General features: G+C 45.8%; 1 protein-coding gene across 7 annotated transcripts; it reads right to left on the minus strand.

Annotated features, from left to right (window-relative positions):
- Positions 1 to 3,603: 3,603 nt before the first annotated feature.
- On the minus strand, positions 3,604 to 103,404 carry ULK1 (unc-51 like autophagy activating kinase 1). 7 transcript variants are annotated; one of them, XM_073313036.2, is made up of 30 exons: positions 103,056 to 103,344; positions 102,426 to 102,524; positions 101,489 to 101,581; positions 101,358 to 101,399; positions 83,311 to 83,343; positions 82,694 to 82,730; positions 72,634 to 72,807; positions 70,321 to 70,394; positions 63,990 to 64,091; positions 54,511 to 54,569; positions 49,849 to 49,931; positions 45,138 to 45,188; positions 38,118 to 38,206; positions 35,839 to 35,998; positions 34,497 to 34,557; positions 32,995 to 33,084; positions 28,147 to 28,272; positions 24,464 to 24,586; positions 24,223 to 24,374; positions 22,807 to 22,890; positions 21,838 to 22,100; positions 20,802 to 20,986; positions 19,676 to 19,791; positions 18,912 to 19,055; positions 16,721 to 16,908; positions 13,703 to 13,881; positions 13,387 to 13,505; positions 10,430 to 10,587; positions 9,233 to 9,368; positions 3,604 to 6,613 (listed from the first exon to the last, which is right to left on the minus strand). In XM_073313036.2, exons 2-30 carry the CDS (start codon positions 102,513 to 102,515, stop codon positions 6,558 to 6,560), a joined length of 3,267 nt encoding a protein of 1,088 aa, XP_073169137.1. In that variant the 5' UTR covers positions 102,516 to 102,524; positions 103,056 to 103,344; the 3' UTR covers positions 3,604 to 6,557. The 7 variants fall into 7 exon arrangements, with proteins under 7 accessions (XP_073169137.1, XP_073169138.1, XP_073169136.1 ...); XM_073313037.2 differs by having other exon boundaries at positions 3,604 to 5,974; positions 35,839 to 36,001; XM_073313035.2 differs by having other exon boundaries at positions 35,839 to 36,001.
- Positions 103,405 to 126,465: the final 23,061 nt, after the last annotated feature.

The raw sequence follows: 126,465 nt of genomic DNA on the forward strand, positions 1-126,465 counted from the left end.
ATTTGTGCATGGAACTAAAGTTAGAACACTTGAGCTTTGTAGCCTCTGGGTTTTCAAACACCCACTTCTTGAGCATTTCCTTGCTGGCACCATCCTCCCTTTGAACTTTGACAGTGGACTGAACAGGATTTTACTGACGTGTTTACCAGCTAAGAAATATAAAATGGGAACGAAGCCAAACTTGCTGGAGAAATTTCTTGGCTTATGTTTTTAGACTAAAAAAGCAACAGCTCTAAAATAGCTCATGATTGTCTGAGAGGCTGTGCAATTTACACTAGTGCCACCAAAATCCACGGGCCCCTCAAGTGCATTTTTAACACTTTTATAAAACAGAAGAGAGCACTGGTTTCCCTTGTGTTCATTCCTTCCCCTGAGGTTTGCTGCCTACGCACAGAGTCCCATGGACTCAGCAGAAAGTTGTCAACCTACTGTGTAAAGTGCTGTTTATGTGGTTCTTCTCTGAACTTTGCTTGGCTAGAAGTTTTCCCCACAGTCCTTTAACTCCCCAAAGGGCAGCCTCAAAAGAAAAGCCCTGCCCCCCAGCCCTTGGTACTTTCCAGCATGCAAAGACTCTGCTACATACTGTGACAACTCTTCTAATTCTTGCCCTGACCACATCACAGCGAGTTGATGCACATCTCAGCCATCCCACAGAGCAAGGTTTTATACCCACTCAAAATAAATACATGGCTTCTGAGCGTGCCTCAGGAGCTACACACTAGGCGGTGACGTATTGAGCTGCCAAGCCAGCTGTCATTTCAATGTCTCCAGGAGCTTTGTTTTGGCTGGAATGGGGAGGCTGACCGTGCACACTTACAAAATGCTTGTCAAACCTGTGCCAAGAGGACTTTTTCCCATTGCTTTAAACTACACCAGCGGTTCTCAAACTTCATTGCGCCGTGACCCTCTTCTGGCAACAAAAATTACTACACAACTCCAGGAGTGGGGACCGAAGTCCTGCCACCCGGGTGGGGATGGGGGGGGGGGCAAAGCCGAAGGGCTTCAGCCCCAGGCAGGGGGCCTGTAACCTGAGCCCTGCCACCCAGGGCAGAAGCCCTCGGACTTCGGCCCTGGGCAGCGGGGCTCGGGCTTCAGTCCTGGAGGCCCAGCAAGTCTAACGCCAGCCCTGGCGACCCCATTAAAACGGGGTCACGACAGACAGTTTGAGAACCACTGAACTACACGGTCTCAAGACCAGCCTCTGCACTGGGCAATTCTGCTGAGAAAAGCAAGTCCCGCCTCTCCTAGTGAACGAATCAGTATAAACAATAACTTACGCAAGACCAGCATTTCAAGGAAAAAAATGTTCTCAGCGAAAGCCAGTATGAATCAAATTCCCTTCGGTGGGAAAGACGGGGGTGGGAGAGCGAAAGGACAGTATTCAGCAGGGCTGGCTGGAAAACAGTAATTGTGCTTCATGAAGAATTTCAAGGTTTGAAGTAGCCTCTCTGAATTTTTTAATGAAAAAACACCAAAGATCCAGACTAGCCAAGTGGTTAGGTCACTCACTGGGTATGTCGGAGAGACAGGTTCAAGTGCGGCTTTGCAGCAATGCTTTTCCATCACAGAGCTCTCTAAATCAGGCAGAGTAGGGACTTGAACCAGGGATTCCCACATCCCAGGTACGTGCTCTAAACATTTGGCTGTAGAATGAGAGAGGCGGGAATCAGACATTTGCACACTTGCTCCTATGCACACAGGCCCGTATGTTTCAGCTTTGATGAACCAGCATATTCTGGAATTACATTTCATCAGACTGTTCCCATCATTTCTACGTACTACAGCCCACACAAAGAACTAGGTTACAGAGTAAGATTGCAAACATTCAAGAAATTAGGAAGTGCCAGAATTAAAGATGCCTATGCAACCTTCATTTGCCCTGATGGCATTTCCTAGCTTTGAGTGCTTAACTTTGCAATTTAATAAGGTTCTTTTAATAGAACGTTGTGTGTCATTTTCCAACTTTTTAAAAAAAGCAAACTGGAAAAAACCGAGAAATTCCTTGACGTGGCCTCCGAGTGACACCCACATGGGTCATCAGCAGGGGTGGAAGCTTTAGATCGACCACACAGAACTCTGTCACTGGAGCTAACCGAGTAACTGATAGCCGCAGGATGTTGTCATCCCCGATGAGAGCCGGCATGAGAAGGGGATGGAGAACACACTGTGCCCCTGGGGTTCACAGAGACTTGCCGACGGCAGAGGAATGGGGAGATTCAGGAATCTTGGATTGTGCTCTGGGGTCTGGATGGGAGTGTGCTCCAGCGGGCACAGACTTTTCTAACCCATTCCTTCCAAGTGTGACCCCTACTATCCCATCCCCTCCAACCTGTCTTGTCTCAGTTCCACACCCCTGGCTCCTCATCCCACTCCAATTCTCAAGTAGCTCATCCCAATCTCTACTCCTCAAGATTCTCATCCCAGTCCCCAACTCTTTACATGGCAAGGTCACCCCTCAGGACTCCCCCTCCCAATTTCCTCTCATTCTCCCCCGTTCCCAATCTCCTTGCCCAGCCAGTTCCAGTCTCCCACACTCCAACTCCAGTTTCTCTCCCACCCACTCTGCCAGCCTCCAGTTTGCATCTCCTCCCACCAGACTCCTTGTCCCAATCTATTCCCCCTGCATTCAAACGAGGCATCCTCCTCCTCCATGTGTTCATTTAGAACACAGGAGAGACAGGCTCCTTGCTCTCAGTTCTGATGCTTGGCTTTGCAGCAGCTCAGAGCTCCAACTACAGGGAAGTTCTGCTCAGCCCTGGGCTGGAACAGGCCCCAGTATAGATGGAACCTTCCGTGAATTTAGCTGCAAAGCTCTAGCAAGTCTCTACTGAGCATGTGCAAGCTGCAATTTTTCAGAAGTTTATAGCTTGGCCAAATGTGGGCAGATTTTCATGGGAAAGGCAAGAGGCACATCCCTGGCACAAAGGCTACCCCCTGCCAAATTTCAAGACCCTGCTCCAAAGGATGGGGGCACTAGAGCTTCTCAAAGGAAAAGTCGCCAGAGTTGGTTTTAATATGGGCAAGTCAATGAATTTTTCTCAGAAACTTTTTGGCTGAAATTTCCTCTACCCCCCCGCAAAACAACAACAAAACCTCCAGCCTAAGGCAGACACTTGGATTAGAAAAGCTGGTAGATCAAGGGAATTTGTTACCATATCAATAAAACAGAAGTTTTTTAAACTACCAAAAACCACATTTCTTATAAAAACGTTCAAAACGTAAAACACTACACACAACCCTAGTATTTGGGACATCATCTGACTATGTGCTTCTAACCTGCCCTCAGGCCTCTGAACCACGACATGTAATGTTAGCCTGACAGTGCAGCAAATCGCTCCAGCACCCCAATGCTGAAAATACTTAAGCATGAGAGGAAGCTTTAGTCCACCAGGACTACTCATATACATAAATTTAAGCCCAGGCTTAAGTGCTTGCAGGACTGGTGGGATCTAGTTATCTGCTTATCACAGGGATTCCTCAGTTGCAAACTGATACTGACCTCCACTTTGAGTTCTACTGATGAGAAGCGTTCAACAACAGCGAGGTATCATTAGCCTTAATGCTACCAACTAAGTGACACTGGAGAATGGAGACACAATCACGGACAATTTCAAATCAGTTTTATTTTCTTAAATCAGTGTTTTACAATTTAAAGCCAAAAAAAAAGTCACACAAAACACAAATTAAAAAAAAAGTTGACAATCAAGCATTACCTTATAAAGAAGATCATCATACACTTTCTCACAAACCTGAAGATACATGTTATTAGATTGAGGTTTCTTGAAATCTAGTTAAGACACTACATACAAACGCTGCAACAAGTAACAAACCCATAACGATAGTGAATAGACTACACTAGTAACTTCAAATTTTCTTCTTTTTTGCATTCCTTATTGTCTACAAAGCAATAAATACTATTTTTACCCCAAAAAAAGTTGGTTTCACGCTACATGCATTTAGATAACAAATAGAGTCACCAAAGTGATGGCAAAAGAAATCATCTGTCTTCTTTGTTTTGTCTTTCTCTTGTTGTTTGTTTATTTTTTAAATCCAAGCACAGTGGCTAAGTTTCAAGTATTGAGAAAATATATATAATATGTACACACACACTCACATACATATATATATTTATTTATATATTGGTTGAAGATCTGTAAACCACTTTTTTTTGGAGCAATATATATTTATATACGTTGAATGTGGACAAAAATTGATACATTCAAGTAATTAAGTACAGCTGGAAGGTTAGTGCTGAGCTTGCCGTGTCCACGGATCGGTACACCTGTGGCATAAACACAAATCCTGGGATGCAACTGACTAATACTTGGCAATAAGCTATTAAGTTTGGGGGGGTTGGCATTCAGTGTGAAAAGCAGGTGTCTGCTGGGAAGTTTGTTCTGGCTTGCTGTTTCCATGCTGCATCCAGGTTAACGTATTGCACTTGTAGAATTGCCTATGGCAGGACTGGTGGCGATCCTTTCCGAAGTGGTCTGCTTCTTGCTTAACATCTCCAACCGCAGGTTTGTTTTTATTTTAGGCGTAGGCACACGGAGCCACAGCAACAGCAAGCTGTGAATGAATGAAGCAATGAAGGCCTGATACTGAAGCGACACATTATGTAATCAAACTCCCCTGGAGAGGGACGGGGGTTTCTTTGCTTTTGTGTTCTGCCACCAGAAGCGTCCATCTTGCCACAGATGAAGCTGGTTCACACGTCAGAGTTGTTCCTTGCATAATATTTTGTCCAAAGAGTGTCATACAAAAACGTGCAAAAAATTACAGTGGGAGGGAGAGAGAGAGAGAGAGAGAGAGAGAGAAGTAATGAAGATTTAACCACCATACGCAAAATGTTATTGGATCCCAAAAGCTAAGCCCCAGGTTCGCATTTCGCCCATGGAGGTTACTTTTTCCACTCAGCGCTAAGAAAATACTGCCATGACACTGATAAGTTAAAACACACACACACACACACACAGGCAGCCAGTTTCCCGCCCCACACACTCACAGCATCCAAGCCTCAACAAGTCTTCAACCGCCCACACCCACAGGCCTGGTCTGGCTACACAGTCTCTGAAAAAGAAATGCTGAAGGTAACTGAACACTAAACGGGCTGGTTGGTTGGTTTTATAAAAATTAAGCAGCAAAACAATAAAAAATGCATTTTCGGTTGTAAATATGTAAGATCTCAATGTCTGTTCTTGAGCTCTTAAAAACCATGGAGCTTTGTACGGACGGTCCTTAAAAAGAACATTTAAATAAAAAAAGCCTCTTGGTACTGCTGGATTTCAAGTCAGCTTTGCCTGGCACGGAGGGGAACAGCACATGGACCGGGGGCTGCTGTTTGCTGCTCATGCACAAGATACAGTACAGTTAAATACACACAGTGACACACTCGATATATCGATACATATTCTCCTTGAGGAATATGTATTAATATAGACACACAAACGTAGTGCAAAAGAACAACGAGGAACAAAAGAACAGCATTCCCAGCAGTCGTGAAGTTCCGGGGCCACCGTGTGATGCAAAGGCAACTTGTCAAAGTTCCCATAGTGTGTAAAGTGCTTCTTTGATTCACAAAGTTAGTGTTTTTGGGGGGCAGTGGGGGAAAGGGTTATCTAACCAACAGCTGAAAGTAGGACAGCATGGGCGTGGATATGTACTGATGGGCCAAGCTGTGCAGTCAAGGGTTTAGGATACTGACCCCAATGGGGGAAAAACCATCGGGGCTTCTTGTAACGCTAGAGTTGTTTTTAAATATATATACACAACTTTCTTGTCCTTTGTTGCTCCCCGTCCAGGTAGGGATGTGACCTGCCTCCTCATGCTTGATACAAGGGAGCCTCCTCAGTGGCAATGCTGTTCCAGCATTGCTCAGGAAGTCTTTCAGAAGGTTGCAGCTGTCTTCAGCAACGCTCCAGGAAAAGAGATCCAGCTTCCCCACGGTACTCCTCTCCCCCACACAGGAAGTGCTCTGTGGCATGACATATACAAGAAGGGCGAGAATGGAGATGGGGCAGGGGAAAGGAGCAGCTGCAGGTCAACAGCAAGTTCCTGAGTGCTTGGCTATCAGTGGGGACGGGGAAAGTATGCAACTGGCCTTGAATTCTACCCTTCTCAATTCACTGAACAGTCCACCTGAAAGTTCCTGCTAACGGTTTCAGCACATCCACTGCCAGCAATGGATGCAGCACTAAAATACTCCAGCTCTGAGCAGGAGGGCAAGGCAGCAGCCTTGTCCTTTGAAGTGGAAGTGGGAGGAAGGGAATTCTCTCCTTTGCCCCCTCCACCAAGAGAGGGAAAAACCCTGCATCTCTCCTACGTCTTCCCCCGGTCTATACGGTGGGGAAGTGCTTGCAATCGCTGCTGTCATATGTCCCCCAAAAGAGAATCCAAATCCCTACTGCGGAAAACCTTCCTGACTACTACAAATAAGATCAAGCAGTGTGTCTTGCAGGTTTCCCACAGCCAGGCTCCTTCTCCACCACTGCAGCAGGCGATCGGAAACCGAAGGCGATTGGCTGGCGTGAGATTCGTGGCAAGCAGCACTTTTAAAATCACGCACAGATCCCCGATAACAGAGCCGACAACCGGCGTTCGATACACATCTTACCTGTCAGAGAGAAAGGACACAGGAAATCAGTCTCTTGCCCTCCAGCAATATTAAAGCTAACAGAATAAGCAGGAGACATACAGGATCAGCTCCTCAGCCGATGTTAATGGATGCAGCTCTGTTAATTCAATGGAGTTACATCCATTTACACCAGCTGAGTACCTGCCTCAAAACGTCCTCATGCATAGAGGAGCATGAGAAGTGGGAATCATTAGAGACGTCAGAGAACAGTACTTTGGACACTGTTCCTCATTGGGACTTCGAGTTCTCAGCAAGAAAGGGCCCTAATTCGCCTCTAAAATCAGTGGGGTTGTAGCTATTTAAACCAAGGAAGTGGTTTACGCCAGTAGTGAAGATGGCTCAAGATCTCAATAATATTTGCCAGTCTGGGACACAAAGAAATCAGGGTCTGATCAGACTCTTACGGAGGCAGGAAGTTCAAAGTAATGTGGGATTAATTCCTAAAGCTTCAGGCTCAAGATTCGGAATTCCTGATGTAAATAATTAATACCAGTAGGTGTGTGTAGCTGGGATGTACACTGGGATCTAAAATACAGCCTGTCGCACTATAACAAGAGACACGCAAGAGAGATTGTCTCATTCAGGAAGCTGTGAAATAAACTGGATTAAAGACCGTATGCTGTGTTGTTATAGCTGTGTTGGTCCCAGGATATAAGAGAGACAAGGTGGGTGAGGTAATATTTTTTATTGGACCTATTTTTGTTGGTGAGAGAGAGAGAGAGAGAGAGAGACAAGCTTTCTGGGACTACGTCTACCTCACAAATTACTTCGGCATAACACACATTGCTCAGGGGTGCGAATAATCCACTCCCCTGAGCAACGTAACTTACACCATCCAAAGTCGACAGGGTTACGTCGGCGGGAGAGCGTCTCCCGCCGACAGCTTCAGCTACCGCCTCTCCCACCGGTTGAGGGCGCCTTCGTCAGGAGCATGACAGTGGCGCAGCGGCATCGGTGCAGCTGTGCCTCTGTAACTGACGTAGCGTAGACAAAGCCTCAGTTAAAAAGTCAGTGACTAGATCTCTGCTGGGGAGAGGTGTCTTTCAGGTGGATTAGCCAGAGAGCTCTCTCTCTGAATAAGAGACATGCCTGAGACTGATGAGAAGTGTCTGCAATAGAAACCACACAGCATTCCTTAATAATCCAGTCAGTGCCTACCAGGCACTGTTAAAGCAGCAGCTCCCCCCACCCCCCGCCTTTAGTAACACTTCAGATCAGCTGTTAAAGTTTGATCATTCTTGGTATTATTTAACTGACTTATTAATAAGTATTATACATACTGTATTATTTAACTGATTGCGGGCTGGAATTCTCTTCTTTCATAAGGTACCCAGTGTCACTGAACACCTAGGTGCGGATTAGGACAACGGCCCCGCCCCTGCTGAGGAACAGGTGCAATCTAACTGGCAATTTTTGTGCCTCCAGGGGAAGAGTGTAGTTGGTGGCCGTGTAATTCCCCCGCCGGGAAGCCAGCCAGTTAGACAGCAATAATGGTTTTGCCATTGCAGTTACGTTGCCAGATTTAGCTTAGCCAGAGTTGCATTTAACCCACTCTCCTGCTTTTTGACATGATGCTAATTAGACTTTTCCCGCTGCCCCAGCGTGCGCAGGCAGGTTCTGTAACTGAGCCATACTGACCAAGGGCAGAGAGCACGGGCTCTGGGTCCACGCTAGCTCAGTGCTCTCAGAATGACACCCAACACTCGTGACAGCATGGGGTCGGAGCAGCGGGACAGAGTGTCCACTCACAAGGACAGAGGATGGGTGCTAACTGGGAGGGATCTGTTTGTCTTGGGGTGGGAAAACTAAAAGAGGGCTGGTTTGTTCTCTGAAGGGTACAAAGAGACGGGGGGGGGGGAGGTGCATCAGGAGGGGTTGCAAGGAGGTAGAAGTTCAGGTTTCAGCACTGACTGCTGATGAACAAAACCTGCCTGCCACGGTCTCAGCCATTTTGGGCTCTTTGGTTAACGGAGGGGAGGGAGGATTTGGTAAAGGGTTCGCAAGCTGACACAGGGTATGTCTACACTGCAGCCGGAGGTCTGATCGCAGGATGAGTGCTGCGTCATTACTGATGCTTTTAGCGGCGCTAGCATGATCAAAGCTAGCTTGGGTATAACCTACATGAGCTGCAATCACACCTCTGCCTGCAGGGGGGACGTACCCTTAGACGTGCATTCGGAAGAGCTGCCGCAGCCCTGATTGTCTCATGCAGTGCCCTTCACACCACAGCGACTGCTGCTTTGCTTGCCCGAGTGACCAGACTAACAGTCCCAGCTGGGAACCAAACCCACACCTTCACTTCTGCCAAACCCACTGCCCTGAGCCAGCTCCTTCACGCAGCACAAGGCTGCATTACAGCCCTAGCAATCTCTCTGCCGGGGCGGCTCCCACAGGAGCAGGTCCTTACGGCAGCGTCCTGCCGCTCTGTAAGCAGGAGGCAGGTAGCTGAGCACTGAAGGAGTTATTCCAAACAAAGACATCTTTGGTGCATCCATAAGAACTTAGCCCTGGTGGAAGGAACCCTGGAGACAGACCCTGGATCCACAGGTGGAAAAATACTTGAGGCTCTAGTAAGAAACTCCGTGCCCAGCTGCTCACATTTATTGATGTTCTCGATGTCCCCCTGCTCCGTTATGATGTTCAAGAGCCCCTCCATCAGCAGCAGAGCCTTCTGGTACCTCTGTGCGCAGTCCTCCCTGTGATGGAACATCTCGTCCAGGGCTGCAGACTGCACCTGTGTGCAAACCCCGCCCAGTTACTCCATGCAGCAGGTACAGGGGTACTATTGCCATGGAGGCTGCACCGTCAAGCCACGCTCAGCAGCACGCCCACCGAGAGCCGGGCACCATTTAATAATTGTTTATTCGCCCTAAAACGCCGTTTCGGTCAATCCAAAACCATCCACGAATTTGTGCAGAGTTTGCCAAATAGTTTCGAGGGGACTGAAAAATCGAAACGGCTCGATGGCGTCGAAAGGCAACGTTTTGTTTCAATGTTACCAACACATTTCGGGCCGGAGCTACAAAACGGCCGGAAAAGGAGGAGGAGGAAATGGTGGGGACAGCACAGACCACGGTGGCAATTCAGAGCCACAATGAACAGCCACTGGGCCAGCGAAAGAAGAGTAAAAATGACTCTATAGTCCCGTGGTTACAGCACCCACCTAGGATGTGCGAGACCCACATTCAAGTTCCTGCTGCAAGAACTATTTAATGTTTTTTATAAAAAGTGGAACAGCTTTACCAGGAGAGAGAGAGATGCCTGCCTCAGAATACCCCATAGCCCAGTGGCTTGGATACTCCCCCTGGAATGGGGGAGAGGCAAGTTCAGATCCCTTCTCCACATCAGGCAGAGAGGGGAATTGATCCTCGGTCTTCCCACATCCCAGGCGAGTGTCCTCACCACTGGGCTAAAAGCAGGGCACCATCTCCACTCTGTGCCTAGTCCTCCTTTGCTTTTGTTAAAATGTCCCAGATCAAAACGAAGAATTTCAAGTCAGGGTCAAACGAAATGTTTCAGTCAACTCAACTCTAAATGTTTTCTGACTTTTCAATTCGCTAAACATTTGTTTTTGGTTTACCCCAAAATGAAACATTTGTCAGATTTTTCTGAATTGCCAGCAACTGAAAAATCCATTATTCACCCAGTGCTACGTACGTCCCTTCCCAGCCCTCCAACGTGCAACGAGCCAGGCGTGAAAACAACCTGCCCGCACCCTGTATGTGAGCTGTGACCAATCATGCTAAGCCACGATGCACGCTGGACACTGCTCCTACAGGGCTGTGAGATCTTTACCATCTGCACGGCATAGCTGAAAATGAGCTTCTCTGCTGTGATGCTGTTGATCCGATCCATGAGCTTCTGTTTATCCAAGAAGAATCTCTGGAGTCTCATGTTCAGAGAGTGGCAGGCTGACACGCTGGATTTATAAAGTTCGTTCAGCTTCTTCACAACTAGAGCAAAAGAAACAAAATGTTCATCTCATCTTCCCGCTTTGCCTCTTTCACCTACTCCCCACGCTCCAGACCTTGGAGGAGTGTCTCAAAGGTGCTTTGTTTAAGGAAAAGCTTCAGCCGTTCAGTAGCATACAGACTGTGACATACCTGTCACTATCATGGGCTTTGACTTAGCCTTGTGCAGTAGCTTTAAGGCTCGGATATGGAGATACCCACAGATGCTTCTACTTCCCCTGCCACCAGATCTAGTTTTGTTTCTTTTAGCTGAAACAAGGTTTAGGCAATTCAGTGTGTGCACTTTGCCACACACACCACTGGGAACAGCAAACACTCCAGAAACGGAGCCTCTCTGATCCGATGGCTGGAGGCGTGATGCCAACTTGCCTCACCTATGGTAGCTGATGGAGCCTACAATGCCAAGAGTGGGCGAAGCAATGGAGCGGAGCAGGGATAGATCAATTATTTGCTGAGCAGCACTTTGCTGCCCTGCCAGGTGAACGTACGAGGACACCTGACCTCCCTTCCTGCAGGGCAGCTAGGATTTTAAGGCTCCAGGACTGCGTGATGGAGAAGAGCAAGAAGAATTTATGTAAACGTTACTGTACGTGGCCAGCAACAACAATCCAAAAGGGTGTTCAACAAAGCAAGAGACTGAGCCACTTTTAGTAGCTCGGATACACTACTGAACCAGGAGATTTTTCGAAGGCACACAGGTCTAACCTACAGAGCTAATGGGACTTGGTGCCTTTGAAGGTCTCCCTCTAATGCATTCAACTTTACATGTTAAAAAGGGAGCGTTCATCACAAAGTACCGTCAGTGCCTTTCAAACTGCTCTCACTTCCTCATTTACTTTTGAGACCCTGAATTCTAAGCAGTGCTTCATGGGGAGAGAAGGAAGAATGGAATAGCTTGCCTAATCCCCAGTGCATTTTGGTGAAAGCGCAGCTGTAGATCTAGAGGCTACAATCCACAAGGTACACAACAAGCATCTGGGAAAAGAGGTTCAGACTTCTCTATAAATGCTCAGAACAATTTGTTATTCAGGCTACAAAGGACAGCCATAGCTTTGGCTGGCCACAGCTTCTGCAAACTCATTCCCATTCTCCCTGAATATGCTCTACTTCAGAGTTCGGAGACTAGTCTCAGAAGCTCATCCCGGTTCTTAGAGAGCCCGGTGGGTAAACTGAGTGGCACCAGCCAGTGTACAGTAACGTACAGCGGATTTGGGACTTGGAAAGTTTCAGCCTCTGCCATCTTCTCTTTCAATGGGGAAGTTAGAGTCAGTTACAGAAAACCCACGGAGTGGAGTAAAATTCCAGCCACCGGGATTTACTGGTGCAGTATTTCCTTTGGCCACTGCCTCATGCCTGAACAAAACACAGTGCAGCTAGAGTCACTGAGCGGGGAGAGCTGAGCGTTACGGCCTCTGCGGGCAAACTGCTCTGCAAAGGCTAACCTTTCAGCCACTGAACAGGAGAAGGTTTTCTCAGTGGCAAGGAGGAGATGTAGCGTCATGACTTTCCATTGACATGAGTGGAAATTGTGTAGCTAAGCCCCTGCACTGGCCACTGCAGAAAGAGAGGGTGTGCAGTTATTGACACCAATCCCCCTAATGCAGAGAGGTGATTTTCAAAGGCACAAAGCACAGTTAGACGGCAGCCAGCGGGAGATGGGCCTCTAATTGCCCTTGGTGCCTTTGAAAGGCTCCCCAATAGCGTCCCAGTGCTAAGACAAAAACCCAGCCACTAGCTGGGTACTGAACCGTGGCCACCTTGTGCGATGACAGAGACGCATAACATGTCAGAACCAATGGAAGGGCATAACAGGCTGATAAATAAATGGCTTCCTGCGTTGCCATTGGGTATTGTTACTTCCTGTTTTTTTGTTTCTTTCACTTGAAAGTCATGACTGCCAAGAAATGACTCAACTTGCCAAGTAAGCACACATTACGAATACACACAGCACGTAATTAAGTTGCACCCCCATCATGTATAATTAAGCACCTGTGTACAGAGACATGCTGAGATATTCAGATCAGATGCTTTCTTTCTAACTGGCTGTGAGGATTCATACAGTGGTACAAGCAAGAACCTGGGTTCCTGCATAAACTGAATGTCACGCGAGGAGCAGGTCCTTTGAGGTGTATGAAAAGCATCCCTGAGGAGGCCAGCAATGCCAGGAGGTTCATGTGCTCCTCTTCCACGCCACCGGGCAGAGGGCGGATAACTTTGCAAACAGACCGTAATACTTGGGAGAAGGTCGGGGAGAGACAAGGCAGGCTGCTGGCACAGAGTGGGGGTGCGTGTGTGCGCTGGCAGAGGATGGCAGCGTGTAAGGAAACTGCCAGCACAGGTGGGTGGAGAGGGGCAGAGGAGTGTGAGGAAGGCTGACTACATGCATCAGTGGCGCTCACTATTGAGTGTGAGGCCACTAGCCGAGTTCAGTGGCGATGGCTCATATATGTGGATGGGGGAAGGGGCATGCGTGTGCACGCATGTGTAAAAGCTGCTCCTCCAGGAGCTCCAAAGAGAAGAGGGAGGCAGCTGGTTATCCACGCAAATGATCCCAGACAGCCTGCGCTGTGTTCATCCAGGGCACTCAGTATATAATAGAGAGGGTCAGCACTAGCTAGCAGGATGAACTCAGCTTCTCACTCTGCTCTTACTGCTGAAGTCTCAGGGCAACGCAGTGGGGGGTGGGTGGCCTTTGGGGGTACAGCAGCCTCATTCCAAGCTCCTTTCCACAGCTCCAGCATTCCAGACGCATCCCTTGTACTTGCGCTCAGGGGCCCTTACCTTGTTTGACAGTGGAGGAGAGGCACAGCTTGCCTGCCTTGATCTGTTCTATGGCTGTCTGCAGGCCCGAGGACAGCAGCTCTGCTACTTTCAGGTACAGTACCAGCTGCTCTGCATAGCTGCAAAGGAAGCACATTTCACTGCACGCAGGTCAATGGGCTGGTCAGTGTATTTACAGCACGACCGCTACAATAAAAGTGTCCCAGAGTGCTTTCCAAATGCACACCACAGGCACATGGCAGAGAGAAGCAATGCACAGCAGCTAGGGTGGTTTTCAGAACAGACCAAGGTAACCTGGCTTCTCCCTGGGCCTTACCTCCATTCCCTGCTGAGAAGGCTGATCTGGTCAGCCACCACACTCTCCTGAAGCTGGTACTCGGAGGCCACCGAGCTGCTCATCTCGCTGGTGCTCCCTTTGATGGTGGCGATTTCCAGCACGTAGTGGACGAAGGCAAGCATGAAGCGCAAGCTGCGCAGGGTGTCCGTGTGCTCTTGCTGGAGAAGGAAACACCAACACAGAGGTTACGTGCAGGATGCAGCATGTGAGGGAGGCAGGGCACACTGGCAACAGCGCCAGTGCATAGAGGACTCATCCCTGGGTTATGAAAGCAGAAGCTGAGGATGTAATTCTAACAAGGAGTTGTTATTGTGTCTGGGCATGAAATCCCCGGACTCGGACCCAAGCCCAGACACCAATCCTCCTCCTTCACAGATTAACAGAGCACAGCTTCAGGCCACCAGTTTACAAGCAGTGCCTCACAGGAGCTGAGTTGACATGGTCACGGAACTGACTTCTCCAGAGTTGCTTCCTGTTTCAGGTCAGGAGTGAGGCACGCTGACAGGGCGTGGTGGGCAAGCTTGTCCCGCAGCTACCTGAGCATCTGTTCTATGGGTGAACCATGGCCTTTGGCCTCCTGGCTCTCAATCCAGCACCTTGAGCTACGAGCACCTTCATTTAATAGGGGGAAGAAACCCCTCAGCAGTGGGCTCAGCTCAAAGGGGCACTTCCCCATTTCACGCGGAGTTTTACTGAATAAACCCCACCCAGTATAGCCTGCGGGCTAACTACTCATAGGACCTACAGTAACTATCAGCTCTTTGAGCTGACTATAAAACCTGTTAGAACTTATCGCTGGAACTTCTTGTGGAATTCCCTTTTTGGTATTTTCTATCAAAATGATCGGAAGAGCTAGCAGGTCTATCATGCATTCAATGGATGCATGCAGTGTCATAGTTGTGTGGATCCCAGGATATTAGAGAGACATTGGGGAGGAGGGGGGGCTATAAAAGACATTACCTCACCCACCTTGGCTCTCTATTCATACAGTGGGTCAGTCCTCCTCTCAAAGCGACAGGTTAATGCCCTTTAGTCTAGGAGTTATGGGAGAAATACATCCCTCACATTGAGCAACCAATCATATAGGTTTCTTCATTCATTCATCAGTTCAGCTTCTTGGTTCATGGGTTTCATATGTACCTGGCCTCCATTGCACCTCAAAATCTCTAGTATCTTTACCCTCACAATACCCCTGTGAAATAGGGAATTAGTATTATCTCAATTTTACAGATGGGGAACTGTGGCACAGAGAGATTAAGTGACTTGCCCAAGGTCACATATGATGGAACAGGAATTGAACCCGAGTCTCCCAACTGCCAGGTTAGCACCCAACTCAGTGGACCTTCCTTTCTCTCTACCCATAAAGAGCCCATGGTACTTTCCAGTCCTGCCATCAGTAATCATTCAGAACCTCTCCTGCCCCAGTCCCCAATATGTACTTTGTTTTAGCACTGCACATCAAACTTTTAAATACAGTCCTGAATTTGTTGTGTTTTCCCCTAAAGGAACTTTTTCAAAGAAAAAACATCTACTTACTTTTTACAACTGAACCTGAGATAAATAATAGGTTTCAAAATGCCAACATTTCAGCGTGCTGTAAAAACGTCAGCAGAAAGCATCTGGGTGGAAAATTTGTCAGGTTGGCATTCCGGACAGATCCGCAGGGCACAAAAGGGGTTACAAATAAGCCAAAAAAATCTGGGTGCCAGGAAGGTTTTGCAACATGTGAATGGATTATTAAAGCCTGCGTTCAGCAGAAATGAGGACCAAACCAGAATGACTCATTGCAGACATCTGAAGCAGAACTGCACAGCATTAACAAGATCAAGCTGACATTTCCTTCGGAAGATTCTGTTCAGGCCCACAGAGCAGGTGTGGCTGCCACATTCCCATGCTTCTGGGACTCTTAAGGCGGCAGGAAATTTAGTTAACCCCCACACAACATGGATCACATCCATGTTAAAATCTCAGCCCTATGGCTCTGCAGAAACCGTAGCAGATGAAACCAACTCAGTGCATACCTGACAACTCAAGTCTCATTTCCCTAACCTGATTTTGTAAAAAAATTTGTTTTTAAAAGGAACAATCAAACCTTAATTCTTAAACCAAAGTGCACAGGTCTCTGCATGTATCCAGAGGATGATTTTTTGATATTGGACTCGAGGCTTGGTTGTAAAGAACCTTCCATAGTCCTACATGAGCTACCGCAAGATTATGAATAAAGATGAAACCATGCCTTAGTTCTTCCCCTCTCTCCCCAGCTCCACTGCAAATGGATAACCTGACTTACATCTCAAATGGACTTGGGCAGAGGGAGCGTTTGCTATGTTTTCCGCTCCATTCACTTTGGGGAAAAGGCGGTGTCTGGCTGCCTTTCAACTTGACAAAGATGGTTCAACAGCCTATTTTGTTGGTTCAGAGTCTCTCTCTCTCCCCCTGCTATCAATACAAGCCTCAAGTTTATTTTCTTTTAGGTCCTTTCATCGGAGATTGTAACGCTAACGGAATCCCCAGTGCATGCAGAAGATAATAATGGGAGATATTAAATAGCTCGCTGGCTGCATTCTGGCTAGACATCAGGAGCACTTTTTGTGTTTTTTTTCCTTTTAAAAAGAAACAACCCAGACTTTCTTCACAACCAGCTGATTTTCAGTCAAAGAAGAACATGCAATATTGAGTGCGGTTTCCAACCTTCAATTTCAGCTTTAGAAATGGCAAAATTATACCCCCTGTCACACCAGTAACCAGCCACAAGGACTAAAAAGCTCAGTAACTTTGTTCCCTCCCAGACAAGCAGGACCAATATGCTGAAAGCATTTTTTACTTATTGAACTTTATGGGCCAGATCTGGTGTAAACTGGCCTTGCTCCCTTGCAGAGGGTCTGATCCCCTCAGCTGCAAATATCCAATATTTTAGCTTTTTGGACTTGCTTTTGGTGATTCACCCCTCCACCCCCACCCCTCCTTTTCTGTTTTAAGTCCATAGGATGTACCCACCTCCATGAGCGTCTCCTCAGGCAGTTCTGGTGCCTCAAATGTAACTGCCCCTTCCAGATTAGCCGCAATGGGATCCACAAGAGTGTACCGGAGACTAGACAGAGCTTCCATGGCATCCCCACCAGCTCCCACTAGCAAGGGTCTGCCACTGAATGAGCCTCCTGAACTCAGAGAACTTGAAGAACCCACTGAGAAGAAAAGTACACATGGCAATGACTTAGACATTAATACCAGGCAGAACTGCAGCATAGCCATTGCTTAGACGATGTACAATCCCCTCCACCACATAGACACCCTGCTAGGAAATAGAGTATTGGGTTTCTTGATTAGATGCCTAACAAAGAAAGCAGTAGATCCCAGGCAACGTAACTGTGTATGCCACAATCTTGGAGCCCGTTATTTGCCATCTCTAGTAGTTATGACCCTATGGACAACAGCATGTCACTACCCGGGCTCCTGGTTCATTTGGGTGGAACTGTTCTCCTCCCCCATTTTACAGATGGGGAAGTGAGGTACAAAACAGATTAAGCTGTCCAAGGTTCCACACTGTGGCTGGGCCAGAAACTGAACCCAGGTCTCTTGAGTCCTAGTCCAGTGTCCCATCAACTAGACCACCACCATCCACGTCCCCTTGGGCCAATCATACTCAAGCCCAGAGAGCACCACAGACACATTGTTTACTATAAGATTTATCAATAGCAAAAGGACTCTCCAAAGTCACGCAGTTATAATAAGAGAATTAAATATATTCACCATCACCCGCATTGAAGCATATGTTGTCGATGGGGAACATTCTCTTTGAGACACAGAGGATTCCAATCCTGGCTGTAATGCATATCTATCTAATCCAGCTATGCAAATTCTGCTAAGATGGGATTCCCTACGGTCACTGAACATCGCAGTTGGAAAAGACACAGCCTTTCCCCTCTGGATTCCATCTGCTGCTTTATACAGCCTTCAAAAGGCTCAGCCACATAATTTGCTGCTGAGTTACTCATGTACAGAGTTGTATGCGGCTTTCTTTCCCTTAAGGCCACCTTGCTTGAGAACTACACCTCAAAGCCCGCAAAGAAGGTCTGAGTATTTCCAGTTCTTTGAGGAGAGACGAATGGAACAGGCAAAGCTGTAGGAATCTCAGGTTTAGGGTGTCCCTGAATCTGCAGGCCACCGTTTTCAGAAGCTTTAATCTGGCCTGTACAATTGCTCTGTTGTTATACTTGTCTAATGACCCTATTTATGGTCACTCCAAACTTGTCATGCGTTGAGGCCGTGTATAGCTTCAGCTTACGTCACACTGCCTCCGAGCCCCCTCCCTCCCAATAATGATAGCCTGCTATCCCATTTCTGTACATGAACTAGAAAACATGAAGTACTTAATGGAATAGGGGTAATAAGGACCAGTCACAGCTCTTCAAGCTCAACTCTTATCCAGTTGCAACATTTAGCGAACTTGTCATAATATACACTGCACGGCTTGCATTGGAAAGGCTTAGGGGTGGCTTGGCATCTTTTCCAGAGGACTCTGAAGAAAATGGAGCCTACGTATGATGTACAGGACGCTCTCAGCAGGTTAGGGAATGATTCATCTTCATACCCTCTGGTCTCTATAATCAATTTTCATGCTATCCTGGGGATTTTCTGCTCAATGCCAAAAAGCCCACATTTAGGACAGGGACTGAGGGAGAAAGAAAGAGGGCTCTCAGCATGGTCTCCTTAATCAGGTGTTAAAGCCAGTCCTTTAATTAAACTCTACATCTTGACTGAACAATGCAGAGTCATAATGGTGAGCATAAGTGTTCCCCAAGTTAACTATTAAGCACACAGTCATTTCCTATTGAACAGCATTATTTAGAGGGGGTGAACTGACCGACACGGACACTTGTTCTGATAGGAAAGCACTAAAAACGGGCTATTCCTGAAGTAGAGAGAGATATCAAGTAACAAATATTTGCACCTCTCTTGATCATCCACAATCCTCCTCGAAGCAACGGAAAGAGCTTTCAGTGATAACTTGTTTTAGTATTTGCTAGGGTTATAATCTCAATGGCGTTCAGGCCAGGAACAAATGCATTCTGCTAAACCTTTCAGAGCTGCCAGTGCTCCCACAACAGAAAGCAAAGTCTGTGGCATGAAGGCCTGTGGCCACCGTCTTCCAGACAGACCCATCACAGCAGAAGGGCAGGGCCATTACCTGAAAACATCCTGGTCCTAGTGGTTTGTGGTGGTGTTGTCCCACTTGGAGGGGATCCAACCGTGAAGATCACTGGGGAAGGGCTCACAGAGCCCCCAGCTCTAGCCCCACAGTATAGGTTTCCTCCATAAGCAGCAGGCAGAGCTACAGAGGAAGAGTGAAAAGGAGCAGCTTTTACCAGGATTATTACTCAGAGGACAGGATTCCTCTCCCCACAACCTCAAGCTGTTCCCACCCGTTCTTTTTAGATTCCACTGCTTCCTTTCCAAGCATCCCGCTGACAAAGGAAATGACACAGGCTTGCATACAAACAGGGCGCAACCAAGGAGCACCGGCAGCGTTACATGGCCTCACTGCCAACTAGATTGCCGACTCCTGCAGCTCTTCAGAGGAGGACCCCTTCCACACGCTACTTCCCAGTTGGGAAATGGAGATCATATGTCCCCCTATCTCAAAGGGACACGGTGAGGGTGAAGGCACGTTTGAGCTGCACTTTGAAAAGCATCCGATGCTTATTCAATTGTCCCCGTTAAAATATCCATCATAAAAAAGACCTCAGAGATAATAAGTAATAAGGATACCCAGCTCTTCCACAGCGCTTTTCATCCCTAGGTCTCCAAGTGCTTTACAAAGGAAGAAGCATTATCCCCATTTCAGATACAGCAGTCAGTTCCTGCTCCCAGGCTAGGAGACCAGAGACCTCCCACTCACACAAAGCCCTGGAAAGCAAGAACCAGGCAAGGCCGCATGGCCTCCCCTCATACCTGTGATCTCCATTGGCTTCTCATTGTTCAGGCTGTCGTTGCTGCCAGCTTCTGAGATCTGAGCCCCAAAGGCAGCCTTGAGAAGCAGGTCAGTGAGGCGGCCGGTGCTCAGAGATCTAGAGAGAAAATTAAAGGTGAAGCAGGAAGACAAAGACAGTTTCAGGAGGGGCTGAGGTTTCAGTGAACTTCCACTCCCTAATCTGCACCATTCTGCCTCCCTGCCCGTTCTGCACATTGCACGGCAAAGGGCTTAACGCTGAAGCAGCTGTTGGCCTGTGAGGCTCTTTACTCCGCTATATCAGAACCGTAGGGGCATCTCCTGCTGGAACAGGGAACAGTTAGCAGCGCAGCTACCTGCATCAACACCTTCCTTTCGTGGATCTCTCCTTCCCTCAGCATTCACCAATGGAGCTCTGCCACAGAAACGGTTTCCTTCAGACCTCACTCCGTCCTCTGCAACAAACCCTGCCGCCTCCCCCCGATAGACAGGCAGAACTGCAACACTCGATATGGGGCTATTCAGGATGAACCCAGGAGAGAGCTGAGCTTGCACCACAAATGCCATGCTGCTTCAGGAGGATAATTAGAGAAGACTAATGACAGCACAGTAGGGTTAGGCCCTGAAATGGCCTCAATGGTAGGACACTGCAGGAACCATTTCCAAATGGAGCAATCGGTGTGTTCGTGCAACTGATGGCAGTCTGGTCTAACTGACTGAGCCTGGATCCCAGCTGGGTGAAGGGCTGGGGTCCTAATCCCAGCTCTACCACCAATCTGCTGGGTGGGCCATTCTCCTGGTCTAAATTTTCAGGAGTGCCTGGTGATTGTGGTTGCTTCAGTTTTGGGGCACCCAACCTGAAACACCTTAAAGGAGCCTGATTTGCAGAGAGTGGGTCTTCATCACCGATTGAAGATCAGGCCCCTTTATACAGCCAAAAATTAGGATGCCCAAAGTCACTAATTTAGGTCATGGTCTGCCTCTGCCTGCGAAGCCTATAGAAGTCAGGGTAGTATGAGCCTGCAACACAGGCGTATTGTGAATATTAGCTGATGACTGTAAAACGCACTGTAGCCGTGAGTGTGCACGATATGACGTACTTTATGACAGAACACGCCGATATCTCACCTGCCCTTAATCTCTTCCACAGGCCTCAAGCCCAGGCCAGCCTGTTGGCAATGGAAGTGCCCCATCTCCTTCAGGTCTGGCAGAGTCTTGTTCCGTGTCGGGGTCATCATGACTCCCTGCTGGGCCAAGAGTGTGAGCAGGTTCTGGGAGCTGGGGGTTTTGGGGAACTCAAAAGGGGACATAGCCTAGAAAGGAGAGAGTTGGGGTTTCTCGCTGAGTTATTTGTAAATATTCTCATCAAGCTGGTTTGGGTTTTTCTACATGAAGCTGTCTATACAAAACTGTGACTGAAACCATCTCGGCCCTCCCCCCGCCCCAGAGGAAAGGCAGCTGTCGCACACATTTTTGAATTTTAAGTGCCGCTTCAGAGCTGTGCCTGACTGACTCAGTTCTCTCCACTGCAGGGGCCTCGGACACTGGGGGCAATTCAACCTCTCCTGTTCTCTGTCTTTGGCTCAGGACCAACGTAGTCTCCTGAAGTCTGAAATGCTCTAGCCTAATCCAACTTCTTGGGCTGAGCATGTTGGTGACGTGTTGTGGCCTATGATAGACAGGAAGGCAGCCTGGAGGATCTGGTGATCCCTTCTCGCCTTAAACTCTGTGAGCTCTCGGATATAAGTGGAGACCAAAGGTAACCATAGCATCCGCTTCACAGGCAGAAATCAGGTATCCCATCTCTACTGCTACCACCCTCAGGATGCCTGCAGGGCAAAACCTTGTGTTACAAGTCCAGCCGCACTGTGGAACTCAGCCCCACACAGAAGCCCACTGCTATGCCTCAGTCCTAATCTGTAGGGATAGGGCAGCTCATTTGCAGGGCCCTCTCAGACCCTTGAACTCACTGCTCAGATGCTGATGCCAAGCGAGATCTGTCCACTAGGAATAGGAGCATTGACTCATTGCACACAGATGACTAAATAGCCCTTGAGGAACAACTAACCAGCCACGGCAAATCCAAACCAGTTTTATCTAAACACAGTTAGTTACTCCAGAATAACCCACCAGACTGAGCTGCAAGACACAGTCCACAGAATACCTTTGTAGGGGAGCCCAAGATAGTTGGCAAGGGACTTCTCTGCATGAATTCAGACAGCTTTGGTGAGGACCTCAGCTGTCGGCAGGGCTGCAAGCCATGAACCTGCAGGGGCTGACTGACCGGAGCGTGGCCAAAGTGAGCAACTAGAGGGTCAGAGTGCTGCTTGGTAATCTTCTGCCTGCAGGAATGCAAGTCTGACAGGTTGGGAGCGCTGTGAAGCCGGCAGCCCATCCCTCGGGAAGAGTGGTCAGGCACTGAGGCACCTAGAGAATCCGAACACCCCCCACCCCACACACACACAGTCATTCTCCGGTTCTAACAATGGGAGCTGGTTTGCTCTCAGGACCTACAGGGAAGCCTTAAGAAAGCAGAGGAGGCAAGTTTGTCCTTGGCACCTACAGATCAAATCCTTCAATACATGGTCAAGTCCAGACTCTGTTCTCAGCAACATGCCACCAAACTTCAGGCCTGATTTAGGCTTTGACCTGTGGGTGCATGAACTCCAGGGGCTCATGAAATGAGGGGGCATCATTGCTCAAGTTCATCTGCTGGGACCCTGCACATTGTCAGAGCTCTCTGGCCCAGCAAATTAGCAAGGAGGGCTTAGGAGAACATGGGGGTAGGGAGGAGGAGGAGGAATCAGGACTTCCACTGGGATTCCACACCGCACAAACCAGTAACTTCCAAGACACAAGCCAGAGTTTCTATCATGTGCAATCCACAAGCACCATTAAAACATGTTAATTTCACGGCCCTGTGGTATAAGGACAGCTGGGAAGCGGCGGGGGAGGAGCCAATGGGTAAGGATTCTCTTCTCATCACAAAGCATTTCCTGTCTGAGCCAAGCATCAGAGAAGGATAATACTGTACCCAAGGCCCTTTGGAGAGCAAATTTCTGTTGTGTCTAGCCCCTTATTCATGTGAGGCAGGCAGAAAGAGAAGAGGAAGATAAACACAATATGGACATACCAGGCATGGGGATCCTGCTTCTCATTTCTGCTCCAGGTGGGGAGAAGAAAACAGTCTGGCCGGGCTGCTCTGGAATTGTTCCAACTTTAAGAGGGACACAATCAAAAGGTTTATACAGTATTAGGTTTTCCCAGACGATGCCACAACCACTTTAGATAAATAAGTTTCACCGCAGACCCATCTGAGCGCAAGACGCACTTACACAGCTACCTCTCCCCTTCTCCTCCCTCAGTGTAGGAATAAAGGACTGAAAAGCTCCAGAGAAAGGAGTTTGAGAGCTTTAGGAAGCTTGATCAGAAGCTCATCATAACAGACTGGGGTCTAATTAGAGAAATCAAATAGGAAAAACATTGGCTCCCCACCTATATGAGTCCTGTAAACATGGGATTGGAGACTTCAGAGATGTAAAGGATCTAGTAAAATCCAAGTCCGTCCCTTTAGCTAGTTCTCCATATCACAACACATGCAGAACAGGGCTAATCTTATCCCCAAATGCCCTGCCCTTGAATTGCTCTGTAGCGTCTGGGTCAGATTGTCTGATACCGAGAAGGCTACCCCTGGGGATTCCACTGACCTTGCCAAAATACTGGCCCCACTGAAGTCAGCAAGAGTTTTGCCATTGATTTGAGTGAGACCAGAATGTCACCCCCTGTTTGTTAATCAGTAACGACACCAAACCCTGATAAGACCGAATGTATAATGATTGGGATGTGGACCCAACTCTCTGAGGTAAAATTCATTTTAACTGAAATCAGCACTGGAAAAGATTCTGGATTCCCAAGACACACAACTGGGGCCAGATTTTCTAAAGAGCTCAAAAGCCAGCAGGTCCCTTTGAGAACAAGGGGGAATCCACCCTCGCCCTCCACAGATAGCAATGGGAGCTGCTGGGTGCTGATGAGTTCTTTTGAAAATCTGGCCCTTCTTTCTTGCGTTTCTCTGCCCTTGCCCCTCATTCGGGACAAGGCTGCTGCAGGACAACAGATCAAACAAGGGCTCAGTGCAGCAGCTGAACATCGGTTCCTTTCATCAGCAGGCCCCAAGCGAAGATCCACTGGTTACTTCACCATGGGAAAGGCTGATGGGCAGGGCCCAAGGAAGCAGTTGAAGCCTTTCATTCCGAACTCGTCTGCCTTGCTTTCAAATGTAACATGAACATTCTGATTTGCATGGAGCCTTTCACCAGAGGACTGCAAGGTGTTTCCCCAAGCACTAAGCAAACCTCATGTCTCATGCAGCAGATGGGTATTATTATCCGCGTATTACAGATGGGAAAATTGAGGTACACACACTTGTCAGGCAAATCAGCGCCAGGACCAGGGATACAACCCAGCAATCCCAACCCGTACTGTAACCATTAGGCCATCTTCCTTTTTTCTAGTGAAATGGGGTGCCCTTACCTGGCTGGCACCTTACCTTGCGGGGATGGTGTGTAAGGCTTAGCACCGCCGAAGGAGAACCGTCTGGGGGATGGCACAGCTCCATGCTCTCCAGAGAAAGGAGGGGAAGCACCGATTTTAGCAAACCCAAGAGGGCTTGTACTGCTTGATCTTCGGACTGTGCCAGACCTTATTGGAAACAGCAATAATGCACAGGTTATTCAAGATGCCACTAAAGAAGGGCAACGAAAACAACATCACCACACATTTGAGCTCACCCAGCTACTTTCCACCAAGCCAAATCTTCATTGTTTATGATTTGTATTGCAGTAGTACCGAGGACCAGGCCCCACTGTGCTATGTGCCATACAAAACACAGAACAAGGAGCTTACAATGTAAGCTGAAAAAAAAGAATACAATTAGCTTAGCTATAAAAGGGAAATCAGGGGGTTCTCATCGTTTTTAGTCTCTCTCTCTCTCTCTCTCTCTCACACACACACACACATATTTACAGCACCCTCTTGGAAGCCAGAGACTCAGATCTTTCATGTTACTAGTTTGTTTTAATAACCATCAAAAACGTCCAGTGATTAGTTATCCTAGTTGTTGCCTATCAATGTTGGGCTGCTGGTTAGAGCAGACTTTTAATTAGATAGCTTCATAGGCACGCGTGGCATTGTACAATAGATGAGCTGTGCCAAATGAGTTACTGCCTCAGAGAGCTTTGAGTCATGTCAGGAATGGGTACAAAGCAACACAGAGTGGTGTGTGGCCAATACAACTGGAATGACTGAGTGCTACACAGGAATTTTTTTAGGCTCAGATTTTCAAGAGAGAGTCCGAGCTACTAACTCCCTTAAGCTCCCTTGAAAAACCTCAGCCTTAAGGAGTAAAAATTACACTTATCTATCCTCCTAAAGTATTCCCCAGATCCTGCAAACAAATAGAAGGGGAAACAGAGTACAGTGGATCCATCAAAACCTTGATCCTTTAAAGAGACAGGAATACTGGTTTTGGTATCTCACTCTATTTTTTTCTTTACAGGAAAAAATAATTACACACACGCGCACGTCAAAGAACAGAATGTCTTTTTACCAGGGTAACCTCCTTCACCAAGATTCCCTTCTGCAGTCATTGGGCATGGCACTCAGACTCCACGAATAACCAAAAAAACCCTTTTCTCACATGGAATCCCTATTTTCACTCTCAGTCATCTCTTGCAAAAAAAAAAAAATTCATTTTCAATCATTTCCAAAAATACGTGGTGGTCGCAAGCCACAGGTGGCTTTTTTGGAAAGGGATCGGTGAGTGATTTGAAAGAACTACTCAACTCAATGCATCATACCGTCATGAATACACACTATACTTTCTCTCCTTTGTAAGATTAAGGTGCAGGTATGCAGGCATATGTAATCTGATGGCATAAAGATTCTACTGGTGTGAATATACACTTTACTCGTGAATGATGAAGCCAAGAGGTCATATCAAATAAATGCCATTACATTCTTTAAGAAACACCATTATATGTTTCATTATGCCACCTGCTTTACAGGAACAATGCCTTAAGTGGAACAAGATTTAAAATATTTACTGGTACTTTCCTGCATGTCATACTGCATATAAAAATACTCTAAAAAAGCTTTTCTGTAAGTGAAGATGTTCCATATTTATAGCTCTGGTATCGTCCAACTGACCTGGCCTTGAAATAAAATTATGGATTACACTCTCCCCCCAAAAAAAATTATTTGTGGCACACAAACATGAAAGAGAAGCCTGGCACAGAGAAAAGATTTTTAGACCCTTCAATGGGATCCAGAAAGCATTTGTACTCCATATGGTTTACTAGGTATCAGATCTCAATAATATCATTGATTCAAGACTGAACGCCGTCTGCCCTGAACTTGCTTCAGCATAACTTTAAAGGGGCTAGTCCATCTTTGGACCATAAAAAGAGAAGAGTTTAAAAATGACAGCGGCTTGAAACTGCGTGGAGACATGGAACATTAGAAGCAGTCCTGTGAGAGAGATGGAATTAGCAAGCAGAGAGCAGGTGAGGTGGCCACAGATAAATGCAAATTACCACATGGTTATCACTACCACATGTCACATCTGGACACAGACAAACTCCGCCCACCAGGTACATACCTTCCAGTCACACTGCCAAATTATCTCATTAACTGATAAAACTTTTAGTCTGTTTGCATCACGTGGTCCTAGGTCATTTGGTAAAATGGTCAAAGTTTGCCCCCCAGATACCTGGCATTCAACTTTCCCTGACTTCTGTGGGAGCTGTGAGCTAGTAGCCGAGAGCCAAATTTGGGTCTAAAACTTTAAAACGTTTGGTCAAATGACTGATAAGGAAGACCAGCCATTATGGTCACTGTCCTTCTAAGTATGCTTGATAAGGTTTTCCCTCTGTTCTTGGAGGATGTGCACTGCACCTGCTGCATGGAGGAAGAAACCAATTTACTGAGCACAAGGCTCCTGGACACAAGGATGCTGCTCTGCATGAGCCTGATAATTTTTAGAAGATACAGTGGGTTTTCTTTAGATTGCAGAGATTATGTTAGTCTCATCATTGCACCCATGCTAAATAAAGCAGCCTAACACAATACTTTAATCCGACTGGTAGGCTATAGTTTGTGAATCTGAACCAGCAATTCCAGGCCCTGGTATCCACATCACAGGTACACTCTATATCTGCAAATTTTCCAGATCCTTGACTTTGCAGACAGCAAGGATTATTAAGGGGGATAGTCAATTCTTTTCTCATGCTTAACTCCCAGCAGCTGCAGCGAGCTCGGCTCCAGGAAATAGGGGGCATCTAAGAGCAGAAAGGCGTTTAGCCAGAATGTAAGAATGTGTTAAAAAAACTGGCACACCATGATCTGTTTGCTGACTCCCGGTTAGGTCAGACTGACCCATCACATCTTAGGTGTTATCAGCCTTTGCAAAACGGGTTGAGGCCTCTCGGCAGACCAGTCTGACAGGAATATCAAACCCCCGCTGAAAGCTAACCCTAATGAATGTAAACATAAAAGAAACTCACCTTGGCAAGAAGTCATACTTCTGCTGAGACTTGGTTCTTTGCTTGCTGCTTACACGCCGCAACTTGTCAATAATTTGAACATATTCCACCTTTGGTACGTGGACTTTCTTTAAGGTCTCGTGCTTCTCGTATGCCTCTCCTTTCAATTCGTTTTTAACTGGGAGTGCCATGGTTAAGCCACAGGACAAGTCTGTAAGACTAGCGTGTGTGTGGCAATCTCAATAGAAAGAAGTCAAGTGCTCCTCAGAGGTGTGATCCATCTATGCAGTACGCAAAGCGTCACTCCCATGGTCCAAGACTAATATCCGGTTCATCCTGATTGGTTCCCCAATGTGCGCTCTACCTCGCAGGCATGAATTGCTCATGCACTAATTGTGTTGCATCATCACATTAACATGGAAGTGTCACATAGGACACATCGTTTTGTGGTGTGACTAAGCGTGTGAACAGATTTTTATAAAAATGAGTTTCAATCATTTTCAGTAGTTTGACCAAAAATGTCTAAGTTTTAGCCATTTGCCAAATAAAAGACCATTTTCCCTTGGATGTTCCATCAGAGAGATTGATCTGACAGTGGGGAAGGGACATACGGTGCCCAACTCCTATTGAAACTTGAGGGGAGCTAAGTAACTAAGTGTGCCTTTGAAAATCTTACACACACACACTCTTACAGCGCTCAGTCACAAATAGATTCTATTACTGGTGTCAAAATGCCACAAACAATGTTAGCACACGGCATGCTGGGCTGCCCACCTACTGCCAGGGAGAGGGCCCGCAGTACAGGAAATTGTGCACAGGGATGGAGATGGATCACACTGTAAAACCTTCTTATGATATAGTCAGTGCAGATCTGGAGGCTCCTGCAAGGAGCAGGAGGTGGCATTACCTCCTGCCAGCACCTTGGCACTTACTGTGGCAAAGCATGTTGAATGGGAGACTGTAGGTTCTGTTCGATCCGCCGGTAGTTGTGGATTTGCGTTGGGACCGGGATGGGGACAGAGTGTTCGTACTTGCTGCTGGAAAACTGGCCTTGCCGGCTGTGGAATTCAAAGAGAAATAAAGACTCTTGTGAGGAGATAGTGTTTAATGACACAATCTAATGTATTAACTTGCTTAAGCGACTGTCTGCAGGGCAGCATCCACCTCGCTCCTCTCCTCAGGTTGCGAGTTTGTATTAGAAGAGCCATTAAAGGAAGGGCCACCGCACACCTCCAAAAACCACTCACCTCTCCTTCCTCAGGGCGATTCCCGCCCACTGATTGTGTTAGAAACATGATGCACCACACCCGCCAGGAAAACTAGACCTCAGCTATTTCAAGCTGCATCCAGCCTACTTTCCAGCAGCCTCAGAACCACAGCCAAGGAGCACATCACTGAACAAAGGCTAAACCGCAGCTGCTTACAAAGGACACTGGCCAAGAGTCACTTGTTGCCCAAAGCTACTTGCGACTCATGCAGCAGCATCGCCAAAGAGACGGCATCTCCACGAGTCTCAGCATTCCTAGGCAGACACACAACCCTGGGAACATGAGCACGTCTGCAAGTGAACCAAGTGTGGGGCGGGCGACCTACTGGAGAGGAAAGTCGCTATACAGTGTGTGCAGAATTCCCATTGAGGTCAAGAGGAGTTGAGTGTTTTAGACTCATCCTGCAAACTACAGATTGCTCTCCAGTTAAGTCTGAATAGGGTACTCAGTTCAGGCTCCAATACTTATCCCCTTCAGCTAGCAGTTTTCTCCATTATTCTTTGCCTGTATACTATACTGCACAAAACGAAGAAAACGCACCCCTGTATGATTAAACTAAGTAGCTTCCTAAAATCCTTTCCCAAATCCTTAGGTCTTCAGGGAATTCCAGGATTAATTGCCATGGCAGTGTCACTCACGGCAGCCAACCCCAAATAGGTAGCTGTTGCACGGCTACAGGAAGATCTTATCAGCGATGGAGGTTCTTGTAATCTTCTCTTGGTCAATCTGGGACACAGAAATCACTGCCCTTAGGAAATCTGGGTTCACCTTGTAGAGGCTACACGGCCAACAGTTCTACTGGTACATAACCCACACCAGAAATGCTTCACACAAGCAGAAGAGGAAACAAGAAAAGTAAAGTAAAGTAAAGAGACTACCACTGCTGTCTTATACAGCTGCCAAAAGAAGTTAAAGACCAAAAAGCACGTTTTTGCAAAGGCCTCCACAGTTGCTGGTGACAATGTTTGGCCATGCCTATATGCTGTAGCTTACTGGCAGATTTCCAGGACATTGTCCATAGCCCATGAAGAAGTCACTCACCACTGGAGCAGCACCAGTGGGCTGAAAAAGACCCTCTCGCACAGCAGGAAGACATAGAAGTGACCCACTTTTCCTCTTTTCCTCCTTAACATCTACCGTTTGCTAATTCTATGCAGTTCTAGTTTCTGTTCTGTATATTCATATTTTCTCCAAACTCCCAGGGATGTCAGCACAAGTGCTCCAGAAACAGCAACTACAGGATCAAGAGCCTGGTTTTCAGGATGCTGAGCACCCACACTTCCCAATCAAGTCTATGTGAACTACTGCTGCTTCGCACCTCAGAATAATCAGGCTAGGAATGTCCCATAAGCTCAGCCCCACAACAACAAGCTAGTGCGTGTGCATGCAAAAGGAGTGGGGAAAAACCAGGAATGATGATGTAGATTTAAGGTCCAGGCTATTGAAGCGTTTGTCAGCAGAACAGCGACACTTTGGTAAGGGGAATTTACAGGACACATCATACGGATGGATACACGGGTGCAATAAGATATAAATTGAACGGTGATTTGGCTGAGATATCTGGGAGCTAACGTAGAGCCGTCTGTGGGGGCAACAGCTGAAGTTTTAAGGGATAAAGGATTGACTCTTCACCTTGCAGGTTGCCTGACTGACTGAACTTCTAACCCAGGCCTGCATCTTTCAAAGAAGAGAAGTTACTGAGTCAAAGAGTGGCCTCATATAAGAGCTACTGTATATCAAGTCCCACTACGGGCCAACCTTCCATACTGCATGTATGCTGTAAACGAGGAGGTCAAATTTAGATGACATGCAGGGAACTTACCAATTGATTCAGACAACAAATAGCTGGTAACTAAACCTGAACCTAGTACGTATTAGACATTGGAAATATCTGGAGGTCTTTCAAACCACAGCGGTCCAGAAGTTCTCAGAGCCCAACAGATCAAGAAGGAAAGAGAGTTCAGCTAATTAGTTGTAACTAAAAGTGCTCGGAGAGAGTGGCATTAAACCCATCAATCTGAGACACAGCAAAAGTAGTACATAGACACAATTTTATGAGACATCTTCAATGGGGAAGTGATTGAAAAAAAGCCTAGCAGTTAATATGGGTTAATCCTGGTCAGGTGACATTCTAGTTAACATTCAGGAGCGTAGTTCCAGAAAGCACACTGACATCTGGAGGCAAACACTTCTCTACCAGCCAATCTCAAACAGCCTTTGCTATCTGTCCCATTTGGGCTGCCTCCAGCGCTGCAGGGAGGGGCGGGAGAGGGAGGTAAAATGCTGATTGCAAGACAAAAGGTACAAACAAAGGGAGAGCTCCAGCCTGCTAAGAAGTGGTGCCAAAGGGAGAGTGAAAAGCCAGTGTTGCCTCCTGCTGCCAATGGCATGCAGTGAAGCGCTGAAGGCCTGAGCGACATCACGCAGTCAAAGGGCAGCAGAGCCCATGCTCAAGTACGGTGAAGACACCTTGCTGGGACCAGCTCAGAAGCACCCGCAGGGTGGCTGAGGTCCCCACATACTCCGTTTTGTTGGGGTGGAGTGGTGGGTCCAGTCCTACATTACCGTGGTCTCTTCCCCTTCCTGGAAGGGTAGATAGTTTCTCTTTGGGGTCTCTGTAGACGCAGGGTTTGAGGTCCGTTCCACACAGGCTACTGGGAATGAGTGAGTGGGAGTGGGGTAGTGGCACGCTAGACCCTCATGTAACTAGCAGTGATTTTCCACCTTCCACGCCAATGGGACGCAGGCATCCTGATTTGGTGGAGAGAGGGCATGGTGAAAAGCGAGCTAGCATTTGCAATGACCTTCCGTGCGTTTCCACCCACCGCTCTTTAGGACAAGCCCGAATCCTCTAATGAACACTGATCCCATGGCTGTACACGAATCAGTTAAAGAACAAGCTGTTAAAAAGCTTAGCAGGTGACGGCATGAGAAGCCTCATGCAGTTAAACTCTGAGCCGTGGTACGTGCCAGCCAATTAGTCCGATCATGTCAGCAAGGCTTTGAGCTCTATTTCTTCCCTATGTTTATATGGGTTTAAGCAATGGCACGTAATTATGGGCTCTCTCTGGGTGAGGAGTGTTTTCACAACGCAAGGCTGGGACTTCTTTAGCATTTTAAGTTTTTTCAGGGTGAATTTCCCCACTTGTAAGTGGTGCCCGGTCGACAGGTTAAGACACGCAAGTCCTCCCTGTTATTCAGAGAGCAGAGGCAGTGCAAGCTTTCTTATGCCAATGGACCACCTTGAAGGGTGGGAGTCAATCAAATCAGTCTCCATGTGCATTCAATCTTTACGAGCAAATAGAGACAAGGAGAGTCACTGGTGGAGCTGGATTTCGGTGTGTGGCCAGCTGGACTGTAAACTCATTTCACATGGGCCGTTGTCAGCACTGGCCTAGCTAGATTTGAACCTGTGACCAAAAGGAGGAAGGTTCTTGACCACTGCTGTTCCCGTCAGCCGAGCCAGTTATACCAATACCCACGACAGTTCATCACTACAAACCAAACAGCTCTATCTGGCAGCAGGACCGACCCGTCTCAGGTATGGAGCAGAGAGCTGCTTGGGGTCTTACGCAGACTCAAAATATCTGAGCTGGCCGAACCACCTCCTTCGACAGCAGGAACAAATGGGGAGACAACCTTCCCACAGATTCAGCCGCCTACCCACCAGACCAGCCACTCACAGCCGCAGTACTATTGTGGCCTCAGAAGATAAGAAACTCCATCTCGCAGCCTCTTCGCAGCAAGGCGGCTATATCTGTGGTGGGTTCCAGCACTGCAGTGAGCAGCGAGGTCCTTTCCCCTAGTTAAATACAATGTTCTTTCTTTCCTGCTCCACAAAGACAAACAAAAATCGCTCCCAAATAAGCCTCACAGACACGTGATGCAAGCGAGGAGCCGCCCTACGAAAAACATGGTGGTATTGGAAAAGCCCCAGCCAAAGCAGTGCCTTTGGGCTCCTGTGACGGTCGCCACTGTGGCTGGCACACTGGGGATTGAACTTGGACTCTGCAGTGCTAAAAGTGAGAGTGGCTACAGCTTGAGCTAAAGAGCCAAGTTCTCTAGCTGTAACACTCGTATTCTCCGTGGACTGGGCACAGAGGGGGACTCCACCAATGGGTTGCACTCAGCTCAGTCTCACGTCTGTGTAGTATTAGTAAAGTTCTGGATGGGGGCTGAGGGCGCTCCCTGGTCTCCAGAGCACAGGGGGTTAACTCCAGCTCAGATTCCTTCTCCCTTTGCCTTTCTTGGGGGGAGGGAATGCCTTTGAGGAGTTCAGGCTCCACATCCAGGACTGGGCTGAGCCTGAAGCTGCTGAGTTTTTCTGGTTAGTTTTTTTTATTGTAGCTGCTGCCCTTTGACTCGAGGACTCAAGGCCAAGCCTCACTGTGAGGTTCTGACCCCACCCCCAAATTGACATTGGTGGAAAGACACCTTGATTTCAGCAGGAGTTAGATCAAGACCTAAAACTTGTTTTTTTGGGGTGAACAATCTCACCAGCTTCCCTCTTACCCTGCCGGGCTGGGAGAAGTGCTGTACGGGGGCGAAGGGGATGGGGTCCTTGCCTGGCTCTCCACTCCGGCTGAAGTCACCAGAGAACTCCTGGAAAGGGAGAGAGAGAGTTCTGTTAGAGCCCAGGGGGCAACAGCACTTCCCCGCTCCTTACCGCTCCCCCCAGCTTTGCCCCCCAAGGCTTCGTGTCCTTTTCACATGTGTCGGAATGTAAGTTAACTGTGCCCCGGCACACGCTGTGGGAAGCAATCCATTCCCCTCTCCTCTCCTTTGCCCTTGCCAGGGGGCCTCAATGGGGGTGTACATGTAATTTCTGCCCTGTTTAAAAGGGCCTCAGTGTAAATGAGAATCAGGTCCTCAGAGTTTTTTGGTTTTTTTTTTAAAGAGGAATTGGAGGCTAGTTTTAACCACTCTTCCTTGTCCCTCAGCTCTGTCCCAAGAAACCCAATGGAACGGCAACTCAATTATCAGGAAGGCTGTGAATTTGGCTGAGAGTAGGCTGAGGTTAGATTAAATCAATAATAGAAAGATAGTAACAGCAGCATCTGCTCCAAACCCACTGCACTATTCATCAGTCTAGTAATAAATTGTCAGCCTTTATCCCTTGTGCAGCTCCTTTCATACAAGGATCTCAAAAGGCTTTGCAAAGGTGTACGGTTACCAACCCCCCACCATTTTACAGCTGATATAACCGAGCCATCAGGAGGTAAAGACTTGCTCACGGTCATGCAGTGAGTCAGTGGCAAAGTCTAGAAGCCAACACAGGTCTCCCGATTCCCAGGCCCGCGGAGTGGATAGGACACAACACCCCCTCCTCAAGACAAGGCTGAGGGACTGTGGACAAGTCACCCTCAGTTTTCTTAGGACAGACTTTTCTCTCCCTCCCCAGTTTCTCTAGAAAAAAAATGCTCCCTGGCAGAGGGGTACAGAAGGGAAGAGTCGGAGTTCTTCCTATTACTGACCTCATCGTAAAGTCTAGTCCTGCCGCAAGTCTGCAGCAAGGCTCTGCATACGGGCAGGAGAAAAGGGCTTGGGAACTTTGCCTGGCAGATGGAAAAGCGGCTAGCCAGCAAGCTGGGCTGGGTTCCAACCCAAATCTCTTCCAGTGAATGCTGGCATACTGCTGGGAATGGAATCAGAGAGCATTGCAGTTCCCCGGTGTCCCTGCTTTCTCTCTACGAGTCACTAAATTTCCCCATCCCAAAGGCCTAGAAAATTGTAAAGGTTTCTCTATGCTAAAAATACAGCCCATGTCTGGGGGGCCCATTACAATACATCTCCAGGCTGCTGTATAGGCAGGACCTTAAGGAGACTCTATGGTGCAAACAGGAAGCAATTTGCAACTAGGTCACTGAGAGAGTCATCTCTGAAGCAAAGAGAGGGCCTCATATAGAGTTAAGTGAGCAAAATCCCTTCTCCATCCCCTCAAGCCCAGCAGCGTTTAATGCAGTGTCCGTGCCAGAGGCTAACCATTCTAATTCTTAAGAGGCTAACGCTCTTACTCGCTGTACATCAGGCTGTCCTGGACGGGTTTCCCTCCTGCTGCCTCAGCAGTTAGATCACCTGTGTGTCAAGAAAGTGAAGAAATGGATTAGGTTTGGGTCATGTCCTTAAAAGCTTTTATATGTTCAGAGTGACTGATTTTAATCTCCTGCTTCTCCAAGACCAGGGGGAACGTGGATCCTAAGCAGCCTTTAAGATCTCTGTTTCGCTGAACCAGTGCAGCCAGCAGCTGGTTTCATTCTGATCCCCACGGCCTCAGGCTTTGACGGATTTGGTTTGAAAGGAGGTATTTTTGGAAAGGGGCAGAGACTTGACAGAGATGTTTCGGAGCATAGACACGCGTCCCTTGTTGCAAGCCGTTAGCTGCTTTGCAAATGCAGTGGCATGTTTTGCACGTAGGGCTCAAACACATCTATGCCCCATGTGGCAAGATTCCAATCTGACCCCGTGAGGTGGCAGCTGGATACACAGAAGAGCTCACCCCTGCCAAATGCTCAAAATGCTGGAAATGTGAACAGTGTCAGACGTTAGTACCCGGCTCCCACTGCTGTTACTGGGGAGAGTAAAAGCAACGCTGAGTTCTTCTCTCACACTCTAATTACACGCACCGACACACACTGCAGAGCCCATTCTCCCTTCCAAGCCTACAGGAAAGTTCAAATGTTTGCAAGAGAGATGAGGAAGGGAGGGCCTCATCCCCAGTTCAGCAAAGCACCATAAGCACATGCTTAACTGGAAGAATGTTCTTCAGTGCTCTGCTGAACAGGCACAGACTTAAGCACATGCCTAGGTGCATTGCTGAATGGGGGTCCTCTTCTTTGTGTACATGTGTTTATATGAACACACTTACTGCTACATACAGGGGGGAGGCATAGCTCAGTGGTTTGAGCATTGGCCCACTAAACCCAGGCTTCTGAGTTCAAACCCTGAGGGGGCCATTTAGCGATCTGGGGCAAAAATTGGGTATTGGTCCTGCTTTGAGCAGGGGGTTGGACTAGATGACCTCCTGAGGTGTCTTCCAATCCTGAGGTTCTATGATCTATGTAAGCCTACATTGCTTCTCCCCCACTGGGGTTTTCAGTTCTTATGCTCAATTCAGGTCCATGTCCTGAAAGATTCCTTATTCTCAAATCCTTTCTTTGAAGCTATTTAGTTACAGAATGTACTACAATGCAATCACCGTGCCAGATGTTTCCTCAGTCTGGGAAACCAAAACATTCCCACTTTACAGTCAAAACGCACAGATCTATCAGTGTTTTGGCTTTCCAGAAGCGGTCTTCAGTGTACAAACAGCCTCACTTCTGCACGGTCTCTAAACACACTACAAACAGCGTGCCTTACTTGCGAACTGTGCTGGGACCATAACAAAGTCGTCAGTGTCACAGGAGGAATTCTTGCTGCTGCTTTCAGCGGAGTCCTTAGACCCATGCAGAAAACCAGGGGAATCCTGGGCAGGAGACACCAGAGCCTTCTCCCGCAGCTGCTGCATCTCTCCTATGGACTGCTTGAAGCAAAGAAAACAAACACGGAGTTTAATACAGCTATGCATCATTCTGCTAGATTCTCTAAATTAAATTGTGCAAAGCCAGAGCCAAAATTCTGCTGATAAACGGGGGCTGCCAACTCGCCACAAACAGATGCTTCCTTTACTGAGTGCAAAAGAACCGTATCTTTCAAAGCTAAACCCAAGTCAGAACAATGCCTCTTTTGATCACCAAAACATGGCCCTGGTACATCAAATGCACCCCAGATAAGAATAGTTTCTCCGAGGTAGGCACCACGCTTTGCTTAGACTTTCCTGATGGATAGACCACCAGCTCACCACAGAAGGAATACAAGGAGAACTAGGAAGAGATGGGAAGGGAGGGGGGTTAGTTTTGTTGCTGGCACGCGGCTGCTATCCACTCACTCCACGGCAGTAGCTGGATTTTGGGTACGTTTACAGAACGTAGGGTCATCAGCGAGGCACTGACCTGTGCAAATATATTTCACTGGGGCTGGGACGCAATAAGTGGGGAGTGAAGCCTGGGGAGCAGGGCTTGTGGGAATCAAGAGCAGCTCAGAGTGGTCAGTCAATACCAAATGGTCCTTTCAGTGGCAGGACAGGCTCCAGGGAGAGCTGCATTATACCTTCCCCTCAGCCAGAAGGGACGAGTGCCACGACATCGACACTTTAAGGATGGGAATGGGGAAACGTGAGTGGTTCAGAAGGATCCCTTCTGCCATCCCTTAGGCAGGAAGCATATCGACCATGTCTGCTATATAGGCCTTAGCCATTCCTCAACCAAGTGCTGTTTGGGGCTGGGAGAGATCTCCAAGGGGTTGAATTAAAGCAACTTTCATTTGGGTCCCTAGAGCAAGGTCAGTATATGAAACCTCTTGCTAACTCAGTGGCTTGACAGGGAGTTTGTACCTCTCATGTGCTGCTCAAGCCAGAGAGCAGGCTAGGCGTTCTTGATGCTCAGGGACAGGAGAGACGGCCACAATGTTCTCTAATCAAGTGTGACGTGAGTGCTAGAGATCTCACGACCTAGGCCAGCCCCTCCTCTCCAGAGAAGAGAGATGATAATTGCAGGAGGAAGAGAAATGAACAAAACTCTTGCCCCCAGTGACCCAACTCGGTGAAGTCCAAAGGATATGAAGAGCAAAGAGCCCCTCTTCCAGATCACCCTGAACATCAGAGCTCCTGGGTTAGCTTAGGGCAGGGGTTCCAACCTTTCCCATACCAGGAATGCGCACCCCACCCACCCCCAGACTCTCTTCTCCTCAGAACCTCGTAACACCTACTCACGACACCGCTTGAGGCGTGTAACCTGCAAATTCAGAGCCCCTGGTCTAGGGACATTAGGAAGAACAAAATGCCTAATAGGAAAGCAATCTTGCAAAGGAGGAACAAGAAAATTCATAACCATTTCCCTCTTCCCTTATCCCCATCACATCAATATTCCTCTGCACAAAGAAGTTCAAAAGGCAACTTTCACCGACAGTCTCTGAAATCCACTCGGTGAGCTGGGGGGATGTCACTTTGCTGGCAGGTTAACATTCAGCCCTTCAGAGGAAAGTTTTAGTGGTTAAGTAATGAAGGGGGACAGACGTCCGTTCAGATCCACTCTCCTAAGCCTACCACACTGTGGCAGGTCTGGGCCTGAGCAGACAGCTTTGGCGAACGTGCGTCTGGGCAGGTTCACCTTGCAAAAGAAGGTGGATTGTGCTGTCAAACTTGGCTCGAGGGCAGAGAGCTGGCAGCCAGCGTTAGATGCTGAATTAATGACTTGTTCTGGTTCTTAGGAGTCTTACAGCTCTACTGACACCAGCTGGTGTCATTAATGCAAGCCTCGCTCACTGCAGGCTCTTTGCATAATAGATAAAGACAAACTGAAGCACTCCTTGTGGAGACAGAAAGTCACTTTAGGACCCCAACCCACATCATACTGCATAGGAGCTTGCAACAGGCACAGCCTGAATTACTAAGGTATTACAATCTTCAGCAACTTCAGACAGTGACAGCAAAGGACCTATTTCAAATGATCCAACAAGATGGCGAAGCAGAAAGGGACAGCAGCCAAGGCACCATCAGGAATGTTAACAACCCCCCCCAGATATCTGTGGGTTGTACTTACAGGAGGTGAGGCCAGGTGGGAAGTGGAAGAGCTGCTGGAGGAACTACCAGAGCCTGAGCTTGGATAAGAAGGCATTGGCACAGAAGCAGCTGGGAACAGAAAGAAATCATTAAACGTTCTGACCGGCCAACAATGCAATGATTAAAAAGGATTTTCTAGTCTTCTTTCCCATCAGGTTTATCTCATATACCAGTTGGTGCCATTTAATGGAGGGAAAACCAACATTTGGTCCAGTTTAAATGAGAAAAAACTTGCCTCCCCCACACGGCCATTTGACATCTGTTATCTTTATTATGGTACTCCTGCAGGACACATGGCCACCTTAGCTGTGAATGTGCTTACTGGTCAGCTCTAAGGCAGCCCATTCCCAGTAACCTGGGAGATGTTTTGGTATTTTAATGGTTTACGTGGATCCAGAAGATAGTCATTTCACTTCTCTTCTCTCCTACCTGCATTGTCAGAAAATTACAGCCTTGCCTTAGTTTTATTAACCCACAGGATTGGGCATACTTACTCCATGTACACGGTATAGAGCAGGGGTAGTCAACAGGCAGACCGTGGGTCAAATCCATACCACCAGACACTTTTGAATGGACCCCAAAATCTTTTTATTTACTTATTATCATCATTACTGTTATGGTTTTTTAAAATTATTTTCTCTGGAGTCTGGACCTTGACTATACCTTGACTAAGAAATCTGGACCTTGATAAAAAATAATTGACTATCCCGATAGGGTAATTATGAAGAGGAAAGCTTTCTTCTCCATGTAAAACTGCTTCATGGTGAACAATGTTAAAATATTACAATGAAAGGCTTATGTTTATTTTAACAGCCAGGTAACTACATGGAGATACATTCATTTCTTTAACCCTTAGGGCAATGTTCAGTGATGGTGTGTGTGCATGGGTGGTAGGGGAAGAGATGGTCTACTGGCAAGAAGAGCTGGGATCCTTTGGGCTCTTGACAGGGCAGAAATTAAAACTGTTCCCATCATACAAGTCTCCTTTTATTCTGGCCTGCCTGTGGACCTTGCCTTACACTTCCCCTGCCCCAGCTTATACCAGTAAAAAGTGGCTCCATGATCACAGGCTGGGAGTGAGGATCAGAGTGAGGGAGCAAGAGCTGAAGGAGGTGTCCCAAGAGAAGGTAGGAGGGCTTCCTCAGTAGCCAGAGATAAAGGGAGGATACTACAAAGAAAGCAGAATCATTGACAAGGGCCAGAGAAGAGGAGAGAGATGGGTCTCCCGTCCCTTGTATTGGAACCCCAAGGATGTCGTCTATTTATCCTCAGGGTTCTAAGGGTTAAGCCCATAGACAAGGACATCTCTGTGAGAGGAAAGCTTCCTTTTCTGTAACTCCCATGCCTATACCGAGGGTGGGTTTGACTGCAATCTCAGTAAGTCATGTTGTTATAACACGCTGCCCTGCCGAGAAAGAAAAGTATCCCCAAAATGGGAATTCTGGAAGGAAGATCAGAGGCTCAGGGTGCTCAGTTAAATATTAAATACCCAGAATGCATTTTCAGCTCCCATGTCTAACAGCATGGCCGGCTCTCACGCCCTATGCTTGAGGAACAAACCAGAAAGTCTGGGTGAACTCACATGTAGGTGGAGAGCCCAATTCCATGCAGCACTTCTTTGAAATCACTGGGATTCCTACATGTAGACAGCTTGCAGGTCAGTCCCAACCGCCTTCTCAATGTCTTGGAAAACAAGAAGCCTGAAAGAATCTCCCCAGTTTTAGCCTGCAAACTGTGACAGGAAGTACAAACAACTGCAGCTGCCAAATCTGCACAAAGAAACTAGGAACCCTCCTCAACTCTTAGCGGAGGCCTCACAGATGAGTACTGTAGTGAGGTCTCCCACTACCAAGATTTTATTGTTTTTACAAAATAAACTGCACCATGTACTGTACACTAACTGCCATATCTGCTTTAATGTTTATTTTTCCCTTGGACGATCATTTTTACTATTTGGGAACTCGGCTGAATTTGGAGCTTTTCCTTCTATTTTTGTCTATTTGCACTGGAAAGGTGCTCCATAAATCTAAGGGCAGGAAGAAAGACTTTTCCACGATGTAGCTGAATTCAAACTAAATGACAGCTGCTAAAGTAAATGAACTAAACGCATCTTTGGATGCAGCCTCCTTGATTGTTATTTTATTATTTCTTCCCTGGGCCCCCATTGACTTCATTGCAGGATCAGAAGGCTAGCTCACAAGATCTGGTCATTTACAGCAGGGGCTTTCAGTCTCTGTGAATTAGTCAGATTCCACTGTAATTATATGTTTGATTCCCCCTTTACCCAAAAAAGGCACAATCAGGTAATGACAGCAATACACAACCGCTTGAAAGAAATGCACTCAGTCCTGTTTTCTGCCCGCAAGGCATTCACTTTCAGTTTAAAATTTTAAAGGAATAAACTTTTTGGAACATGATGTTTTCACCTGGAAACTGGACAGAGAGACAGTAACATGAATTATGTTCCGCACCCCAAATCCTAAAATTGCCAGGCATCATGGTAACAAAGGCATTAGCTCTCATAATTATCTTCTCCAGCTTGTCCCAACAATGGAGTTATCATCCAGCTGGTAGCAACATCAGTAGTCTCATGCCAACAGAATTCAAAACAGAGCACTGCCCAAAGGGGCAGTTTTGCTCTGAGAAGCAAGTAGGCGCAGCCCTGAACGATTCTTAGTGCAGGACTGAGGCCTACGCAAAAGCAGTTGCAACCAATAGGGTGCCATGATTTCCAGCAGAAACTTTATTTCGCCAGGGGCTTTTGTCTTGAAAAGTGATTTGGGGCTGAAACGTGGTGTAAAAAGTCTCCATCTGGCATCCACTTGTCATATAAACCAGCTGGATAGAATTTGGTAAATCTCTGTAGCTCTCTTGTTTTGTTGATGTTTAACCACTGAAGCCTCAGCATCAATTCCTGATGAGGCAGTATTTTGGAGGTTGCAAGGTACAGAAGCAAAAGATGAATTAAGTAAAAATTCCCCTTTAAACCTTTGAGTTTCAGAAAATACCATATTTGAAATGTAGCTATTGTACCATGTGCAGGTAGTTAGATTTACAGATGATTTTGCTGGTCTTTGCTTTGTGAGTACGCACAGTAAGATCAGAAAGTTGGCATCAGAGCTATAGGTCAAGTGCACCAAACTGAACATATTGTTCCAGACACTGAACCATCTCACCAGTATTATGTATCACATTAATGCATAATATTTGCTCATGCTACCTGGCATCTCTCTTGCAAGCCAGGTTCAAAGAGACATCAAGTGATACATTAGTCATAAATAGGGGGAAAAAGAGAGGACAATATAGACTCATAGACTTTAAGGTCATAAAGGACCATCATGATCATCTAGTTTGACCTCTATCACACTGCAGGCCACAGAACCTCACCCACCCCACTCCTGATTAGACCCTTAACCTCTGACCAAGTTACTGAAGTCCTGAAATCATGGTTTAAAGACTTCAAGTTATAGAGAATTCACCATTTATGTTAGTTTAAATCTGCAAGTGACCCATGTCCCATGCTGCAGAAGAAGGCAAAAAACCTCCAGGGTCTCTGCTAATCTGACCTGGGGGAAAATTCCTTCCCAACCCCCAATATGGTGATCAGTATACACCCCAGCTAATGCAATTGTATTTACTGGTCACAACAGCCTTAATTATGCTTCCTCGTGCTCGGTTCCGATAATGCACTGTAACCAATATCACGCGCCTATCCAAGGTCCTACAGCATCTATCTACAGACAAATGACATTCTTACTAGAAGGGTGTATTTTAGGATTTTATTGATATTTTTACACTTCTAAGATACATCTCTCATCGCAGGTACAAAACCCACAAGTTAAATAAATAACAAAGACAGACAACACAAGTTAACAAAACCCAAGGCCCCAAACCCACCACTCAGGCTAAAGCCAGTGGCAAGCAGATCACTCTTGCAGCATGCCCTGAAGGCCAACAGACTTGAGGCCCTTGTCTCACCATGGAGGAGGATGGATGTGGGAGGGAAATACACCTCAGAACAGGCCATTAGATGGCTTCAGGAGGCCTGGGTTGCATTCCTAGCTCTGCTGCAGACTGCCATGTGGCCTGGAGCAAATCACCTCGCCTACACAGGCCTGTTTCCTCTCCCACCCTCTGTCTGTCTTCACTGTGTAATCTGTGAGCCCTTTAGCGCAGGAACTGTCTTGAAGTGTATGTCTCTAAGTGCTGCGCCTCCCACAATAGGGCCTTGAGCTTAGTTGATGCTTCTACCTGATCCCCAAATACAAATATTTCATAATAATTGTTACTTGGAAACAAACTGGAAGCCAGAGCAGGTAATGGGCTACAGGTGTCCTAATCTCTTAGACAGAAATGCTAGAGACCCAGTCCTGCTTCTGATGAAGTCAGTGGCAGTTTTCTTATCAGTTCCAGTGTGAAGAGGATATCAGAGAAGCAATGAGGCAACCTCTAAAATTATTCCCATTATGATCCTGGCACGGGGATTCTCACAAATGAATCCATTCTGGGAGTGACATACTCTCCATCTAAGGTCAGATGCAGCTACCCAGACCTCACCACCTCCGCCATCCTCCCTACTCCCATGTCGAGTGGAATGGCTAGATGGACTAACAGGAGGGCTATAGCAGCACCCAGCCAGGTCCATGTTCTGCGTCCGAAGTCAGGGGGCTTCATCCCTGAGCAAGTCAAAGTGTAACTGCTAGGCATGGACCTCGCATTAAACTGCATCAATCACAAGGGAGACCCTTGTCAGATGATGTCCTGCATGCCTCAGACGAGACTTCAAGTGACAGCGATATTATACCCCATGCCCCTGGCTTACCTCTCTCAAGTTGGCTCTTCCTGCCTTATCTCCCCTATGCAGGGATCAAAAGGACCCAAGTTAACCCCCGTCATCTCACCTCTTAGCAGTCCAAGCCACACACCCCAGGAACTCTCTCAATCTCCTGAAGGCCTCCATCCATTGGGTGCATCCACTACAGCCAATTGTCAGAGTACAGACCAGGGCAGGCCGCAAGAGCCATCGACCCAAACAACAGGCCTCCCCACAAAAGACCACAGTCCAAGACCTCTGAGGTCAACGACAGGAACTTCTTCCCTCTCCTTGTTTAAAGAAATATCAGTCTTTCCCTGTCCCAGGCTTTACACATATGTCTAGTGGTGGGGACGGGGAAGGCTGGTGGGCAGCTTCAGATAAGGAAGGTCCTTACCTGCCCGCAGGGGTGGCCGTTGTACAGGGCCAGTGCCCCGCACCAGTAGCCTAGGTGCACTTGGAGGCGAAGGCCGAGACAGGAGAACCCTCCCCTGGCTGTGGTGGTGCGCTTGCTTTCCGCACTCCGAGGGTGTGGGTGATGCTGGAAATGGAGGGCAAGTCAGGAGAATCCTTTCCTGCTTGCTTGGGGTTCCCTGTGGTACAGGGCTGGCCCTCCATGGTGACAGTGCAGCTGGACATGAGAGCTGGGCCGGTGGGTGAGCAAGCCAGGGTTGCGAGAATCGTTGCCTGCCTGCAGGTAGGTCAGAGACTGAGGGTCTCATCCCCCAGAGTGGTGGTGTGGCGAGAGATGAGGGGCGAGCTGGCTTTGGAGCTTCCCGAGGCAGGCAGAGTCCTTCCTTGTCTGCAGGGCGGTCAGGCTTTGAAGGGCTTGTCCTGCACAGTGGCGGCGTGGCTGGTGCTGGGGGCCAGGCTGGCTTGGGAGTTTCCTTAAGCAAGCAGAGTCCTTTCCCGCCTGCAGGACAACCCCGCTTTGCAGGGCTCACCCCACATGGCGATGGTGCAGCTGGCGGTAGGGGCCGGGCTGGCTTGTAAGTGGCCCTAAACCAGAAGAATCTTTTCCTGCCCGTGGTATGGTCACCTAAGCACACAGTTAAGGTGGGGGAGTGTTTACAATGCGTATCAGGGATAAACCAGAACTCCTGCCTCGGAGCCATGTGTTCCTACAGCAAGACTGTCAAGAGCGACAAGCAACACCTCGTTTTTTTGGCATCCACTTTGAGACCCATTAAAGAGGCCTGATGTTCAGAAAGTGCCGGGCACTCACCCTCTGAAAATGAGGCCCTTTTGAGATAGTTCAAGGTTGGCCTCCAAAAATCGCCAGCCACTGCTGAAAATCTTGGCTCCAGTATTTAAACAGAAGCTTAAGAAGAGGTCTAATGAGAGTCCTTCTGTAAAAGCAATGGTCGTGCACTCTCGATAGAGCTCTTATAAGGGGGGGGCCATCTTGGTCAGGGGGAAAATTACCCAGTACTGTGATAGTGATTCTGGGTTGGCCACTGAATTCCACTTTTAATTTAAAAGGAGATGATAAAGCTGGTTGGAAAATTGCAACAGATACAAAACATTTTGATAAAAAAAAAAAAAAAAAAAAGAAGAGGGGGAGGAATTGCCAGTGGAAAACATTTTTCAATTTTTCAACTGGCTTCAGTCACAAGTATCCAAAATAAACCCCTCTAAAGCAAGAGAACTTGGAAGAACCTGGAGTTAAAACCTGGATTTGGTCCAAAAGACTGCACTGCTCTCCAGTATCTGCTATTCAGTGCAACCCAACAAATGGGTAATGGATACATGGCTTGGGGCATTTTCACAATTAGATCATTAGTTTACAACCTGGCCACCATCCACTGTTATTAATTGTCTTATACACGCAGGTGAGAGGGAGATATAAGCAGCATAATGCTGTTTACCCACAAGTACCTATAAGACTGTAAGGTCAGTCATTTCCAAGAAGAAAGCCATCCCCACACACACACACACAAGCTAGATTTACTCCACTTTAGGTCCTTAAACAGACCAAGGAAATCCAGCTTTTGAAGATAATTCAGCAGATTCAAATAAATTTCAGCTGCAATATCCAGAGATCTTGAACTCAACCCAGTGGTGAAGCCCAAGTCAATGCTCAAATAACCAAAAGGACTTGGAGACAGCTCTCTCTTTTGGGGCTTAGTGGTTAGGGGAAGGTAAATCATGGCTTGTTAAAGTTTTAAGAAAAATATTAACACTTACATTTTTTCATAGAGGCACTTGCATCCAAGAAAGGGTGATGGAAAAACTCATCTGAAAATAGAGGAATAACGGTTCAATGTAAGTAAAATGCTGTGTGTCCAAACAGTTTACAAAGCTGGGAAAGTTATTTGGTATTTTTCCATTCTGTGATCTACAGTCTGCTTGTCCCAGTTAGACTATCCATACACTGCAGTTATACTTAGCATTGTTCTAAGGAGACAGGCTGGGGACTGGACGGAGGGCCAGTTCAAGGAAGCCTGTTGTGTCCTTGGAAGTCACAAGAGCGTGTACATTGCTGGAGAATCAGAGGGGTGAAGGCACGATTAGACATGTCTGGATTGGATGCTTTTGTGAAGGAAGTAAGGGAGATTGCAGATGATAAGGGGGAGAAAATGCCCCTTGCCAAAACACGATAAAAGGAGAATTATCCTGATTCCTATGGGGGGCTCAAGAGGTCACCACAGAGCAACTCTTTCTGCATGGCACTGGAGAAGGAGTAGACAGTCAGCCTGTTCTAGTCGCTCTTTCTCCTGTCTGCACATGACAGTAAAGAGTAAGACAAATTCCACTGCAAGCTTCAACCCTGGCATGCACTCTAGCACATGTTCAGAGTCTATTAACTGCATTAGAAATGGAAGGAGAGGTTTTTCTGGGTACCAAAATGATGGAGGCTTGACAAATGTTAGGTTCAAGATGGTCTTCCCACCAGCACTGAACTCCTATGCCATGCCATGCCAGCCAGGGATGGGGAATCACTCCCATTGCAAGAAGCCACGGAGAAGAATAGGGAACATGTCGAAAACTGGGGTGGGTGCAGATAGGATTTAGGGGATAAGTGAAGGAGGTTTCTGTTACACAAGAGAAGGAGAAAACCTAACGTAGCCCAACAATTAAGAGGGCGATAACTTGAGATCTCTGGGTAATCGGGGTATCATTAAGGAGCAACAAATCAACTCAGAGCTTTTTCTCCTCTGCACTACACAGCAGAGGAGCCTATATACTTATCACACTAAATTATAACCCGTCCATAAGGGAGCTAGAGCCTCCATGACTTGCAGTCAAACCTGCAGTCTCGGGGGCCCCACTGCCTGGAAAGTCTAACCAGTCCTGCCGCGATAGGCAGGAACTTCCTTTTCCAAGGCTGTCCATCCAGCACTCGGGTCACAAGCAGAGAGCCCTGGGCTTTCCTAAATGCCAGCTGCAGGCAGCCACTCTTGACTGATGGCAGTAGAACCCCTTCTTACCTCCCACAGTGCTCCTGTTCTAGCTCACTGCAGAGACTTTCCGAACCTTTTTCATCCCTCACTCCCAACCCTCCCTCCGAGACTCACCCCATCTCTCACCTTCTGCCCCCACACTGTCACCCTCCTGTATTAGTCTTTCAGGGTTCAGCAGCGTGAGTCACTGCCCACGAATGATCATCCGGCTAACCCAGGGGGTTCAGCTTGTTTTCCCAGTGAGGATTTCCTGTTGCAACATCCACGATTTTATAAATGTTAAGTGCAATGTAAACAGCTGCCAAATCAACAACAGGAAACGTACAAACTTGGGACTCGTGTGGTTTTCCTTTAAATGATGGTGGAATTAAGAGAGGCACCAAACCATGGAGACCAGGTTCTAAGCCTCCCGGCTGCTGTTCTCCTTGCCAATTAAATGACATTCAGAATATCACATAATGCTGTTACATGAACCTGCTGTAGCGCAGGGGGGCTATATGCTCACAAGGCCATCCACGCACCTCAAGGGGGATTAACAGAAACCAGGGTCAGCAAACTGATCCTCACTGAGAGCTCCAGGGAGAAAGGGGAAACAATATACCTGAGTCCTCACAGAAGAGCTCCTCACTACTTAATCCTGGCCATACACAGAATATATATGGTGACCAGATAGCAAATATGAAAAATCGGGATAAAGTGTGGGGGATAATAGGCACCTATATAAGAAAAATCCCCAAATATTGGGACTGTCTCTATCAAATCAGGACATCTGGTCACCCATTTATTATATTTTATATATATATATATATATATATATATATATATATATATATATATATATATATATATATATATATATTATAATTCTCTGAGCACTAGAAGATGTAAGTCCTCCCCTTATAAAATATATACTTTTGTATCCACTTGCTGTGAAAGCAACAGGGATTTTTTTTTTTAAATACCAAAAATTGGAGAGGCAAAGGGAGGGGCCAATAGACCCATTCAGCCTGTGTGTGTTCAATAGAAAACAGCCTCCAGACCCACAGAATAGTCCAAGGCTTGACATTGGAAAGGAGAGCCTGGAAAGAGAAGACGGTTGGGTAGTTTCGTCACAAGTAGGGAGGGAGCTCAAACGCTCTCTGCGGGAGGGAAGACTTAGCCCCGCGAGGAGAGGAAGAAAGAATCAGACCAGGGTGCTGAGGCATACACGGTTCTCAATAAATCATGGCCTGGCTCTCTCCTGACTGATTGGCAGCACTCTGGCATGGCCAGTAGCATCAAGATGTGTGAATTATAATCACAGCAAAGCATCTGATAAAGGAGTGGCTTGGCTGAAGTTTATGGACAGAATATAGGCGACTCCACCACAGAAAGGGGTGAATCGTATACGAGTGTCACTTAAGGAACGTCCCCCCCCACCCCAACACACACAGTAATAAGAACCAGGCAGCAGCCATAAACCAGTAGAATCTACTGCAAGTGTCATGACTGTTATTCCCAATGCAATCTAAGGTCACTACCCCCAGCGGATCATGAACCAGTCCGGGGCAGGCGGCTATGGACATTCAGCTCATCACTAGATGGGAAGGGGACCTCCCAATTATTTTCTTTTGTAACATGAGGTCACTGGAAAAGATTGAAACCCACAGCACTAGGTGAATACCACTCTCAACAGAAGACCTATACGCAACCATTGAACAGGCTCTGGCCTGTCTGTGTATCTGTTGAATTGGCTAGCACTCCTTTGAAAATGCACATTTCCTCTAATCCATGCGTCCTGCTCCACATCCAAACTTCCATAACCAGGGTGATGTAATTACGTTCAGTCCTGGTTAATCCATGCACACATTTTATCTAGATATTAGGGGATTCAAGAAAAGGTTCCACTCTGAAAGAACAACCGAGAGAGCAAACCAATTTGCATTAACCAGGACTGACAGCATCAGGGAAACCCAGATAGCCAATTCTAAAATCAAGCACTTCTATCTGAAGCCTAGACAAAGAGCAACAACATTTCAGACACGCAGCCACACCCACGTGGCTAGCCACGCATAGAATCATAGAATATCAGGGTTGGAAGGGACCTCAGGAGGTCATCTAGTCCAACCCCCTCCCCTGCTCAAAGCAGGACCAATCCCCAGTTTTTGCCCCAAATCCCTAAATGGCCCCCTCAAGGATTGAACTCACAACCCTGGGTTTAGCAGGTCAATGCTCAAACCACTGAGCTATCCCTCCCCTGTTCCACTTCATTCTGAGGGCAACTGCTGCTAGCTAGGTAAAGGCATATGTAGCCATTCACTTTGCATCACACTACATTAATATTTAGCACAAAGATGAAACATGGCTTCTATTCCAGGAGATTAGTTTCAGGGAAGCCACTTAAAGAGCCCTGCACAGGGCCAGGACTAAGAGGCTGGTAGATGAAACGGATCTATTTGGCTACTGGCATTGTGACAATGAAAACATAGCTTTTAATTTTCTTTATTATTTGCTCCCCTGTGTATGAATGCATTCTATAATGCCCAAAACCCTCTCTGACGTATGGTCGTCTTCTTCTGTCTTCTACCCCGTCGAAAAGGGTTTAGCTGCCGGCTGTGCTGTGGGTGGAAACAGATCAAACAGAACTGTCAAAAGGGGAGCTGGCTCCTTTCAGGGACTTTGGGTACCTGTGCCTTGTTTTCCCCTGAAACATGGGATTGAGGAGCCCTGTGTGGAGCCCTGACCAGAGTAAGCATCACAGGCCACAGGAGTAGGATTGGCTGGAAGTGGCACCTGTGATGAAGGACCTAGATGCAGGCTCTCCAAGCCAGCCAGGCACAAAGCCTGGGTGAGATATCTGCAGGGAATAAGAAGTGCCAGGCGACCCTCTGAGGGTGAGGGCTGGAAGGGCCATATGAGCCCTGGGAAGGGAACATGGATGGTTCTGTGAAAACCCTACTGGCAAGGGAAGGAACTGATAAACAGGTTGAGGTTTCTTGTGCTGGCTTCCCGGGTGGAGGGGAGAATGTACAATGGATCACCTATCATACATATTGTGTATGGTGTGCGAGTAGCAACGGACACAGGAGAGGAACCGGAGGTGAGGTGGTGCATGCAGACTAGTGATAAGGACACAGATAGATGTTCATCTGTCATGTCATTTTGGCACACACAAAGCAGGTTGCAAAAGTTGAAGGCCAGACTGCCGGGAGTGGGTGTCCACGAGGGAGGGCAGGTGGCATTCAGCACCAAAAACGGGAATGAAATTCTGATGCAAAAGTTCAAAGCCAACTGGGGTCAACACTGATTGCAGTTGGCACATCCAGCTGGAATAAAATTCAAGGATCATGCTGACCCTTGGGCAGCTGGAACTGCCTGGAATTCTATCCACCGCACGATGTAGCATCAGCAAGCCCTCAGAAACCTGGAGTGTCATGACACTAAAGAGGTAGAGCCAACACAGACACCATTTTCATTCGTTTTGTCTTAATCATTAGAACAGGTGACTCTCTTACCAAAGTCCATGCGGTCCTTATGATTGCGCTGCAGAAGACCCAGTAGCAGCTGCCTCAGGTGGCTGGATGTCTCTCTGGGGATGCTAGGATTTTTAGACCGTTGAAAACAAAAGTTAAACTTACAGACACCTTGAACAGCTCTTAAATATGAGTTAATGCAAACTAAAAGCCCCACCTCACACCTGTTGGGCTAGAAACAGAATCCACGCTCACTGCAGAGGAGCTGAAAGAGGAAACCACTTTATTTTTGTCCCAGTGGTGCTCACACCCAAATCCCTGTTTTGCTAGTGTTAAAGCTCTGGCTCCTCTAAGTGTAAAGACCTCTTCCACGAACATCGGCAGAGCCTTGCTTTTGAGAATGATTTTATAGCAATCTGGTTGGGTTCTCAGTAGTGTCTATTTCACGTACAACATATAGCACAGAGTAAATAAAACAGATCACCAAGATGGAGCCCTTTATTCAATAGAAGCTTCTTGTTAAACCCCACAATGGGTCCTGAAGATCAGCTTTACCAATTTACAACTGATTTCATTAGATGTTTATGTTAAAAGACACAGACAGTTTACATAAGACCAGCACCCGCCCTTCAAAAAAATGACGTGTTCAATAGTATTTACAGTAGGTGCCCCAAAATCTGGGCCTTTGCCACCTACAAGAAGTTAACATGAATGCCATATTTCCCCACGGTAAGTAAAAAGAAAAGTGGGATAAAGGCATATGCCTTGGGGGAAAAAGGTGTGTTATGTCCAGTCCTGGGGCCAAGTTCTTGATACACAGGCACACAGCGAGGAGCGGAGAATCACTGTATATGTTAGGGACGGGAAAAGATAATTCAGCTTTTGCATGAGTGGAGAGAGCTTTGTTGATTTCCCTCGGCAACTAGGAAGGACTGCGCCGGGGAATAATGTCTGAGACCTGCCCCCAGAGACAGCAGAGCTCTTCAAATGAGATGGAGCCAGATCCAGGCTCTGTCAGCATTAGCTCCGTTTATCACGGCTGGGCACAGCACCATCCCTGCAGTCGAACAGCCTCCCCTGCCTCCCCTCCCATCCTGGGGGTCAGCTAAGGTAATGCCCTGCACCATCTGCACAGGAATTATAACTACACAGAGCCTCCAGCCAACCGTTGTTGTGGAACACACAGCCTGCTCGGGCCCACCTCCGCGGAGCCGGGTTAACCCCACCCCAGGACAGGCGGGCAACAAACTTAACTTTGAGAAGGGGAGCAGATACCTATTTACCCCTGCCTGCCAATTCTGCTCTGCTTCCACCTTCCCCCTCCCCAGCAGAGATATGAATGAAAACAAAGCGAAAGGAGAGCGGCTGGGGCCAGAGGGGAGAGTGCTGGCGAGCATTAACACTGTCTTGCTCAGTCACGAGCGAAACAGAAGCCATTAGGCACGATCTATATTGGAAGGCTTTGAAACTAGTCAGTTATTTTTTCTGCGAAGCCCTGGGCCTCTCTCTCAGAGGAATTCGGACCCAGCAATTCCTAGAACAGTCTTTGCAAGCATCACACCAGCCTTGTTTGTGCAGAATGAGGTGTTTTGCAATCTCTCCCAGGCACAAAACATTAACAAATGCCTGCCCAGGGCAGGGTATCTAGACCCCCCCAGAGAGGATGCATCTAAGGATGTGTTTATGTTGCAATCACGGGGTATGATTGCATAAGGTGTAGGCATAGCTGATCTAATTTTAAGGTAGCCAGCACAGGTCCCGGACCAGCGAAGCTCCAGCAGAGAGAACTTCAGCACAGGCTAGCCACATGAGTAGTTACCCTGGGAAGGCTTGCAAAGCCCACAGTAAAGCCCATGCTGCCGTGACTTCACTGCTCCTTGACCCAAAGTAGCTATATTAAGCTAGCTCAGGTACATCTACACGAGCCACAATCACAGCCCACAACTGCAGTGTAGACCGACCCCAATATTAAACTGAGGCTACATGTGGTCACAGCCAAGAGGACAGGTAGTTCAAGGTAGTTGTCAGAAAGCGGAACCCCTAGAAACACACTATAGAAGTAGTCCAAGACCACAGCTTTGCAAGCTATCCTGACCAATATGCCAGTGCTTATGGACTCCAGTCCCCGAGTCCTGTGGTGGTAATTTATTTATCCATTGCACACAGGCGATGGGTAACCTAAATAGCTCATCTAAGACACAGCTTCCTTTTCCTAGCAAGGTTCAGCTTTTATGCAGTTTTACAGCCAAAAATCAAGCAGGTCAAGTGCAATGCGTAAGGTCACATGGCAGAGGACGCGCACACTTTGAGCTGAAAGTATAACCACCAGCTGGAGGAGACATGCCCACGCTAGCTCTGATAGTTAGTGGGCTAAAAATAGACTGTCGCTGCAGTGCCATGGAGGGCTAGCTGCCCCGAGTACATACCGGTTTGAGATGCTAGGTACGTGCCCCACTTGCCTTGCTGCGGCTACACTCCGTTCTCAGCATGCTAGCTAGATCAGAGCCAGCGTGGGCATGTCTCCTCACCTTGGGAATCACCCCCTCCCCCCCCAGCTCCAAGTGTCGATATCCCCTCTGCCACCTTATACGCTGCCTCTCAGAAGTGACAAGCTTGGCCACCCTTCAGCATTGTTTTTCCAAGGCCTAGGCCAAGCAATTTAACATGAACAATAAAAGCAGTTCCTCCTCCACACCCCACCCAGAGCGTGTTAACTTGCTGTGCAAATCCAGACGATGAATGTTCGTTATTTTGACTGGTACTAAATTACCATAAAATAATGAGGCCGTCTGGCTTGCTGCTCCCAGTGCGAGCTTTCCACCCCAGAGTGACATTTTATCCATCCACAGTCATGTCAGTTCACGAGGAACAGAGATTTCTACTGAGAGTTTAAAGAGCCTTCTCTCCCTTCCCCCCCAACCAAACTACATTTCTTCTCTAGTGACTGTACCAGTGGGTGGGGAAACAGGTGTGCCCTGCTGATTAGCCCCGAGGAGAATGTAACAAGAGCCTGGCACTGCCCAGGCAGATGAGGGCGAGGGCTCTTGGGTGGTTTTGGGTTTCACTAGCCAGGCTGAGGAGGCTGTTTTATCCAGGTTTACTCAAGAAATGGCACAGAGCGTTGCACACATTATAAAGACACTCTCCAAAATCCAGGCGTTGGAAGAAAAATGGTAACACAAGGAAGGCTGGGGGTCTGCTTTTTTAGCAGGGCCTTGCTAATTCAGATGCAGCGCTGATAAATAAGGAGGTCTCTCACTTTATCATTGCCCCGTTTCATTTTTAACCACTGAATGCCTCCTCCCGAGCGCTCAGCAATTCACAATGCTGACAGGGCAGAACGCTCCTACTGGTGGAAAAAGGCTTTTCCTGGAAATGATTATATTTCCCAGGCATTAAAAATGTACAGATTCATAAGGGAACATGAATTTATTTTTAGGGATGAGCGGGGCAGGTGCATCTGCTTCACTTTCTGCCACGGGCTCCTCCCACCATAAGGCTGTTCTGACTCCCATGATCCCTTGGGCTACAAGCACAGGGAGGGGGCAGGGCTCACAACGTTCAACACTTTGATCAAAACCATCATTTTCGTCACAAGAAAAGAAAAAAATTCACGCACGTTGTGCATCGTTATGGATTTATAAAGCTTTGATTTCTTGACTCCCCTTTGGTGGCTGCTTTAGTGGATAAATTAACTATATACCCTCTGACACAATGAACTCACACCCTACAAAGTTATACACACTATTAAGCTATACACCCTCTACGCCAATTCCGCCTAGCAGGTCGGGATAGGACGTCAGGTCCGACAAGACAGTTTATGTGCAGTTCACTTTTCTTTCGTCCCCCACCTCAGGTAAATGTCATGCTGGGTTTGAGCTTCCCAAGTTGGGATCCAATTTTTCCCAAGGTTCAGAGGATCTGGAGTGTGGGTTTAAGTCCATCTCTAGAGAGTCAGAGGGAGGTTTCTAAAGGAGACAGCGTGGCTCTCATTTAAGAGCATAGCATCAAAATAAAAGCTCCCACCCATTTAACAAAAAAGCACTCTACGTCAGCTATTTCATTATTCCAGCAGTGAGTTCATACCACTCTGGGATGAGAACGCTGCTCTCCTGACACACCCTGGGAACTGAAACAATTTCCACATGCCAAGGGCACGCACTCAGCTCTGTATTTCCCTCTGAAAGGGTTACAGGCTCAGGAAGTGGCTTTCCTGGCACATGGGAAACTGGGTATGTGACCTACATGCAGTGAATAAGTGCTACAGGATTGGTGCTGCTAGGAAGGCCTGCAGTATTGGATGCTACCTTGGGATGCTTGCAATGGGGAAAATCATGGCTGCTCTTGAACCCAGTAGGTAGTACCCGACACAGGAAGGCCAACTTGCACATGGGGAACAAGGCCTTTGGAAATCGCTTGCAAAAAGTCTCTATTCAGCAGGGCAGCTTCCATACAAAGCATGTTCTAGGGTGCATGCAGCAGCGAAATGGGTGTTTGTGGGAGGAGACAGAGCCAATTCGGGAAATCTACAAGCAGCTTGACACTCTCTGGACCACACTGCTGCTGCTTAAGGAATGTAGAGGCAGGTGGCCAAATAGTTAAGTCATATCCCCAACATGATGAGCTGATGGCACAAGAGGACAGGTGTAAATACAGACAGAGTAAGCAAGTAGGAAAAAATAGTAATGCTGGAAGAATGCTTACTTGGGCATCAGCATCTTGTTTTTCTCATAGAAGAGACGAAGATCTTGAGGGCTGCTGGCCTATGGAGAAGAAAGAAAACGTGTCTAGAGCAGCTTGCAATAACGCAGGGAGAGGAATTATTATTATTTTAACCTATTTCACAATTGCTTTGAAGTGTACTGTGGTTGCTTTCCTGCTGCTGGACTAGCAGGGAGAGCAGCTTCTATTTCAGGAGACCCTACAGACTGCAATACCCAGACTGCGGTGTGAACTGAAAATACAGTATTTCAGCCTCCTGTATTTTTGTCCCTGACCTGATTCTATTTTCCTCTCCTTTTCTGAAGGCTCAGCTTCATTTCCATGAGTTCTGCAGCTCAGTTCTAAGCTGCCCGAATAACCTTCTCCCAGGAGGCTAAATAATTGCAGACGTGAGGAGTTCCAAATGATGAATGGCAGCTCCTGCAGAGAACATGGATTAGTGCTTCAGGGTCTTAAGAAAGGGAGCAGGGAGGTTGTTGACGTGAAAGGCATCAGTTGAGAACACCAGTTCTCCTGAGAAACTGAAAAATCAAGACAACCAGACCCTAGCGTCTTTTGCCAGCAATTCTCAAGCTACAGGTGTTATCACGGATGAGAAAGTGTTTTTGGTCATGAACATAAAGAAATCAAATTCTGGGAGAGACAAGAGTTAAAAAAAATAATGCTACCCACTATGAGAGGTTAGCCTCCAGAGTTAAAAATAAAGTCTCCAGGAAATAAGCAAAGTCCCATACAGCCTCCTCATGCTGTTCCTCTTTTGTTTGTTTTTTATGAACTAAATAATACAGAACCTGTAAATTTCCCCGAGAGTGTTCTTCGTGTCCAGAAGCTTTCAGCCTAGACCAATGGTCTCTAATGCAACGCAGTGTGGACTGGCTGGCATGCAAACCACAGACATGGAGGCAAGTGGGAATGGGGAAGAGAGAAGGGAAAGAGTCACGCTCTGGCCCGATCACTGCTGCAGGATGCACTGTTTGCAAAAGGTGGGAGGCACTGGGAGGTCACAGGCAGTTTGTCCTGACCCTAGGGATCAGCAGAGAACCAGGCAGATTTACCAAAAGACCTCAAAAGACCATTTCGGAATTGGAAGCATTTCAGGTCAACTAACCTGCTTAAGGAGCCAGCAGGGGCCATGCAGACAAACTGGGCCGTGGACAGGTGTGAGCTGTCACGGCTGCAGCATGCTTAGAGGCTGGACAAGCAGTCACATGGTTGTTTTGCCATTGGTGTTTAGCCAGCACTTCACAGCATGCTGCCCGTCTTCAACAGCACCTGCAGGCCTGAAGGTGAAAACTCAGCTAACGACAGCTACTGGGACAAATCGGAAGCCGAGCGAAGCCAATGGGAGATCAGTTGACTTCTGTATGTTTTGGATCAGGCCCTTCGTGAGCTGCAAAACTTCGGCTGATCAGAGTTTGTGACAAAGCTATTGTTTCTAAGCTCGCACGTGTGCTCATGCACGCACACCCCCACGCACGCACACACACCCCTTCCTACAAGGAAGCGGAGCTTCTCTTTCAGTGGAACAAGAAAGCTGTCCCAGATTTCCTTTCTGCGGCAACCGATCCCTCGTTATCATATGGAAAGAGCTGGGACAAAACTGGGACACAGCGATATGCTCCGTTTTCCAGATTCACAAAAATGTTAAGTGACCCCCTGTGCAGCAGAGGTGGCCGCGTCACCGAAGACAATCCATGGGACGGCGTTTCCAAGCCTGGCAGTCTAACCTGATTTATTTCAGTACAGATCTGCCTTTTTTTTTGGTACCCTTCCCCCACATGGATCCTGCTCTGTGATTCGCATCTCATTGTTCGTCCAATTTCAAACAAGCCTGGACACACATGGCACAGAAGAGCTTGACAGCAAGGCTATGGACACACACACACACAGAACCCTACAAGTGGGAATACAGTTCCACGACGATCAGGTTAAGTATTCATTCATGTCAGCAAGAGACAGAAGGATTGTCTGTCTTCTTTATTCACTCCCTGGGTCAACAGCTCAATTGTTTTAGACATGCAATGAATCTCTGATCTATTTCAAACATTTTGTCAGAAGCTTCCTAGAAGTAACAGCTGCAGTATATCAAAGGAGCACGTCTTTAAAGTGAAAGTTAATTGGGAGCATGTTTTTTGAGCACAAATAAAACCCTTTAACAAAACTCCCCCTTTTAAAATTTAATAAAAAGGCAATTTAGGGACTATGGAAAGTTTGGACGCACAGGTTTGGAGAAGGGAGTCTTGCATTTATTTTCTGAACAGGTTTTATTGCAATTTTCCCCCACACTGGCTTAGCGATTAGCTTCTCACCTGTTCTGGAGGCAACACATCTAGCAGTGGTAGGGTGGTTTAATCCCTGCCCAACTAAACTTTGGTCTCTTAGCTGGCGCTGCCCAAGAGGGTCCTTTCTGCAGCATTGGTAACTACAATGTAATCATGTGTCTGCTGGGAAATGGACTGACACTACCAAACCCAGTTCACATTGGCCACCAAACCCCCTCAGATGACACTTCTGATCACCAATGGCCCAGACAAGCCTGCATCATAGTGTAACCGTGTGACTAATCAGCTGAGCCATCCGGCTCCACGTCTAGGAATAAGTTAAGACTAGACCTACAATAACCATCTCACTATACAGGCAGTGCTGCTCAAGGCTGCGCACTGTTGGGAGAGCTCAGACGTCAATGATCTATTGACTGCACTAACTATTCCATGCTTTTGGGGGGTAATATACTGCCCCCCCAGAATAGAAATTCACAGGTACAGCTGGGCAAATAATGGCCGTTTCCATTTGCTGGCAATTCTGAAAAATTGAAAATAAATTTTGTTTCAGGTCAAATCAAAAACAAAAAGTTGCAATGAACTCAAGTTAAAAAAATAAGAATCTGAACCTTTCATTTCAACCAACCCACTTTGTTTGCTTTGACAAAAACCAGGGATGACTAGATTCACAAAACACTGCGGGAGGGAAGTAGGCAGATCACCTTCAGCCCAGTGGTTAGGGTACTCTTCTGGGACGAGACACACCCAGGTTCAATTCCCATCTCTGCCTAATGTGGAGAAGAGATCTGAACTTGGATCTCCTACATTTCAGCAGGTCTCTCTCAATCTCTCCTGTTCTACTGCGTATAAATAATTAGTCACTGGAGCAGGTACTTGAATCTGGATCTCCCAAATCCTAGGTGAGCATGCTAAGCACCAGCCTATAGTGTCATTCTCACTCTCTTCCCCTAGCTGACTAACTTGTTGTCACCTAGCCACTATCTGCTTCTGGTGTGTGTTTAAATCAGCACAGTTTCCCCAAATCCTGCAAAAACCAGCAGCAATTCTAGAAACGGAATTTCTCATCCCTAACAACACAGGACTGGCTCTGGTTAACTCAGTTTGGGGCTATAAAACCAGCCTGCTTTCCAAACAAAAGGTTTGTTTAAGTTCCAGGTATAAAAACCTTCCTTCATCAGTTGCACTGGAGGCTCATTTCAGAGTGTAAATTCCTTATGGTTGTTATAAATGGCACATAATCCTAGTACTTATCTAGGCAGAATGAACTGGGAAAGAATAGCGCAGCAGGCTCAGTGCATCAGGCTTGGAAATTAATTTTTCATCTAGCAGCTAGCTGGGATGAGAACACACACAGACAGCTTAACTTTTTCAGAGCTGGCAGACCAGCACTTTTAAGTGTTTGAACTATTGCCATTCTCATTTGTCTCTCTCTCTCTCATAGGCATAGAAAGTTGCAACACAAGCCTTAAACCCCACCCCACCCCACAAAATTGCACCCTGATTTTTAGAGGCGCCCTGCACCGGGAACTCTCAGGAACATCAGTGGTACTTGCTCCTCTGAAAAATTAAATCAAGACTGTACAACCTGGCCAAGTCTTACAAATAAATCAAGACCATAAGGAATCAAATTGTTTAGTCTCTAAGGTGCCACAAGTACTCCTTTTCTTTTTGTGAATACAGACTAACACGGCTGCTACTCTGAAACAAGTTAATTTTTAACTCTTGTGCCTGGTTCGAGCTCTGTCCCCAGGCTAAGAGACAGGCCACTGGACTGGGACTCAGGAGTTTGGGATTCTATTCTTAGCTCTGCCAGTGACCTGCTGTGTCCCTAGGCAAATCTCTTCCCCTCTCTGTGGCTGTTCCCCCCTCCTTCCCGTCTGCCTTGCCTATTTTATTGGTAAGGTCTTTAGGGAGAGACTGTGTCTATGTATTTGTCCAGGGCGCAGCACAAAAGGGCTCTGATCTCTGTTGGAGTTTCTAGATGTTACCATAACACAAACAAATAAAACAGCAAGAGAAGGGAAAACACCGTGCGAGCCCTCAGTCATATAAGGCAGAAAAGCCACAACTCTGGACCACCACCTCATTCGTTAGGCCAGGCATATTAACAATTCAACATTAATACAAAGCTCAGCAAATCTGTCAATAGGGATTATGCATCCTATTAATCTTACCCCCCTGGCAGGCTCTTTGTTTTGTTGATGGACATGTTTAAGATACAAAGCTCCTTTGGACAGCCTGGACAGTCACGCTACCAACTGTCCAGGTCTGACAATCAGACATGGTGTGTTTGTTGGGTGAGGAGAGGAATGGTGAAGTCAGGGAAGTTGGCTCGGGTGACCTGGCTGCTGTTCATTTTCATTTCTACAAACAGCTATAAAGAAGAAGAAAACCCACCCACCCTCTTCTGCCTTGATTTGGGAGGTTACATTTCCCCAGTAGAAAAGCAAGACAGTTGGACCCAGCCTTTCCACACGTGCTAGCTCCTTATCCATCTACCCAAGTCCCTTGAAGTCTATTGTACGTTTAAAGACTCATCTTCTTGCTGAGGACAACCTTTTGCATGTACAGCACACCTGTGAGCCTCTCCAGATGTAGCAATGGATGCTCATGACAGGTGAAACGCAGGCAGATGTCGGAGGGGCTGGATCCCATATTCCATTGCACTAGGGGAAACGGCAGTCAGCCGTTCTCTGGCTCGGCTTGAGGAATCTAACAAAATCTTAACCAGACGTGCAAGTGTCCTCCCCAGGCACGGGCTAAATAAGCTACCTTGGCCGACGAACAAACTTCCACCCAGAAGGGTGAAACTCAAGGGGACCTTGCTCTCTGAGACAGCAAAATCTACAGGAAACAGATCACTGCTGAGGGGCAGCCACCATCTCCCGCTAGACCCAGCCAGGTTTGGGACAGGAAGAGGGGGTTGCATTCCTCTGAAACATCAGGCACTGGCCATTGCCAGGGGAAGGACACTGGACTAACAGGCTCGTCCAGCCAGAGTTTCTTTGTTCTGCATTTGGGTTATTTCAGGCTCAAGACACACTCCAAGCGGTCTCAGTTGGACAGTAGAAAACAGGCACCTTTATGAGTGTTGGAGGGATGCAGCTGCCTCTTTACCTTCTTTCCTTGGCTGATCTGTCCAGGCGGGTCTGGGCACCCTAGCCACCTCCCCACTCTGTGCTAATTTTGCTGCTCTGCAATCCGCTCAGAAATGTCAAAACCGAACCCTGCTTTATCCAGTCCACACCTACCAACAATTGCACTCCATGCTCTCCCCACCTCTTTGCACAATTGATTATTATCGACTCCAAGACCTTCAGCTGTTGCAGCACCTCTTGCAAAGCCTCCAATGGTGCAAATGAGGGAATAAAGTCCTTTAACATTTAACTAGCTCTCGCAACATCTGCCACAGGCCGGCTTCATTTGCCTAGAACTTACAATCTGGGAAAAGCGGTTGGTAACCTCTGTCTTAAGTGTAAACACACGATCTCAACACACACACATACTCAGAGGACCATCTGGACTGGGCTTTGCTTTCTCCCTGATCAAACAGATTCATAACGGTTACTGTAGGAACAAAACAGGGCTCAGTATTTTGTTGCCAAAGCACAACCCCCAAAAAATAGAGGCAAGGAAATCAAGAAAGATGTGCAACATGTACCCACTAAAGAAAAACACTCATTCCAACCCATGCACGCTGCATCATCACTCTTCTCATGCCAAGGAGTTAGGTGACCCCTTATTTCCCTATGCAAGCTACCCAGATCGCTGATCTGACAGCACTGTAGGGTTGCCTCATCGCCGCATAAGTAAGTGGGCAGAACAATAGAAAGAGCTTGGACTCTGCCCTTCCCCTTCACTGGAGCCTCAGCCCCAGCCCCAGGCTGGCAGAGTTGAGTACAGCAGGCTGGGTAACATATTTGCTATGACAATTTTCTAAAAAGAATATTGTCACAGGAAAATTTCCATGTAGTTACAAAGGCATTTGTCACTGAATAATAATAATGGACATACGTAAGGCTTTTCAAAGAAGTCAGCCACCCCAGGGTTGCCTGTGAGTGCAGCATGCCTACAATGCCAGCTTTGGCCAACAATGTCAGGGAAATTTCCATCAGTAGTTTGTGTGGAGCTTTGAGATACTTTAATAGTGGGCAAGGATCTCATTTATATGTGTGAGTCAAAGCTTTGTGTGTATACACACACAGCTTTATTTTAAGCAAACACAATATTTATTTTGTTTTCTCCTAACAGTTATTTCTTCCCCCTTCCCCATTAAACAAAGCTGTTGAGACTGAGAACAAGAAAATGTAACCAGCCACTATGAAATGGTCAAAATTTCCATGCCAACCATAGGAGATACTGTAAAACCAAAAATTACACATGCAGGGAAGATGAAGGCTCACTTTTGTTACAGAGCGAGGTGGGCAAACCAGAAAGCATTGTCAGAGAAGATCCCAAAACGGAGATGAAAAAATAACCCTGGCATCTAGAAAGGAAAACATGCCCTCAGCACTGAGACCACACCAAAATAAAAGCCTCAGTTTACGGCCACACTCAACCATTCCTTCCTGTAAGATTTCTAACAGGCTTGTAAATCACCTTATCCCTCCCGGTTACATAACTTCATAAACATTCAAGATCTCACTTTAAGTTACGAAAGTTCTGAATCTAAAGCAGAGAAAATCCAGCAGCTTGTAAAACGGGGCTTATGTCACTGGAGAGTTTTCTTTTAGTTATCTTCATTTTCAGTGAGTCAGTCATTCGGATGGATTGGGGGATGGCGGGGAAAATCAGGTTTCAGTGGCCGCTGCAACAGTGATCAGGGTTTCAAAATTCAGCCCCCCCAAAAAGAGCGACCTGAGATCAATTCATATCGGATGAGAAGAACTGACGTTTTCATGGCCGTTGTCCCCATGTCGCTCTGCACTGATACGCAGAAAACCCTGGTTTGATTCTTGGTCTCTTGCTTCCTGGGCTAAACAAGAGACAGGAGCCCACACACTGAGACTCTGGGTAGGTCTACGCTGCAGTTGGGGGGTGCCATTTCTGCACGTATAGGCAGACCTTGCTAAAAATAGCCGTCTAACCACAGAGGTATGGACTGAGGTTCCTGTGCACTCTGGGGCTATGCCTACACATACGGCAATCTCACCTCGCGGCTGCAGTGTAGAAATAGCTTCTGAAAAGTAGGAAGCAAATTGCACATCACTCTGCAATGCACCCATCGACGCGGATGGATAGGCTCCAAAAGGAAGTCCCTTGATAGTGCTCCCCTGGCTAGAAAGGAGGCGATCATGCTAGGGAAAGGTTTTAAGTCTGTATGAATGTCCTGGAAAGGGGTATGGAATGGGAGGATTTGGGGAGTTCAACAGGTAGGTGGAGGAAACCATGGACCCCCCGTTGCTTGGCATAAGAGGAACAAAGCAAGATGAGTATAACCATATGTGAGCAACTGGTGCTTGGGAGGAGAAAACTGGAAGCTGAAGCTAGATGGAAACAAGGTGAACAGTGTGGGTAATTCACTACTGGAACAATTCACCGAGGGATGTGCTAGATTCTTCATCGCTTGGCATCTTTAAATCAAGTATGGGTGTCTTTCTTAAAGACAGGCTTGAGTTTAACCAGAAGTTATGGGCACGTTAGGTGGAATTCTAAGGCCTGGGTTAGATGCTAGATGATCATAATGGTCCCTTTCTGGTCTTGAAAAAAAACCAATATTTACACAGAAGACTTCTTCAATAAGACCTTCCTAATCTACTCCAGAAGCCAGGCTATTTCAGCTACAATGCACCATTTCAAAGCAGAGTCATACCAATCAGCCATAATATTTCCCTTCCGATTAGTTGATCTTCCTCATAGTTCCTACACCAGAGGTGGGCAAACTACGGCCCGTGGGCCACATCCAGCCCACGGGACCGTCCTGCCCGGCCCCTGAGCTCCTGGCCCAGGAGGCTGTCCCCACTCCCCCGCAGCCACGCCGCAAAATGCTCTGGGTGGCAGGGCTGCAGAGCACAGCCCGACCTAGTGCTCTGTGCTGCGTGGCTGCCTGTCCTGGTGCAGCCACACTGCCAGCCACCAGTGCTCCAGGCAGCGCGGTAAGGGGGCAGGGAGTGGGTGGGTGGGGGGGTTGTATAGAGGACAGGGGACTTCAGGGGGTGGGCAGGGGCGTGGATAGGGGTCTGGGCAGTCAGAGGGCAGGGAACGGGGGTTGAATGGGGGCACGGGACGGACAGTCAGGAAGGAGAGGAGGGGTTGGATGGGACGGCGGGGGGCAGTCAGGGGACAGGGAGCAGGGGGGTTGAGGAGGCAAGGGTTCCAGGGGTCGGCAGTCAGGAAGGAGAAGGGAGTTGAATAGAGTAGTGGGGGGCAGTTAGGGGCGATGGGTCCGGGGGTGGTCAGGGAGAAAGGGTGGTTGGATGGGACAGGGGTCCCGGGGGGCAGTCAGGAAATAAGGGGGGGGTTGGATGGGGCAGCGGGGGGCAGTTAGGGTGGGCGGTCCGGGGGCAGTCAGGGGACCGAGAGCAGGGGAGGTGGATGGGGCAGCGGTTCCCGCAGGGCTGTCAGGGATCAAGGGGGTTTGATGAGGCAGGAGTCCCGGGGGGACCGTCAGGGGGCGAGAAGCGGGGGGGTTGAATGGGGGCAGGGGCTGAGCCATGCCTGGCTGTTTTGGGAGGCACAGCCTCCCCTAACTGTCCCTCCATACAATTTCAGAAACCCGATGCGGCCCTCAGGCCAAAACATTTGCCCGCCCCTGCCCTACACCCTCAAGCGTAACAGAATATATATATTCCCTGTGCACAGTCGTAAAGGGAAACTGATTTTAAAGCAAGCTGCTGGGGACACCATTGCTTTAAGGGTCCAAGATAATCTTCTGAAAAGCTGGCCTTTCACAAGAACACACGCACATGGGGATATATTTCCGCTGCTGCCCTGAGGCAGACTCTGGAGAAGAAGCATCGGCCTCTACCAATATTTGCAGCACTGAAAAAAGATGGAGCATCCCATTGATTTGAGAATTAATGAGCCTATCTCGCTCAGTGGGATGGACAGACAGACAGGCTGATTTGCCTGGAGACTGGGTTCCTCATGCTCAGTATTGTATGTGACCCCTGGTGTGGGTGAAACAGATGAAAAACAGCAAGAAACTCATCAAGCATTAATAGCCATAGAGCCACTCACCTGGAAGGGAGCCTTTCCTGTCAGACACTGGTAAATGATGGTTCCTATACTCCAAAGGTCAGCTTTAGCATCATAGTGTTGGGACATAATGACTTCTGGGGCCTGCGTGGAGAGAGAACACAGCGTTCTGTTTACAAAGACTTGGCTCTTTTCTTGGCAGCTGCCAGAGAAACAGAAGCCCCTAATTTTTAAAAAAAGCACTGGGCCAAGATTCCACAAAAGAAAAGAGATTAAAAACTTTCCCCCCTGCTTTAAAGTGCTGCATTCATATTAGCAAGGAGGCAGTTTCATAACACTAATCTGGTTACTTGAGGCATGGTGTTACTTTAGGCACTGCCCACTTTACTTTTGCCTGATGCACTGTAGGCAAAAAACAGTGCTTCCCCTTGTCAGGCATGACAATCTCTATTGAATCAACTTGCAAACAAAGGAGTCCCTTTAGAACAGCACAGGCATCCCTTCTAAAACAAAGCAAATGCACACACACACTCCAGTTCAAGTCCCAACTTTACCAATTACAGCCATGACAAACAAGGGATCAAGTTGGTACAGGTAACTCAGCCCTTCCTACTCCATGGATTTCTTAAGAGGCTAACCCAAGCAGGCAGCTGTGACGTGTGGCAGCAGTCATGCCAGTGGACGTGACTGGAGTTCAAAAGCAGGCCCATGTGTTTATCCAAAAGAGGTCAGTCCCCACAATCTCTGTGGTCTGTAACCTTCCACAAAATGCACACCACTCCTCACGGCAGGTTTGCTCCAGAAGCTAAAGATAGCATGGATTCAGAGTGATCAATAGCTCAGAATGCAATGTGCCTCTTGATCTGTGCAGAGGTGAAGGTGGGAGAAGGACAGGCTAGCTTAAAACCTATATTTATAAAAGAGACTTCCTCTAACGCTCACAGAAGACAGGACTGGAAGGGGATCAGTTTTCTAGCTCTGCCACAAGCAAAGGACAAGAAAAGATTTGTTCCCTTTGGACTGGCGGTGGTGTTGGGAGGAGAGGGGACAAAACAAAAACACCCCACTCTGAACAACGCACGGACAGGAAGTCCTGCCTGTCTGCCTCAACACCAAATGAACAGAGTCAAGGAAACGGTTGTCAGTGGAAGATGTGGATGCTCAGGACCATTCTGGGTGAGGACCCAGATTTCCGTAGGGGTCAGACACAGCCCCCTTTGCTGCATCCTCACACTGACATAGCATTCCTCTTACTGTGGCCAGGCAAGAAAGTAGGGCTGATGATGAGCATGCATGAGGACACGCAGATAGGGAATGCAGAGGCCACCCCACCCATCTGTTGCTCAGCATGCACACACAGGGACCCATGACAGCAGCAGAGTAAACCCCTTAATGCCCCCCAGAACTCAGAACACATTTTACTCAGAACTTAGCACCCCCGCACATCCCCAAAAAAATCACCTTTGAACCAAGAACATAGAACATTTTAAACCCAAAAGGAATTCCCAGAGTACTTCCAAAAAAAAAAAAAAGGTCTTCTCTCACTTTAAACGTGAACCAGATATCTGATCTACTTGCAAGAGAACGTAAAAGAAAAAGCGTCACTAAAAATAGACAGTTCAGGGAAGTTTCTCAAGAGGTTACATCACCCTTATATACAGCACGTCAACAAACAACTGGCTTCAACAATAAAGCGAGAGGAAGTCAGGCTTGCTTTGGTTTGCACCGACAGACACAGTTTTAAACACAGTGGAGCTATAGGCCACTGTGTAATGCAGCCAAGACCTGTGCCAGGATGAAGGCTCAGGCTGGGGGTTTTAAAAGGAGCTTAAGGAAAGTAGGCATTTAAACCACATTGAAATTCAATGAGAGTTGGCCATCTCAGGCAATGTCTATAATAAAAACACAGCAGTGGCCCAGCTGCACCGTAGACACTACAGTGACCGAAGGGGCTTTTCTATCCCTGTAGTAAATCCACCTCTCCCAGAGGCAGTAACTAGGTCAGCAGAAGAATTCTTCCCTCGACCTAGCACGGTCAACAATGGGGCTTAGGTCAGCTTCACTACATTGCACAGCCCTGAGCGACTTAGTTAAGCTAATCTACCTTTATAGGGCAGACCAGGTCTAATTCCCCATATCACCTTTGAAAACCCCAGCCTGAATTAATGGGAGAGCATCGACTTTCCAATGAATCAAGCAGAGCAGTCGCACGGACCACATCGAAGGCCTGGTTTGGTCATTTTTAATTTTGCTGCCTTTGTGTGAGTGATACACCGAGGTTATTTTATACCAGTTGACTCCATGCACACGAACAAGCAATTATCACATTACATTTCATCCCTAAGGGTTGTGGGTGGGGTGGTTTTTATTTTAGTATGTCTGTTTGCAATCTAAGCAAATATCCTGCAGGCAACTGGCTCGACCAAGGCACAAAGCTGATGTGGATCGCAATAGAAGCCAGGCGAACTTCACTTACAGTCATTGTTTTAGAATTAGGTTAGGCTGTGAAATAATATTTAGCAGCAGGTTTAAAGACTGTAGGGGTAGATTCTCCAGGTTACCTACGGAAAGCTGAGAATTCACCTCTCTCCTTGAGAGACGGGTCATGAGAGCAGATACCCAGATATTTATAACCCGAAATCTCTCTCGTTTGGAGTTTAATTTTAGTGCTTGTGACAACAGAGAGGGTGATTTGGAAAGCAGTGAGGTGCAGGCACTATGCCAGCTTCCTAACATAGCCCTACATTCTTGACTAGTCACAATCCTCTCTGCTATCCTACAACCTCCTCTGGAGCATGCTTTAAACACATAAAAGCATGGTCTCCTTTGTTTGAAAGTAGGTGTCACCTTGTATCTCAGTAGCTTGCTCTGAAGCTCAGCCTGATGCAGGACAGGTTTCTAATCAAGATTTGGAGGCTACAATTCTTCCATCAGTCCCACTTTATCCCTCTACTAATGGGGCACAACTCTTACCGACAGCGAGGAGATGTCTATACACAAATGTATAGGGAATAAACAGGAAGAACTGGAAATATTAGTACGTAAGTCCAGTTATGACTTAACTGGCATCACAGGACTTGGTGGGAATAAGTCTCACGACTGGAATGCTTGTATAGGGGGAGATATTTGATCAGGAAGGGCAGGCAGGGTATAAAAAGGGAGGCGGTGTTTCATTATACATCAAGAATATATACACTTGTTCTGAGGCCCAGAAAGAGGTGAGAGGCAGACCATTTGAGAGTCTCTTGGTAAAGACAACAAGGGTAAAAGACAGTAGTGCCGTCACAGTATGGATCTGCTATGAACTACCAAATCAGGAGAAGGAGACGGATGAGGCATTTCTAGAACACCACAAATATCCAAAACACAAGATCTGGTAGTAATGGGAGACTTAACTACCTAGTCATCTGTTGGAAAAGTAATACAACAAATCACAAAATTTCCAATAAGTTCTTGGAATGTATTGGCCTCAATTTGTTGTTCTGGAAAATAGGGAAGTAATCAGGGAAACAGCCATTTTAGACTTGATTCTGACTAACAGGGAGGAATTGGTAACATGTATGCAGGTTGAAGGCAATTTGGGTGAAAGTGATTATGAAATGATAGATTTCACAATTCTAAGGAAAGGAAGGAGTGAGAGTGGCAGAATAAAGGACAAAGCAGACTTTGACAAACTCAGAAAACTGGTGGGAAACATCCTGTGGGAAGAACATCTGAAAGAAAAAGGAATTCAGGAGCGCTGGCAGTTTCTCAAGAAGACAATATTAAAGGCACAACTGCAAACTATCCTGTAACGAAGGAAAGATAGAAAGAATAGTAAGAGGTAATATGGCTCCATCAGTAGATCTTTAATGACCTGAAACATCAAAAAGGAATCCTACAAAAAAGTGAAAACATGGACAAATTCCTAAGAAGACACAAACGAATAGCACAAGCATGTAGGAACAAAATCAGACAGACTAAGGTGCAAAATGAATTACAACTAGCAAGGGACATAAAAGGCAGTACGAAAAGGTTCTTCAAATACATCAGGAGCCAGAGAAAGATGAAGGAAAGTGTAGGGCCTCTACTTAGGGGGAGAAGCAGAGCTAATAGCTGATGACATCAAGAATCCTGAGGTGTTTAATGCCTATTTTGCTACAGTCGTCTCTAAAAAGGTTAATGGTAACAGATACTCAGCACAATTAATATTAACAACAAGGGGGAAGGAACCCAAGCCAAAAGAGGGAAAGAACAGGTTAAAGAATATTTAAATAAGTTAGATATAGTCAAGTTGGCAGGGCCTGATGAAATTCATCCTAAGGTATTTAAGGACCTAGCTGAAGCAATCTCAGAACTATTAGCAATTATCTTTGGGAACTCATGAAGGATTGGTGAGGTCCCAGAAGACTGGGGAAGGGCAAACATACCTGTCTTTAAAAAGGGGGAGCAAAGAGGACACATGAACTTATAGACCAATCAGCCTAACTTCGATACCTGGAAAGATACTGAAACAAATGATTATTTAATCAGTTTGTGAGCACCTGGAAAGTAATAGTGTTATATAGAGTAGCCAGGATGGATTTGTCAAGAACAAATTACGCCAAGCGAGCCTAATTCTTTCTTTGACAGTTACTGGCCTAGTGATGTACACAGTCCCCCATGACATTCTCATTTGCAAAGTAAGAAAATGTGGTCTAGATGAAATTACTATATGGTGAGTGCACAACTGTCTGGAAAAATGTACTCAAAGACTAGTTATCAATGGTTCATTATCAAACTCAGGGGACATATCTAGTGATCACAGAGATCTATCGCAGGTCTGGTATTATTCAGTATTTTCATTAATGACTTGGACAATGGAGTGGCGAGTATGGTTAGAAAATCTGCAGATGGGATCAAGCTGCTGTGATGGTTGCAAGCATTTTGGAGGTCAGGATTAGAATTTAAAATGACCTTGACAAATTGGAGAATTGGTCTGAATTTAATAAGATTAAATTCAATAAAGACAAGTGCAAAGTACTTCACTTAGGAATTCAAAATCAAATGTACCGCTACAAAATGGGGAATAACGGGCTAGCTGGTAGTACTGGTGAAAAGGATTGGGGGGTTATAGAGGATCACAAATGGAACAATGTGATGCAGCTGAGAAAAATGGGTAATAATATAATTCTGGGATGTATTAACAAGAATGTCATATGTAAGACACAGGAGGTAACTGTCGTCTTGCTCTATTCACTGCTGAAGAACTGTGTCCAGTTCTGGGCACAAGACTTTAGGAAAGATCTGGACAAATTGGAGAGAGTCCAGAGGAGAGCAACATAAATATAAAAGGTTTAAAAAACTTGACGTGTTTAATCGTCAGAAAAGAAGATTGATGGGGGACCTGATAAGAGTCTTCCAATATGTTAAGGGCTGTTATAAAGAGGACTGTGATCTATTGTTCCCAATGTCCAGTGAAGGTAGGACAAGAAATAAAGGGCTTAATCTGCAGCAAGGGAGATTTAAGTTAGATATGAGGAAAAGCTTTCTAATGGTAAGAGTAGCTAACCACTGGAATAGGCTACCAAGGTTGTGGAATCCCCATCATCAGAGGTTTTTAAAAACAGGTTGGATGAACGCCTGTCAGGGAAGGTCTAGGTTTACTTGGTCCTGCCACAGTGCAGAGGGCTGGACTTGATGATTTCTCAAGGACCCTTCCAGCCCTGCATTTCTATGATTCTGTGCTCACATATCACACCAGAAAAAAAATGTATCCAGCTTGCTATCATCTAGCCCAATCAATATATACAGCAGGTACACCACGGGCTGGCTGAAGGACAAACAGAGGGCCACTGTCTCTCAACACTGGGAACAGAGAGCAACGGAAGAGAGGACGCTTTGTCCGGAAGGCCCTTTATCAAGGCAGCACCTTGGAAAAAGCCTTATGGCTGCAATGTCATTCCTATTCCTAGTTTGCATCTTTGCTACTCAGCCTGCAGTAAAGGGATAGCACTGATTTTAGATCCCAAAGCCTTAACTGAAGGGCCCTGCTTCCTATCTGGAAGAGGCAATTTCTGAATGGGGTCAATCAATAGTCTATTATTATTTACCAGTGGTTGCCTGAAAGGCAGATGCCAGCACAGCAACATAGATGTTTGCCATCTTGCCGCTCAGAGAATCTTTATCAGGTCTCCCACTAGGGTTTCACTTTACAGCAACAGCTTTAAGAACCCAAAATCCAGGTCTTGGGGGGAGGAAAGGAAGAACTAGGCTTAACGGTTGCACAGCGCTTTGACTGGAATAACCTAAATAACCACTGCAGGTTCCACATGTCAGGTAGGGCCTGCTTTTTGCTAGCCCATACAATACCGCAGTTTGACCACAAAAAGGTACATAAACAGAGAGCACTTACCATGTACATAGGTGAACCACACAGTGTTGCTGCCATCATGTTGCTTTGCAGGTACCGGGCAAATCCAAAATCAGCTGCAAACACAAAGAAAAAAAGTTCATACACTTGTTCTAGAGAAGCCCAACCTTTCTTCAGTTGCCTCAATCCCCAGCGTGGGCCCTCCTGTGTCTCCATGGTCCCTCAATAGAAGGGACGTCCCCCATTTTGAATACAGAACTTGTACTCTCCCCCCGAGCTAACCCAAGTTTCTCTCACTCATTATTACACGTTCCATACAACAGAAAGGGTTGAGACAATGCAGCTATAAAAAGCATTCTATATGAAAAGGAAGGAATCCCAATTCACTTAAAGGTGCCCACAGTCACTATTTTTCCTGTGTCTGTTGTTCAATATTTGTTGTTTTCAGGTGGACTCCAGTGGCCAGATTCTCAGCTGGTGGACACTGGGAAGCCTCTGTTGACTGCTATGGAGCTATGCCTCTTTACACTAGCTGAGCATCTCGTCCGAGATTTATGAATGCAGCGAAGGTCCAGCATAGCTTGATAGCTTTCCCTCATTACTTGCTACTACTTCAGATTTGGGGAACTGATCATTACACTGCATGACATAGGGCAGGAAGCAGGGTTGGACCACAATGTAACAAACATCAGCAGGGACCCACCACCATCTGTATCTTTGGAACATGCTCGGTTGAAGCAGTATTTGACACTGCTGTTTATATTGCCATCTGTCATTAGAATGATATTATGTCTGACTAGTCCCACTCCTGGACCACACACTGTCCTTCTTAAGGAAAAGGGATGGTTAAACAGCAATGTGCGTGAAGGGTACGACGAACCAAGACTAATGCAGCACACATTAGCTAGGACTGCTGTTTAGATGGCCCTCCATTTTTATGTGCCTGTGGGTTATTAAACACTTCTACTTTCCATCCATGCTTGAATTCTGGAGAACGCTTCAGCTACAGCTGAACGGCTGCAAAATTTCACACAGTCTTCTCCGGCAGACCTGATTTCTCAGCCAAAAGGCACTCATGCTTTCTCCTCAAGACAGAGTTGAAACAGAGCGTGGTGTAATTTAACTGGTGTCAGTCAACATGCAGTATAGTCCAACAAGTGTCCATGAATCAAGAAGAGACTACACAGCTCTCCTTTAAGAGAGACCTTGGGTTCAATAACTGGGTTTCTGGTGTGTGTTTGTGTAGCCCGTTGATCAGCATATGATACATGGACCCCTCTGTGCTTGATCCACAGGGGATGTGGGTCCATCACATCCAACCTGGTTCTTAAGCTTGAGCTGTAAACGGACATTTTTAGCTCTGGAGGTTTCTGAGTCAATCCCTGGTGTCAACCAAGATGGCAGCCATTATGTGCTGTTTTTTAAATCAGAGCTCAGCATTCACAAAGTATGTAGGGATTGCAGTCTTGGGACACCAAAATTCCCTAATTCTCCTACTGCACTCTGCCAGCATGCCCCACCTCTCATTTAAAAGGCCAGGACAAATCAATCAATATCACTGCCTAGACCACTGTTGCCCAGGGGAAAATGAATGACTGGTTTTTCTGAGAAAGACACCTCTCAACTTGTAACTGGACTGAGTCCACCCAATTCATTTTGCATATGTCACAGAACAGCCAGAGCATAAGAACTCTGTCACTCACTAACTACCAGGGATGGTCTGGAACGAACGATCCAGACAATCACTAGATTAGCAAAACAGGTCATGTTTAAAAACGAAAGACTTGCTAATTAAAACAGGTTAGGTTATGTTTAAAATGTGCTAGCTATTTTCCTAGTCTAGACAGAGCCCGAGAGATGAAAGGCTCCATATCTGAATACTCATCCTTAGGCTAGGAAGTCAAACTATATATAATCCACATGATTACCCATGATTTCATTTAAACATCACGGGGAGCTTGGGTGGATACAGCTGATGCACTAGAATTTAAGACTTAACCACAATAGTTATCCAGCAGAGCAGTGCTGATCGGCATCCACTTCTTTTGGAACAAGTGTAAGAAACAAAACAAATGGATACCGGGGGGGACAGACATTCAGTTGGTGTGAGCTAGCATAGCTCTACTGATTTCACCAGCATTACACTGCTGCACACCAGCTGAGGATCTGGCCTGGAGAGCTTTCAGGACATTCCACTGCAATGGTGAAACACTAATCCTAATTCCCCTCTGATCAGTTCACTTGTTTCTTATCCAGTTGCAGCAGTCTGGATTGGCTAGTTAGCCATTTCCAAAACCATGTTGATGGTTCTTGGGAAAGTGTTTCTTAAAGCAGGATATAAAGAAAGGTTCTTACCAATCTTTATACGAATGTTGTTAGGATTTGACTTCTTGCCTCCAGCGTAAGAAAGGAGGATATTCTGTGGTTTCAAATCCCGATGGATGATACCTTTGCTGTGTAGCATTTTCATGGCACCTGCTATCTGCTGGAGAAAGAGCCTGATGGTATCTTCGCTAAGCGTCCGCATAGCTGGAAGGAAAAACAGACAGAACGATTGTAACACCAGCCATCACGAAGCAAAGCAGAAGGCAGCTTCCCCACAGAGATGAACAAGGATAACTCTGGATCCAGCACTTCCAACGCTCCCTCAAGCTACTCAGTGAGAAAGTAACTACACGTGGCTTTTATTAAACTGGTTCTTGAAGAGCATCCCTTGAAGTATTGGTGACTAGACTGCATTCTCCTCCAGATCTGAAACGATGCAAAGAACCGTGAGCCAGATCCTCAGCTGCTATAAATCAGCATAGCATCACTGACTTCAGTGGCAGCTCCATTGACTATGGTGAAGATCCTCCCCTGGTGTACATTGGTGTATCTGGCCCTGTAACGGTACGCACCAACAGGGACAAGACTGAATATACATCGCTCTAGTAAACAACGTTTTTTTTTTAAAATTAATAAAGTTCTATAAATGTGCACGCAGCTAACTGCATTCTCCTCGGAGGCAGGCCTTCTAGGACCTTTTGATTTTAAAAACAAAGAAATACAGAAAGGATCAAGAAGCTAAACAGGATCCCACATCTAATGAGGTTGATCCAAAATTAACTCCAGCTATTTTATGAATCATCTTTCCCCCCACCTCTACAAGACATCTGTAAGACACGCCTACCAGAGACGGGATCCGGCCCACTGAACACAGAACAAGCCTCAATAGCAATACTGTGACACGCCTTCCTGGATGGATGCTAATATTCAAGAACAAATAAGGTTCAAAGACATACATTTCACTTGAATAAAACCATCTCTCTCGTAAATGCCCCAGTAATTATTGGGGGGTCCATTAATTGGGGGCACCAGCTGTTCTCTGGTAAGGCCTTAAACCATCCTGGCAAGAGCATCAAAACACTATTCTACCATCTCAGCTAAAGTGGAGGAAACCTTAAGACAACACAGAGCAGGGCACAAGCAGTTTTAGCCCAACACAGGAAATTAAATATTTTACTTTAAAACACGTGCATGCAAAACAGCAAGAGACGTGGGCTGACTGAACCTTATTAGAATAGAAAAACTCCCATCCCAACTTCCAAATCTTCGCAGGGAGACTCACGACTAGCAGACCTAAAATGTCACTCAGTCAACCAGCTGATCATTGCTTCATACATGTGACACCAATGTACAGGTATGCAGAGCTTCTCTTCCCCCACTGGACTCTGTTCTCATGAGCCAGCACGCTACTGGAATTTACAAGACACCTACTCTTCAAGTGGAGTCTTGGTGAATGGAATATACTAATTGTTACAAAGGCATCTTGAAATTTTAGTCCGACTAATCCTGACAGTATCTTATATGAAAAGCATGGTCTCATCTTTAACACTACATACTCTCAGGAGCATGAAGGGGGAGATCCGCACCTGGTGTACATTAGGGAATACTCCATTCATTTCAATGGAGCCATGTTGATTTACACCAGCGAAAAGACAAGTCTAGTATGTCCAGCAAGACTGGTTACATTCTCCTCCATGCCAGTTTCTCTTGAATAGACTGTTCCTCATGATATCTATCCATCCATCCATCTGTGGTACTTTTATATGGCTCCCATCACCACAGTATCTGCTCACCTCACAATCTTTAATGTACTCAACATCCTGTGCTATTACCTCAGTTTAACAGATGAGGGAACAGAGACCCAAAGAAACTAGGTGACTTGCCCTAGAACTTCTGTGGTGGAGCTAAGAGTTGAACCCAGGTCTCCCAAGTGCCAGGTTAGCGTCCTAATCGCTGGATCATCCTTCCTCCCAACACCTTAGCTGATTAGAAGTCATGATTCACCTGTCTACAACCACAGCATCAGGTCTTCTGAACAGGCAACACTGACTCAAAAAATCTGCTACAGAACCTTTGGAACAGGGACCATCATCACTAAAAGAGTACGACAGCCCCTCCCCCTCCACAAATAATCTCTTTCAAGATTTATTTTGGACCCACAAATCTAATGGGCCCCACTGTCTCACTATCTGCCTAACAAAAAAGTACAACTCTAAACTCAGCAGTACGTATGCTGTCAAGCTACCAGGCTATTCTAGATTCCTTTAGCTTAACACCCTTTGCCTCTAGCAGTGAAACAGTCTTGCAAAAGTCTTGTTCTGACCTGCAGTGCTGCCAGCAAGCCACAATGTTTTCAAGGCATTACCCTCTCTGAGCCGTTTCCATATAATTTACCAGCTAAGAGAGTTAAATGCATGATAAGCCATCTCCCCGCCCATGTTAAGAGTACATAACCTGGAGCTAGTCTTCTACTGCTTTACACTGCAAAAATAGATTAATAGGGGGATTTACAAAAATCCACTCATTTTGGAGAAAACAGTGGAGAATTTAAGCTTCCACTTAAACAAAAGTTAAGTGCCACGTTCTTAAGCGTGTGAAGACATAAGCTCCCAAACATGAGTAGTATGCAAACCAATGCCTGGCTGCGGCCTTGAACTGGCAGACAGACTGCTCCAGTACATCTGCTGCCTCTCTGCGAAGCGACGAAGCAGCAACAGGATAAAACTGATACAAGACTGAGGTCCGTTGCACAGACGCTGCTACTCAGAAGCCTGTGGGCAGCAACAAAATAAAAGGGTCAAGTCAGTTTCATGCTGCTGCTCTGCGGGGCGGGGACGGACGGACGGACGGACACGTGTTGCAATCTGGGGAGTGCTGGGAAGGAAACCCCTTTCCTCACTGCAAAAAACAATGAGAGAAAAGAAAAACAGTTTTCCTAGCTCTCGTTTACCTCTCACCCCCATCCTGCCCCACAGCAGCTGGGAAGCTGTGGAGGGGTAGAATGGCAAAGGGTCTTTTTGCTGCATTGCTTCCTCCACTCTGCTCTCAGGAGTCGCTGGACAGCGGGGAAGAGAGAGCTCCTTTTCCCTTACAGCCAGGGTCTCCAGAACCCCACGAGCCGGAGGCAGAAACAATACATGGCCTAAGTCCTGGCACCTTCCCACCTCCCAGCAGCTATGCTTGATGCAAGCGCACAGCCCCTGGATCTCATTGGTAGCTTTCCCAGTTGTAACTTCCCTATTTACCTTCCGGCTAGCTGGTTTAGTCCCCACACTAGCTGTCTAGCAAGATTTTCTTGCCCTACTGGGCTAAGAGATCGGGGAAAGGGGGACTGTCGCTATTCCACCAGAAAGGTTTCTGAAGGGCAGTAATGTGCTGAGGTTTGCCCGTGGCTGATCTCCAGGGCAGTATCCCATAAGCAGAGAGAGGGAGAGAGAAGATACAGCAGAGCAGACCTGTCCAATTCCTGGGCCATTCAAGCAAAGTAGAGCATGATCCAATTTAACATTTCTCTGCTGTTACAGCTTCATCCTGAGCAAGGAACTTGTGCCAATGTCCCTATAAAAAGAGGGAGCATTTGCTCATCTTCACCATTGCTAGGGCCCTACCAAATTCACAGTCCATTTTGGTCAATTTCACGGCCGCAGGATTTTAAAAAGAATAAATGTTATGATTTCAGCTATTTAAATCTGAAATGTCACGGTGTTGTAATTGTAGGGGTCCTGATCCAAAAAGAAGTTGTGGGGTGGGCACAAGGGAGGGGGGGTCGCGGTATTGCTACCCTTACTTCTTCGCTGCTGCTGGTGGCGGCGGCGTTGCCTTCAGAGCTGGGCAGCCGGAGAGCAGCGGCTGCTGGCCAGGAGCCCAGCTCTGAAGCCAGGGCTGCCATCAGTAGCAGTGCAGAAGTAAGGACGGCATGGTAGGGTATTGCCACCTTTACTTCTCTGCTGCTGGTGGGCTGCCGCCTTCAGAGCTGGGCGGCTGGCCAGCGGCTGCCGCTCTCCGGCTGCCCAGCTCTGAAGTCAGTGCAGAAGTAAGGGTGGCAATGCTGCAACTCCCCTAAAATATCCTTGTGACCCCCCCTTGCAACTCCCTTTTGGGTCAGGGCCCCCAATTTGAGAAATGCTGGTCTCCTCTGTGAAATCCGCATAGCATAGGGTAAAAGCACACAAAAGGCCAGATTTCCCAGTGGGAGGCCAGATTTCCCAGTGGGAGACCAGATTTCATGGTCCGTGACCCGTTTTTCATGGCCCTGAATTTGGTAGGGCCCTAACCATAGCATAGCTGGCAAGGTATTAAAACATGCAATGGGGATTGGGCACTCCCCAACCTGAGCGTCCTCAGCCTGCGTTCTCTGCAAGGCCATGTTACTGTTTCACGAGCCTTGCTCTGCCATACCTAAGAAGTAACAATATTCATGCGTTTATTTTTGTGGGCTCGACAAGCAATAAGGCTTTCAGCTGACTGTCTCAGGGACTGCTAGAGACAGGTCAGTAGAACAGAGCAAATATTTACAGCAGATCAGTCACAGGCCTGCATGGCTCCAAGCTCAGAGTCTGAAAAAAGCTGAAATCACCTGAAAGCACCCTGGTCAGCATTCTGTCGACAGGGAAGGAGTGCTTCACCTGCCAGGAGGCTGCAAAGTGACCTAGAGCAAACACAGGGGGCCTGTATCAGATGACTCTAGCACAGACATACTGACATGTTTCAGAGTAGCAGCCGTGTTAGTCTGTATTCGCAAAAAGAAAAGGAGGACTTGTGGTACCTTAGAGACTAACAAATTTATTTGAGCATAAGCTTTCGTGAGCTACAGCTCACTTCATCGGATGCATCCGATGAAGTGAGCTGTAGCTCACGAAAGCTCATGCTCAAATAAATTTGTTAGTCTCTAAGGTGCCACAAGTCCTCCTGTTCTTTTTGAACTAGACATGACAACTTTATGGACAGGATATTTAGGATTGGGGGAGGGGAGGGAAGAGTAACATCTTATCTTACCCACGAGGGTCATCTGAGTCTGCCCTCAATACGGGCCTGATCCAAAGGCCATTAAAGTCAATGAGCGGGCTTTGGGTCAGGCCCTATAAGTAAGGCCCGATTTAACTTGCGATATTGCAGAAATTGCTTCCACCGCAATTTTGACAGTGGGAGCCCTGGGTGGCCATTAGTGGGGGCCCCGCTCTCAGTCCCGGGTGAGAAATGCAAAGGGGTGCCCAAGAGCTCAGGGCGTCCTTCTTGCAGCTTTCCTAACTCATTAGAATTCAACCTACAGTAGTTATTACACGCCCCTTTCAAAACACATGTTCTCATGGTCTATCTTAAAAAAAAGACAGATGTTGCTCTGGTGAGAAATTCTCCTCACAAAGATGGCTACTCCATCTATCTGCCTCACTACCAATAGATGCCCAGAGCTGGAGGCCAAAAGAGACCATTAGTTCACCTAGTCTGACGTTCCGCATAACTGGATGAAATTTTATGGCCTGTGTTACTCCTGTGTTGAGATCAACCACTTGGGTGACACTTTCCACTGCTCCGATAACCTACAGGGCAACGCAGAGCTGTACTGTACTCTCTCACTTCAATACATGACACCTGATGAGCTACAACTGAAGACAAAGTAAACAGAGCTGCCAAAAGGAAAGACACGTCGCACAGTGAAATCAAATTCCTGTTCCCTGGAAGCAGTGCAATCGCAGCAAGCCACATATCCAAGGGATAGGACTGAAGATGAGGGGGAAACCAAAACCAATGCATTTCACACTGAAGCACACACACACACACCCCTTTTGCTTTATGATGGGATGGAAAATTAGAGTTGCTTTGGGTGCAAAAAAGAATTAAAATATCGCCTAACATTTTTAATTAGAGGGCAAAATGGATCAGTAGGCTTAAGAGCCTATTCTTCCAATGATAAGGGGATTTGCATGTGTAGCTCACATTAGCATTAACAAGAATTACCTGCAGAAATACTCCATGAATGGATGGGAAAAAGAGATGCCACAATTAAAGAGCATGATGCAGCTATTAAAATAAGCAGAGCAGTCAAGTAGCAGCTCCTCATAGCAGGGAATTCAGGCTACAGAGCAAAAGTTTGCTTGGGTTTTTGCACTTCAGTGAAATGCACTGGAAGAAACATGAGCTTTCAGAAATGTTTAACAGGAGGACGAGCTTTAAAAAAAAAATTCTAAATCTAAGAAGGGCACCGAAGGGCCTGCACACAATGACAAGGACCGTACCCGGGCAATAAGAGAACACCCAGTCAAACGAAAACACAAACAGCCGTGCGGGGAACAGGCAAACCAGCAGGAAATAGGACGGATGTTGCTGAAGGAACAGATATGAACATTCCATGCCTCGTTTGCAAACTCATTCTGGAAGTTCATTGAAGGCTGGATGCCAAACCAAGCAGAGGAGCTTGGGAGAAGGTGGCAGGAGGTAGAGAGGCTTTTTCCAAAAAAAAAAAAAAAAAAAAAAAAACAAAAACGCTAAAGCAGCCTGAATAATCTTAAAAGCAAAGTTACTAATCTGAAACTCCTGTTTGCTGCTACTCCAGACATACGAGCACCTCATTGCTTGGATACATCCCTAAAAGATGTCTCCTATGTGATTTGGAGATGGGATCTGCTGGTAAAAATTTCTCTAAAAATAGGATCAGTGGGGTTTTTTTAATCTATGGAGTTCATCTGATGAGGTTTGCCCTTTGGTGCGTATAGCTCACTTAGGTTTTATTAGCCACTGTTATTCATAATTGTCCCCTAGATGTAAAGAGTCAGAGAAGCAAGACTACACATGTCCTTCAATTTATTCTTACCTGGTAGCTGTGCCTCATCATTGTAAAAAGTAAATTAGTTTAGGGAAGGAAAAAGCCCAACATAACCACCTTTGAATAACCCAGGGATCAAAGCAGCAACCAGTAGCCCACTGGACATTAAAGCTCCAAAAACAAAGAGGTTGGATGGCAACTAAAATTAAACGTCACCTTCTAGAAGTAACTACCAAGCTCCTTATAATAGTCAGTTTTGGATGCAAAGAATGCAAGTCATGATAGCAAGCAAATGAGTTTAATTAGCAGCCTAACCTAATAGCATAGGGTGCTCCACTTTTGTGCTGCCAGGCGTGCACGTGCGAGTGGCAATACCAGCCGGTGCATTTTTCTATGAGCTGCTGCTGGAAGCTTAACATTCAAATAGGGTGTGTGTGCGTGTGCGTCTGTGTTTGTATACACGTGCGCGGTTCTGAGTCATAGATGCATAGCTCAGTGGTTTACCCTCTAGAGCAGGGTTTCTCAATCCATGGGTCGTGACCCAAAATTGGGTCACCAGAACGTGTCAAAGGGTTGTGTGGCAGGCCCGGAGGGGCAAGGGAAGGAGCATGGCTGGGCCAAATCTGAGTGAGTGGCACTGCAAACCCATACACCAGGTTGCAATTCTCGGTGCAGGGAGCTGAGCCGAGCCCAGGAAGCCTTGTGGGATTGGAACTGCAGAAGCTGACACAATGGTATGCACAAGTGTATATTATGCATCATGGGTAAGAAATATTTAATAAGCCAGATGTTTTTTGTGCTAAAGCCATTTACTAAGTTGCAACAGGCCATCAAGGTTTACAACTGGGGTCCTGAGCTCTAGAGCTCAGGTCAGCTAGGCTGAAAAAAGTGAGATACCATGCGTGCAATTTGCCGACTGATGAAGAAGCGCAAATCCCACTGGCTTACAGTGGGACTTGTGCTCCTAACTCACCCCAGTTGCTGCAAAAATCCCACCCTACAACTCACATTTTCAAAATGGGCAGAAGCAGCCACCTGTGTGCACAGCACTTTGCAATTGCGCATACAAGGAAAGCTTTGTGCACATAGCTCAGGAGACCGCTTGAAACCATGGACTAATAAATTTTATGATATTCCTTACCTCTTGTCTCCCCAGCTGCACCCCCATTTCATTGCTACAGATCACAGATCGTAGTTAGTCTAGTTGAACAATTTTAATGCCATAGTAAATCAACTAAGGTTTAGCTATTTTTAAAGTGCTCCATTATTAAAAATTCCAATTATAGTCAGCAAAAAAGCTCCAGAGTACAAACACATTAATTTGGCACTCATGAAACTGTCCGTGCTCCAGGAAAGGGTGTTCCATTTCTGCACACCATTACCTAATGGATGTAAAAGCATCACAACAGAACTAATGTCCAGCATGCAAAACTCGGAATTAAAATGCAAGTCTAGGTCCCCTGACTCATCTCTACAAAAATTCTGTGAAGAGTAAATTGATTCTTCACATTTCTTCAGCTACCAATACCCTTCCACAGACTAAAATCAACAGTTAAATGTCATTTACTATTCCATATGAACGGGTTGGAGCACATTAGCATGAGTCCTGAATTCATCATTCATGAGACACTGACGTTAGCTCTAAGGCAAATCTTAACTTAGCTTTTAATCCTTCAATTTCCACCGTGTCCAGTCATCATCTAATTTAAATAAAAAGTGTCAAGTAACATCCAATAAAATCATTATTACTATTATTTTAATACTGTCTCATAATGTTAACAACAAATGCAGAAGACACCCTGGATTGGCACTGTTTGTTTGTTTAAACATGACCCAAAAGCCACACAGAAAGAGAGATTAATAAATACTAAGACACAGCTTTAATATTTTAGTCAGCCTGCAAGACAAAAATAAAATACTTCAAAAAGAACAATGAGTTTTAAATCCAGTGTAGCTCCAGCAAAGCTATTAGTTAAGCATCCAGGAAACGGGCTCTCTTTTCTCCATTCTAAGGTGGCAAATGTCTGTCTTTCAATAGAAGCCTTGAGTTCTAGGTGTTGTTCATTTAGGCCATGATCCTGCAAGCTGCTCAGTGGGTCTCTGGACTGGCAGAGCAGCTTGTAGGATCAGCGTCTTAGTCCCTGCATCACAAGTAACCTTCAGGTGATTACTTTCAGCTCAAACTAATGAAAGAAGAGGACACACAGGCAATACCAATACCCTGAAGCTAATGAACACATACAGGTCAAAACCATCTGACAACTACATTGCACTGTACAACAGTTTCTGAATGTTTGTACTTATCACTACTCTACACGGTGCAGGCTCTAAATTTCCCCTGGCGTTTCAATTGGACGCATGCTGTTCTTAACGTCCGACCCTGTACTGTTGGGCAGTAGTTCCGTGTGCTGTTAAATACACGTGGTGTTACATCCCAGAGGCGACTGCATTTCGCCTACGTTTGTTTAAAAAAGAAACACCCAACTTTCTTTGGAATCCTTGAAGATGAAACACTATGCCAATGCAAGGCATCAGTATAAACAAGTTCGCAATTTTTTTTTTCAGCTGATGAGCAAGATGCCAGTTGTGCCTAAAGCCGCTTGTAGCCACTGGTGGAATTCAAACAGTCTAATTACAATGACCTTATAGATTAAACAGGACAACTGCGGACAGCAGCCCATTCCCAATAGTCATCATTGACCTACATTGCAGAGCTTGCAAGCAATCCTAGTTGGCTTCCATGGACTTACTATTTGCAAAGCATATGTACGTTCACCAATGAAGAAGCACTTGGCAAAGGGAAAAGAAGAGCTATGATGCTGTATTTGTTTCATAGGGGAAAGGATCAGATCCACAGGCTTCATACAAGAACCTGGGGTCACCCAATGAAATTAATATGCAGCAGGTTTAAAACAAAAAACATAAGGAAGTCTTTCTTCACACAGTGCACAGTCAACCTGTGGAACTCATTGCCAGGGGATGTTGTAAAGGCCAAAACTATAACTGGATTCAAAAAAGAATTAGATAAGTTCATGGAAGATAGGTCCATCAATGGCTATTAGCCAAAATGGTCAGGGATGCAAAACCATTCTCTGGGTGCCAGATGCTGGGACTGGACGACAGCGGATGGATCACTTGATGATTGCCCTGTTCTGTTCCTTTGCTTTGAAGTGTCTGCATTGGGCACCATTGGAAGACAGGATACTGGACTAGATGGACCATTGGTCTGACCCGGTATGGTCATTCTTATGTTCCAACAACTCTAACAAATAAAAATTCAAAATGTTTCCTTTGGAACATAAAGGATGTCCTCCCCTTTGGTCTACTTACTGTGCAGGTAATCAGCCAGGTCACCACCATTGCAGTACTGGAAACAGAAGAGAACAACAGAAGTTTAGTTAGCATTGGGCAGGTTGGCAAAGATTTAAAGAACAGAGGAAGCAAAATTAAGTAAAATGGGAACTCCATAATGATGTTTATATCATGGGATCAGGAAAGGAACCTGGGAGTGACTACGAGTAAGTGTTCAAAGCTCACTCAATTATGCTCCCTCGCCAGTAAGGAAGCGTCCAATGAGATCTCAGAAGAGAACATAGAGTATATATGAGGTTTGGCAGCTCTACAAATATAACGTGTGGAGAAGTTGTTCTTTCTATGAAATTGCTCATTAGTGAATAGTAGGTGGTAATGTATATTCCCCTTCAAGATAAAAAGTCTTCCCAGTCAAGCCTAAATGCTAAACAGGCATTCCGGCAATAGAGAGATTAAAAACAGCCTAGGGCTTGAGCTCTGTTATGCTTGAACTTAGTGCTCTTCACCCCCTTCAGCTTCACGGACGTGCACCTGCAGATTCGATAGCAAGAGGAGCTCCAACTAGACCATGCAACAGAGAAGCCCTATCCAAATAAAAGGTCTATCCGCTTTGTAAGGGTATCAGAATAACTCACCTCCATAACCAAGTAGACAGAGTTTGCCAGTTCCTGGGGAAAAGGAAAAAAAACAAAAGATTTAAGCATTTGAAGGTCAGAAAAGTTAGCGCTATTGTGCACCTGAAGGAAAAAAATAAGTTAGTAGTTTTGGGGGGTAAAACCTCCTCTCTGCCTCATGATCCCCAAACTGGGGATGGGAAACTATCACAGATCTTCCTTGCAATGGGCATTACGAGGATTAATTAATGAAGACAAAGTGTGCCGATTAAAATGCTATATAAGCGCCAAGTATTTCACAGAATATTAGGGTTGGAAGAGACCTCAGGACGTCATCTAGTCCAATCCCCTGCTCAAAGCAGGGCCAACACCAACTAAATCATCCCAGCCAAGGCTTTGTCAAGCCAGGCCTTAAAAACCTCTAAGGCTGGAGATTCCACCACCTCCCTAGGTAACCCATTTTTCACACAGAGTTGAGCAAGTTATTCATTTCTGAGAGCATATCCCTTTAACAATGCAAGTCTCTTCTTCCGGCTTTGGTCTTGGTATTCCTTTAGGGCTCCCAGAGATTACCAGCATTATTTCCATACAAGGAGCACCTATGTGAGGGAAGGGGAAAGGAAACGTGCAACTTAGCTCAGAACTGGAGGTGCTGCTGAAACACAGAATTGGGATCTGCATTTCAACCCCTCTAGCTCAGGTTTGTTTGGAGGAAAAGTCTTGGTTTTGCCCATTGTGGAGGTTGGAGGGCAGAACACAAATGTTGATCTAAACTCCTATCAAGTTCAAAGTGTTCAAATCTTGGGCTTTTGGTTGGAGACATTTCTAATTAAAATTTATCTTAAAGGAGTTGTTAAGGGGGAAAAAAAAGAATAATTAAGGATTCCAGGAGCTACTAAAGAATCAGCCCCTGAACCAGTAGCCAAGATGCAGGCATGACTCTGGGACACATTTCATTCTAACAATAACATGACTCAGTAATCAAGGACATACAGAAAACAAGCCCTTCCCAGCCTGCTGGTGGCGTTTGACCTTTCCTCTGAGGCCTTAGAATGTAAGCAAGGCACCAGGGAATCCTAGTGCAACTGTGCACCTTATCACATCATGCTGTGTTCACACAGATTGTAAATTCAAATTGAAGTCTTGGTTGAGCAGTGTAGCTTTTTTGCCTTATTTCTAAATAAACACGAACATAGAGCAATATTTAAAGACACCAACACATGAAAGGGCTTGATGTCAGCATGCAGCTAAGGTTCTCTCCAAATGTGGAACTTTGTGAGAGCCAAGTCTGGCATCAAATCCCAAATGGACAGTTGTTCTTCGAGAGTTTGTTATGTGCACTGCCTTGGAATGCTCTCTCCCACCTTAAATGCCCTCTCTATCGGTCCCCAGTCTTGGCTTTGTACACTGCATACAAGTATGGGGCCTGATGGAGCAGTGTTCAGAATGGAGAAGGCTGTTTAGAATAATACATTGAAGGGAGCATCTATTTACACAGTAGTTCAATGCTAGCAGCTTCTCACTCCTAACTACATGGAATTGCCATGAGAAGGTAGGCCAGAGGTGTTATCCTTACTACCCCCTGATGAATGGGTTATTCTCAACCTCCTTGCCCCAGCAAAAGCCAGACAGACGTTATGAAGGAAGTAACAGATTCAGTAGAACCATGATAATAGTAGCTATGCTAGTATTTTCTATCAGAGTAGGGCAACCTAGACTTAACCAATGATACAAGCTCTTCCAAATTCCCAGAGGAGTTCAAATCCTGCTCAGGCCCTCTATGGAACGAGCAATATGGTCTTCAAAAATGGGACAATTATCAAGGAAAATGTGACATCCATTCTTTAATAATGGCCCTAGTTTTTCCTTGTCACTCCTGTGTCTCCTTTAACATATTATTATTGAGGTACTGCCTCTGGACCCCCCTCAGAACTCCATTGTGCTAGAAACTGTACAAACAAGTAAAACACAGACTGTCCCTGCCCCTGAGAGCTCACAGTCTAGGACTATGACAAGACGCAGCACCGGGTGGGGACAGGACAAGGTAACTAACTGTGAGAGCATTTGCAAAACTCAGTAGTCAGTGGCATTCAGTTGCTAAAAACATGCCTATTCTAAGCTCTGGGCACCTGTACAAGAACACACCCAAAAATGTTATTAATTTAAGGATAACATTTTTCAGAAGTACCTAACGTAGGTGCATAAGACCCATTGACTTTCATTTAGCCTTAGGCACCGAAGTCAGTTCTGAAAATGTTACCCTAAATAATCATCAGCCAGAGGCTCTCCTTCACCCTCCCTGCCTCAAGGTCCCCACCTCTGTCTATTTACAGACTCCTTAAATGGGTCTTGCTGTGTCTCTCTTAAATCAATCTGAGGACATACCTGTCCACATCCTAAAAGCCACTCTCAGCTCAAGTAAGACCTGGCACTGGAAAACAAAGGTTGCAACAACTTATTTATGTGGAGGTGCTTTGACATCTGGGGCAGAGCAAGGAACTGAGCCCCTCTCTACCTTATCCCAGTCCAAAGCCTTAGCTACCAAATCATTCAGCATTTGCCACACTGTTCTCCTCATTTTGCAGGGCTTCAAAAAGCATCAATCTTCACCCCCACCTCAAAAATGTGAGCTTTAAAAGCAGCCCCCAACCCCTCCCCATTGCTCCTTTCATCCCTGCCTGCTCAAAGGATTCTGCAGTCTGTCAAGTCTGTCATAACAGCTCCTTTTGTCAGGGCCTCGCCCACCTCTTAGTAGTTCAGCTTCAGATGCATGGTGGAAATGACATTTAGAGTTTCAAGGGTTGCAAGCAAGAGTTAAATATATTTTAGTTGATCTCTAACTACCTGCATAGAAGCCAAGAAACAGAAACATGCAAAGTAAGCGGCCTTCCCCCAACAATGCATTTTAAGAGGGGATGCAAATGATCAGCAGCCTGGCAGCGTGTGTTCCAACGGTTCCCCAGGTTCAAAGTGCTCACCAGAGCAAAGGGCTGGCAGTTTGCAGCTTTCACAGCTGTTCCAGTTACCAGGCCAAGCTGAATTTTAAAAGGTCTCTTGCGTTCGGCCAATGAGCAATTTACTGCGATACTTTCGAGAGTGTCTCTATTGCATTTCTGTCTAGGACAACAACTGCATGAGACAGGGCCTGGATTCCAGCCCCTGCATTGAAAAGAAATGCAAGCTTCGACCCAACCTGCTTTCACATTCTATTCAAAACGGTCTGTGCTTCCAGCACTGATCAGGAGTCGGAGAGTCTGCGGATTATTCCCAGATGTATAGCCAGAGACAGTCACTTGGCACCCAATTTTCAGAAATGCTGAACACCCATCAACAGGCATGAACTTCAGCTGAAACCCGTGAGAGATCAGAACATCTGAAAAAAAGAATCAAGGCCCTTTAACCTCTTTGTGCCTTAATCTCTCTGCCTGTAAAACAACACTACTTACTTAACTAGCAAGGGTGTTGGGAGGATTAATTCATTACTGATGGAGGCATATTCTAGCTTATGCAAGTTAAGCACCATACATGCTTGCAAAACCCTCTTATCATTGATGGCACAAGAGCGAGTATGGATGGAACAGATCTGTTAGGTTATTGTATAATTTGGTCTTCCACCTTCGTAATTTGTCTTGAAGTCAGTGGAAATGTAACAGAAGAGGACTTGGTTCGGTAGTTAGTGTGCATACACGACACTCCATTCAACTTGCCTAGCAACAGAGTGTGCTTCAGGTTCTACCATTCCAGCCTAGGAGGCAGAAGAAGCAAAGAAATACCTGAAAGTCACTCATCAGACAGCAAGCTTCTAGCTGCTCTAATTAAGAGATACAGTGTCCCTCCTCCAGCGACAGCATTGTTGGTGTGTTTCAAACCTCGCTAGGAAGCAGTATGACATTTCTGCTATAGATCAGGTTTGATGCAAATTCATGCTAAGATTGTGCACAATCATCCATCATTTCCAATGGAAAGTGCAATGGTCTCCCCTCGTTTCCATTTTTTAAAAAGCTACAGATTCATAATCCAAAATGTGTTGTGTGTGTCACTCTTCCATTTATGACGCAAACATTTCACATGAGCATAGCTCACAGCTTCTCTGTAGCCGGGCTGTGTCTGGAGTCAGGGAACAAACTGAATGGGGCTTGAGGCAGGGTTGCATTTGAAATGTAGTTATCTAGAGGGGGTTTACAAGTACACGCCAGGAGGCTTTCCATACTTTTAGCCATCTTAGCCAGCATTGTTTACGTCATCAGGCGGGTCTGGGGTATCATGCTGAAGATCCCCAAAGACAAACTACGGTCATACACTTTGCTTGGGGAAAACTCACTGTCACTAGGATTGTAATAGATGGAGTAGTTTAAGAAGACTCCGAATATTCTCTCTTTTAAAGATCATTTACAAAAACCCTTGGAAGTTCAGAACCGAAACCTGTTTCTTTTCACTTGTCATCCCTCCAGTGCAGCTGGGTTTTGTTCATTAAGGAACAAAACAAGGAAAAATACGGCAGGCCAGACTTTGGGCCTACCAACCTCTTTGGGCTCTTTGAGGCAAACTGAAGTGCCCAGAACATTCACTTGCACGTTAATCCTGAGAATACTATTCCAGTTCTTTATTCCATTGCAGAGTTAGTGTACAAAATGCTCTACTTAGGGCCTCTTGCTCGTGTTTGTCAGTTTCTGTAGCAGCAGCTAATTTTGCGACTAGTTGAGGGAAAAAATACATGGAGACAACACCTTCACTTCGGCCCCTTCTCAGGCAACAGCAGCCCACTGACTGCAATCCGCTTACATGGAATACACATATAGGTATAGCGTCTCAGGGACACCGCCAGAGGCGTTCAGCAGGACTATGAATCACCCTGGATTGTTGTTCTGCTATTGGAGACTCTAGCAGTGAAGTTTCTCTTTAATTGAGTGTTAAAAATAAGGAAAGGGGAGGGAAATAGTTACTGACAATTTACTATCTACAAACCAACACGCATGCACTGGGAGAGACAAACCAATAGTTAAGGAAACATGATTTTAATTTAGCAGTGCAGCAGAAGTTGCTGTAGACCAGCACTGTGCTGGACTCCTTAATGTTGTCCAATTGTGGAAAGCTATCAAGGATGGTTCAGTTTGTTACACCATCTAAGGCCTAACAATAGTGTGACCCTTTACATTCCCCTTCCAGACAGATTGGAAGGTGGCATATCAAAAGTGAAGCAGACATATCAAAATTAGTTTTTCCTGACCTAGTTTGTCATCCTCATACCACTGCTTTAAAAAAACACATCCATCAAGGATGTTTGCTCTCACAATGCCATCATTCTCCTGTATCTATCCTGGAGCCTGGCCTACAGCCAAATTTAACACAATGGTTAGGAGACAAAAGGTAGAGGTGTCATTTTTCTTGCAACTATGACAACCCCATTCAATAAATGCACTATTTACACTGGTCTGTATGGGACTGGGGACAACAGGAGACCAGAAAAAAAATATACAGCCCACCTTTCCTAGTAAGTTTGAACAGAGTAGAAAAGAAATACATAGCAGCAGCATGGACAAGGAAGTTCACTCTCACACTGCCTTTGTGTAAATGGCTTTTTAATCCTGTATTAAAAGTTTGCCATCAGGAATTTAAAACATTTGACAGCTACAAAATCCAGAACTTGAAAGTCACCAGGGATTGCTGTATGGGGCCTATCCTTAAAATTCCTCATTCTCAGACACAAACTAGACATCAAGGGAGAGAAAAATCTGCCATTAACGGGTCTCAGCACTGACCTGAACAGACCACTCCGGGGAAAGGAAGGGTTAGGCCAGACTGATGCCAAGGATATCCTTGGTCTCTCCTCAGAGATGCCCAGCATGATGGCCGCCATCTTGGTTCACACAGCAGGGACTGAACTCAGGACCTCCAGAGCTAATAGCAGGAGATGCTACAGTTTGAGCTAGACAGCCAAGGTGTCCCGGCTGGCAGCTGGAGCCATAAGAGACTCGCATCCTCTGTGGATCAGGCACAGAGCAGGGACCGGTAACACACACGCACGAGTGGCCCATTGTGAGGATGGTTTGACAATGTGGACAACAGTCAACTCAGATGTGCACAGACTCTAAAATCATTCCACTGAGACCACCAAAATAGTAACAACTTACAGAACTCTACACCAGTCTGGCCCAGACTAGTAGTGACCAAATCTCATAACCAACCCCAATATGTAAAATTCACAGATGAATGGTGTCACTAAATGTGGACTACAAAGGCCCTCACGTTCAAAACAACCTTATATGACATGACTCCAGTGTAAACTAACTTCACACTACAAAACAACAAAGCCTCTAGGCAAGTCATTTATGTAGGCTGGTGGAGATAACCTAGAAGACTTCAGCCTCCAGAGCTGTCAATCAGGTACCTCACAAAAGCAGTAAGTACCTAATCCAACTGCCACTGAAGTAAGTCAAAGAGTGGCTTGCCATTGACTTCAATGGGCTTGAATCGGGATCTACATTTACAGAGATAGTCTATTCGGGATGGAATCAGTAACAAATGGAGACACAACCTATCCTGGAAATTACCTGAACCACGCACTTCTGTCTAGAAAAGATCACACAGGCAGAACAGCTACAATTACTGTACATAACCAAACGTTCAACAAAGCAGTTCCCATAGGCCAGGCCTAGAAATCAATGAATGAAAAAGCACTGTCCACACCAAAAACCTTCTAGCTAATAAAACATCACTGAGAGGTTGTCACTTTATTGGCCATGAAGTATAGTTTCTGAAAACTTTTCTTGCTGGTAAAGTTTCTTTTACAGGACAAATACAGTTCCGTAGTCACCCCAGAGGGCTGAAGATAGCCTTGCTAATAGGAATACTTCCACTCATGTGTGCAAAGGAATCTTATGGAGATAGATCATGCAGTCAACACCCCATCAGCTCCCACAGACAAACGCAAATGCAAAGGATCTCCTGGCTTGGGAGCTTTTCCTCTGGCTGCGAAGGCTCCTGCTTCTTACGACAGATGCAGAATGCACTGCGGTCTACAGCCTCCCAAACTATCTGGAGACAGCTGCTGAGGAAAGATAGCCAGGGATACAGAGGCCATCTGTTGTGAATGAGATTCTCATGAGGGCCCACTGATTGCACCAACAAAAGGAGAAGCCTACAGTATAGTTCAGAGCACAGCCTAAGGGTTACTAAATGGGTGCGGGGAAAGAACGTTTGATACAAGCTGAACTTAAAAACAAAATATCACCACCTAACGCAGGGGTGGCCAACCTGTGGCTCCGGAGCCGCGTGCAGCTCTTCAGGGGTTAATACGCAGCTCCTTGCATAGGCGCTGACTCCGGGGCTGGAGCTACAGGGGCCAACTTTCCAGTGGGCCGGGTGGTGCCCACTGCTTAACCCCCATCTCTGACCGAGCCCTGCCCCCCCTCCATACCTTCCCCCAAGGCCCGTGCTCCCTTCCCCCGAGTCTGCCATGCCCTCACTCCTCCCCACCAAAGCTTCCTGCACATGTGAAACAGCTGACTGCAGCAGGTGGGAAGCGCTGACTGGCAGGGCTGCTGGGGGGCGGGAGGTGCTGGGGGTCTGGAGCTGATGGGGGGCTGCTGACGTATTGCTGTGGCTCTTTGGCAATGTACACTGGTAAATTCTGGCCCCTTCTCAGGCTCAGGCTGGCCACCCGACCTAACCTTACCTCCTCGACTCTCTGCAGGGACCCTATGGACAGGCCCTGCATCATACCGCACCCTTTTCTTTTGTTGGTGTAATCAGTGGACTCTGGTGCCCTGGCTGCCTCTGGAACACGGTGGGTATGTCTACACCGCAGATAAACACCCACGGCTGGCGTGTCAGGCCATGGAAGTGCAGTGCAGATGCAAAGGGGACAGGGTCCCAGAGCTCAGGCTCCAGCATTATAGCCCCGCAGCCCCACGAGCCCAGTCAGCTGACATGGGCCAGCCGCAGGGGTTTAACTGTAGCGTAGACAAACCCATAGCCTTTTCATCTCTCTCCTACTCATCCGCTGGCTCAGTGTTAGAAAGATTGTGGGAGTGAATTCTAGATCATCTGTGGATAGAGCAAGGAACTCCACTTAGCAGGTCCTGTCCTTTTGCTGCCTGAAAAGCCTGCAGCTACTGTGTAGGTCCCTGTTACTAGCTGGATGGACTGGGGTGATGGAACCTACATCCTTAGACAGGAGGGAACGGTTAAACCTCGCTCCTCCCACCCTCTGAGCTCGGACTGAATAGGCTACTCTCTAAAAAGAGGAGGGAAGGTTGGTGTTATGGAAGGAGTGCTCTGTCTTGATGCAAGCATTAGGACTGAAGCAAGAAAAGAGACAATAGCCACTTTGATCTGAATAGCAGGAGCACTTATCAATAACCACCTTTCTCTAAATAAACATGGCTGGAAAACATTCACATGACTTTTGGCCTAACATGCAGCAACACCCTGGAGCGTGTCCCCATGCTACCCTGTTCATCCACATGGCTGCCACCGGCACCTTGCTCCTACCGTTCACCTCCTTCCTTTCCCTGGCAGTAAAGAATTGAGGAATATTTTTAGACAAGCTATTGGAAAGGCAAACATTCATTTAGACGCAAAAGAAACAAACGTGGGAGGCGGGGGGGGGGGAAGAGAGATGAAGTGGAGAAATCACTAAGTTAATATTAGCTGGTTTACTAGAACATAACACTCTCTCTGCATGGATACATGGTAACACGGCAATGCCACTGGCCCCCGCACACAGCTTTAAAGACATATCAACAGGGCCAAGTTTCAGGAAGGACCTTTGTGATCCAGGCCCTGCAGCTGGAGTGGACCAGCAAGGCACCACCAAGCGGGCAACAGGCAGTATGGCTGCCACCTGCTTCTGGCAGAAGTCCTACACCGGGAAGAGGAGACACACCCATATCACCTCATATACTCCAGGAAACAAAAGAGCTTATGTGGGGGGGGTGGAAAGCAGAGAGCAGCTGGGGGTCACATCATAGATTCCACTCACCCTCCTGGGGCACATTTTCCAAGATTTTGGTGGATCCAGGCCCAGCATACTTCAAATTCAGCCCTAATTAAGACCTACACTAGCCAACTAGAAAAACCTTCTCCCGACGAAGGCACAAGAGTTCAGATACCTCAGTGCCAGATCTTACTGGGTTGTGAGAGACCTGCAACCACCCACACAGAGGGTTTGTGCGTCTGTAACCCACACACCTTCTGGGTGTGGTGTTCTGTCCCATCGAGGGGCACCAAGACCACTTAGAGAGAGTTAAATGAGTCTGCTCTACAGCCTTAGCTAATAACCAGCTGACTTTTATGTCATGCACTAGAGGCTTGGGCGCTAAGCTCCAGAGGTCCCTGGTTCGATCCCACCCGACGATGACCAGGGTCTGTCGGCGTTATACTTCCTCTCTGACTCTTGGTCACACTTTGTCCACACACTCCCATCTCCCTCAGTGACAGCTGGATCCAGAACACCTCTTGGGGGAAGGAAGGTGCTGACACATGGAGGTGATCAGAAAAAGGAACAGTGCCACCTCCCTTTGCCCCTACAGATCTCAGGGAACCCTTGTAGATGGGCTTCTGTGGGATCAGCAGAAGTATAAAGTAGCAGTGTCCCTTCCACATACCATGTACCTTCTGCTTATGAAATGGATGGGACAACGTGACCCGAAGTCAATAGGAAAAACAATTCTCAAGTTTCTAAGTGGATTTCATGAAAAGAAGGAAAGTGCTCCACATATAAATAATTCCCTAGGCAGCTGTCCTCAGTGTCTGGTTGCATGTTGGTTGAAAACCCTTCAAGATAAATAGTCTAATGTCCATTTAATTATTATTTGCAAGACGACATAATGACCAGTTTAGCCAAATGAAAGCAACACCTTTCTGCTTTCCTGGTGGCCCCCAACCAGGTGAAACCTCAGCTCACCTGAAGGAGACCATCCATCACCTTCTGACTGACAAGTCTTCCAAAATGTAGCCTTCCCTTCAAACAAGAGTCTCTCCTTCTCCAGGCCCTAGTAGCCTGTAAGAGTACATCGACCCTGCAATGTAGGCCCAGGGTTACTAGAACCCAAGTTAACCCAACAAACCCAAACCCTGGATTTGTTAACATAGGACTTGAGAGTCTACACTCATTTGCAACCCTGCTCCCAAGCTGGGGCTCCAGCAACTACACTGCACTGTGCAGACCTGAGTCCAACCACCCAACTCCTACCGGACTATCAATGAGAGTTGATGAGAGACTATCAATGACTACCTGGCCTTTGTAAATTTCCCTTTTTATGACTCTTTACTATATCCCTAGTTTTCAAGTGTCTGTTTCTGGAAATCAAATGTACTTCACGTCACTGTGAAATACTGATAACAGAAAAACAAGATTCTCCCTTAGAACAAGTCTGGGCCTTTGTATACGAGAAAACTGACAGAGTCAGAAGATAGAGAGTACCAGAGCCTTAAATGTCCAGTAGTTTAACAGCAAGGAACGGGAGAGAAGAAATAACTCATCTCAATGTTCCTTTGCTGGCTGCTGCATTACAAGATACACCATGTGCCGACTAGATTTTCACAGGAAAACACATTTGGACCAGCCTGAAAAATCCTCCAGCCAGTACGATTCCCCACTTGTTGGCGACGTGTACATTAAGAAGGGATTAGAGACTCTATTGGTTACACAACTACAAATTGGCACTCTCTCTTTTTGTCTCTGTGTACGTGCCGCTTCACCTCTCAACACCTGCAGTGTGATTTCTCATCTCACCAGCAGCTCCCACTCACCACCATCTGGGAATACAAAGATGGACTGGAACAGGCAGGAAGGTTTTCCTTTCTTTAGATGTAAGATGCTTCGCTAAATAGGATCAATAAAGGCTTTAACTTCAGCATCTTTCATTCCCTACAAGTGATACTTAATGTCTAGCTGATTACTAAGATGCTAGCTCAGATGACGTAATCCCTCCTGTTGTCCTGATGTTAACTTCTTTACTGGCTACAAGGCAGCTAGATGCTCAAACTGTCCAGACACAACATTTCAAGCATGAGTGCCCTAGAGGATAATGCATGGACTGGGATTCAGGAGACCTGGGTTCTTTTTCCAGCTCCAACACTAGCCTGCTGGGTGACTGTGGGCATGTGACCTCCCCACTCTGTGACTCAGTTTCTCCCATCTGTAAAATAAGGATAATGTTTTGACTTGCTTGGTTAATCTGTGAGCTGGACACTTGGCCTTCTGGCAAAATCTCCTCAGAAGACCCAAACAAAGATAAATGAGACACAAAATCTGTCTCTACCCAGCCTTTTTACAGGGTCCCATTTCTCCCTCAAGGGCTGTCCGTCTTCTCCCTTCTCCAGGGAGTAACAAGCACTTTCCTCTCCACAGACCACAGCTTCCTTTTCCAAACCCTTCCTCTTGGGTGCGGGGAGTTTACCCCACCACCATTAGGTGGCACCGTAGACAAGCCGGGGGGAGGGGGAGGGGGAGGGTGTCTCTTCCCTCCCCTCATGTCTCCACCCCTGGGACCCTAATACTATATAGGCTACTGGCTGCCCTCCAAACTCCAAATCGCCCTGCTCTTCCTATTCAGACTAAATGTTTTTACAGTCCAATCACAAAGATTTCATAGTGAAAGTTGTCATCATGGAAATGCTGACACAGCCTAAACATCAGCAGCACAAACGGCACCTCAACAGTAACAGTAACTGGAGCGTCACTGTTCAATTCAAAACACAACCACACTCCAGTTTCCAATTACTCTTTGGAGACATCCCTTAACCTCTCTCGTTACAGGCTGAGTAATGCTGCCTTTTCTAGAAGGAAGCTACAGAGACTATTAACTCTCCCTATCACCAGCTCGTGTGGGACATGGCATCATGAGAGGAAAACACAGGTAGAAGGCCCAGCCATATAAGAACATGGTGAGTAAAACAGTGATCATGATTTCAAAATTGCAACAAGGCCACTCCCTCTAAAAATATCACCTCACTATTCAGAGGGTTATAATTAGTGGAAACTAAACATTTGCCAGCGGTTTCCTTGGCCTTTAGAAGAGTGTGGACATTTAGGAGACCTTTTAATTCATTTATTTTTTGTTGGTTCCACAAGATTATAAAAAACAGTTACCTGCGTACCAGTTAAGCCCCTCTGAACACAGAAATGATGATTCACTAGACTCTCAGACCTTCCTCCGGAAGACTATGGAATCTTCACCAGGTTTTCGCAATGAAGCCCAACCCCATCTTCAGTCTACAGGGTATTTCCCATGTGTGGAAGTTGAGGGTGACCATGCATAGCAGGGATTCCCACCATTACCATCCACAACTGAGGCACAGAGAAGATTGGCCATCCTGATATGCCTGCATGTGACACCCAACTCTCAAGGCGATTTGCCAACTTCACTTCGGGACAGAACAAGAGAAGGCTTTAGATGGGCCTGAATGACCTCAGAAGTGCAACCTCTCAGACAAAGCATGTTTTCTTAGGGATTTCAAATGGCATACGGGAGTCCTGTGTCCTGAGACACAAACGTCAAAAAGTCATTCCTCAAGAGCAAGAGACCCAGTATTAGCTGGCATCTGAGGCTGCCAGGCACAGCAGTGGCTTTGCCGCCGGTGATACAGGAATCGGCCAACACCACAAAGGATGCCAGAGCAATGCAGCAGGTACCTGCAGTGCATGAGGATAAGCCCCAGGATAACAAGATCACACAAAACCAATTTCAAGTCAAAGGATAGAGCCTATATGGGGGCACGGGGGAAACACGTACAAGACGTGGGAAAACCGCACATTTGGCCAATCTCCTTCCAGCAAAGGCCATCATTCAGGCACCCATGCTAATTTTAGCCTTTGATCCCACTGACTATGAGGCACTGCTGCCTGACAAGCAGGCCCCAGGAGAGAACGAGGTCATTCTTTGCTGGCTTTGTTCCTTTCCGAGACTGGCATTGGATAGCTGATCATCAAGCCCAACGGCCTTCTCTCATGCAGCCTTTCTTCCGGTTGTCCTGTGATCTGTTCAATGTGCATGAGTCCTGCAAGGAGGATTGGTCCTGGATGGCCATCAGTATGGCTGATGCCGCTCTGCTCTTCGTCTCCTTTTCATTCAATCCAGGGGGTGGAATCTCCTGGCTTTTCCAGAAACGAAAGCGAGGTGCAATTTTTCAGCCAAGCCTTTGCGGTAGCATGGGGGGAACTAAGGTGGGGTCTCTTTTCCGGTTCCTAGTTAGTGAGTGATGTCTGTTTAACGCCGACGACTGAGAGACCCCAGTCATCGGCGAGTGGGATCAAACCTGGGACCTCTGGAGCTTAGTACATGAGCCTGTACCGCATGAGCTAAAAGCCAACCAGCTGTTAGATAAGGCTGTAGAGCAAACTCATTAATCTCTCTCTCTAAGTGGTCCCAGTGCCACTGGATAGGACAGAACACCACACCCAGGAGGTGTGTGGGTTACATTTGCTTTCCCTGTGATATGCCTGATGCTGCAGTGATGGACATACCGAATTACTGACAATATTAATAACCCCCTTACTTAAGTAGGTCCCCTGTGGGAGTAACAGCACGATTAGGTGTATGTCCTGAATTACATTCTATATAGCATCTATATAGCAAACCCTTCTTTTTGCAAAAAAGGACAAGATCATCTGAAGAAGTGGGTTTTTTACCCAGGAAAGTTTATGCCCAAATAAATCTGTTCGTCTTTAAGGTGTCACCGGACTCCTTGTTGTTTTTGTGGATACAGACTAACACGGCTACCTCTCTGATACTTAACGTGATCATTAGCATCTACACAGACCGGACGGGAAAAGGACATTGGGGTAGCTGTGTTAGGGCAACTTTGCACTGTGTTACCGGCATAAGCTGCCCTGAAGCCAGCAGAGGTGCTCACCAGGAAATCACCCCAGCGCTGTGAAATCTTCAGGTGGTACAACACCTACATCACCACCGCTCCGAGCAGCTGGCACAGGGGACACAACCGTGAGAAACAAGGCACAACCCATGCTTCCCTATGTCCTAGTGACCCGAGCCACCAACAACAGCCTGCAGGCACCTTTAAACTAGTGCTGGCAGTAAGCAGCCCAGAACAGAGCATTCCCAACATCAGGCAGACTCAGAGGCACCTTACCATTCCCACTCCTCTCAACTGATCCTTCATCACAGCTGAATATTCATCCCCCCGGTTTCTAAGGTCTCTAAAATGAAGTTGAGTTCATCCACACACGGGTGTCGAACCCCTGGTTCTAAGGAGCCTAGTTATTTCCAACCCTGATCCTTATGCTGCCACGGCATCATTATCTCCAAATCCTTGTCTCTTTAGACACCCGGTTCCACCCTCTTTAAAAAGAGCCTGAAGTCCTCTATTTTCTATATTTCCTATCTGGTGAGGCTTCTAGGATACATCAGCAGACTGGCACCATATACTATAAACCAGCTGTGCCAGTAGGCCTCTCTGTTTGAATTGCATTGGACAAAGGTAAAAGGGTAACAACCCAAAAGGTCTATCCATGGCTTAAGCACAGAGACACAAGCTAAGTTTTCTGAAAGCAGCTGGAAATGGTGGTTAATAAAATGAGTGTTTTTTTGAAAAGAGAGGAAAGATAATGAAAGGGATGCTCACCCCTAGTGGTTTTAAACAGGAGGAAAAAAAATCTGTGTGTCTTGAAAGATCATTGAGACAAACTACAGTACTTTCTCCACTGTAAAAGCTCTCTCTGTCTCTCCCCATCCACGTATTTATATTTCACTCATTAGAGTACTTTCTGAGGGCCTCAACACCTTGAAGGCATTTATCCTCAGCACTCTTGGGAGGACAGGAAGATCTGTTATCCCCATTTTACATGTAGGGAGCTGGAGCACTGAGATGCTAAGCAACTTGCCCAAGGTCACACAGGAAGTTTGTGACAGGCTGGGACTTGAATCCAGGTCTCCCAAGAGCTAGTGCCCTAAACACCTCTCTCCAAAAGACGGGCTAAGAATCTGTGATCATTCAGTGGCAGTAATACACTTTGATATAGGGCAAACCCAAAATTCAACTTCTCCAACTGTTTATTGCTCCAAGGACAGGTTTGCAGCTCAGATCTATTCTGCATGTGCTCACAAATGAGTATTTTTAAGGCAAAACTCAAAAAAACCTGATTCCATCCCCCTCCTTGTGCAGAGACTGTCTCATTGGGATCCCTGGACCAAGCTGAGCACATCAGTGATAGTTGAGCATATAATAATTGGAACATATTTTTCATTTTATGAGCCCATTCCAATTTAATGATGCTACGGTTAAACACTCCCCTTCACAGCTCCTAAAAGGCCAGATACGGTTTCCTTATGCATCATTAAATATTCACCTATGTCAAATGTCATGCCAGTAAAGCTCTTATTTTATTATTATTCATGATCCAGTATCATAAAGCTCTGTGCAAAAAGGACTGAATGCAGCAGGTTTCTGGGTGAAGGTGGTGGTGGGGTAAATAGGGGTAAGTGGAACTGCTGCTGCAAGCCTGATGGAGTTACTCAATGTTCTTGTATAAGAAATCTAGTATTACATCAGGCTTTATTTTCACATGCAAAAAAACCACCAAAAATATCCGCAATCACTAACCTACACCCTCTGTGATTTTCCCAACCATTTCCTTGAGTGTACAGGAGTCAGAATTAAAGAAGTCACTGGTGACAGGGGTGGTGGAGAGGAATAATTAAAAAAACCAACCCAATACTACAACAATGCAACAGAAACAAAAGCCACAGAACAACAGGAAGATTAGCAAATCTATTCATAGCTTCACAGTTGCGAAGGCCAAAAACACTAAAGTGAGGGAAAAGTCTCTTCAGTTTTATGATTCAGGGAAATAAAAGTGTAAGTAATTGCAGTTGGCTGTTTCCATGGGGAAATAAAAATGAAGCGATCAAGTTTGCTTTCAGAGAAATACAACCAGTCAGAAATGTTCCCATTCCACAAAACAAGGTGGGGTATAGAACCACCACACTCCAATGACTCCTTTCAAAGACATTTATTTAGGGAACCCTCCACACACACACCCTTCCATCACACCAGGGAGTTAGGGGGAGCAGGAGCTAAACAAAAAAGTTTTGAATATGCTGACAGAGGTCAGCCCTGCAACGTAACAATTTATGGAAATGAGAACTGCAGCAATGAACATTTAGAGGCAGGACCAGTAATTGGGGTGCAGGGAGTGCAAATGGAGAACTGCACACACACAAAATCGGTGATCCCACTTCCCCATAGGAACCTCTCCCCTACCACAAATTCTACCTCCTTTATTATCTCTGCATCTCCAAATCTGCAGCTTTACAGACTGAAAGAGCTCACATAACCCATGACTGTGCACGACTTTTTTGCAACCGTCTCCACATCCTGTACAGGTTTAAGAAACAGGCAGGGCGGAGGGAGGGATAGCTCAGTGGTTTGAGCATTGGCCTGCTAAACCCAGGGTTGTGAGCTCAATCCTTGAGGGGGCCATTTAGGGATCTGGGGAAAAAACTGGAGATTGGTCCTGCTTTGAGCAGGGGGGTGGACTAGATGACCTCCTGAGATCCCTTCCAACCCTGATATTTTATGATTCTTTTCAGAACAGTGGGGCTCTTGGCACAAGACATGCTGCCATGAACTAATCCTATTCCCAACTCCCCCACCGCACCCCCACAAAAAAAGGGTTTGAAAAATCCATCCTCATCTGCCTTTAAAAAAAAAAAAAGAAGCATTAAACCCTTCCCGAGTACTATACCTGACCCAAAATAACCTCCCCTAGGCAGCATCTACCCCATCTCCCAGCAGAGAGAGATGCATGGTGGGTAATGTAGTCCTATCTAAAAGAACACTAATACCAAGTGAAAAGAAAAGGAGGACTTGTGGCACCTTAGAGACTAACCAATTTATTAGAGCATAAGCTTTCGTGAGCTACAGCTCACGAAAGCTTATGCTCTAATAAATTGGTTAGTCTCTAAGGTGCCACAAGTCCTCCTTTTCTTTTTGCGAATACAGACTAACACGGCTGTTACTCTAATACCAAGTGAGGAATGCAGACTACAGCTCCCAGAAGGCATTGCTGGCAGCCTCTACCACCCAGCTGGGGATCTCGTTGCACAGTGATGCAAAGGGCTGGCTGCACCAATGGAGGAGGGCAGGACGAATGTCAACAAACACGGAGGCCTGCAGGCCACGTGACATCACTTAGAGCAGTGAACCACAGATAAGCAACAAAAACAGCAACCCTGGTGCTGCATGGTCTCATTGCAGCAACTAAAGCTGTCATTCCCAAACGAGAGAGGTTAGGCTGGAAATACACCCTCCGACTTCTCCCATGCTAGGACTGCATATGTACACAACAGGATTCCAGTCTACTGAGAATCTAGAGTCACTAAAAACAAAATCATCATGTGTGCAATAAAACCTGTCCCAAAGAACAGTAAGAAGGGAGGGCTGCCTAGTAGAGTTGGTTTTTATAATCAGAGTACCTCAGAATGGTCTCTTAGGATCAGGGCTTGCCTGTTAGAAGCGATCCTCAGAGCTGACATCTGAGGGGAAAAAGCAACTTTACAGGAAGCAGCAACCTTCTAAAAATAAGTCTACTGCAATTTATAGGAGCCACTGAATGCCATAAGGACAAATGAAAAATTTTAATGAAACTATCCACTACCTGGAAACAAAACGTAGGCCACAAAGTCAACCTCACCCCTCTTCAATACCCTAGATAAGTTCAAATTATTGAATAACAGGAAATGTATGTGCACCCTCAGAAAAAAAGGAACTTGTGCCAAAAAGAATGACTGTATTTTTGTGTTTATAATGCCACAATGAGACATTAACATATACACCATGCATTAAACTTCACCGCACAACATCTAAGGACATTAGCAAAATAGTTCTCCCCCTCCCCATCTCAAGCAATCATGGTCTGGAATACAATTAAATAGAAGTGATCTGTTCGGACATGTTAGTATATTTCCCTGTCTTACAAAGGGGAGATTTTTCATTATATAAGTAGGCTCTAAGTGGACCATCTGTCCAAACATTCTAAGATCTACACTTTTTACCCAACTTCCCCCCACCCTCAAATACTTCAATGTAATCAGACGTATTACCTGGAAGTCATACAAGGCAACGATATTTTCATGTTTCAGTTCCTAGAAAAAACAAGACAGGAATGCTAAACTAGGAATAACAGAGCATATATAACAGATATTCAGAGAGAAAAAGTAATTTCTGCCTTTACCTTAAGTATTTTGATTTCCTTCCCCAGCAGAGTTTGAGATTTTGCAAGGTTTTTCTTGTTAATACACTTCACAGCTACCTCCAGCCCAGGTTTCTGAAAGTTAAATGTGTATGTATAGTTTAAAAGATAAATGTCAATTTCAGTATTAAATAACATTAAGAAACAAGGGTCTCTCCCAGATTACAATTATATCTGACAAAGGGGTTACAGAGCATTGGTAAAGGGCCCTAATTCAGTATCCCAGTACATACCCTGTACTTGTTCAGACTTGCCCTTTGCTGAATTAGCCTGGTCAGCACAAAAAAGAAAAGTTGAAGGTTTGGATTTTTCTTATTACTTTATACTACAGTTATCCTCTTATTTAAGCAATGCAAATAAATGGATTGTAGGAACCAGGGCTTATCCTGAGCTTTAATGATGAAAAATCCAGATTGATTGTATCCTCTTATTTAACCCTAACTGATCCAAAAAAAAAAAAAACCCACCACAACAAAACCCACAACAGCCCTCCTCTAAAAGCCACACATTTAATAAATGCAAATACACTTCAGAAACTGAACTGGTTTGAGGGAAGGTTATTTTGATCTATTATGTTTCTACGGGACACCAGAGCACGACCCAATATTGATACTGTAGTTCACTGCTGCGTATATCTTGTTGACTTTTAAACTCTTTATTTATTCTGGCCAACCACAAAGACTTTTTCAAGGCTTCTGCTCATTTACATGCACCTCAACAACATATAATAATGCATATGTATTTATATGGCACCTAGCTACAAACGTGACTGGGGAGCTTTGTAATAAACCAAACAAAACACAGACTATGAGATTCGAGACAACAGTACAGAGCCATAGGGACAACCACAGACAAAGAGGGGTAAACCCTCCCCACTTAAGTCGTGGAAAAGACAAACAAAAGAGCAAAACCTATTTACCTCTTTGTGTCTCCCTTTGAAAACAACAGCAAAAGCTCCATGTCCGATCAGATCTTTCCTGCTGAACTCAAACTTTCCTATTGTCTCCATGTCTTTATCCTTTTGGATTTCCAGTATGTGTCCGAGAGAGGGGGTTGGCAGTAAATAATAATAATAGTTGATAGTTTTAAAACCAAAATTAACGACAAACAAAAACAACCCACCCACCCCCCTCCTTAAGAACAATCAGGAGCTGGAGACTTGTTGGAAAAGTAAAGTCTCTCTTCTATCAACCTCTCGGCAGCTAAACATCTGGCTTTTCACTCCCACCTCTTCTTCTTCCATGGGCTGCCTTTTCCTGGAGAAGGGTTGGGGTTTAGTCATTGTTAGAGTCTGGAGAGACGTCTGTTCCCTAACAACAGGGCCTTTCCCATCCCCTGCTAGCAGCCTAGTGATATCAAGAGGAGTTGTCCCGCCGACTTTGTGCTAAGAACCTCTACCCAGGATGAAATCCCAGCCCTTCCCACCCCAAAGCCGCTGATGCAAGAGCAAGTCCGCTTTAAAAAACAACAAAAATAATTCCACTTTAAAAAATCCACCTTAAGAGCAAGTCCACCTTAAAAAAAAATTCCACCTTAAGAGCAAGTCCACCTTAAGAGTTGCCTTCCTCCCCCCATTTGTTTGTATACAGGAGCCAGCGGTGCTAGGGTCACCCCTAGAATGGCCCGGCGCCTGGGATCCGATGCTCCGCACGGGCTCCCCGGCTCCTTCTTCGCGGGCCGGGAGCGATCCGGGCCGCAGCCGCCGCTGCCCAGCCTCAGACAAAAGATCTGCGGACTCCGGAGCGCAGGAGAGGAGAGTCCTGGCTCCGGCAGCCGCGGCGCAGGCGCGGTGAGCACGGTGGGGGAGGTAGAGGCAGATAGACCGGAGACGGCGGCAGCAACCTAAGGCGGAGGGGCTGAGCTGACACATTTAAAGCCACAGCCTGCAGCAGCCGCCGCCACCCGTGAGTCACCCTGCCCAGGCAAGGCACACGCTGGCCCACTCGGTTCTGGGAGTTAGCAGCTCATCACCTGAGGAGACATGTGAACAGCGATTCCCTGGAACCAGACAATAAAGCCCCTACTAGAGCACACCTTCGCCTGGTTACAGGCTGTACACTACAGTGATCCCCTTGTCACAGGATATTCCATCAGCGGCTCCAAGTTTTACTGCTTGCAACGGTCAAAACACAGATGAGATCTCCCCCCCTCCCCCCCCAGTGATTTTTTGCTATTTTAACCAATCATTCAAAATGGATTAACTGCAGAAAAGTTTTGAAAATTCACACCCCCTCCTAAAAGTTTCAGCCAGCTGTGTCTACTCACTGTGGCAAGGCATATGGGTCTCTCTCTACAGTATCAGTTACAGGATATCAGCTCTTAGTTGTCTATAAAACACTCAGCACACTTAGGGTGCTATATAATAATAATCGGAACCTCAATAACAATCATGCACATATTCCAAACACAATAATAATATCCCATGATTATACCCCACAAACACTTCTTTCAATTTTGATTGTGAAAGGGGATGCAGTGTTGTTCCAAGGCCTTTCAGGGATGCAGAAATGTACCATACGTAACTGTTTTAAGGATGGTGCATGAAAAGGTCATTGGTCCTGTTGGTATTTCATTCTGTCACGACACAAGCTGATAACATGATGGTTTCATTGCTCCTGAGGGTAGATTTGTGATATTATGTAAACACTGCTCTCAGAATCCTGTGTCAACATGCAGTCATGTCCTTGAGCACCTTCAACTGCCAATGTAGTCAGTGGAAGTTGAGAACACTCAGTACCCTGGCGCACCAGGCCCTATATATGATTCAAAGGCATTCTTTCTACTGAATTCGACTGCTGCTAAACAGTTCAGGTGTTTTGTTGTATATAAATCACAGGGAAAATGAAAGCATATGCTAAGCCCAGGTTATAGTTTATAACTTGTGTTTCTGGACATCCATGAATGTTATTAAATGTTTAATGAGGATTACAAGAATAATAATATTCTTTTAAAGTGTAATCTCGGTAATTATTTGCACTGATACAGTCTTTAAGCCAGAATGTGTGTTACATAGTGATTTGCCAAACCCAAGCATTCAAAATCATGAGTCAGGCCCCAAAATCAGGAAATTGGCTTAATAATAGGGCTGTCGATTTATCGCAGTTAACTCACGCGATTAACTCAAAAAAATTAATCGCGATTAATCACAGTTTTAACTGCACTGTTAAACAATAGAATACCAACTGAAATTAATTAAATATTTGGATGTTTTTCTACATTTTCGTATATACCATATTCTGTGTTGTAACTGAAATCAAAGTGTATATTTTTTTCATTATAAATATTTGCACTGTAAAAATGATAAACAAAAAAATAGTATTTTTAAGTTCACCTCATACAATCACTAGTGCAATCACTTTATCATGAAAGTGCAATTTAGAAATGTAGATTTTTTTTGTTACATAACTTCACTCAAAAACAAAACAATGTTAAACTTCAGAGCCTACAAGTCCACTCAGTCCTACTTCTTGTTCAGCCAATCGCTAAGACAAACAAGTTTGTTTACATTTGCAGGTGATAATGCTGCCCTCTTCTTATTTACGATGTCACCAGAAAGTGAGAACAGGCACTTGCATGGCACTTTTGTAGCTGGCATTGCACGTTATTTACATGCCAGATATGCTAAACATTCGTATGCCCTTTCATGCTTCGGCCACCATTCGAGAGGACATGCTTCCATCCTGATGACACTCGTTAAAAAAATAATGCGTTAATTAAATTTGTAACTTAAGTCCTTGGGAGAGAATTATATGTACCCTGCTCTGTTTTACCTGCATTCTGCCATATATTTCATGTTATAGCATGTCTTGGATGATGACCCAGCATGTTGTTCATTTTAAGAACACTTTCACTGCAGATTTGACAAAACACAAAGAAGGTACCAATGTGAGATTTCTAAAGATAGCTTCAGCACTTGACCCAAGGTTTAAGAATCTGAAGTGTTTTCCAAAATCTTAGGGGGACGAGGTGTGGAGTGTGCTTTCAAAAGTCTTAAAAGAGCAACACTCCGATGCGAAAACCACAGAACCCAAACCACCAAAAGAAAAAATCAACCTTCTGCTGGTGGCATTTGACTCAGATAATGAAAATGAACATGCGTCGAGCCGCATGGCTTTGGACTGTTATCGAGCAGAACCAGTCCATCAGCATGGACACATGTCCCCTGGAATGGTGATTGAAGCATGAAGGGACATATAAATCTTTAGCACATCTGGCACGTAAATATCTTGCGACGCCAGCTACAACAGTGCCATGAGAACGCCTGTTCTCACTTTCAGGTGACGTACACAAGAAGTGGGCAGCATTATCTCCTGCAAATGTAAACAAACTTGTTTGTCTGAGTGATTGGCTGAACAAGAAGTAGGACTGAGTGGACTTGCAGGCTCTAACATTTTACATTGTTTTATTTTTGAATGCAGTTTTTTGTACATAATTCTACATTTGTAAGTTCAACTTTAATGATAAAGAGATTGCACTATAGTACTCGTATCAGGTGAATTGAAACAGTGAACTGTTTCTTTTGTTTTCTTACAGTGCAAATACCTGTAATCAAAAATAAATATAAAGTGAGCCCTGTACGCTTTGTATTCTGTGTTGTAATTGAAATCAATATATTTGAAAATGTAGAAAACATCCAAAAATATTTAAATCAATGGTATTTTATTATTAACAGTGAGATTAATTGCGATTAATTTTTTTAATCGCCTGACAGCCCTACTTAATAATAATACATTTGGGAATCTTTTTATTTGCTTTCTAGTTTCTGAATCTGGAGAGTGCACTGGGTTCACATTTTTAAGCTCTCCTCTGCCACCATGAGAAACTTACTTGAAAGCAAGCAAGCAACCAAGCACACTGAGATTCTTATCCAATTGCTTGATTCCAGCAGCTAAGGCTTTAAGAGAAAACATATATCATAAGATGCCCAATAAAATTATGGGAGTTGGCAACAATGTGATTTACAGACAGTATAGATAGGAATTTCTTCATTCACCACTAAAATGAAACCATCTCTGTTGTAGAACATAACAGCAGTTTAACAATGCACAGAAGCACTATGCAAAAGTTTCAGTCAGGAAGTGGAGAATTCTTTATCAATTTGAAACTACATAGAAAGAAAAGGAGTACTTGTGGCACCTTAGAGACTAACCAATTTATTTGAGCATAAGCTTTCGTGAGCATCCGATGAAGTGAGCTGTAGCTCACAAAAGCTTATGCTCAAATAAATTGGTTAGTCTCTAAGGTGCCACAAGTACTCCTTTTCTTTTTGCGAATACAGACTAACATGGCTGTTACTCTGAAACTACATAGAGAATTTTTACATTACCCAAACTGGAAATTAGTCAGCACATCACATCACAATTAACATGTCTGCTGGTGCAAAAAAAATATGGTAGGATCTCTAATTACCACAGGTGGTTAGGTCTTTAGTTTTATGGCACATTGAAAAGACTCATACAGTTACACTACAAAGAAAATTAAGAACCTAATACAATTGCTACATAAAAGGAGACAAGAAATGTTATAATAGCTAGAGTAAATCTGTACTGTGTGTGTCCGCTTGTATCTTTCTTTGCTGGTGCTCTTGAAATAGGTTTAAACTTTAATTGGCCTCTGTTCTCACTCTGGGTTTGATAAATCCTTTAAGAACAAGCTTTCTTAATGCAGCCCAGAGAGAGAAACCAACAACATTGATTTTTTTTGTAGATTCTCAGCAACAGGGGATTTAATTTTAAAACAAGCTTTGGGAATCATTAAGTTGTTTCCTACCTGATAACAGTTTCAGTGTATTATTATTTAAATTGTGTTAGCACTCAACCACTGTATGCACACAAATCAAGCCACAGACCCTACCCTAAGAGCTTAACATCTATCAAAATTAAATGACCAGCATGTCTTCAAAACTTAAGAAATTGAAGGCTGACCTTAGGAACAGTAGTAAGCGAACTGTCAGGGGGATTTACCATCCCTGAAACTATCGGAACTCAAATTATTGTCTCTTCCTAATACAAATTTTCATTTTAATCCTAATTTAAATTTTAACAAAGCCAGTATTAAGTCTGAAGGCTGCAACATTTGCCAGATTTAGAAGAAAGGAGTAAAAAAGCTGAATATGCAGAGCTTGGCTGAGCATCAATTTAGCAGAGGGAAGGGAGATAAGCCTACAATATCTGGAGTCTGTAAACACCAAAGAGGAAGAGGAATGAATGGTAGAAGGGAGGGTAGCTAAAACTAATGGAATGAAAGCCAATTTTATGTTGAATTTCATTAATAACTTCCTGAAAGTGAAATTTATGAGTTTTGTCTATCTCAGGTGTCAATGATAAAGCTAGATTCTGATCCTAGTTAGGATCATAGAATATCAGGGTTGGAAGGGACCTCAGGAGGTCATCTAGTCCAATCCCCTGCTCAAAGCAGGACCAATCCCCAATTTCTGCCCCAGATCCCTAAATGGCCCCCTCAAGGGCTGAACTCACAACCCTGGGTTTAGCAGGCCAATGCTCAAACCATTGAGCTATCCCTCCCCCTCATACATCAGGCTGAAGCCCAGACTTCAGTAGAATTGCACACCAGAGTACACAAGATCGTATCACAGCTCTCTGATCTCATATGTTATTCCTGGAGAGTTTTGAATTAGCAAACTCATCTGGAACTTTGGGAACAGGGTACCATTGTATGCTTGCTTTAGTGGTGCATGCTGTCTCTACAGTGTTTGTTCATGGCCTTCTTGAGACTTGAAAAAATAACATTTCATAACACCTGCAAAATGCCATTATCTTAAACACACAGGGCCTGAGTCGAGACTCTGGTACACCAGTTTTTGGCCCCTAAACTTGAGGGCCTTCAATGGCATAACCGAGTAGAGAATTAGGCCCCTATACTACAGCTAAATGAGGTTTTGTTTTTTTCCTGAAATATCTTGATTTAAATGTGGGATAACAGTAGCAGAGAACAGAGTATGTGAACTTACGCCTGCAGCAACTTGGGTATTGATTACTCTCAGGTACTGATTACTTTAACAGTGGTTAGAGGGTTATGGTACGAAGTGTTATTTACACATAAAAGAGAGGCTTATGCTCCCTGTATTCCTCCACAGCACCGTCATATCATACACCCTGGATTTACTTATGACGTGGACCCCTTTATTGATCAATTCTGTGGACAGATTTAAATAGCGAATCAATGAGCCGGCTCGGGTAGGTCTGAGCTGTATAATTTCCCCCTCCCCTTCAGGGAACACAATTAGGCTTTATGAATTATTGAAGGCAGTGTTTTTATGTAGTCAGTGAGGTGTCCCAGCAGAGGGTTTCCTGTGTTCCTTTTGCATTTCAGTGTCAGATGCTTTTCAACTGCTGTCTAAGGGCTCCAGGCACTAGGCTTTGCTTGGTGTTCAAAACTCTTAACATGCACATTATCTAACCTGTCCTCAAACAGCCAATTGTTACCATAAGGTCTGCAGATAAATAAGAGAGACAGTGAAAAGCTTTGACTTTAAGCAGTGAACTTTCTGGCTAATTTGGGACTAAATGTTGCAGAAATAAACACCGTTTCTCCTCTGCTCTGAGGTTCTTGTTGTGAGGTTCCTGATGGAAGGGTGCAGTATATGTTTCTGAGGAGAACAGACCTGTCTGTCACCAGCCTGTCTTCATTACAGGGCTGCTCAGAACTGCTTGGTAATAAATACAGTAGAGTCCATTTCATCCTTAGGGGCCAATCACTATCTCCTCCCATCCCCATGCAAAGCCCATGGGGGATCTCAGAGATGTGAGGAAGAGCTAATGGCACTCCTTAAGCCCAAGTGATTGAGGCCTGGGTTTTGGAGGCCTGATCCAAAGCCCATCGAAGTCAGTTGGAGTCTTTCTGTTGACTTCAGGGAGCTTTAGATCAGGCCCTTTTGTGCTGAAGGTCCCAGGCTCTATCCCCATCGCTGACCTGTGTTGTTACAGGCTGCAGCCAGCTTAAAAATAAAACTGATTGCCTCATGGCAGGGTGGCAAGTGCCATAGTGACCGTCATGCTTCAGCTCTTCAGGTCATGTATTTGAGCTCATAGGAGGGCTAGTCAATGTTTGACCTGGGCTTCTCTTTCGCTCCAGATAATGTCAGACCTGGCTGCCTAGTGGGAGGTGGGGTGACTCATTTAAACAAAGCTTCTATGACTAGTGGTTGTCTCCTTCCTCATGAGATGGTTGCAGAACATGGGGACAAACAGTTTGTCAGCCCACGAGAATGTTCTGCAGAGGAGCTTGGGAGGGCCTTGAAACCACAACTATCTCCTTCCATGTCCAATGTCTGCTGAAATGGGGCCTTGTGACCGCAAAACATTGCATGGAGGCTGGAAGATATTCTAAACAGGAGAGGCTGCTGAGGGCAGTCTGCACTGGCTTTGCTTTCAATCAGACACCTGCTGCTATAAATCAACAGCGAGAAGTGTGTCATTTCCCAGACCTGAGGAAGAGCTCTGTGTAGGAAGGCTTGCCTCTCTCACCTCCAGAAGTTGGGCCAATAAAATGTATTACCTCACCCACCTCATCTCTCTAATTTCCACCAACCCACTTTCAGAAGAAAGCCACAGGAGGGACCAAACTTTTAAAAACAACCCCCACCTCTTCCTTTCTGCTGGGAGACTCAGTGCCAAGACACCTGGTTTTTTAAAGAGGGGACTATCACATCCCTGTGACAGATGTTCTAAGCAGATAAGCTCACTCTGAACGTTATGAATGCAGTACTTCTGTTCCATCCCTGGAAGGAGACAGGGATAGCTGTGCACACAGCCGACTGTCAGTGCATATGAGCATAGTAACAGTTACCTTTCTTGTCAGCTTTCAAGATCATCCACCTACTTAGCAGGCTTTGGGTTTGTCTTCTCCCTTCGGTTTAACAGAGAAAGAGGGGGGATACAAAACAAGTGCTAGTAAATCCAAGCGCTTCCCCCTCCACTGTGGCTAAGTTATTCACAGGCTTCCACATTTTGTCTTAAACTTATTTATTTAAGTACAGGATTGGGACCCTCTTCTTCCCCACTGGTGAGGAGTTACTCAAGTGAGTAACCCCATTCAAGTCAATGGAATAAGGAGTTCATAATCCAGTCATGTGGAGTCCAGCCTTACTTCACAAGTCCAAAGGCTGGTGATTCCCTCGTGTGGTTAGGCTGCAGGGTTATTGCTAACCCCTCCGCCCCGCCTTTCAACACCAGACCAATTGATCAGACAATAAATAAGCCACAGTGGTCCTGATGTTCTTGTGGTCCCTAGGGTTTCCTCAGGATCCTGTACAGAAGTCAGAGGATCCCCATCTCTCCTTAGGGCCTGATTTTAAGAAATACTGATCCCCCACAGCTCTCACTGAAAATAGTGGATTCTGTAGGTGTTCAGCACTTCTGAAAATCAGGTCTCCATTATCTCATTCTGGACACTTGGTCACAGCAATTATCTTTCCAACTATAAAGAACCAGATTCCTCATAGAAATGTAATGGAAAACCTTGCACACCAAGTATGTTCACAAGAGAAGCACCAAAACAAGGATAGGTCATTAGAAATGTGATCACCCTTTCTCCTGTACTCAGAGAAGGGGGGCTCCGCAGCCAGCAAGCCAGAATCTTTAGCCAGGTTCGCTGAATATTAACCAACCCCTGAATAAGTAGTGTACAATGTAGTAGGTGAACGATTCATTGTAACTTTGCCTAAATATAAAGTTATTTTTTAAACGTAAGAAAGCACAGCAGCATTCTTTAGTAATTGTCCCAGACACTGTTGTTTACATAGCAATATTGCTGTGTTTTGGATGATTACTGCAAAATACTGTAGTATTTTGAGTGTCGCAAGGCAATCCCTCACCATGTTCCTCTGGGGCATTCAGTGAGCCAATAAATCTTTTCCATCCCTAGTTTCTGCATAGGTAAATGGCTATGAAGAATATAAAACAGCAAGGAGGAAGAGAATTTCTAGCATTAAACAAGGAAATAACGCCTACAATTAAGAAACTGAATATTTAGGTTGAATATCATGAAAAGTCTGCTGACTATTGGATCCATTAAGTTGTAGAACAGATTCTTAAGGGGAGCAGTGGCCACTTGGCATATCTGAGATTGCAGACCTACCTCATGATAGTCCACTCGGGGCAGCTAAAACACTGTGTTCCCCACAGGCTGGGGGTCACATGTACACGCCGTTCTCATGCAAGGAACAAGTAGAAAAAAAAGCCCATGAGGTTCAGTTTGAATTTTTGAATGAATTCCCCATATTTGTTCACTCCCCCATGAATATTCTAGTTAACAAGTTTGCTGGCAGAAACTGCACATTTTACGTGGCTTTTGGAGAATATTCCTGGAAGGTGAATGTTTGAATTTGTTATTGTGGCAGTGCCCAGAAATGAAAGCTGGCTAAAGCACTGGCCTGGCACTCGGGAGATCTGGTTCAATGCCCTGCTCTGCTACTGATTTCCTGTGTGATCTTGGGCAAGTCAATTAATCTCTTTGTGCCTCCATTCCTAATCTGTAAAATGGAGATAATAATACTCCCTATCATTTGTCCTGTCCATTTAGATGGCAAGTTCTTAGGGCAGGGACTCTCTCTCACTTGTGTATGGACAGTGCCTCACGCTGTGAGGCTCTGAACTTGACTGGGATCTCAAGATGTCACTGTAACATAAATAAACTTGATTTTAAGGGCTCGACTACACTGCCCTGGAGTTTGGACTACGGGGTCTGAATAGCAGCATGCATCAAAGTGCTCTGCTGTAACTCTCCCTTGTGGACGCTGCAGGTGCGAACTACAAGGTTCCTTGTTCGTATTTTAGTAATCCTCTTAAAGCAGCAGCCACATGGGATAGTTACAGCATAGCACTTTGGGGCACACTGCTATTCACATCCCCATAGTCCAAACTGCGGGGAAGTGTAGACAAGCCCTATGAGTCACATTCATCCAAGCAGGCATTGGAAAAACAGCACATGACCTATATGTCCCATCCAAATAGCTTCCGTTTCAAATGCAACAAGCTACACACCGAGATTTATGTGGCCAACACTTTCCAATCGCTAATACATTTAAGAAAATCATTTTCTGATTGCAAACCAAAAGAGAGGCTATATCCATTTAATACAGTATCTGGAAAGAGTTCTTCGCTCTGGCCTGGCCTACATGAGGAATTTACGTCACTATAGCTACGTCTCTCGGGGGGGAGGGTGAAAAATCCACTCCGCTGAGATATGTAGCTACTGACCTAACCCCCTGGTGTAAACAGCACTAGGCTGACGGAAGAATTCTTCCATCAACCTAGCTACTGCCTCCCGGCGAGGTGGATTACCTTCGCCAGTGTGAGAATCTCTCCTGTCTGCAGAGGTGGTGTCTACACTCAATGCTACAGAAGCACAGCTGTGCCACTGTAGCGTTTTAAGTGTAGACATACCCACAGTGCTGTGAGAGCTACTGCCAGTCCTGACACTCCCAAGTGGCAGTACACACTGCACTTTTTGCCCTGCTAATTGGGCAAGTTAACCCTCCTGTTTCCCAACAGAGGACTTTGTTTTTAATTGACACTGCAAAATGTTGTTTGATGCAATTAAGTTAATGTATTTCTCGACAATTGGAAGACTGTGGGGACTGGCAAAACTGGTTTGGAAGATCATTCAGAACGGCGCAGATTGTGGATGCTTTCCATGAGTCACTTTTAAACATTAGCCAGATGGTCTGTGACTCATGAATTAAGCTAACAAAGGCCAGAAAATAAACCCACTGGGTTGATGTCAGAGCACAGGGACCTGTTTAAAATGAACACGGTATGTTATGTAAAATTTAAGCATCCTCATCCTTATTGTTGAGGAATTCCCGTAGAAGAGTTTTGCCTGATTTGTCTATTACCTTACTCCGTCGCCGTTTGCTGAGGTGATGTGATTAATACTGGAGCCTTTTTTTCCTAACTTCAAAGCTTAATTGCAATATATATCTATATAACCAAAAGTAGAAAAATAAAATGAGAGCAAAGACTCAATTCTATCAATAACAGCTTTTTCGTTTTTTAATGTAGTACTATTTTTCATGCCAGAGAATCCAAAAATCACCTACAAACTTTGGTGTACCTCTTCATACGGACACCCTTCCTGTGGAATACAAGTGTCCATGTGAAGAGTTATACAGGGATAGCGATAGCAGAATATAATAACATTGCTTAATGCAATACCGGAAGGCAATCGGATACTACAGGTTTCAGAGGAACAGCCGTGTTAGTCTGTATTCGCAAAAAGAAAAGGAGTACTTGTGGCACCTTAGAGACTAACCAATTTATTTGAGCATGAGCTTTCGTGAGCTACAGCTCACTTCATCAGATGTTTACCGTGGAAACTGCAGCAGACTTTATATACACACAGAAATCATGAAACAATACCTCCTCCCACCCCACTGTCCTGCTGGATACTACAGTGATGAACGTGATATAAAAACCTATGTAGAAGAGAATAGAATAGAAGAGCAGTATAATTATGCCAGTAAATTTCCCCATGTAGACAAGCCTTTAGTCTCTCTGTGCTCCATCTCGAAAATGGAGAGAATAGCACTGCCCTACCTCAGGGGTGTGGTGAGGATAAATACAATAAAGATTGTGAGACATTCAGATAAAATGGTGGCCAGATAAGCACCTAGGAGACAGTCCTGAACAGCCCTTGATATCAGTTGAGCACAAGAAGTTCAGTTGTGGCAAATTTTCCCCCCAACACCATGGAGGAACTTCAGGGGGATAAGGAGGCTCCTTGATTCTTTTCTTGTAGTACCCAGCCCCAGTCTGGCCCTCAGTATTTCAGGTGTTCCAGCTCCTTGCTTGAATGCTCTTGTACATAAAGTGACAATGAGCTACGTGCAAACAACAGATGCACGAGACATCTCCCATTTAAAATATTGTAGACATTTCTGGTTAAGTGATCACAAACACTCTGTTCACAAACGGATGGCAAACTATTAGGGAGTTTCCGTTCCAGGAAGCTGGGGGGTGATGGCTGTTTGGGGGAGGATATGGTTAAAACTATAACAAACTGGTGGGTAAAAGCTGAAATAGCTTATTTCATGAGGTTTTTTTGGTTTTAAACGATAAAATTCATCAGTAGTTCATAAGAATGGGATTCTCTGGTATAACTTCCTGCAGATCTCATGGTTTATGTTAGAAAAGTATTCTTATTAATAAGCTTAATATGTTTAAAAATAATAGAGCATCTTTCATCCAATGAACTCCAAGGACTTTACAGACACCTGTTAGATTTTAAGCTCAGACAGGACAATTCTGATCATCTAGTCTGATCTCCTGCATAGCACAGGCCAGAGAATTTCATCCAGTAGTACCTAAATGATCCCAATAACTCATGATTAAATTAGAGCTTGTTTTTTAGAAAGACATCTACTCTTGATTTAAACACTCCAAGACTGTACAGCTTCTCAAATTAAAATTAATCATTACGACAGCCTTGTGAGGTAGGCATTATTGTCCCTACTTTGCTGGTAGGTAAATTGAGACACAGGGGTTAGAGACACAAAGGTGGGTGGACCAACTTCTGTTGGTGTGAGAGACAAGCTTTCAAGCTTATACAGAGCACTTCTTCAGGTCTCGGTTAGGTGATTTGCCTAAGATCACACAGTAAGTCAAAGAAAGAGCTAGGAGTCCTGCTTCTCATTCCTCAGCTTTAACTGATGGACTTGCTCCTTCATTTAAAAAAAAAGGGGGTGGAAAGGGGAAGGGGTGTCCTAGCGTACTGTGAAAAACCCCACAGAGCTAGAGAGCCCAGAAAACTCTGCAAGGTTTATTTGCTGGAGTTCTTTTAGATGGAATAGATGGGCCCAAATTGTTAAAGGTCCCTGTCCAACATTCCACACTTTAAACAGGGTTTGGTCAACAGACCTCAGCTTGCTTAGTACCACGGGAAACACACCATTAAACATTCTTTTAATCTTTTATTAAAGATACAGAAAAGTGGCAGGGGGTAGGGAAGGTTAAAGCCTTTGAAATGTAAAGTATAAAGCAATGCTTTTATTTTACCAACATCCCTTGTGCCCTTTTGCTGGAGAGAGTTTTTAGAAAGAAACCTTCCCCACACCCGCATTCTCTTATTAAAGATGGCAATAACCATCCTTTTGGGGGGAAAGAGAAAAAGTTAGCTGAGATGGGCTGGAGCTGCTGCTAATGTCCAGTCCTGTTGCCTGGAAGACAGAACAAGAAACGCTCGCAAAAGGGGAGAGAAAAGAACAGCAAAGATAGAACATGCAGCCCTTGCTTCTGTTTTTTGGTGCCGACTTTCACTGGCAGCCTGACTGCTGGGAAAAACAGGCACAGCACAGCATCTTGTCAGCCACTGCGAGACTTGCCACACTTGTACCAGCATCCAGTTGTTTAAGGCATTGCTTTTAACTGGCTTTCTGGTCACAGGCTCACCGCAGTGTTGCAAAAGATGCAGTCTTGGTCAGCTGAGCCAGACTTTTATTGGACAGAAGGAAAAAGGAGAGGGATAGGAAAGAGAAAAAATAAGATGGGAAGGAAAACGACACATGAAGAGGATGGGGTGACAAAGTCTCACATCCCAGGTGATTGTTTGGTAATTGGGATTTAGCCAAAGTGAGTGGAAGTGACAAATCATGGGTCCCTCTCTTGGCAAGACATTTTTCAGATCATGACAACAAAGGCCCAATGATGTCAGGGTGGATCCTGGGGTTCCAAAAGGCAAAGGGGGTGGCAGCTATCATCATAAAGCTTGTTCCTTTCTCTTCTTTTAGTCAGCCAACAACATACCCTCCTTATTCCCCAAGTTTCTTTTTTTTTTTAAGGACCCCCAAAGGGAGCGATGGGCAGAATAGCCCAATCTCTTATTCGTTTGTCCACCAGTTAGGCCTAACTTCCGACACAATTTTGCATCAGAGATTTCTGGTCTCATGGTTTCTCTTGTTTATGAGACATGATTTTAACAGAGTCCTTGGGTTATATCAGTAGGCCTTTTTGTTTGGACTAATTTAGTCTTTTTGTCTCCCTTTTACACGTTTCCCCATTAACATTTATAAGTATAAGCGATCGGAACATTTTAAGAACATACGAATGGCTGTGCTATGTCACACCAGTGGTCCATCTGGCCCAGGACCCTGTCTTCCCACAGTGGCCAGTGCCAGACGTGTCAGAGGGAACGAACAGAACAGGGCAATTATTAAGTGATCCATCCCACTGTCCAGTCTACAACTTATATTCACTGTCCTGCAATAGAGCTCACAATTAGGGTAAATTCATAGGCCCAATTATTACAAGAGTTTCCAACTGATCTCCTCTTCAGGAAGGATGGGGTCTTATATGAGCTATGCAGCAATCTCATTGATATTGGGACATCCCTGTGGAGAGCGTATCCTTCTGTGCTACTATTTTGGTCCCTCTCACTCCTGAGCTGTGCTCCCCCTAGCCAGCCCCACCCCTACCCCCACGCCTCTCACCGCCTCCCCGGTCTCTAGACATGAAGCGTCTAGCGGCATTCATGTGTGCTGGTATTTGCCACTTTGGAAGGGTGCTAGAAAGCTGGAGAGTTCAGGTGCCCTGCTGTGCAATCCCCGTTTGCTTTTTCTGCACAACAGGCAGATATAAGTGGAAAGTACAGGAAACCAGAAATCAGGTTGGGAAAGCGTGTGAGGAATGCTGGGCCTAGTTTGAATATTAGGCCAGATCCACAGCTAAATGGATATCAGTTTACACCAGAATAGGATCGGTGTGATGACCACTGTGGTGCTTAGTATCACATCTGACTTTAAATTGATTATGTCACCGTGATTACATGTGTATTTCATGCATCATATTTCACAGACAGATTTGATAATGCCATGATGGGAAAAAATCTACATGTGCTGGTTAACATATATTGTTACATCCTGGACAGAAATTTTATTCCTTTGAAACTTACATGGAGTATGTCATTATACATGAGTAGGACAAATGTTCTTTCAAAAACACATGCTCATTTTCCCTCAGTCTCTCATGCCCGTAGCTCTTATGCATATAATTATATATGGCGAAGAGAGAGGATGATTATATCTTTGCACATTTAACATATTTACTTTTTATTTAATTAATTCAGTCTTTACAGAGAATTACTCCATATATTTCATAGGAATAGAATATCTATACGTTACATAACTCAATGTCGTGTATCCAGTAGAGGCATATTTTCCCTTCCTGGCTCTAAATAAACCCAGACATAGGAAATATATTTATAATTGACATGACACAATCAAAATGCAAATAATAAAATAATAATTTAAAGGCAGATGTTACTAAAAATGACAGCTGCTGCACACCCCCAGAAGCGTCAATCAAATTTGTCTAATTTAACAGTGTGATTGGGCCTGTAGAAGTGATTTAATACTAACTTGTTAGGAAGAATGTGCACACAGAGACTTGAACAAATTGTACTGATTGATAATAATGGAAGTGTGCATAGGAACTGCCATTCTGGGTCAGACCAATGGTCCATCTAGCCCTGTATCCTGTCTGTGACAGTGGCCGATGCCAGAGCTTCAGGGGGTGCGAACAGAACAGAGCAGTTTTTGAGAGATCTACCCCCATCTTTCTCTCTTGGCTTCTGGCCGTCAGAGGTTTCGGGTTGCCCCAAGCATGGGGTTACATTCCTGACCGTCTTGGCTAATGTTTATGTGAATCAGAGTACAGTTAAGTCACTATTTCCATACACAGCATAGTGTATATGGGAGAGTTGTAAGCTAGATTTTACACATTTTCTGTGACCATTGGCTTCAGTGGGCTTTGGATCAGGCCCTAGCTGCATCTACTTTATGGGAAAGGAATTTCAATACATTATGTAACACAATATAATTTAGTCATCCCAAGTACATATTCCTCTATGACACAAAATGCACCCATGCTTTCTGCATCACACCGGAAACATATCAGCCTCTCGAGTAACCAGCATGACATCATCTATTTACAGGCAAGTCCATTACTAAGCACTGTAGTGGTTGCCAATTATTTAGAATTCCCGCCAAGACACACAAGGTTCTGTACAATATTTGGTGGGTGGGCTTCTACCTCCTTACATTTCTCCATCAGGTCCCTGCCAGTTCTTTTGGCCTCAGGCTTTGTTTGCTCTAAACTTCTTTTGCTTAAATTTCCCACCTCCATTGGTGGTAGCAAATTTAGATAAGAGACAACATGATAGTTAAAATGCCAGTTGTACACTAGATCGATCACTGGTGCAACAATGAGAGAGAATTTTAGGTGAATAAAGCTAATGTAGACAAACTCTCAAAGTCCACCACCTGCAACGATTACATTAAACAATGTAATACTAATTTTGAATCTGTGCAAAGTCCAGGGCTGGGATTATTTTGCATACTTGTCGTGCACCTGGTTATATTTACTGTTATCCATGATACTGAGCCCTCTTTGATGTTTACACACGAACATAATTAAAGCATAATGCGGCTTATCAGGAAGCTCATTGTAATGGGTTTGCTTTGTACATACAGTTTTCCAGAAAGTTTCTAACTACTCCTCATGCTGATTGCAAGAGCTGTTACTGACTGGCTCTTTTTAAAGAGACTTAATAAATCTAACCTGTGTAATAATGGATTTGCTTTAACCTTAAGATTTATTTATTTGTAAAGAAATGATTGGGCTTGTGAAAGACTCTAGCTTGTTTGTGACACATTCTCCACACTGTGAAAGCTTCCTCACCTCACCAATATGTCTTGACCTAGAGGGATCATTGCTAAACTTATCCGAGTCTTTGTGTGTATTCCTTGGTTGGCTTCTCAGCCACAACAGCCAATCTGCCACACTGAAGCGAACACCTATCCACTCAGAACCGGACTGAACTGCCCTCAGCCAGTAACACCTTTCAGTCACTGCTGACCGAGGCTGAGCATGAATAGTGACCGAGAGTGGACAAAGCCGCCAACAATTCCCACAGCCATCTGGTTCTTCACATGAAGCAACACCAGGTCCTATTGTTCCCCTAGGCAAATTATTGTTGTCTCTTGGTAAGGAAACGTCCCACGTCCAAATTTTCAGTGTTTCTTAGGGATTAGAGCTGGTCAGAAATTTTTCATCAAAACAGGTGGATTTTTTTTGGACAATGTTGTTTTTGTTGAAATCTAGGTGTTTCAAAAATGTGCATTCTGATAAAATTTCTTTTTGAAAAAAGTGACTATTTGAAAGGCAATTCTTCTTTTAAAAAAATGTACATATATACATAAAACCTTTTTAAAATGTAAAAAAGAAAGGTCAAAATCAGCCTGAAATGTTTCAATTATATTTCCCCCCCAAAATTTTATTTTGCAGGAAATTTCTAAAACGCCTGGCTTTGTTCTGTTTCAGGATATATTATTATTGTAAATCACAGAAATTCCCGCAAAATGGCAAATCCCATTCCTGCCAGCCCTACTTTGGATTCTTCCATTGGAGAGGGGGTTTGCTCCCTACCATCCCTATGGAACTGGGCAGAGTTTACAGACCTTCAACCCATGGATTCCCGTTAGAGCTGCTGCTGCCCTGGCTCCTTGTTCCCCTGGTTCCTCTCTGTCTAGCACCCCATCATCCTGGCTTTTGCAGTAGCCATGTTGCCAGGAGCGCCCAGCAAGCCATTTCCTCCCAAGGGCTAACCGTGTAGGGGAAAAGTCGACATGTTAACGCTGACAGAAGGCCAGGAGTGTTATGGGGATTCAGCAGCGCCTCTTCCACTGACCACATGGCCTCACTCCCAGACCTTTCGTGCTCTCTCGTCAGGAAGGGAAAATAGTGCCAAGAAGGTTCCATGCTCCCAAGCTGGACCCTCTAAAGCCCAGTCATCTCCTCTCATCATGGAGGGGATGAGATCACTCGCCATTACTGGTATTTAATTTGGAGCATTTTTTTTGTTTTCTTTTAAAGAAAAGCAAGTCCCTCCTCATGTACGAAATCCCTGGGCCAGAGTGCACTCTCAGTGACAGTGGTGTGATAGAGCAGAATCTGAATGTGGGCTGCGTTAGCTATGGCTATAGGGAAACAATACAGACTGTCAGGTGCCCTATCTGATGAAGTGAGCTGTAGCTCATGAAAGCTTATGCTCAAATAAATTGGTTAGTCTCTAAGGTGCCACAAGTACTCCTTTTCTTTTGCGAATACAGACTAACACGGCTGTTACTCTGAAACCTGTGATATCTAATTGCCCACAGTCAGCTTTAATTGACATGTGACAGCAGAATACCAGACAGCTACCTAACTTACATCACAGAGCTGCTCTCGTACGTAAATCGGGTGAAAATCTCAGCCGAGCAGGGACTGCAACAAGCAAAGTCCAGCTAGGTCCTTGTGCTCCTCAATGTTGCCAGTCTCACAGGCTATTTTTACTAGGGAAAGCCACGAAAATCGGAATCACTGCCCAGGCTGCTGTTGTACTTGTCCTGCTCTATTAAAAACAAGTTCAAGTGATTTATGAGACATGGCCAGGGTACGGGGCAGTCAGAACCCCTGGGTTCTATGTCAGGCCCTGTCACTGACTCACTGAATGTCCTGAGGCAAATCAGTTAGGGCTAGATTTTGGTCCTTGTGACTCACAAGAGTCACCCCCTTGATTTCAGTGGGGATAGGCATGTGAGTAACTTCTCGCCAATGCGAGTAAGGCATTCACAATCTGACCTTTCACCCCTCTGTGCCTCCGTTTACTGGGCTGTAAAGTGAGGAGAACTGCTATCATCACAGCGTGATTTGAAGTGTAATTAATTCATGTCAAGCACTGAAGCCAAAATTTTCAAAGGACTCTCAGAGAGGTAGCTGCCCAAAGTCCATCGAACTTGGCACAGTCCTCATTTTCGAAGGAAGCAGTCAGTTGAAAGGCGCCATGGAAACCCAGAGTAGTAGTCCGCATTTGTTTCCCTATAGCAGAAATATTTTCATCCAGGCTGTCAATTTGTATTCCACATGTTAGCCTGATGCAAATCACAGCAGTGAGTTGTAGGAGGGAGATGCAGCTACACATTAAGCACAGTGCGGAGACACTGCTATGATTTAAAGCCGAGACTCTTGCTCTGATGTTGTTTATGATAGTTTAAAACTAAATGAACGTTGCCATCTTTGATCAGTGTTTTCCAACAACCCTGCTTTCCCCCAATTAAAATCTAACTTAATCCTAGGCCATCTGCCTTAGAGGGACTGTACAATGAAAACCAGCGTGATTGAAATCCTGCACTGAGCACCAGCAGACTTTGTTTAAGCTCCTCTGTTATTGCCTGAATGGAAAGAGAATATGAAACTCCCCTTTATGGCTGGCAGGATTTCTGTGGTACACATGTGAGTGCTTTGTGTTTGTTTTCATTAGAGCTGGAGGATTGATTGGATCCTATTGATTAGAGCCAGGGCTGGTTGCTGGGTTCATGACTAGTGGAGCTTCCCAGATGCTTATCAGTGCATGGATGAAGGATGACCATTTATCACAGAGAATGGCACAAGGGAGAAAAGCTCTAGCCAATAAAATTCCCAGCTCGTGGGTGTTTTGCTGCCTTGAAAGCAACTAAAACAAGCCCCTGACATTGACATAATTCAGGGGTCACTGTGATCCCATCCAGCTGAAAGACACTTTTGCAGTTAGTCATAAGCCAGTGAGCCGCGTCTAACTTGCATTAAACAAACTCTAGGTGGGGACGTATTGTTATCCCCGTTTTACACACAGGGAAATTGGGGCATGTAGAGGTGAAGTAACTTGCCCAAGGTCACACAGTGAGTCACTGGCAGAGCCAAGAATAGTAGCCAGGATCTGTGACTCCCTGTCCCTTGTGCTAATCATCAGGCAGCACTCACCTTGCATGGGACGATGGACTACGTATGACATCCCTAATATAATGACTTGCATGCTCAGAATGCATCCTGTGTGAAGTGGCTAGAGTACGTGACAGGCAGCTTGACCAGATGCCGCAATTGACTTCCCTGACTGATTGCTCTGGCATGAATAAATGAGCTGAAGTCTTTGCCCTCCTGGTCTTACTCCAGGAATGTACAGGCTTACCACCATTCTGACATCAGAGACTCCTTTTGTGTGGTTCAGAACAAAACAAATCACACAAGGTGGAGTTCTCCAGTGCTGAGTGACTGGACTTACTGGAGCTCAGCGTGGGATTTGCTGGCACTGGACCTGAATTCCAATAGCTCTGTCCTTGGGGTGTGTGTTTGACTGTCTTTGTTCATAGGCTTGTGTCTCAGGGAGCCTTCTATGGAGCGGACATAGGGTATGTCTACGCTGCATTAAAATGCCAGCTGCTGGACTGTGTTGGCTGACTTGGACTCACAGGACTCAAGCTGCAGGGTTATAAAATTGCAGTATAGAGCAGGGGTGGGGAATCTATGGCCCATGGACTGGATCTGATCCATAGCTTAATTTCATCCAGCCTGTGGCAAGTCTTGGCGCATCCCTGACAGGGCTGGAGCTGCGAGCGCCGACTTGCCCCGCTGCGGCGAAGAGCCCCGAGCCTCCTCGGGCCAGGTGAATTGAACATTTTATATTTCTCTCTCTAAGAAAAAAAAACAAAAAAAACCCTAAATTAAGTTGCTTTTTACTTGTGTGTGGCCCACAACTGATTTTTTCTGTGGATCAATGACCTATGATAGAAAAAAAGGTTCCCCACCAATGGTGTCGAGGTGTGGGCTGGAGCCTGGGCTCTGGGGTGCTCCCCCCTTGTAAAGTCCGTGAACTTGGGCTCCAGACCGAGCCCAAACCTTTACACTGCAGTTTTGTAGCCCCGCAGCTCAAGCCCAAGTCAGAGGACATGGGTCAGTCAGGATGTTTTATTGCAGTATAGACATACGCATTATCATCAAACAGTTTCATTAGGATGACCCCTAAAGGCTGCAGTCAGGACTGGGACTCCATTGTGTCAGGCACTGTACAAACACAAGGAGGAGACAATCCTTGTCCACAAAACACAATGTGAGAGCTGGCCTTTCCCACCACTCAGGAATTAAGATAACATCATAAGACCTGATCTCATGTTATTTGGGTCCCATTAGTGGCAGCTTGTGGCAATAAAAAAAGCCCATGAAAAATGTGACTGTGGCTTGCAGGACACCCAAGGGTAGAGGAGCGGGAATGTCTGGCTTCTTCCACAAGCCGGTAAGCCCCACCACAGGGAAGGATTCAAAGGAAATCCCCTGCGTTAAAATTCACAGTTCCCTCTCCCCTACATAGGTTTTTCCCATGTACATTAGGGGAAAACGGGACTCTGCTGGGGAACTTTAAAGCGTGTAGTTTTCTCTCTCAGCCAGCTGCCACTCTGCTCTTCTGTTTGTGTTGCTGAATTTAGCTGCTGATGAAAAGGAGACGCTGTTCCCCTATTTCACGTCTGAGCCCTTAATTACTTTTTACTCCAGACAGAACGAGAGCATCCTGAACTCATAAGATTTACGTAAATTGTGATTTACATTAATTACAAGGTTACAGAGTCAGGCTCTAATCCTTTATCCTACGATTCATGCTGCTCCAGGGTGCACTGTTTCATTTACTGGTGAACTTTGGGTCTTGCTTGGGTACTTGTAAAAAATAGTAATTCTGTGCTGCAGATTATTAGTTAAATAAATGCTGCTTCGAAGGAAAGAAAAACTATTTAACAGCACACAGATGCCAGTCCAACTCACTGCCTTTACTTAGATGCCACATGCTCATTGAGTTTTCTTTGAGGTGGAGCCTAACATGTATAATTTATTTCCTTAATAAATACTACCAGCTTGGCCCTCCATACCATTTGATCTCAAAGCACTTGATTGATCATTATCCCATTGGAGTCAATCGCAACAGTCCCTTATCTTCAGTAGAAGCAGAACCTCGCTAAAATGCCATACAGCTAGAGATGAGCCCAAACCAGAGCACTGGACTGGAACTCTCTATTTCCCCTACTAGTTTGGGTTTGGATCCAGGTTTAGATCCTAACTCTGGGAGAAGATTACCTTTGCTCACAATGCGAGGAAGGGCTCATTTCACCCTCCGCAGGTACTTAACACTACCCATCAATATGGGAGAAGAATTAAAGGCGGAAAACGACCTCTACAGAATCCAGCTGAACCTGCAGGGGGGATTCCTGTTAGCAGAATCTTATGACCTGATTGGGAATTGTGTCAGGACACTGGGTCTAACACACTTATTCCCTGTGGCTGAAAACGTCAATTCTCTGCTAAGCAGCAAAGACGGTGGGGTTTTCTATTCTACCCCATGGTGATGTGTATAGTATCAAACTCTAGACCAATACGATAGCTAAATAAGATGGACATTCTACTATACTGGAGCTTCTTCTGGTGTGGACAAGGACAGCAACCACAGCTGTCAGGTTTCCTTTATCTTTGCTCGTCAAAGTCAGTTTGATCTCAATGTTTCAGTTGCTCCAGGCATTTTGTGGAGCACTACTTTACAGCCACCCACACTGGCAGGCTGAATAAATTGGGTTCAAATGAGGTTCTTCAGGAATCCAGACAAGAAAAATGACATTAGCCCTTTCTTTGCACTGTCAATATCAAGCTCACACCCACACCAGCTTAACCTAACATACCTGCATGGTACAGCGTCACTGCAGTCTAATCCAAACCAGCTTTGAGCTAGAGTTCATGTACACATTTGTTACAAGAACAAGTGGACAAACACCTGACTATACGTTTCCACGACATTCATATGGAAGTATTTGTTTGACTGTCCTTAGTGGCTCTGGAAACCAGGCAGGAATAGGAGTTATATAAAAACTCAACAAAGCTTGACATGGGAGCAGCGAGCTACCTGTCTCCCATAATTATCTTCTGCACTTTGCAATCATGACATCTCGCAAATTTGTCAGGGCAGTTCAGCTTGGTGAACCTGCTGAGGCATGAATCGCTAATGGATTAGGAGCACTGAACATCTTCTGGCAGAAACTTGTGAAGGCAGTCCCCACCCAAGAGTCACTCTTCAGATTCTCCTGGAAGGAGATACGTTATCCTTGGATGGCCTCATAAGAGAGCAGTAAACATGTCAGTCAGTGCAGCGACAATCGCTTCATTTTGTCCAGACCAAAGTGGCTGGCAGAATGGCGCAGCACACAGTGGTGTGCTTACAGTAATATGGGAAGTACAGAAGCCCGTGCTGACTCCTGGCAGGACTGCGTGTGGGATATTCAGCCTGGACTTTGCAACTGATGGAAAAGGTTGCTTTCTGCTGCCAGGGAAAACCAGCTCATGCCAGCGACCAATCAGCTGACCAGAGACTTTGCTGGCACTCGCCTTTGTGGAAACAAAGTTTTGAAAGTGACCATGCTGTTCACGCCCGGGAAGTTGACAGATGAGCCATATTTCAAACCTGGCAATGACAAACGGTAAGGGTTTGCAGCATGACAAAGTTCTTCCATTACATCACTGCTACCTTCCTCGACCCAAGGGTTAAGAACAACATGCCAGCCTTGGGGCCTCATGCTGCTAGAATGAAAATATTTTGAGGCAGGCTTCCTAGAGCAGCAACAAGCCTGCTTCCCGGGGAGGTTTTGGGGGAGAGGGGGCAGAAGGAAATGGGGAGCTGCTAGAAGGAAAGTCTAGCAGCTGATATTGTTTCCTGGAGTCAGAGTGGCCACTGGGGACCGAACATCATCCATACGTTTCAGTGATTGGTGTTTACATATTTCAGTATATGATGCATAACAGCCTTGCAAAATTCCACTCACCTTGCCCTCCCTTCCCCCCACGATTACCAAATAAAATCTCATTTGTTTCTCCTGGAAGAGGCAGGGGTGTAGATTTTAAGTTTTGGCAATGATTTTCCAGTGCTGTGGTGGACGAATGAAAGGTATTCCTCATGGCTCTCTCCCCAGTGGCCACTCACACAGAAGCCCCTAGCCCTGCACGTCAATGCTTGGAGTGAGAGATCACAGTACCTAGCATGCCAGGGCCACATATGGGCTTCTAAACATCTAGGATTTTCATAAAGGAATCTAAGTGCCCAGATTTCATTATGATTAGGGCACC

This window comes from Lepidochelys kempii, chromosome 15 (genome assembly GCF_965140285.1).
Source record: "Lepidochelys kempii isolate rLepKem1 chromosome 15, rLepKem1.hap1, whole genome shotgun sequence".
Classification (NCBI taxonomy): Eukaryota; Metazoa; Chordata; order Testudines; family Cheloniidae; genus Lepidochelys; species Lepidochelys kempii.

What these genes read in the sequence shown, in the direction of transcription:
- ULK1 (XM_073313040.2), bottom strand. Translation starts at nt 103,376, where the DNA reads ATGTGTCAGCTCAGCCCCTCCGCCTTAGGTTGCTGCCGCCGTCTCCGG. An exon ending in GGAGGAAGGCAACTCTTAAG is followed by an intron (nt 102,525 to 103,055) that starts GTGGACTTGCTC and finishes GAAATCCAAAAG; the next exon opens with GATAAAGACATGGAGACAAT. An exon ending in CTGAGGAGACGCTCATGGAG is followed by an intron (nt 13,882 to 16,720) that starts GTGGGTACATCC and finishes TTCCTTCTCCAG; the next exon opens with CAAGAGCACACGGACACCCT.